Below are 138,078 nucleotides of genomic sequence, written 5' to 3'. Positions count from 1 at the left end.
GTACAGGCTTCCTCTGGTTCATTGGGGACCCATCTGCTCTGAACAAGACACAAGCCATACAAAACAAAAACCATGCTCTGTAGAGTCACACATTAATGTGAAGCTAAAGACCCACTGTGAGCCGCAGCTCTCTATTTATTCCCACCCACTACATAGGCAGTGCTGTGGTGACAAGAGTGTTAACTGGAAAGAGCTGAAAATGTTTTACACCAACACGTTTCAACTGGCTGAAGAGGGGCTTGGACAGAGCTATATGCTAAAGGAATAGCTTACTTTGCCTTAACAAAACATTCACATTTGACGTTGTTTATGTTCTGAAACACTGTGTGTGAACAGTTGTGGAACATTACACTAATATTGACATACCAGCTATACTTCTATCTGAAATACTTTTACTGAAGTCATAATATTGCCATTTGCCCACAGAAACACATTGGTTTTCCTTATGAGAGCTTTGAATTTCGCTTTTTCTTTCAAGTGAACTAAGAACCAGCCAAAAGGAAACTACTATGTACATATATTTTTTATCAGCAGTTATATTTGAGTCCTCGGTAGCTTTTCAAGTATTTTGGGGTTCTCATTTTCTGAGTTCCTCCTGCCCCATTAAACTAGGGGATTTCCACAATGATAGAAGTCTTTCCCCAGCCACTTCTATTGCAGATTGTCCTGCTTTAAATCACCTCTCCATAGGCTGAAGTGGCAAAACCCAGCAATAATCAAACACTTTTTTTCCCTTTCAAGCACTGTCATAGACTCTGGGTCAATTAGGACTAGCAAAACAAAAAAGACAGGTAAAATCAGAGTGACAAAGTCAAGCTTGGTGCTGTATTAAAGCATGAGATAAAGCTCAGATGTGACAGGATTTTTAGACTAAATAACCTGCTCATCTGAGAGCTCTTCCACGTCTTTAGCTTGATCTTTTCTGTTCATATAGAGTAGGCTGCAAAGGTCAGGAAATATCAGATAGAGAAATGAGCTCTTACAATCTTTACTATTCCCAGGACACCAGGAAAAGGTAGCATCTTTCTGCAGTCTTTGGCACAACAAGCTTTTCAATAGTCAGCTTAGACATTTGAGTAACTCAAAATCCCTGTTGCATAGCCTTTGAGTTGTATAACCTTTGTATTGACAGTAGATTTTCAAGGTTGTTTTGAGGGGTTTTCTTCCCTCTCCCCTCCACACAAGCCGCCTGCATAGCTCTGCTGCTAAAAGGTTGCTGACAGTACTCAGCTTTAGAAATTGATACAGCAAAGCCTCCTACTTCTTTCAGAATATAAGCAGAAAAAGATTATTCCCTTCCTTGGAAGGAAAAAAGTAAGAAATTTGAATAAGACTCATCTCTCAAGCAGAGCCCCCTTGGCCTCATTTAGCACCCTGAGAACTTCAGGATTAAAGATGCCCTGGAGCCACACTACACAGTACCTCAGCCATAACACACCGCATCCATAAATTCTATTTTAATAGTATCCAGACACTCTACTTTTTAAGCAGGAGCCAGGTTTCCAGCCAGCTGAGATCCCACAGCTCCTGAGCCCATTATTTTTGTTGCTACTTACCGAAATGCCTCGAAGAACAAGAAACACAACCGGGCACTACCACCACAAGACCTTCACCTGAGCTGCTTCAGGACCCTCCGTTGATCAGAGAAACCCCCTTTGCCTCACACAAGAAGTGGCAGCTTTTCTCCTTACCCCTTCCCTCATTTTTGAGTGCTTGAACTACTGCCCCTTTTCTAAAGCACACAACTTAAATATCAATGGGGATACTTAAGGCGTTAATTATCAGGGTTGCAGGCCCAGCACAGGTCTCAGGCCCAGTACTCACCCATTCACCATTTCCCTGCTGGACAGTGGCAGCTGCAACACTCCGTTGATGCCATACACTAGATTATTTCACCTTAAAAATAAAACGAGCCTGCTCAGTTGGGCACATTTTCCCTCAGAAATCCCTGCCTTCAGCACCCAGCTGCCCTCGAACCCACAAAGCCGTCCCTCACCCGAAGCGGCCGTGCCCAAGCAGTGCTCCCCGCCCTGGAGACAGGGGGGTTTTGTTGTTGTGGCTGTTTTTTGTTGAGTTATTCTGTGTGCTTTGGACAATGCTGTGGTGAAGCAGTGTGGGCAGAGTGTGTGCTGGTGCCTCTCCTCCCATGTGGAAGAAGGGAAAAGGGGTTTTAAGCACAAGCTCTGAGTCCCACCTCAAAATGATCCCAATGGTGTCTCTGGATTCTTGCCCTTAGTGGCACTTACGTCTGGCCTGCTGGGGCAAGTCTCTGGGGTTTGGTCCTTAAGCTGCCCCTGTCCCCCATATGTAGCTGGGGGATGCCTGCATCCCAAATAGCGGCCAAATGGAGCTGTTTGGGCCTGTCCTGAGGCATGTGGTTCGGCTTCCATCAAGCACCAAGAGGGTGCAGAGAAAGGGGGAAAAACCCTCAGGCTTTAAAAAGTGTCATTGTTTGCCCTTTGGATCGTTCTGATGTATTATTTTATTTCATTTGTTGTTTTTATCATACTCCAACCTGGCATACTTCTCAGCATCAAAGAACATTGCTTTATTGTGACATTTTCAAATGAAAACTACATGGCAGTAATAGCTTTCTAAAGAGCATTCATTTAGCCTGGCAACATTTATATGTGGCAGGGAGAAGAAGAAGGGGAGAAAGCCCAACTCTGTGTAAAACTGGTGCTTTGAGCAAAACTCTGTGATGATTATTTAGCAAACAAGCTCCCCTATTAGAATGGCAGAGAGGAAGATTGCATATCTAGACTAAATTACACTTTACAGGGAGATGGCACAGAATGGCTTTCTGCTGAGGTTACACTTAAATTATAGCTGTTGCTAAAGCAAACAGCTCACAGTTTATATGTGAATTTGAATTATGTATCCGGCAGGCAGTATGTTTATGGAAAAAATAAAGTCAAGTCAATAGATTACTAAATTGCTACCACATTCGTAAAGGACAAAAATAGCTATAGTAGTAGGACATCAAAAACAAGCCACAAACAGGCATTATTCACCATTGTCCACGATTCTTGAGAAGAACAGCTTGGCTCTTGAACACCCCTGGAATCGTTGCCGATGATTGATTGAACTGTAAGGTAACTAGAGAAATTTCTGACTCAAGGGAGTACATAATGTTTTATCTGTGACCCTTCACACCTTAAAAATGGTTGTCCAATGCTTTGGGGAAATGCATTCTTAGGTGTACAGAGCATGGTGGTGAATGGTTCTGGTAGGAAGTTCTTCCTCACTTGTGTGTTCCATCTGTATGGGCTCCGTTCTCAAGAAAGGTGGATTTTTTTTTTCTCCTGTTCCAAGGAAATTCTGTTATTTTTTTCCCCATTGTAATTAATGTGGGTGGAACATATAGAGTAATGAAGATCCAAGTGGTATTGTTTTATCATTAGAAAGGGAGAGGTGTACAAGTCAACACCTCTCTGTGTTGTAGTCTGAATTATCCTGAGTAGTCCTGGAAAAGACCAAGTATTCATGTACTGTGTATTTACTATGTCCTGTCTAATTGTTTTTAATTAGAACTACAAGCCTTAAATTCGTGATCTGGTAACTAATGTTAGGGTCATTGGGATGTTCCACTCACCAGCCTTTCTATTAGAACCAAAATAAAAAGATAATGCAAGATTCAGTCAAGCATCTTCTGTGTAACATTTCAAGCTGTCACTTAATATACAAAACATTTCTGAGCAAGGGAGATTTTTTGTACTCCCACCCTTTTATTCCTTTGTGATCACTTCCCTAACAAGGCCTTTGACAGCAGAACATGGCTTCTGACTTGTGATCAAAACTGCAATTCAGTTCCTCCCCTCATTTCTCCCTTCATTCCCCTTCCTTGTGCAATGGAAGCCATCAGGTTATACTTAATGTCTTCACTAAAAGACACTGGTTATCAAATAATTATTTCTGCTACCATTTTGTCAACCCTTTAGTACACCAGCATCAGGCTTAACCTAGGAGTTAAAAAAAAAAAAAAAAAAAAAAAAAAGGGATGGGGGGGAAGAAAGTGTTCAAAATGTGTAGTAAAACTATTATAAAGCCCAGAATTGAAAAAGATGAGAATATGACTGGTGTGAAAAGAATCATCTTGGGAACTTCTGATGATCTTTTAGTAAAAGCAGCAGTGACACATACGGTAAGGCAGCAGAGCTTCTGAAGAGCTAGAAATGTGTGCATGTGCATCTTGAAATACTTTTAAAAACATTTTTTTTTCATAAAGTTAATAATGAACTTTCAAAACAAATCTCAAAAATGGATCATTAAGCATTGAGAGGGTTGAAAAGCTCTTAAGTGTTGAACATGAAGCTATCAATGCTAAATCCTTGAAAGTAAGGGCAAGAAATGGAAGATGGAAACTGTCCTAAATATTTTCCTGTACTGAAATGTAATGGCCTACCCTTGAACTCTGAGGGAGACATGTAAAATGATGCACTAGATATTTTTCCCTGTCCATAAGTACCAGCTTCATATAAAGTGCTTCTGAGAGTGAGGAACTGCAGCTGCTGAGCAAATGGAGAACCATGAACCAGAGGCAGGAGAAAGAAAATGGAAACCTGAAAGCATATGTGGAATGTAAAGGCTGATGCTGTGTGGTTGGTATAATGGTAGAAAATGAGGTCCTTCAGATATTTCAAGCATGTGGATGTGTAAGATACTTCCACAAACTTTACAATCGTAAGTTCTTCTTCAACAAGAAGTGACAAAGAGAGGGTAAGTAAAAAGAAGAAAAATGGGGAAAAAAATGAATGAGTAATAACTACTGCTGTTGTGCCTGAAGGAAGTCTTTTCCCTTAATTACGCATCATGTATGTGTTTATGAAGCCAAAAGGTCCTTTAATTTGTTCTAATACAATTCCACATGATATGAATGAAGCTCATGGAATGTCTCCTGGTAGTTGTGGCATCTTGTGTGCCGAAGTGACCTGTTACACACTGACTTTCTGACGTGGAGGTAGAAATAAGGGGAGCTTGTACACAGCTTCACTAAGGCTCCTCTGAAGAACTGGAGTGTGAGACCATTTGCCTATGAGCTGCACCAGAGTGAGCTTTCTTGAGATCTTACATCTTAATTGGCTTAGGATATAACACCAGAGAATAGGTCAGAGGGACAGAGCTATTTGTCAGACTTATTACTAACACCAGGCAGGTTTAGTGCGTAGTCCTCCCGGGGAGGAAACGCGTTCTGTGTATTGAGTGTGGGAGAGAGAGTGAGTAGATGGAGTTGGGCAGTAAATCTAGAGATAAATGACTCATGAAGATGGAAGCAGCCCATAACTTGTTCATGCATAACAGAGAAAGGTTGAGATAAATAAGGGAATATTTTTTTTTCCTGGGAAATGTAGGAATTGAGAGAAATAGGTGGGGGAGATGGCGTCTCAGCAGACTGTGACAAGAGTAGCTCATGCAACAAAGCATTAACAATGGCCAAAAAGTGAAAATTAATCCTTTGTCTTGGCATTTGCTAGTGTGTTGAGATACAGCCAGCAGGAGTCCATGTGTGGACTTAAGCTTAAATTCACAGCACATTTCTTTCGTGGAAATGATTCCTGATTGGCATCCAGGAGGGCTGGGTGCAGGCCCTGTTTCTTCCCCAGATCTGGGTCAGCTGGGGGGAAGGACATAAGCAGCACCTCCAAGCTCCCCACCATTTTTCTGGTCTTAGGTGTGTTTCCTGAAAGAATAAAATTCAGCAATAGTGCATGTGTGTCTGTCAGTGTGCCTTCAGGCCTGGGAGAGTTCCTTACTGTGTTTGGATATTGCATCTAGAGCAATGGGCTCAGACTCTTCGGGGAGATGCTAGCTCTTAATGAAACATAAATAAGAATAAAGATGGATTGGTCTGGATTTGGGGCAGAATGTAAGCAATAACCTTATAAAGAAGCACTTGGGATTGTGGCAGTAATTCCTGAAGAATTAAATTCACACCTCCTTAACTTTCTTGGTTTTGTTGAGAACTTGCCTGTTGTTGTATTACCAGTGAAGAATTAACTCAAGGTGCTTATTGTATAAGCCAGTATGATGTTTCAGGGTGCAGTTGTGTTGTGATTCATAATGCTTTGGTCCCAGATGTTGTAGAATAACTGATATGCTGTCATGAAACAAAATACAGGTATATATCTTACTGAAAAAGCTATGAGCAAGTGCAGTCATCTTTTTATATATGCATGAACAGAAGTGCTGTTGGAAACTGCCAAATGATGTTGCATTGAAATACAATTTTTTTTTACTAGAAGTCTCTCAGAAAACTTTCATTAAAATACTAAGAAATGAGTTTAGAATGGTAATCAACCAGCTTTAATGTGCAGCACCAAACACAAGGAGGCCAAAAACCTTTTACACCTTTCTAGATTCTACTATAATACAAACAATAAAACCCAATAATCTAATTATTCATTTCTTCCCTTTTATTTTTGAGGTATAAAAATACCAACATGAAGGGGGGTGGGGGGGGGAGAAAGGAAGGACCCATAATTGTTTTACAGAAGCTATTAAAATGGGCTATTAAAATAAACTTAATGAATAGATATTAATATCTGGTTAAGGCTGCTCTGACCTCCTGTCTTACAGGTCCCATTTATGTCTTGTTTGATGAAAGTTCTCTGAGACTGCGAAGCAAAAGGGCAAACTGATTTATGAACAAGACTTATTGTTGCACTGGCAGATTTGTATAATGAGAAATATATTAAATCTAATGAAGGGAAAGCGTGCCTTTCCAAAGCAGTAAGTTTCCGCCATGATTAAGTGATTCAATATCCCTCAGTGGATTAATTTAGACAATGCAGGAGGGCATGCAGCCACTGTTGCAGCCTCTTGCTCTAATGACAAATGTTAAGCAATGTTAAGTATTTGTTTTCTATTTCAAGTTGTAGTGATAAAGGGAGAAGACTTCCACTAACTGATGAGACAAGTCCCGCTGATGCCAGCGTACCCAGTGACTGTGTTAGAAGATGCATCAGAGCCTCTGTCACTTTACGTTGCAGTGTCAGGGATTGTTCCATTTGACAAAAACTGGCTGTAAACCTTATTTTTCAGCCACCAGCCTCTATAGATTGAAACCAGGCCTTCAGCTCATTAGTCAAGTGTTTGTAATCTCTAGCATTTGGTTTTAGGGTGGGAGGGCAGGGTTAGAGTTGTCGCTGGCAGTACATTGTGGTAAGAATAGTGCAAGAAGCAGCATCACGAACAGAATTAGAACCAGCAGAAGTACCTGCCTGCATTCAGGGTTTGGACTTTGCAGTGGCTGTGTTCTGGGCTGGGCAGATGCATTAGAATGGGCTGTGCCTGAACTAATGTGTCTGGTTTTGAGGTGCTCCTAGAAATGCTTGTGGTCAATGTGTGTATACCCTTAGAATTTGATGCTTGAAGTCTTGATGTCCTCTCAGTGAATCAGCAGAGCACTATTTGGGCAGCAGAGGCTGCAAGTAGATCCTTGATTTCTCTGCTTTGACGTATGAAAGGACAGACTTGTTTTTTTACTACAGTTTTTCTCTTGACACAACTTTCGCCTCCCACCACACTAAAAATATTGATTAAAGACAGTAATGCCTGTGGAGATGGTGGAAAACAAAGCCAAAGAAGCCAAACATTGATAAACTTAATTAAATTTCTAATGAAAACAGAGCCAGCCTGTGGTGATTACTCTGTGTAACTGAGACTAATACACCAATTAGGCTAATTCATCCCCCGGTGCTCTAAACACAGTTATAAACTTAATCCATATTTCTTCTCATATGTCAACAATTGATTTCCTTAGTTTGGGACGCTCCTGGTTTGGACACAGAAAGCAGCAGATACTTGTTCACTAGGGAGATGCTATGTAGGAACAGATAATGTCCTTCTGGCTGGGGACTGTCCTCTAGGGAGTCCCTTCTCTTTCTTTTCCAGTCTTTCAAAGGAACCCTAGCGTACACTGAACACGTAATGAGCCTAGTTCAGGATATTAATTAGTGAATTCAGCAGTTGGAAACTTTATCTGTGTTGGCACAAATGCATGATGGATGGAGAAATTCATACATCTTTGGGATGAGTGAAACCTGCACAAGGTGGAGCTCAAACCATTCGCTGGCCTTGCATTTCTGGGCCTGGTGACCAAAATATCCGGATTCTTTTTTCAGTTTTGGTGCAAATTGCTTTGTACGTTCTTCCAAATGTACCGGGGGAATAAGAATATAGCACTGAAGTAGCCTGAGTCCTGTTTTATTTATAAAATGTCTTTGGATAGCAATTATTGAATCCCGGCTCTCTAAAAAAATAAACGTGGTTCAGAACTGCACAGGACCGGTTTGTGATGAGTGTGATTAATGCCTTTTGGTGAACTTGCAAAAGTTTTAGGACATTTAAGCCTTTGACATCTATACACACAGGAGTTTTTCTGTTGCATATGAGAATTGCAGAAAGGTCAGAGAGCGTCTCATGCCTGCTCAGTGTATCCAGGAAAGAAATGGTGGGCAAAAGGAGGAAACATTTAGCAACTTTGGCTCAGTTGCATGTCAATAATGTAAAGTTAGATCAGCTAGTTAGATACAGTGGCTGTACCAAATAAATACTGTCTCTGGCAATTAGCAACACTTAATTTTAAAAATGAGATAATATAATCAATTATGTCTTTTAATTTGCCAGACAGTATTTTACAGGGTTTAATTTTCTGCTACTACACCTTTCAAATTATCTTCAGGTGTTGTTTTGAATGTAATCATCGATGCTTATTCTGAACCTATTAGCACTGAAGGTGCCCCCACATGCAGCCTCTTCCAACCACCTGTTGGATATCCCGACTGAAACCCTGGGACAAACGGACAAGACGACCAGCGTTCTGTGCCGTAAGCCAATTTATTACTGCGCAACATCATCTTATATAATGTCAAAGCGTCCCACCCCAGAACCCAGGACCCCACCTGCTGTGCTCGTAGGCACCCCAAATCCCTCCCTTCGTGCATGCAGGCACAACCCAGAATAATCCCACACCACCCACAAAATGCTGGTGATCAAAGACAGAGAAGGCAGCAGGAGACGTCTTGGTCCATTCAACCTTTCTCTGTCATCAAAACTTTTTGGTTTCTGGATCAGTGGGTGTGAATCTGTTCTGCTGCTCTACGAAACGCATGTCTGGCATGTCTTATTTTTATCTCATCCTGCTGAAGGATAACACAATTTCAGGAGTTTTTACATGAGTAGATTAGAATTATTACCAGCAGGAGGATATGCTGTATGCAGATTGTGAATGGCATAAAGAGTGTGTGTATGCATGTATTTCCTTCCCTCCCTCTCTCTGAATCAGATAAGCTGTGCTGAGCTGCCTTGGGTTTGCACAGAATTTGGAATCAAGAGTTTAAAGAGTTTAAATTAAGGAGCTGCTTTTAAGATAGGAATTGCGTATTTGAATAAACTATTAACCTACTAGTCTAATATTTTATTCATGGTTGTGGCTAGGAATAGATGGTAAATGCTAGTCGTAGCATCCCCTTTTGTATTTTATATCCTCAAGCAAATGTAATTTTCCTGGTAATCCAGCAGAAGGGAGGGATGGAGAATGGCTGAGTTTAATGGTGGTCCAGCTGGGGAGAGGTGCTGTGTGTCCAGGCTCTGTGTCTTTGGTGGCAGCTGACGAATCTTAATGGAGTGGAGAGACTCCAGGCTTGTACCATCTGCATGCTCAGGTTTGAAATGATCACTCCATAGGGGGGAAAGAATGGCTTCCTAAAATCTGGGGGGGAAATGGGGCAGTTCTCTAGCATTTGTCAAGTTTTCTTGACAAATTCCCTACTCTTGTAGATCTAAAGGGCATAGGAGCAGACCACAGCCCAGTGCCTTCATATATTGTATGCAGTGTCTGATCTCTCTGTATGTTTCTTCACCAAGTTGCCAAGTATTTGAGGCTGACATGAAACAACAAAGCAGTCTTTTACTCATTGGTATGCAGTTGGGGCTTGAGAAATGCATAGCACTTTCTTTGGCTGCACTTGTCTCACCAGAAGGCTTTGTTCATGCCTGACCTAGGCAGAAAAAAAATGCATTTTAATCATCAAAGCAATTATATTTATGCAAATAACGCAAAAAGCACATTCACTATATTGGTAATGAGCACTGTGATTGCATAAAAGCTATGGTTGAATAAAGGGCCAGTAGGCATCGCTGGCATTTGACCGATTTGCTTAGCTTGGAAGGATAGCATGCTTTAAAGCCATGTGGTAAAGTTATGAGCCATATATGTGGAGTCGTTTCATTGAGAATCTTCATTTCCTCGTTAAATTGGCTCTGCTCAGCAGGAGACCAAGCGTAAATCCACAGGGTCAACCGCCAGCTTGCTCCATGTTTCCAAGCTTTCTGCATTGCACAACAGCAGCAGCCAGGCTGAGCAGTCGGCAGCACCTTGGAATTTTTCTCCTAGCACGTAACACTTCAGAAACTTCTAAAACACAAACAAAGCAGCAGCAATTCAAATATTCCCATCCCAACCATGAGCCACTTCACAGGCAGCCACCATGGTCAGGAGCCTAGACTTGAATATAATCATAATTTTATTCGATTTGCAGGAATAATTTGATTTCCTAAAACGTGGGAATTAGCAAGTCCAGCCCGGAGAATTAAAATTGCCCAGAGTCTCAGATGCCCTGAAAGAATCCAGTAAAACTCCATCTAAAGTTAGCAAAAAACAGAACATAGCATCCGTTTTTCTTATGACGTCCTTAAGGTCAGAGCAGCAATGGGGAGGGGAAGAAATTAAAAGGTAGTTTCTCTGAAGATACTATTTTACAACACTTTCTTTGCTTGTAGCTTGTTAATTTTCACAGCAGAGTTGCCTTGGGATGTGAATTAAAGAAACAGATGAAAAAGTCTTGTGCCTCTAACTGTACTGAAGGCCTTATGCATACTCCTGTGCCTTTGATGAGAAACATTAAACATTTTTAATTTAGCACATCAATTTGAAAATCTAATTTTTTTTAATGCTTTGTAGCAGCAGACGCTTTTCACGGTGCTGTCACTACCATAGAAGAATTATGAGAAACTTGAACCGCGAAAAGTAAATTAGAAAAATCTCATTTCAGTTACTCTAAAAAGAGGGGAAATTAGATTTTGATTAAAATCACTCACACATACAATTTTAGGTAAACTAATTTAGCAAGACTGACTATATAATTTTTTTGCTTGCCTCTGCGTCCTTTAATAGTCGCTGCGTGGGCCTTGTACGAGCATCTTCTCTAACAGGCAGTGAGGAGGAGAGCTGTTAAGTGTGGCCTTTCCTTGACCAGTTGTTGTGAGGCTAGGGAAAAGAGTTGCGTGTTTGATAGTGAAGAGTCAAAAATTGAAGAAAATAGTTAGAATTTATCCTTGGGATGTGCCACATTAGATATATTTTTTCTTATCTATTTACTTAACTGTAAGCACAATCACAGGAAATTTGAGCTGTTCAAATTTCTGATAACATTGAAAGGAGTTTAGTGCTTTGACTTTGCGGACAAGTGAGTGATTTGCAGTGTTCCTGTTGCTTTGTGAGTTCTCTGTGAATTTGGTATGACTTTTCTGAAATCTATTTGTCACTTTAAACTGTTGACTGTATAATGGCAGCGTCTAACTTATGACCTGCCACGAGAGCTGAATTTGATTTTTAAATGTGTTATGTTCTTTGATTGTGATTTTGCTATCAAGTATATAGCCTCATTTTTTTCTTTTCCCTTGCTTGCCGAGTCATTAAGAGCCAGGTTTACCGTGCAAATATTCATGTCTGTTAAATTTTCATTGTTTTGTTTATACCTGTACAGCTCCCGTCCTTCTTGGTGGTTAATCTTCATAAGCACTTTAGATAACCGGGTGCTATAAACAGGTAGGAAACTAGAGAAAGGGAGATATTAAGGCTCTGAATCTGTACCACGAATCTTTGGTGCAGCAGAGCAGCACTGGAATCCCAGCCCTTGTGCCTTTGTGAAGTCTGCCACTGCATGTTTAAGGAGATGCTGGTCTGATGCTGTGGTTTTACTTGCAGGGAAGAAGGTGAGGAAGGAAGAATCCACGCTGGCCTGAGGTAGAGTGGTTATGGAATAGCTCCTAGTAACTCCAGCTACTTTGGAGAGAAGTGGTGCTTAATTCAGGCAAACTGATGTGGTGACGTGGCTCTGTGCACTTTGGCATTTCAGGCAGGTAGAACCAGTTGCCTTGGACTATTGCATGGAGATGAATTACAACCATGTAGTCCTGCAGGGCTGCCTTCTACTTTGTGTTCTCTTTTCCTTCATCAGTAACCCAGATGCAGTAATATGTACTTTTTCCCTGGACGGTTGGATCAACTAAAGTCAGCTAGCTTTTATCTCTTTTTTGCTTTGATTTAATTTGAATACCCTTATAGCAGAAATACCACGATCAAAGATGAAATGCATAAAATGCTAAATGAATTTATTTGGTCCTAATATTCATGAGCTGCTTGTATGTTTTTTAACTCCAGACCAGAACATTTGCAAGAATATATCAATGGCAATATTTTGTTTTAAGGATATGTGAGGAGACTGAAGAATGAGACATCTGTTACCAAGGGGAACTTGGGCTGAAGTATTGTCTGCCTCAGTGTGTGGGGAAATGAACCACATACACAGCTACCGGGGGTGAAGAGGGAGCAGCTCACAGCAGTAGGATTACATGCACTGCCTTGCACAATTGCACCAAGCAGGAGAGCTGTGTCAGGATAGGCCCTTGTGCAATAGCACAAGGCGTCACAGGAGGGAGGAGAGATGGATAAGTGACTGACGCGCTAAAAGATACCATAAAGGTGAGCAGGGTAATGGTGCACAAAACATAACTGTAGAGATGGCAAGGTTAGTCAATTCCATGTATTCAAGCCATTTTCTTCCATCACCCCCAGCTTCTGATCTGGACAGAAATATTAGTCAAACTATTTTTTTTTTATTCTTTTATTAAATTTGCTGTTGTTAATTTGCATCTGTGGGATCAACAGAGTCACCCTGTGGGTAAATTTGCAGCTGGTTCAACTCAGTCTAGTGCTAGGATCTCCAACAGAAGTATGTAATTTGTACCCGTGGTGAACCTGTCCTGTAAATGTGATGCTTAAGCTTTTTTACTACTATAGCTTTTAAACTGCGGATTTCTGGCATTGTTTTTCCCATCTTTCACAATATGCTTCCACTTTATTAGCTTGTTCTAGCCCTTTAAGTATATGATTAAGCTATTTGGTAGTTTTATTGTAAGATCCATAAAATAAGGAATTTAGAAAGAAACTTAAAATCAGTTTTATTTCAATAATAACTATTTCCAGCGTAACAGTTCTGACATAATTGTGAGTCAACCAAGAGCACCGACCTCTGCCTCTCTCCGGAGGTGCTTGAGGCAGCTCTTGCTGTGACTAGATGGATGACCTGAGCACAGTGACAATGGAAGGAGCTTTAACGGGTGTTTTTTGCAGGGTGACCATACAAAATCCCTGCGGAGGTGGTATTTAAGATTTCATCTCCTGTCCTGTTTTCTTGTGAAAGAATACGAACGCGTTCGTCAGCCCTTGTGAGGCAAAAGCCAATCCTTTTGCTTTAAGCTGGTGTTCTAGTCCAGCCATACACACCCAGAGTTTGACCCCACGTTTACAGGCGAGCACTGCTCATATATTGCTGACTTAGGCCCAGAATCTTTTAAGTACCGTCAAGGCCCTCAAAAAAGAGCAGGAAGATGAAATGGGTTGCGGATGCCCCATCCCTGGAGGTGTTCAACACCAGGCTGGACCAGGCCCTGGGCAACCTGATCTAGTGGGTGGCATCCCTGCCCATGTCAGGGGGGTGAAACAGGATGGTCTTTAAGGTCCCTTCTGCCCCGTTCTGTGAATCTGTTCTTGGCTTTGTGCAGGTTTTCCACCCTGGGACAAGGAACCTGCTCTGGCCTGACTGCCGTGCTCCTGCTCCCCGGCCTGTGGCTGGGCGCAAGCTTCGCTGCCTTTCTGGAGGGAGCAGCTGATTGCTGAGCCATCAAATGAGATAAAAGGACAGCAGAGGTGGCAGGTGCATCCATCTGTAATGAAAATTAAGTGATGAAGCACAGGGCTGAGCAAAGGAGGCTCTCCTGATAGCAACGGGCTCACGGCCTGCGGATGCCTGCCCTCATGGTGCTGAGGGCCGCGGTGCTGTGAGGAGGCTCCTGCAGATGGGCACCTCTTCCCTACAAAAGGGAAGAATTATCTGCCTGAAAGCTTGCAGGGGGAATGGAGGCTGGGAGCTGCTTGTGCGTGAGCCAGCGAAAGGCAGAACATCCAGCCTGTGTGATGGGTAAATAAACGATGGCTCTGTGTGGCCCTCCAGCTGCCGCAGGAGCTGGAGCCAGAAGGAAAGCCATGATTTAGTGGCAGGGCCAAAGTTTGGAGATCTGCTGTACTTCGTTCAGCGTATTGCTGCTGCTTTTCCGTGTGTTCCCAGGGAGAAATCGCCACGTCCTTGCGAATGGTGTTCACTGGAGAGTGTTGGAGAAGTTACAGTGGCTATGTGGGAAATAATTTAAAGGGAATAACTAGGTTTCTATTTTTCCTCTGGGAATTGTCTCTGTAAGCAAAAATACTTTCTTTTCCACCTTTCATTTTTCATGTTTTCTTTTTATAAATGAAAAAGGGAAGGGGACAGTTGACTCAGAAAACAGGAAGCTCTGCTTTTCTCTAGAAACTGGGAAAAAAAAATAGGTGGCAACAAGTTAAAATTGGAGGGGGGGATAATATTATCCAAAAAGGCTTTATTTTCCTGGAAAAAAAAGTATTCCTGCTGGGTTTGCCAGTTATTTGTGTGAAGTGCTTTAGGGGACTGCTGTGTAAGTGTAAAGCATCCTAAGCAAGTGGGCATTTTCATGTGGAAACATCCAATGCCCTCTTGCTTGATAAATCACCTCCTCAAGGCTTTTGTAAACCTTGAAAAAATATTCCTTTAATTCTTGTACACTGAAATGATTTCTCCAGTAGTTTTCTAACTATTCTCGAAGAGAGCTTTTTCCAGAGCATGACCCAGGGTGCCAGTGGTAAGTGTGTGCCCTGCTGCAGGGGTTCAGGTGAGTGGTGTGGCTGATCCCTCGCTGGAGGAGCAGGAGCAGGGCCAGCAGTACCCTGAGATTCTCAGTCTGTCTTTAGACTGTGTCTCAGTAGGGATTTTCTTTGGCTGAGGTATCCTGAGGGTGTAAATTAAGAATTTATCTGAATTCTGTACGCACTGAATCACTCTCCCTAAGCAAATGTGGTTAGCAGTTGGGGACCGTCAGCATCCCGTTATTACAAGTATGATCAGAGCTATCTGTGGATCTGCCAAGGCTGCTGTTTATTTCCTCTTCAGTGGCAGGAGCCCATAGGAGCCAGTGCCCTTTTCTTTCTGCCCTGTAGCCATTTTCCAGAGCTGTGAGTCATGCTCGCATGGAGGTGCAGCCAAGCACACGGCCAGAAGTTGTGTGTTTGGCAGCAGCTCATGTGCAGGCAGGAGCTTATTAATGCCAGCTGAATCCATGGTGATAGGAAGCGAGCGTGGCGATGCTACCCATGGAAACCAGAGCTGCCGACTGTCACTGCATCCTGCTCTCAGGTGCTTGAGAAGGTGCTGGAAATGAAAGGAGAGAATCTGCCTCCCCTCCGATTTTTCATTTACATGTAGGTCCTAAATGTGGAATAAGAATTTTAATTGGTGGAAAGAAAATTGGACTGCCAAATACCTTTACTATATAGCTGACTGATAGGAGGTAGTAGGCTTTCATATGTTGTCACTCACCTTAGCTTTGTTCCTACTTACACCATCCTAAATCTGGAGTAATATTTGTTTGTCAGGGAGATCCAGAAAGCATTACAAGGAACTGGAGCCAGCGGTCTGTTGCCCTCTCAAGGAATGACCAGCACAGCACATCTTTTTGCTGCACAGGAACATTAACATTGCTTCCTGGCAGTAATTGCAAGCAGACTGTCGGCTCTCGGGAGATCCAAGGAAGGGATGATTTCTGCTGTGTCCCTGCTGAGGACAAGAAGAGTACTTAAATGATACAGCTGGGAGTAAGGCAGCCGCCCAGCAAACAGATCTGTGCAGCCAGATCCTAGTCACTGCACGGGGATGGGGGCCAAGGCAGCACAGCTCCAAATGAGTCAGTGAGATTTTTCATTCAAATCTGTCCTCTGTGCTCCAGATCGGATAACGTAGGGACCCAGACCTAGCGACAGCACAGCATCAGTTGCCCTTTTTAGTTGGCTTCTGTTATTTATAAAGAGATGTTCGTGACCTCACTGTCCTGTGTTTGTGGTACTCAGCAGACTGCACCAAACCTTTATATCAAATGGTTCTCACTCACAAGTCAGTGTTAAACGTGAAAGTGATTAGAGAAGTAGCAAGCACCATCAGATTAATAACATTTCCAAGTGTCTTCTCTTTAACAGTGACTTGTCAGCATTTGCTCTGAACAGATGTGAAGGATTAGGCATTGAACACAGTTCAACTTGACTCACATGCATTGTCCAGTTTGAATCAAAAGATGGGTTGCAGTTTGTGCACCATTATTTGCCAGGGACTAGAAGAACAAAGATAAAGTTTGATAGATGATACTGTGTTCTGCTGTCAAGTTTTATTTTCCTACTTATCTGCTGTCTGTTCCTATTTAGACAGAGGACTCCAAGGTAGGGAGGAAGGTGTGTTGCTTGATATCCTTGTCTTAGGGCAGGATCTAGACCAACCTCCTCCTTTTGCTGGTGGTCTTGCTGAAATGGGCACAAAGACCCATGTAACAAATCTGGCTATCATTTACCTGTAGAAAAAGATCATTCTGTTCAGCCCTGCTTGGTTTTCTTTGAAACAAGTGTTTAAATGCCACTGTGGGCCAAAATATACCCCATAACATGCGTATATGTGTTTCTTTTCAGTCTCTGAGCTGAACTATTCCAGGCTGAGATGCCTTGTGCTTTCCCTCAGATGATGTTCAAAGCATAACACAAGGAGCAACAGCTGGATCCTGCAGCCAGCTGTGGGAGCAGCGAGTCAGCGAGCTGGCTGTGATTAGCGTGATAAACAGCAATCACAGCACACCAGCTGCCTCGCCACTCGCAGGGCTCTGCAACGTGGGGACTTTTTGGGGAGAGACGCTGCAGAGCCTCCACCAACACTGCAGAACCTCCACCAACGCTGCACAACAGTTGTCGTCTGCCAGCCCCAGCTTCTTACTGCTCCCCTTCTGAGGCAGATGGAGTCCACAGCTCCGTCAGCATTCATGGGGTTGTGAGATCCTTCCCAATCCCAGGCAACCTCTTTCTTCATTGTGCTTTCTGACCTGTATGGTGAGGCATCGTTTCCATCTAAAGGCAGATGCCATTTTTCACTGATTCTTGATGGAATGTGACCCAGGAAGTGTCAGCAGAATGCATCCGTCTGGCCTTAGTTGATTTTCTTAGGGCTTCATGATGAATTGGCAGCTTGTTTAACAGTGGCTGTGCCCCTGCTGCTAACAAAATGGCATAAACAGACACTGAGGGCTCAGACTGTGAGTAGGTTCGGTTACTCCTCTAACCAGAGCGTTTTGCTTTGTCTGGTCCCAGGGACTGAAGAGCCAAGTGTGTTGCTGCTGCCGTCGGGTACCCTTTATCCCCTACATATGCTGATGCCTGCTGTTGCAGAGGTTCCCAGAACGCCTCACATTTAAGACACTGAATGGTGCCAAATGCTCTGTAAACAAGAGTAGGACCATGAGATGTTCATTGCCAAAATGGCAAAATCTGCTTCAAATGTCACTGCCTTGCCTTCATTACCAGCAGCCTGCTGGTGTAATGATGCAGGGATGCTCCGAAGCAGCACGAGTCTGGTGACTTAGCCCCAAGTGCCTCCTGCAGCAGCTGGGACTAAGCCAAATTTTGTACTAAAGCCTGTGAGGAGTTCATGTCTCCTGTTCTCCCAGTGGAGGTTTTAAGGACAGCAACTTTTGGTGAGAGGAATAATTTAAACCATCGCTGCTATTTTGACAGTCAATCTTTCCTGTAACCCGGGAGCTGGTTTCGAGCCTGATGCAGTGACATGCTAAAAGCATAAGGCAACGTGGGGGAAAAAGGCAGGGCTATTACCTGCCTCTTACGGGTGGGAGGTCTGAAATGGGAGGGAGATTAGGCGATTTTCCCCAAAGTACTTGGGCACTGATTAAGAAAGAAACACCAGAGTTGAATGGAGATGCGACTGTTTTATAGTTATTGTGGGAGGCAAGTGCAGCTTGTGGCTGGAACTGCGAGGCAAGGTGCAGTTTTCATATTTTCTTCATTGTTGGGTGGAGGGAACTGGATGAAAGCAGCAAAGCTGCAGAGGAGAGCTGTGTTAAATGCAAGTACTGGGAAGGGGGTGCTTGAGAGCATGCAGTCTCTCAAGGTATTTAATCAAGATCTTTCCTGCAGCATCAGCTAGGGCTAACAAGTGTCTGCATGCACTTGATGATTAACCTGAGACCCCTCGTGTCTGCCACTGGGTTGTGGGGTCAGAGCGTTGCAGAACGAGCCAGCCTGCAGCTTCTCTCTGAGAGCAGATCCTCGCCTTGTGCTCTCCTCGGTCTGCTCTGAATGCCAGCTGGATGGGTAGAAACACACGGGGGGTTTGCATATGGGAGAATACATCAGGAGAGGAAGGGGGCTGTGAAACCTCCCTGCAGAGTGGCATAAATTATCTGTTGAAGAGCTAGGCTGTGGTCATCACCATTACCTGAATTACAGGTCTTTAGTCTGAATGGCTTCAAAGCAAGCTCTGTTTTTTTGTGTATTACCCCTTCATCCTTTAATATTTAGAAGATGAAAGGAAGGATTTCAAGCACCGGTGGGGAATTTAGGCAGGAACAGAACGTTCTGCTACTTATTGTGTTGACAAAGGATGTTGCTCTTAATTAAGGTGGAAACTATGAGCAAAACTATATAGGAACACTCCTTTCTAATGGCTTATGGGATGTGCTTGAGAGCAGGCTACCTACCTGTGTTCTGACCAATTCAGACCAATAGTGGGCCTGTGCTCCCAATTCTTCAGCTCAGGTTTTGTTGACATGTTGCAAGTCAGAGCTGCTGAAAGCTAAGTTAAAACAACAGGTAAAGTTAGATAATAATTTCATTAACAATTAGAAATTCTTAGACTTGCTTTTTCAGAAGAAATTACCCAGCAACAATAGCAACTGATGCTTATTTTGGGGGCTTTCTGGTAGACCAGAAAGCAGCTCTCATGAGGCATAACTGTGTACAATGCCAAGGAGAAATGAGAGCTAATAAAATGGAGAATATACATCACCCGTTTACATTTATTGCACATTAAACCTCGGCACACACAAAAGATAATGACAGATGCAAATTGAGAGCACTTGAACAGTCTGTCTGTCAACGGGGAGCAGGCATGGAGCCAGAGACCCGTATTTTCAGCAGCCACATGCTTTGAGGGGAGGGTCAGGGACATATACGAGATCCCCCATCAAGCGTGTGATAGAGCTGGACATTGCCTTCCAATGTGCTATCCTATTAATTGCAAGGCTGGCACATTTGCTGTAGGAAGAAGACACCTAGTTCTTTCTTCCTCCTTATTCTTTGTATTCAACCTCTTTACTCTTTTTAGATCGCTTTTCTTTATTAAGTTAGCACAAGTCTGCTCCTCTAATGAAGAAGCTTCAGTTTAGATGGAAAAGAAGAACAAGATGCACGTTTGCACACAGCTGGAGCACGGCTACAGTGCTGGAGAAACATCTGGGTGGAAGACAAAGCACCCAGGATGACAAGCAAGCGAGTCAACAGGTCTCCATCAAAATAGCTGCCTGGACAATTGCCTAGAGATTTCATCCTTGCTCAAGTATTTATTTTCAGGAAAGAGTGCTGGCACCCAAGACTGAATGTTTGTCTCCAGCCTCTCTGTCTCTCCCCCTCCTCCTGCGAGTGAGTTGCTGCGAGAACATTTTGCTGCTTCCTTTGCTTCTGCTGTGCCAAAGATAAACAGCCCGTCAGCGCGATGCTGAAAAGGAACAGAGAAAGGGGGCTGGAAGTAGTTTAATTACCGAGAGTGCTTGTTTTGTGTACGGTGTGATTGCTTCCTATGATACAGTAACTTCTTCTCTTTCCCTGTGCAAGCATGGTGTTTCTATTTATCAGGATGAAACTGAAGCAGCAAATTAGAGAGGGAGAGGGAGCAACTGTATAGCTCTATTTGTAAGCAAATCTGGCAGTGTGTATGAAGGAGCAACAGTTCCTCTTGAAAGCATGCTATGGATTTTCTCCCTGCAGAATTCCAGCTTCTCAGGCCCTTCGTTTTCCCTTCCTGTTTTTAATTAGCTTTTAAAATTTGGCCAGGTTTGGAAGAGCTGGATGCAATGATTCCTGTTTTACAGGGGGAATACAAGACGTGGGGAAGCTTTTAGCTCTGGACGTTGGTTGATGCCGTGTTTTTCAGGACTGATAACGTGTTGGGGAGGAAAATGGGGTGTAGTGGGCAGTGGGGCTGGCCCTGCTCTGGCTCTTGTGGCTCTGGATCTGTAGAGGATCAGGCCCCATCCATTTGAGATCTGCTGCTGCACACTGGGACATCTGTCTCAGTGCAGCAATGCCACCGAGCGCCGGGAAGGTGCAGCTTGGGCAGGTTCCCGCGCAGCACTGGGGCCTCTGGTGGTGGTGGGAAGGGTTCTGTTTACATTAGGTAGCATTTCTTTAATCACCTTTTCTGTTTAATTTTCTGTGCTTTGTGCTGCCTGCTAGGGATCGTTAAGCAATACTCTAGTTATCGCTGCATATCACTTAGTGTGCTTTGCTCTAATAAGCTTTTGTAAATAAAACCCGGAGAGATGAAAAGGCCAACGCCTGATTACGAGCTACCAATTTTGTCTCATTAAGTTCTTATAAGGGGAAAAAAGTAAATAGAATCTTTATCAATCTCATACACTTAGAGCGCTGAAGAGAGAGCTTTCCACATTCATTAAGGAGGATGCTGAGAATAGAGATGTGTTTCCAGGCGCTTTTGGCTTACAAAGCTGTTAAGGGATGTTTTACTGATGACCAGCCTTTATTTCAATCTAAAGATGAGAAGGCAAAGACAGAACCAAAGGAATCGTGAAATATTTATATGCGGCGGTTGGAAGGGGCCAATACACAATGGTATGCCGTACTCACTCCTCAAATGTTTATATTGACAGTCTTTGTGTATGCTAAGAGAAGAATAACTTTCCTGCTGGAACTTACTGCAGTTCTATTTTGGTCGCTGTTGCACAAAATTAGCACTGAATATGGGAAAATGTGAGCTGCATGGAACAGGAGTTGTATGGAATTGGGTTGAGCTGAGATTGGTCTGCTGATCAACAGGAACATACCTGTCAGTTTAAATATTTCTTGATTTTTTTTTATTAAAAAAATGAAATAGATATTGACCTCTGTCCATCTTTTATCATCCATACTTTCCTGAGTTCTGTTCCTAGAATCGCCAGTTTAAAGGACAGCATTACTGTTGTGGCCACTGTAATTATTTTGAGATATCCATAGGATTTCACCAGGTAAAACTTGTGCCTACCTTGAGCTCTTACTAGATGAATTTATATGGAAGGCCTTCCTGTTGCAGGTATTTCCCTAAAATTTATGGTAATATTTGTCCCCAAATTTACAGTTAGCAAATGTTGACCAACTCTGACAGACCCTGGAATTTCCATCAGCAATTTGAAATCCAGCAAATCTCTGTGGATTCTCATCAGCGTAAGGCTAGTAGGCGCATGTGAGTGCTTGCTTTGTTAGTTACACATTACATGTCTTTTAAGTACATAACATCCATCATTTTTCTCCATTTTCCATTATACAGTCCCCTTTTATCTTGTATTTCCATGCTCCAGCTTCAGTCTTCTTTTTCCTTCCCTCACAAAGACAAGCAATTCATTCATCAGGCAAATTTATGAACTAGATGAGTAGAGACGGCTTAGTCAACTAATTTCTCGTGGGCGTCACAGCACAAGTGGATGGTTTTAAAAAATAATAGCATTTTCTTTTGGAGGAGATACTATATGGAATTCTTCTTTGCTATTCACATTTCTCAAATTCTATTTAGTCTTTTTTTACCTAGTCTTCAAAGCTTTGACCCTTATCATTTCTGATCATCCTTCTTTTCATCCTGTTCAGGAACAAGAACAATCTTCCCCATGGGGTACGATGGCAAGGAGTTTAACCTTTGCCCGTTCTTTTAAATACCGAACAGAAATCATCCATTAACATTAGCCGAGTGAAACCTGCGCTCCCTAAAACTGCTTGGCATTATTATATTGACATTTCTGACCTCTGCTGATATTTGAAATCTGACCATTTTTCTGGCGTGCTGCTCCCTGAGAAGTGCTCTGACGCCCAGCGTGCGAGGCGAGCTTTGGTCCCAGGCTGCTGAGGAGCTGCTCCCGGCTTTGAAAAAGGAGGTTGTGGTGCTAGATCAGCTGGGTCTCCTGCAGCCTGATCGCAGCCTGTGCCTTTTCTGCAGCTGCAGCCTCTCCTCCACACTGTGTGGCCTGCGCAGTGCCATTTTCCTTCTGCTCAGAGGCTTGGATGGTGCCAGGATGCGCTCAGCCAGCACAGACCATCGATGTTATGCAAAGCTGATGCTACAGAAGCACGGCAGAGGGTTTGCAAAGCAGTGCATTTCTAGGGTCTGCTGGGACTGGTGGGTACATGGGGTCCGGAGGGCCTGTCCTTCTGCTGAGACTCCAGCAGCCGCAGCAGGGACGCCACGCGCCGCTGAGCACCCCTGGCTAGCAGCGAGCGCAGCGGCGGCAGGAATACAGATGCAGCAGACATGCTAATGGCAAAGGCATACATGCAGGTGTCAGACTTAAATATGGCTTGTGAAGTTAAACAATACACAATTTTAATCTACAGGCAACTTGATTTAAGGTTTTTCTTCTTTAATAAAGTGTGTTTGCCAAAGTGCGATGCCCTTAACAGTAAATGCAACAGCACCACCTTTGGGTGCCGGAACAAAATGCACTCTGAGCCACAACTTTTTCCCCCTTTTTGCTGCGTAGCTGACTTATCTGCTGCATTGATGAAGATTTAATATGAATAGTAAAAGTGGGGAGGGGGGGAGGAACTGCTGCAGTACTGGAGTAGCCTATCACAGGCTGGAAGCTATGGCAGGTCCACAGCTATCATATACATGATGTCTGGGTGCTGGTAGTCAGATGCTAAGCACAGAATGCAGAGACAAATTCAGGCTCTGTAGCAGTATCAGCACCCAGAGTTAGGCTAGGGTGGGTTTTCCCACCTCTAATCCTTATTTTTGCATCTGGTAATAATTCATGCTAATGCTATGTGTTTGAGGAGAAGCATCGCAATTAGGGAGATTAGCTCCATGAACGTAAGCCAGGTTTTCTCCTATGGAAAGAGGGTTTTGAAGCTTTTATTTGTGGAATGTGCGTGTCTGAGGCTGCATCAGGTGCGTGCACATGGCTGTGCAAATCCACAGGCGTTGTGTGTCTGACGGCTGTGCTGCCAGGCGTGGCTGAGCACATGCACCAAGTACTGCACGTGCCCGTGTGGGCATTCAGGTGTGTGCAGTCCAGTGGCCACTGCAACATCCATGCAGCTCTGATCCCAGCAGTGCATGTCCCTCTGTGCTCCCACTGCTGTGCTGACGTCTGGCTGTGCTTACACGGCTGTAGCTAGAGACAGTGCTTGTGTGTGCAAACATATTTATTGGGATTGTGTACGTGAGGGTGTTTGCACAAATACCAGTGGAGTTAAAATAAAAAAAAAAAAAAAAAAAAATCAGTAGAAATAATCAGGTACACATGCTGTCAGTGCACTGGGGAAGTGAGATTCCTGAGCAGAGCAACTCCCCCCGGAAAAACAAAACCAGAAAAAAGCTCCAAACAGCCAAGTGAATGAAGTAAAAATACTCTTGCTATCGTATGTGGAAGGTGAAATCTAAACCTTGTTAGCTCTGGCTTTCATGTGGTCTAGGAGACTGGGAGCTCTCTAATCACAGGGAGGTAAAGCGGAGGAGTGCTGGGAACAAAGCTTCAAACTGACAGCGGGTTTGCAGGGCTGCTGTGGAAGGCCTTTAAGGTTCCAGGGCCATTATCCTCTGACCCTGGGGGAAAAAACCCTACCAGACATGGTGCTGGCTGCACAGGTCTCACTTAATTGGAGATACAAGCATGCTGATCAGCACCTGACGTTGCTTGATGGACTGGCTGTGCTGTTTTCACACGTTGTCTCTGCTTTGATGCACCTTTATGACCAAGGGAGCAGCTTGTGCTTGTGCTTGTGCCCATCCCCAAGGTGGCTGAAGACTGGACAGAAATCTCCCCTGGACTCCAGCAGGCTCTAAAGCTGGCAGAATCCTCTGCTCGTAGGTATTTGTGAGTGTAAATATTGCCCTGACCTTGATCCTCTGCATTGTGGGATCTGCAGATGAGCAAGCTGCAAATCACCCCGCTGCATTTCTTGTTCACACCCAGTCTCACAAACTGATCCCTTTGCACCGAGGCTCGGTGTGCCCGGGAGTGCAGCCCTGCAGAGCTGTTACCGTTCAGTCTGCTTAGCTCTCAGCAAGGTCATTGCTTCACCTTTCTTATGTCCTCTGTCATCCCCTCTTCCCATGCTTGCTTTGATGCGATTGATTTTATTGCTGTTGCTCGAGTCCCCAAAGGGTTTTTCTCAGATCCTGCCAAACACGCTGTGGTCAGGCACTTCTTAACGCCTTCCAGCTAGGCTCGTGTTACGACCCTTCAATTGAAAAGGGGCTCTGAAGATGTAGCACTGTATGCAAGTATAATTTGAAGTATCTTTTTTTTTTTTTTCCTTGCATTACATGCAAAGAAATCAGTGAAGTGGGATTTGGCCTATTCATTCTCTCCCAGAGCCAATGGCAGGAAAGTGTGGATGTTCTTCTCCCCAGCTGCAAAAGGAGATCAGCTCCCTGGGGTAAAAAGGACAAAGCCCAGATTTGTATGGCTTCATCTCATGCTACCACTGCTCTGAACGCATCCCGCGAGTTCTGACACTGGAAGACTTGAGCACAGCACTGATCCCACAAAAACATGTCTGATCTGCACTGTGGTCTCACCCACACGTTGTCAGACCCCTCTGAGCCTTTCTGAAGTACACGGAGAGCTTTTAACCATGAGCATCTCTCCCAGGAACCAGCTGCAGATGCGGGGTGGCACTTGGATCACCCCGGGGCAGCTCTGTGCATGCCCCTTCTCCTTGGCAGGTCCCTGGGGCTGTGTTCCCCCAGGGGTAGGGGGAAGTCATGCATTTTTATACGTGGGTGGAAAGCTCCAAGCAGACTTACAGCACTGCAAGGATAATTCAAGTCCTGTGGAAAATAATTGGTAGTGGGTCTGAGCTGTGATGAGGGTCCTGCAGGGTGCTGTGATGTCCCTGGACACGGGGTGCCGCCAGCCCTTTGCCCAGGGTGCCTGGGCCCTCAGGGAGGCGTGCAGGTAATTCCTGCAGCTCAGGCCCTTCATTAATGGGACTAATAGTAGGTCACGCCCGTTAGAACCAATTATTGGCTGAGTTATCAGGGAAGGGCAGCCCGGTGACAGCAATGGGCAACCACATGAACTAACAAGCAGACACCTCGAGAGTTCCCTCGGAGGGAGGAAGGAGCAAGGAAATGCTGCTGCTTCCGTAAGCTTTCTGTCGGGGAGAAAGAAAGCAAATGAAGTGGAATAAAAGCTGCAAAATGGAACACCCCTGACAGCCTGCTGCTGAATAGAGTTTCTCATTTAGAACCAAGGGGGTGGTTCCTAACAGGAGCGGGATGGGGGGCACACGAGTGTCGGTGCCATTCCGGGGAGACTTCAAAGAATGTCTTCAATTGAAGAATTTGTGCGATTAGCTGGAATTATACAAAGATGCACAAACAACCTTGCAAAATGGCACAGAGCAAAAAGGAGGAAAAAAAAAAAAAAGACAACATCTAGTGCTTCGGTGTCTGATGCTATTTTGTCTTTTGATGTTTGTTTTCTACACAGTGCCAACAATTTCTGTCGTCTCTGGTGCATGTTGCCAAGTCCATTATTTGGGATGATTCCTGCTTTAAATATTTTTAGCTGTAGCAGATCTTTAATCACGGGGAGATTGTTTTCAGGAATGATTATTTTATGTGCGTCCAAAAGCAAATCTGAAGGGCTGATCCAAAAGTATTTGTGATCGTTTTGTAGCCAAGGGACAAAGTAGGAAGGATGGGGCAAACTCAAAGGCCAGAGAGGGAAAGGGTGTTTTATTTGAATGAAACACCGAATCTCTGCCCTCTGCTGAATCCTTAGAGTGCCTTTGATTAGTAGTGATAAATTCAATCTATGACCAGAGGAAGAGGTGCAGCCTCTGAAATCTATGATAATAGCAATTAAGTATTTATCTGCAGTGTGTTTGTGATGGGGTAAGTAAACTAAAAACACAGAAAAGAGTGATTAATACTTCAGTGTATCTGGTGCTCCTACAAGAAGCAATGATTTTTGGTGTCTGAGAGTTGGATACCTCACTGGTGTACGTCTCCATAGTTCCACTGACTTCACAAAGGAAATGGCAAGCTGGAGAGCAAAAAGGTGAGATCAAGCTTTTTTCCTATTTCATTCCTATGTCCTGAAGTAAAATAGTCCTATTTTGAAAAGTCCCATTAAGAATTTAAGAGCTGTGACTTTGGAGCTAAGTGAGACGCTGACCTTGAATTTGTTCCCAGTATGAGGTAAATCTCACCCAGAATACATTGGTATTTGAGCACAAAGCGTCCATGAATTTTACTGCTGTGTTTGTGTGTGTGCTAAATACCCTTAACAATGCTACCTCGGTGTGAGAGGCTTGAAGTTTCTGATGATAAGCACATAAAATCTCAGATGATTATCTGAATCAATTTCAGAATGTAAAATTAATATGAAAGCTTAACAAGAGCACGGATTTTCTAACCGCCGCTCTCCATGACACCTATTGATTACTATTTGTATTAAGGAAGCACCTGTAGCTGCCTACCAAAATTAAAGCCAGGCATTTTTCATACTCATGCTTAAAATCCACAGCCAGGATTTAGAAACTCAAATGCGTACACAACATGCATTCTTAGGGATTTCTGCTACTGATGAAGCAACAAGGAGCTTAAGCACTTGTACCAGTAGACATCAAAAACCTTGACCAAATCAAGTTTCAAAGCAGATTAACGACATGACATTAACAACACAGCATTAAACCGTGGTGTGGACAATCTCAGCCAGGGCTAAAGGAGGTGTTGAGGCATGGAAGCAGGAGCTGTGTCCAAGACAACATTTTCCCTGCCCTGGAAGGGCTCCAAGCACGCCAGCAGCTCCTGCTTGGTGAAGGCAAAGTAACTTGATTGCTCTCTCTAGGTGGAATTGAAATCGCTTCAGCTATGAATGCATGTGGCCCCGTGAGGCTAAATGGGGTTTAACTAAATCATTCTGAATTCACGTCATTAGTTACTTTGGAAAGTTGATCCTAATTATCTCAGTGTTCCTCAGAAACCCTGGACAGGCACACTCTGACCAGCTCACTTACTAGCCAAGAATATCTACCACTGAAACTAGGTGTTCTTCCATGGTATGTTGTAGTATTTTGGTATCTGAGCCTGTTATGAACAGAACATAAAATGAGAAAATAAGGAAGAAAACAACCCCATCGAATACTTCAGGCCCTCCATGAAGCAAGATGTGGCTCGAGGCCTGCTCTGTGTCCCATACAGACACGGCAACTGGTTCTCACTTTAGCCCAGGGTACGTGGCCCATCCCTGGGTTCTGGTGCTTATTTTTGGCCATGCCACTGAGCACAGCTGTGCTTGTGACATTCCCAGAGCTGTCCCCTCTGCAAGCACTGCTGCTCAGCCCCAAGCTGCTTGGCACTGGGATGCTGCCAGCCCCATATGCACTATGTGTGTGGAGCTCTCTCAGTAACGGTAAATTAGGCATCGCTGTGAGCCCACTGCTGTGACAATCTGGGAATAGTCTCAGGGCTGCCCTGTCTAACAGGAGCTAATCTGTCCCAGCTAGAACACTGCCTGCTCATTGCTGGCTGGTTTACCTCGACAGAGACCTCCACATACTGACAGGGCCGCGTTACTTACAGCAAATTAGCTCTGGTAGCACTCATAGACGAACACATAAACAGGCTCTGAAGGAGTTTAGCTGCTGCTTCCTGACTAAACCCAGATGGGACAGAGGGTTTAGTCAGACATCTTGTACCTTGATGCAGTACCTGAGCTGTTTCGGCTCCAAGCAGCAGCCGCAGGGCTCAGGCTGGCCCGGTGAGACGCGTTGCTCAGAATGGAGACGCACAGTGCGACGGACTGGGTAATTGCTGAAGAAAAGGAATTGCAAGCCAGAAGAGTAATTCTTTGCCTCTTTTGCAAAAATACGTAGGAGTCGTTTCATTCTGAGTTATTACAGCGTGTGCCAGTCAAAGGGAGTGTGCGAAACAGGCTGGCGCGAGGCATATCACCTTGCTGTTAGTGCTGGTGTTGCAACCAGCTTTCATTAAGCAATTCCTCAATGGCTTCGCTATCTACCTGCCACAGGAAATTAATGTGTGACTGAGACAATCTTCTGGGGAATGTGGGTTCCCATCAACTTAAAAATTAAGTGTATTAGGGAGAGTTTAAACTTCATAAATCTTACATACTGGATGGTTCCAGACATGCTTTGCTTAGAAGGCAGCTTAGAACTGAGGTAACCTTTACAGAAGTGGATTTGGTTGATCTTATAAGCATATGGGGGCAAGGACTGTTGTTTTCCTTTGTCTTCATAACATAATCTTCTTGTTACATCTGTAGATGCTGCCAAAATAAACACAACATCATCCAGGCATGCAGAGCTCAGAGTGCAGGGGCTGCCCTGGGTCAACTCTGAGGTGCAGCAGAAGAGCTAGGAAGAAAAACAACTTTCCTTGCTTGAATAACCATCTGATGCATATTTGTTACTCAGCCCTGCAGAGAAGCAGTGTGTGGAATATCATTGGTATCACTGGGCCAAAGTGAGTGTGTCTGAAGCTGAATGTTAAATCCCGAACATAATCACGCACTGATAATCGAAGGTGCTGTGTACATGTGTCAAAAAGATGACTCTAATGAAATTGGCCCCAAGAGCATAATTCATAATTCAGTGTTCATTAGCCTCCTTGCTTTCATGATTACACTAATCCCAGGAAGGAGACAGAGAGAGATGGCTGAGGTAATCCTGCAAGTGATCTTTATTTAAAAAACAAAAAAACTTTACAATCTCCTTTATAATTTAGGGCCAACATGAAACACAAGTATTAAATACAACAAACAACCCCAAAGCAAACCTGAAATGAATCAAAGCATTTTGTTTTTCAGTTCGTTCTCTGGAAAGCCACACTATTTGCTTTTCATTCTTCCCTTATTTAAATCACTTCAGGCTTCTAGGTAGGAAACAGACCTGTAAGGCTTACAGCAGCCATCTCCCACCACCACCAGCAGATAGCTATGCAAAATTTACTGAGCGAATACTTCTTGGATTGCAAGCTTTTAAGGATAGGCAGGAGATATTCGAAGTCTCCAAAGGGATTTATAATGTTGCCAGTTTTTGTGATTCCATCAGTACAAGTCTCTCAAATATTTACTGTTTGCTCTTAAGGCTGCATTTGTTGCGGAGATGTGATTACATGTGAATCTCAGCATTATGCACTTGTTTCTTTGTAAAAAGGAATGTTTCTAACCCTTGTAGATTTAGAGGAAAAAAAATGGAAATATGCCTTGCTTATACCCTGGGGCAAATAGAAAGAAATCCAAACTCCAAGTCTAAAGATATTCCATAAATTTAATCAGACTGCATTTTGAATTATGCCTTTGGCGCGTGATAGCCATAGTCGAGCTGTGTGCTGCCTCTGGATCTCACTTTCCCCATCTTTATCATGCCTGAGGCAGATTGCTGGCTTGATAGCGCCGTGACCACACCAGAGGAGAAGTTCTGTTAGTTATTAAAAGTCACTCAGATGTAAAATCTTAATTCCTAATGGTTTACGTATGTTTATAAACCTGTACCAGGGGAATAAGGTTCTGAATCTCCAGGACTCGTTGTTTGCTTCTGAGCCATGATGGGAAGGGGATGCAGCAGGGAGGTCTCAGCCATTTCTGCTCCTTTGATGCCATAAGTGCTGCTGTGTGGAGGCTTCTTCAGAGATGTGCTCCCCAGTCCATATTTCTTACTGCCACGTGGCCAAGACAGGTCCCCTCCTGGCTGCCAGTACCCAGCCCAGTACTGTACCAAGCCACAGAGCTTTTTACCCTCTGGCATTCTAACTATCTTCTCTAATGTAATTAAACCGATAATTATTCCTCATCCAGAACATTTTTGCTTACTTATAGTCTGTGGAAATATTAAAGTTGATTAAACACATATGCTGCTGGTAGATAGCTCCTCCAGTCACATATGGAGTGATAAAAGGTTAGCTGAGGGAGGACAAAATATAGCGCAATGCTCTGCTAATGCAAAGGGAAGGGCAACTGGAAAATGCTGAGTCTGTCGCAGTGGGAAGAGCACCGACATTCAACAGGAAGACCTCTGCAAAAGGTAGGGCTAAGGTGGGGGGGAAGAGCAAGCCTACAAAGCTCTGAGGCAGCTGGGAGAGAATTTCTTTCCTCTTTGGTAGGGGCCACGTGTTTGCACAGCCAAAGCTTGTCACCCATCCAGGAGGCTGTCATGAGGCTCTGTCCTGCCCAGGTTTCGGAGCACTTTGCTTGGTTTCAGGCTGCCCATCAGGTGCGTGTTCCTGGTTTTGAATGAAGTGCAAATGCAGGGAGATGTCAGAGCCAGGCGGATGCCAGATAGATCTGATCTGTCCATCTGTCTGTGTGTATCCATATGTCTAGCCAGCCATTTATTCCTCTATTTATTTGCTCATCTTACATATGTCTTCTCTCAATGCTGATGGAACAAATGGACTCGGGGAGGCAATATTACTAACAAGTCGGCTTCCCTGCACGCTGGGGTCATTAAGCAAGGCCTGGGTGTGCACACAACCACCACCATGGCTGACAAAGCTGGTTAGGGGCTGAAAGCAGTTCAATACTGGCACCAAAGGGTCCTGCTACTGTGATTTTTTCACCTGAGAGCATCTACATGGGCACTGGCAGCAGCCCTGCACCCACCTCAGGTGCTGCAGTGTCCCAAGCACCCATGGACTGCAAATAACCAGGAGTGGAAGTTTGTTGTAGCTTTGGGCCTGGAGATAATCATAGGGAAAAGTTTGTGGGCTTTTGTGGATTTAAAAAAAAAAAAAAAAAGAACTTCAGCCTCATAGGCTTTCACAGAATTTTATTTAACTAGTACAGAAACTAATACAAAGCAAGGCTATTTCCTCGTTCTCTGATCTCATAAACTGGATGCAAACTGCTGAAGGTGGCCACCTTCCTTACCACAAATATATCTGTATGCATCTTAAAAGCATTAGGAAGACTCCGAGGTGAAAGGGACAGAAATAGCACTTGCTTTCACAGTGTAATTGCCTGTATTCTATCTGGGGAAGAAGTGTGCTTTTTCTAATTTGCAGAAGTCACAATCTAAAATGCTTTAAAATGTGCTTCTTTTCTCCCCCTTTCCTCCCATGGAGAAAGTGCTGAGGTAGACTTTTCTGCCCCCATAAACAGGATGCGTTTTATCATTGTGGTGGGTACACTGCAAGCCTGAGCAAAGAGAAGAGTGCGAGTCAGAGGCTGACAAAAGCTCCACAGATTGAATTTGCTCCTCTGTATACTGGAGGGAGAGAATAGGAGCATGTTGGTATGGAATGAGGTTTTTGATCGTCTGAAAAAAACGGAGGAAGCTGCAGAGGTAGGGGCAAATTTTGAATAACTAGCAAAAATAAAAGTTCTTTGGCACATGCTCTTTGCTTGGAGCTTATTCCCTTTCAACCACCACCTCCGGCTACTTGTTTGTCTTCTGCTGCTGTCAGCAGAGTTTTGCAGGAGACCCAGGTTCCCCCTCCTGCCTTTTCAGGCCCAAGGACAAGTTATGGGACCACATTTTGTAAGACTCTGAGCTGCTGAAGCATGAGTTTGTTTGCCCACCGTCTTGGCCCATGTTTTCTGCCCAGATAGACTACTGTTAGCCTGGCTGTCCCTCAGGGCTGTTTAGCTTTTAACATTTAATTCCTGCATGGTGCCTAGTAGAAGGGTTAGGTCCACAGCCTGCAGCTGTAACTAACAAATCTCTAGCTCTTACAGCCTACCTGGAGGATTCCCCTCTGCAAGATTTACTTTGCCTTTCTAGGAAAAGCCATGGAGGATTTCCCTCCCTACAGAAGGCCATGGCTATCCACGAGAAGCTCAAATGTGGGTGTCCAGCCTGTAGGTTGGTTGTATTTCCAACATCTCCAGGCCTGGGCCAGCTCTGCCATCCCTGGTGCCTGGCCCATCAGTGGCCACAGATGAGTTTCCCCCTTTCCTGCAGATGGGCCCTTGCAGGACTCATGATTTGGCTTTGTGACTCAGCCTGTGGTTAAATTGAAAACTCCTCATGACCATCTATCATGCTCTGGTGCACGAATGGATGATGAGTAGATCCTATTCTGGTTCATCCTCTGCCCATCCATCATCCGCTCTGCCACCTGCTGTCCCCGTAATGAGGGGAACAGAGACAGATGGGAGAGCTGTCCCCACTAATGGACAACGACTGACAGACAGATAGACCCCTGGGCTTCACTGCCTCTCAGCACCATTTGAATAAGGGATACGTGGAGGTAACTGAGCTGGCTACAAGTCGGAGAGCCTTGTAGCTCCATGTCGCTAATGTATTTACAAGGAGCCCATGATTGAAATCTGGGCAAGGCTGCGGTGGCCTTTGGATCGAGCATGTGTTCACAGGGTGACATCTGCAGCATTAATTGTGCTCAGAACTTGTATGGAAAGTGAGATCTTAAAGCAGCTCCTCTGGTATGCTGTCCCTCGTGTCACCTTGGTCTGTCACCCTGCGCACGCCAGCCATGCAGCGGAGCCGATCAAAAATCTCTGGCAACTTCTTGTTTGTGATCTCAGATCAACGCTGCCGACAACAGGGAGAAGCTCTGCCCTGATCTGACTGTTGTCAAAGAAACTGCGACAGCTCTGCTTTCCTGACAGCTTCTTATAACCCAAAGGCTCGCTCGTGTGCCAAGAAAAGATGTAGGAGGAAGTGTACAGGCACCACCTGCAGCAGAGTTGGCAGAGCTGTCCAACCGAAGTGACTTGCAATGCAAGCACCATTTGGTTTTAGGAGGAACAGTGGAAATCCATTGATGTGCTAGAGAGGGAGGTGACACTCATAAATCCTTGTCCCAGATGCCAGCTCCAGCAAGCAGTGGCGCCAAAAGCAGAAGTTCCCAAATGTTTGGGTGGATTCAGAGAGTTGCAGCAGGAAATTCGGCTGGTCCCCATCCTGCCACGTGTGGCTTTCTCCTCCGGTGGCATTACTTGGGGTCAGCTCACGCTGAGAGCTCCCTGCTAAAGCTCCCGTCAGTGCTAATGCGTATTGACAGCCGAGAGAATCCCCGCCCTGTTTTAACCTGCCAGAAAACATCGCACTGTTGTAAGCACCGGTGAGGCAATATAAGTCGTGTTTATCAGCTCATCTGTCACCTTCCAAGGGGTGGGGATGCAGAGCCTCCAAACTCTTTTTGCTCAGTGGGTTTGAGAATGAGCCAGAATCTTTGTTTGTTTCTTTGTTTGTTTGAAAGCTGTTTGTTTGTTTTGAAGCTGTTTTGGTTGTAGAAAGGACAAGAACAGGTGCTTAGCTTTTTGGAGCATCCCAGTTTCCTGGAGATACCTCAGAATCAAAAAACATTTTCCCACCATCAACCAGGGCTTTGCTGCATCTCCCCCCAGCCTGAAGAAGCGCTCTGCCAGCTGCATGCAGGACTGCCCTGCCTTTATCCTGTGCTTCTTACCAAGAGGATTCGGTACCAGCATGGATGCTGAGGGATCTGAGAACAACCTGGTGAGATGGCAGCTGCTATCCCTGCGTGCGCACAGCTCGGCTGCACATCACCAGTGCTCCTCTTCCAGGCAAGCTCTGCCCAGTGCCGCTGGCAGCTTGCTCCGTGGGATGGATGTGTGGTCAAGGCAGAACAGAAAAGCAGTAAAAATCCGTTGCAACCTGCTGAGCCACCTGCAGATCGCAAAGTGTGCCTGATTATATATAAAGCCAGGCCTGATGAGAAGCTATGGCATTCAAGCTGTGCCGGGTCCATTAGAGACATGCAGCCACCTCCCCAGGTGGGAGCAAATACCTGATTAACTCTGGCGTGCTGTTTGGGAGAGCTGCAGAGCCCTGGGAAACAAGGGAAAGACAAAGAAAGGGATCCATGGTCAATAATTAACTGCCATCCTCAGTGTTTTACTGCAACGTGATTACACTGTTCCAAAGCTGCCTCTTTTCCCTCCTTGTTCAAGCTTTTCCAAACTCTGTCCATCAAATCCTTTTTCCTGTGAGCGTCTCGGTGATGGCTGTTTTCAGTCCTGACTGAGTACCCAATGCTGTAATAAACACAAATATCTTCCAGCCTTCTGATCGCATCCACTATGAAAGCCACATGAACACTAATTGTCTCCCTGTGTACTACTTCTGGATGCTTTACACAGGCTGTGCTGAACTTACCAGCTTGTTTGGCACCAGCCAGATGAAGCAAGCGCACTGCCAGTTATGCCTCTGTACATCTTTTGCCAGCAGATAATTAGACCTGTGCAAGATGGTCCTGGCAAATAATGATGCTCACCTGATTTAGCAGGAGACGCAGGTGATTTTCATCGCAAGATCCATGAACTTTTCAACCTACGCAGATTCTCCCCCAGCCTAGCTGAGGATAACATCCGAATGTCTCAGCAGCGTGAGTGCTTCATTCCACCTATGCTGCCGGTAACCAGCTGAGGATTGTTCCCATTTCATAGGCAGATGTGAATCATACAGAGATCAAATGACTTAACACAGGGAGGAGGTGGTGGGACCAGGAGGTGAATCTAGTTCTTGTGATGCCTATCAACTGTTTTTATTAACTTCTCTGAATCTGGATGTACATGGTTATTGGTAACCTTTTAGGGGCTTTGCCTCAAAATCAAGTGAAACTGGCAATTTGTCAGTGTTTCAGGCTAAAATCAGGTTCAGTTTGTCATTGGGTCCCATTGTTTAGTCCCACAATGAGACTTCATCATCATTTAGGGACAGTAAATTCCTTACACATAATGTCCCGTAGGCACAGAGGATGGAAAGAGGCAAATTTCCCATTGCTGTGATGTGAATCTCTCCCAGCCCATCTTGCAGCACCAGGGTGTTTGAAGAGCTGAAAGCTCGTTCAGATCAATGGGAACCAAGGACAGACCTTGTAGGGAAGGCTGCGGTTGGTTTAATATTTTGTTATGAATAAGGGAGGAGAAAGGTGCCTTTCTGCCTCAGCCAAAGGGAGGATGGGAAGAGACAGCTCTCTCTTTCCCTAAACGAACCCATCTGCAACACTTCCAATTTGAATCCAAATAATATCTGAGGTTTGGGATTCAGCAGCAAACTAGCTTTGAGTCCTTAATCCCAGCGCCTGATGTTTGGGGGTGTTGGGATTTGGAGCTAATTAATTCAGCCACCTGTAATTTTTGCTCAGATGTTCTGTCTGCCTCTTCCTTAGATATATCATATGGTTTGGAAGGCTGCAGACAATGCTGGCCTGAATCCTAATCCCTAATGCCTCTTTTTTTTTTTTTTTTTTTTCAATCTTTACCCTTTTTAATGATTTTTCTTGTTTCTTCCATCTTTTTCCTACAGCCATCCAGCCATCTCGTTCTTCTGGGTGCCTACTCAGGGGAAAAAAAAAAAAAAAAATCTGATATTTAGTTAGTGGTTTGGCTCTACCCATATGGAAGCACTGTGTTCCCTTCAGGGCTGTCTGCAGAACGATGCTCCCGGTGTCTGTCCCGGTCTCCCTGGCTGGTTTCATTTAAGCACAAAAGATTCAGTGCTGCCTGTTCCTGTTGGGAACAAGGCTTCAGGTGATAAATATTGCAAGATCTAGAAAGCCCAGGAGTGCTGTCCTGATTTCTTTCCCTTGGCAGTGAAAGGATGGAAGAAGAATGAAAAGATAATTAGTTTGGAGTTTGCAGAAATGAAATGGAAAAGGTTAGTTCATTGCCTCCTAACGCCAAGTGAAAGCTTGGGCTCGCACTGCCCGGGCTGCAAGCTGCCGCAGCCAGGGAATGTCGGTGTGCGTGTTCACAAAATGCTCCCCGCTCTTTTGTCCCTGTAAAAATAATGCCTTGCGATAACCAAAGCTGGAGTCGGTTTTCCCACATCTGTAGAGCCCGGAGCTGTTATTTTTTATGACTGCTTTTCATAGTGCATTAGTGCCAAGCCAGCCCGGCTCTGCCGGGTGCTGCAGGCGCGGGCAGCAGGAGGCAGCTGCAGCCCGGGGCCACCGGCCAGGAGCGAGCTCCAGGAGCTCATGCAGGGGCTTAATGGCTTCAGCAGCAGCTAAAGAAGGAGCCTGTCCCTCCAGATCTTATCCAGGACCGGAGCCTAATGGGTACAGGAAAAAAAATGAAGAGGGATGGAAGATGTCAGAGCAACAGGAACACAATAGCGTTATCGGATGGGTTACCTTCACGGCTAGCTTTTAGGTACCTAATGGAGATGCACTAAACCAATCAACAGCACAAGGCTCATCTCATCCCCTGCCCAGCCGCTATCAGCAGCCTCGTGAGCTTCTGTGCTAGTCGGTCCGAATCCCCAAATCCCTCCCTCTTTTACCTGGGTTTTGTCAGGACAAAGAATTAGGCTTTGTGGGGTTTCCCAGTTCAATCCGTATTCTCCCATGCTGTTAAAGATGATAAAACATCCCCTGACCTGCGTTTGTCATCTCACTTTATATAAATTTGTATCAAACATAAAATCGTACAGCTGCAAGCCCTCCACGTGGGTTGGAAGTCTCTCCTGCAAATTTGTCCTATTGCTCTTCCCTGATTTTAGGTGTGCCTGGTGGATTCAGGTGTGTAAAAAAAAAACGCTTTGTCTCCTGCAATCTTAGCAAACGTAAGCTTATATTCTTGTCTCATGCAATCAGGCAGCAGAGCCACGGTTCCTGGTGCTGGCAGCTGTTCATTAATATTGTCATCCATGCTTGGATCTGTCATGAGGACTCAGGTGGAGCACTTCAGTTCTGGTCTAGTCAGGCTGCTAACGAATGTCACCCGCTCCCCGTGCAGAAATCTTCCCTTGGAAGGTACGGGGAGGCCACCCGCCTCGTCCCGATTGAAGGGCGAGGGACATCTGCAGTGGTAGCAGCAAATAGGCCAAAAGGACCCTGGAGCTCCTGGGCCACGGCTGTTGTGAATGAGATAAAGTTATAACTATTTAACATTCTTGGGTGGGAAATTAGAATGATCACATAATCTCCTTAGTCTCTGACTACGGGTCCAGCATGGGAATATGGATCTTAATTGGCATTTTCTTATCAATAAACTCAAGTTGAGGGATTAAGGATAAGGCTCTTAATACAACCTGAATTTTTTTGGAAGATGTTTCTGATCTCTGTGTGGTCATCATCGCTGGTGCAGAGAGTGCCTGGGGAAGAGGAATTTAGGAACATGAACACCAGTTCTCAAGGTTCAAGTTCTGTTGGCAAACAATCGCACCCGTGCTGTTCTGTGCCTGCACACCGAATGTGTAAAATTGTGTAAAATTGAGGCTGTGCAAAATGACTCAAAGAATCAGCGGCGCAGCCAGGTAGGAAATGCAAATGCAGCGTTGCTTCATCTCTAGGTAGTTTGTAGGCATTTTATTGGTATGACAGCGCTTTAAATGATGTTCCATAAAAAGATCCGTGACCGTGTGTATAAATACACAAAGGACTCCTGCTGATGGCTCTATTTTTATTTGCTATTTAAAGTTAAGGGTATGGTTAAAAACTTTGTGGAACAGTGATGATAAGACGAATCCCCTTAATGCATACCAAAGATGCGTTACTACCGTGCACTGCATCTCCTCTGTCTTCTCCTGAACACGGCCTCATGAATTACCCTGCTAATGCAGAACTCTTGCCATCCTAACAAATGAAGAGTGGCAGGTATAATACACCAGCAGCCCGGTCCCAGAGCCCCAGCTGCTGGCTTTGTCAGGGTGACCTGAAGCAACAGCAGGATATGTGGATTGGTGTATTTTTCCTCCGATTAAGCACAAACTCAGGGTTCCTCGGAGTACATTAGTGTGCAGGAATGTCCTCTGTGCAAGCCCGCCTGCCAGCGCGCATCCGCGTCCATCTTCATTTGCGGTGAAAGGCAGAGGTTTGTACCTTCCGTGGTAGTAAATTGGCAAAGACGACTGCAATAACCAAATCTGCAATTCTCTTCTGCTGTGGGAGCCCTACCTATTTGCTCCCTCCCTGTCAGCTCCAAGTTGCTTTTCTCTCCCCGTTATGTCAGCTATAACTATGCATCTCAGCTCCCCTTCCCCGCTGCCCCCTGCTCCCTTGAGCTTTTCCTGTGAGGTTTTTGTATTTCATCCTTTCTCAGCTGCGCTTCTGTCCTCTGCCTGACCATCAGCCTTAGAAGCTGAACAGATGCAAGGAAACACAGCTGCAGAGGGGGGCATTTCCATCACTTTCCTCTCCCAATTGCTAAAATGTCTGGGTCCTGAGCACAACTCCAATGACCCCTCTCAGAGCCCCGGGATGATTCCTCTGTGAGCATTGCAAAGCCAGAGCAGCGTGGGGCCGACTGTGGCTGTTTAATGATCATCGCTTTGCAAACGGGAGCTGTGCAGACAACCCTGAGAGCAGGGGTGAGAAGCCAAGCACCCTCACTTGTTTTCATTTTTCATTGCTGTCAAGCAGGAAGATGAGAAGATTTAGCTATTGCATCGGAGCATATTTGCACGCTGGGCTGTGCCTTCCCCTTAAAACACGCCATGCAGTTGGGCACTGGAAGGGCCATGGAGTTGTGCTTGCTTTTCTTACCTTCAGTGGCTGGAAGATAAGATGGTGAGGAGGTAAATTTTACGCCTAGAACTCGGAGCATTTGCCATTATCCTTGTTATACAAGTAGAAGTGGGGACACATGGATAGGCATGTTGTGTAGATTTATTAAGTCAGTGGCAAACCAGGAAAAGCTCTCCTAACTCCCAAGACCAAGTGGTATTAAACCCGGTGGCTTGCAAGGGCTTCTGCTGGGTTTATTAAAAAATAGATACATAATTGAGCTAGGAGATGACATGCTTAAAAAGGAAAAAGTGACCTTTTTTTCCCCATGCCCTTGCAATTGCTCCAGAGCTCACTAGTTACAGCTGCTCTTTCAGTGTCCCCCAAATCAATCTTTCAAATTTTGTTTGCGACAAGAATTTTGAAGAGAAAAATCCCAGACAGGAAACCTCTTCCAGATAGCCAAAACCCAACACATCTTGCTACCTATCTAAGTGCCAGCAAAATTAAAGGAGGAGTTATTTGCACTGATACACCGTCAGTATTCACAAGATAACCCATCCCCTGTGCTTCCCAACACCTTGGGGAAAGCCACAAACCCTTTTTTCCAGGCAGTCCAAACCCGGCTAGCTCAGCCCCCAGCACTGCTCTTGGCTCTGCAGCATCAAACCTCCTGAAATTGCCCTGCTGCTTAATCCTCCATGCCTAGCGTAACGTGGTGCTTAATTAAATATACCGGTTCCTCTTCCAAGTAACGTTGCAGGAACAAATGGAGCCCTTGGCCTGAATGAACAGCCCATTTTGTGCAGTTACTGGAGTCAGCCTGTGTGATAAGCTTGCTGTGCTGCGGAGATGGCTGGAGAACTGAGCTGTCAGGGAGTGTTTTTGGGCACAGAGGGCAGCCCGGGCACCTCCCAGCTCCTCTGGTGAATGCATACAGCACCCAGCCCCGGTCTCTCAGTTGGAGCATGGCAGTGGAAGGGGATCTGAGAGGCTCCGGGTGCTGTCCTCTGCTCTGCTCCTGGAGCAGTTCAGCTCAGGAGGCTGCACTTCATTAAAACTGTGAAACGGAACAATTAGCTGGAGCTGACAATTGCTACAGCCTCAGCTGAGTGTAACGGGCGTCTTCTAATCTCTCTATTTATCTCATTGTTAATCTGGCTATCAATTAAAACAATTTTCCAAACTTTGATGGGTTCATTTAGAAACTACTCGGCTAACAATAGAATCATTTAACTTTTCCTTTGTGAAGCTTAATTTGCCTGCACCTTCTTATCAACGCTTGCCATTATTAAAGGGAGTTTGTGCTGTGTTCTCAGAGCTGGTGAGCTCCAGAGGCTGAGCTGGGGAGCCGTCGCGGGCAGGAGGGGCAGAGCATCGTTTGTGGTGGTCTGCAGATGCTGCCAGAGCTCCCAGCTGCTGCTCCTTTGTCAGATGAGGAAAAACATGCAGCAGAGGCGGAGGCCAGGAAAAAACAGCTGAGGTACGGAGCCTTCAAAGACTGAAAATTGCTTTTCTTCAAAAGGAAAAAAAAAAAAAAAAGCAGCAGTGCCTTTCTCCTGTGGTCACAGTTCAAACCCAGCCTCAGAGTTAAAGACTAAATAGCGTGTAATGCTCGGTCAGTCACGAGGCATTACTTCAGGCCCGTGTTCTGCTGCTCAGGCAAGGGGCATCTAATTGAATTGGCACCGCCGAGGAGCTGCACGGCCGGTTCAGGTGTCACAAACTTCTGCTGATGCGAGGAGGTGCCCGCGGTGATTGAGTGCCAGCCGCGCTGCTCCTGCTGCAGGGACAAGGTGCAAGTGGTGGCAGCCAGACCCGCGTCGCTCTGTCTGCCTCGTAACGGGGCTGGCAGCTCTGGTGCATGTGCATTGGGCTTTTTTTCAGCCCGATGTGGACCTCATTCCTCCCGGCCATTTCGCACGAGCTGCTGGGCAGGCAGAAATAACCTGCAGCGTCTGCTGGCCTCAGGCAGCGCCCGGAGCTGCAGAGCGGGGACAAGAGCTCTGCGCAGCCTCCGCTTCCCCCTTAGCATTTGATTCAATAACCATGAATAAACTGTGGGAAGAGCTGACCTTCGCAGTGACCCATCCCGCACAAAGCTCAGGTTCTAGCTGAGAGCTGCATTTTTGTTTTTAGCATGAGTTTTAAGCACTCTAATTAAATCAGGGAGCTGGTTTAATAATCCTGGTTGGCTCAGGCAGCAGAGACAATTCGTTCACAGTTGCTTTATTAATGCAGCAGTAATCTCCAGGTTGGGAGTTCACCTCCTTATTCATTCATCCAAGTCTTCGGGAATGGGGAATAGGTTTTAAAGCAGCAGCTCAGCTCCTGTGCTGGGCATGCTCTGGCTGGGAAGAGCCAGCCTGCAGCACAGCAAACAGAAATAAGGCACTTGCCCAGAGAGGGCAGAGGAGGATGGAGCAAGGAAACCACACTGACAGTTTTCCATCAGCGTTTTCTGTTATGCCATTTTGTATTCCCACCTGGCATTGTCCAGGTTCATTAAGTCATGAAGCTGAGCTCCTGGGCACCCTCTACAATTAAAGCTCTATTTTCACCTGTCAGTGGGTTAGAGCAAGCCTAGCAAAACCCCGACCAGGCTGTGAGCTGGAAATTATATTCTGTAAGTCATGTTCTGCGAGTATGTGGCTTTGGCTATCGAGCTTCCTGTATGTGGCCTGGATTAGAATTTATCCTATTATCCTCCCTGTAAAACTGATATATTTATCTGATGCTGTTTACATGCACTAGGGTGTAAACCAGGAGCCATCTGATTCAAATTGACAACTACATCACGTTAAAGTTGGCATGAGCAAGAGGGGAATCAGTCCCCTGGGTATTTTCAAGATGTTTCGAGATCCTGCATAATGTGCAAGCGAGCAAGTATACAGGATGGTTAGGTTTTTCTTAGTTCCCTAAAATATATAAAGGGATAGAGATATAAAAAGAAAAAATATGCAGTGCTCAATATGTGCAGACCATATAAAAAACGACTCTCAGGCACATATATTTTCTTAGATGACACTGGTTTCTTAGTAAAATATCTGACACCTCAACTGCTGCAAATCACCATCGCCGTGCTGACACCAGTGGAGCTGCATTGATTTACACCAGCAATGATCTGCCCTTTATTATGGCCTCAAATTAATCCCCGCGGAGAAAAACTGAAGTTTAGGAAGCTGGGCTAGTTTGTTATGCATCTATAGCCAGTCGAGACAACTTCCCAAAACTCCGATAAAGAAAAGCATTGAAATGAGGCAAAGATGAGTAATTGACGATCATAACTGTGATTATAAGGTATAATTACAATTAGCTGCACAAGAGTGTTAATCATGAAAATAATTGCGTGTCAGCTTTTTCCAAAAGAAAAGGGAGTGTAATTATGTGGCCCAAATGGGTGACAGAAACACATCAGAGGAGTGCAGAGAAGATGTTGGCAGAAGAGGGACGGGAACGTGCTTAGGAAAAAAGTCCCCTGGATGTTAGCTATCGCCTCTCAGCAGTTTTAACACTAAAAAATAGGGAGAAAATGAAATTCTGGGATACTGCGACTGGATCTTTGTTAGGTTGGGGTTATCTTTATTTCCTTTGCAAATGGCACTGAGATCAGACAGCCCTCAAGCTGCCTCTGCTCTTCTGGGCTCCACTACCAGATGCTTCTTGTTTTGAACCACAGCTTAAGGCTTGTGGTGGCCACCTAGAGTTTGGAAGACATTTATGTAGCTCGTCTCTCATTTCTTAGGGATTTGTTTGAGCTGGCTGTACTGAGGGCTTTCTTGTGGCCCATTCCCCCTCTTGCTGAGACTTGTTGCTCCAGCTGGCGCTGGGTGAATCAAATATCGCAGCTCCAGAGCAGGTCATTGTGCCACAGGATATCTGTCAGAAAAGCCAGCCGCCCATTCCCTTACACACACATTGTGAATTATAAAAAGCTCTCTTCGGGGAGTGAGGGTGGCAGGGTCCTGTAATTTATCTTGCATGAAATGAGCTTGTTTGAATGGACTGGAAAAGCCAAGCCATTAATTTAGAATAGCTTCTGGACTCTGCAGGGCTGCAGTTCCATTCTGCATATCCACTGCAGTAAAAATTATGGGATTTTAATACCATTTCCTTTATTTTCTTCCTTTTGTTCTGCTGCAGAATCAGTGCTGGCTGCTCCAGTTGCACGCTCCTGACTGCTTCTTCACCTCACCAGTCGTGTGTGAACAATTGAGTAAGTTTGTTCAGTGTAAATCCTCTTCTTTAAACTCATTAAAGTGTGCCAAGCCTCTCTAAGAGCCCTTTGACAAACTCCCAAGTGGCAAAGTAGTGTTTATTACGATTATTATTACTATTATTATTTTTCTCTCAGCTCCATCTGTAATGTAAACACCATTATGTTTTAATTATCTGTTTGGAAAGGAGATTTAAAAGCGAATCCCGCAGGAACCTGGCCAGCATACACAACAGAAATCCCCCCGAGAGCTGCCCTGGTCAGTGAAATCTGACATAGTAGGCATCGAGGATGCTCTGGCAGGAGCAGAGCTCAGCGGGCACGGCCATCCCACACCCCCAGCCTTTTGTCCCATGGAATTAGGATGGAGAGCTGGTGGCTCACCCCCTTCAGAAGGCTGCTTTTCCAGGGCTGTTCCCAACTAGATGTTAGGGGAAGGTGCTGGAAAAAGGGCGTTTCTCCACCTTAGCTAACGAGATCATCACCCATTCAGCAGAGAAGGGGCTTGGGAGCTAAAGGAGCATCGCTGAAAGAGGAGAGAGGGAGCTGGCCGTGGTTGCCATGGCTCCTGGGCTCCACATGATGATAACGAGCAGGGATCGAGCAGGCAGCGTGCCTCTGCAGATGCCATGCAGATCACCAGCTGGAGACCTGCTGTTCGTGGCCAGCTTCCCAGATCCCTTTTTCATCCCTCTCCCCTAAACCAGCTCCGTCTTGCCCTGCAAAGGCAACTGAGAGCCTCTCTGCTGGTTTTCTTCCCTTGTGTTTTAATGAGCAGGATCTGGAGGGGGATGCTTGGACTCACCCCAATAAAGGAAATGGGAAGGATAAGTTATTAGGACAGGTGACCAAAGGGCACGCATATGCGTTCATAAATTAAAGGTGCTGCCAGAAGGAAAGGCACGCTCGGGGAATGAAGTCATATCGAAAACAAGACAGGAATGAATGGTTGCAAAACCCGGAAAACATTTCTCTCGCTTCTTAATCTTGAAGTAAACTCAGCTTTGTGACCCCCTTTGCACACCCTTGCATTGGGACAACTCTATTTGCCAGCCCTCCTCCGCAGTGCAATCGCTGCAGTGTTTAATGTTCTGAATTTTCCATTACTGCTAATCTCCTGAAATGAGAGGCAGAAGCCCCGGCTGCCTCTGTGCCAGAGCTGGCTGTGGCAGCGGAGCCTCTCCCTGCCCTTCCCCTGTGCTGAACACAGTGAAAAGCCCTGCAGGGAGGATGGACAGTAACGTGTGACAGTTTTCTGCTCTGCAAAACCCTTTTTTCCCTTCCTGAGCTCCAGAGACATCAGCAGTCCCCCAGGAGAAGCCCTGGAAGGTGACTTAGGTGGGACCTTAATGCCTCAAAACTAAAGGGCTGCTGCAGACTTGGCAGAGGTCTTTGTGCCTTGCAAATCCACAAAGCTCAGAGTTCCTCTGGGAGGAATGACACTGGGAAGATGTGAGATGAGAATATTAACACCCCAGGGTTACCAAATAAAAAAAAAAAAATTGATTTTTAATAACTCTAACCATCTCTTCAGTTTTCATTAGTCTCCTCTTTGGCTTTATAGTGCTGGGCATGAAGAATATGAGGATTTGAAGAATTAACTGAGTTAATGAGGGCTGATTATTAATGTTCAGAGCTCAATAAAAAAGGGAGAGAGAGAAATAAAACACAAAAAAATGAGCTGAAAATAAGAGTAATCTTTCATTCCCCCCAAATGAGAAACATTGAATTATTGCTATACTTAAAGCTGAAGCACCCAAGGAATGGAAATAAATACCTCCTATTAGCTATCGAAGGACCTGTGGAATTTGCTGCAAACAAATGGCCAAGTTGGGGGAAGAAGATGATCATCAGGAAAGGGAGCTGAAGACCGAGGAGGTTGCCCAAAGCGGCTCCTGCTGGGCCAGGACAAACAACCCCCGTGGGGAGGTCCCAAAATCACCAGGAGCCCAGCATCCTGCCCTGCCTGAGGTTTGTAGGGGATCCTGGGCTTGGGAGAGCCTGGGCCATCATCAGAAACTGTCAGGGGCTCAGTTCCTCTGAAGGGTTTAGCATTTGGTGCTGTAAAAGACCCGTTTGGCACTTGTGTGTGTGTGCCCATTAAGTCTTCATCTCTAACGAGAACGGTGCAGGCAGGACCATCAATTCTCCTGTGTGTTTAGGTTGCAAAATCTTCCGGGTAGGCATTGTTTGTGGGAATACGAACTCATTCCAGGCCTAACATCGCACCCAAGCACAGAGATTAGTGATGGTAACCCCTTCCTCGCCTTCGTCCCTGGGTCCTAACCATCTCCACCCTTCCGAGAAAGCAAAGCCCTCAATTATCTGCATAGAAGGAAAGAAATACAGAACTGACTGTCATTGCTCCTTCTCCATGGGTGGGATCGTCCAGCATTGTCAGGGCTAATGGTAATTGATGTTTCCTTTCACACCTGCTCTCTTTCCTGCTTTATTAAGCCTCTGCAAACACTGCTGTCCCTGGGGAAACAGTGGGAGTGGAGGAGGAAGCCTGTGGAAGAGAACAATTCCGGTTGTTCAGCACGGCGCTTTGCTAAATTGCATTCGGCCTCTTTTGCAGAGTAATAAAGTGTTGTCTGAAAGGCGGCATGGAGTTTTAATTTTCTCATTGTCAGTGGATGCTGTAATCACGTAATTAACAAAGTGCGGGAGATAGTCATTTAAGGCGAGCCGAGAAAGCCGGCGCATGAAGCAGATGCTTGGGGGAGTGGAACAACTTCTATTTGTGCTCTTCCAGCACTGGAGACCTTTTTATGACTTAAAAGATGGAGGAATCACGTTTGGATGGCAGGAGGAGTTAGGAGGAGGAGCGTGCTGTGTTCTGCTGTTTGCTCGGCTCTGCGGATGCTGAGCATGGACCAGGCCTTGGTGCTGGGACAAGCTCCTGGGGCTGGGATCGGAGAGGATCAGCCCCCGGTGTGCCCAGCAGATCCCATCCAGCATCCTCCTCTTACCCCTCCTCTTTCTGTTCCTGTGCAGGTATTTCAGGGTGAGGAAATGTCATCTATCTGCAGGGAAAACTTTCTTCCCCGGTGGGGATTGACCAAAAAAAAGAGACAGTTTTGTGAAAGAAGAGAAAGCATATTTTTAATGTGGAAATGCCTCCCTAAGCCCGGGAACCCAGTAAACAACTACAGCCATGGAAGGACTGCGGAGATTTAGTGATGCAAGAGTGCTGACAAAGGCCGAGCTTGCCCCATTTATCTCTCAGCCCCTCTCAGCATATTTAGCGGGAGCTAAGAAGCACCTTGCAGAATCGGAACAGGTGGATTTAAATGATGGCCTCTTCTCTTCTGGCTTTTTAATTTCACATCCCGTGGATACTCCCCTCCCTCCTCAGAAACGTGGAGCCCTCTTCATCTCCAGAGATATATTACCTGCCTGTCCCCACCTCCATGCTGCTGAACTTGAGATTTTGTACTTAATGGGCATGATGGCTTTGCTAACTTTAATTAGGAAGAGCTACAACCCAACAGGTTGCAGGCAGGGAGTGCAGACACTGGGAGGAGCTGGGGCCTGGGGAGCTGGTTTGTGGACCAAAGCGAGCTCAAGGCAACATTGCAGGTCGGTGTTCTTCCTCCAGATGTTTGCTGCTGTGAAGCTCCTTTGACTATCAGCCCCCTTTTAAACATACTTGTTTGCTTTATACCTCATTAACCGAGAAAGAAATTGCCCAGCAGAGGCCATAATTTTCTGCTCCTGACCTCTGGATGCTCTGTACTTCTGTGGCTTTGAAGAAACCCTCAAGGTTTGTAGTAGTATTTATGGTATGACAGCGTTTACAGCCCCCAGCTGAGAATAAGACCTACAGTACCAGGTCGTATCCATCCGTTGTGAGAGACTGTGAGGCACGAGATTTGGGGCTTAAAAGAGGAGGGAGCAAACAGGCTGCAGGGCTGCACAGGAGGGCAGAGGAGATGTGTGACCCCCTGCTGCGGGCACCCTGGTGCCTGGCCACAGGAGAAGTGAATGGAGCAGTGCTTGAAATCAGCCCCTTATCCAGGCTTTGATGTTTACTGGGATTTAATGGGAACAGCATTTGGATTATGTAAAGGTTTGAGACAGATCGTCAGTGGGACTGCCCCTACAGTCGGTGAAGGGAAGCAGTTGCAATTCAGCATAAATCATCCCTAGCAGGCAATGCTGACGCTCGATGTTACACCCCTGAATCGTATGTGATGTGTGTCCCCCACCGAGCTGGTAGTTTGGCCGTGCCTCTCAGTGCCTCATTTAGTGTTTCTGGTGCAGGGCCAGGAACTAAAGACCTCCAGCATCTTGTTTTTACCCCTAAGATCACATCTGTGCAAAACTGATGCCAGATTTACTTCCTAGCACAAATGCACAAGCTCACTGGAGCGAATCCCAGTTCACATGGGTGTAAATGAAAGGAATGTTATTTCTGAGTGCTGCACATTGTCCTTGTTAAGATTTTTTCCAGGACTGTCCCCGTCCACAGTTGCCATTCCAGATGGGGGAAGAGGAAACCTCACTGGCAGCTACAGCACTAGCAGCAGCGCAGAGCTTGTTTCATCTGCAAGTCACTGCTCGCACAGCCCGCAGCCACCCACAACAGTAATTATTCACAGCTCTTTACATTCCTTTTGTACTTCTCCACTGCAATTTTAAATCACTCCATCAGTTGTGACAGTTTATGAGGGCTGATGTGGCTCATCCTCTGGAACAGACAAGTGTGGATTGGAGTGATTTTTCCATAAATTCCATTTTATTTTTCACCCTGACCCTCAAGCCATTATATATCAACTGCTTTCTCTCTTTCTCTGTTTCTTTCTCTTTCTCTCTTTCTTTCTCTCTTTCTCTTTCTCTCTCTTTCTCTCTTTCTCTCTTTCTTTCTTTCGTTCTTTCTTTCTTTCATTCTTTCTCTCTCTCTCTTTCTTTCTTTCTTTCTCTTTCTCTCTCTCTCTTTCTCCCTTTCTCTGTCTTTCTGCCTTTCTTAACCTTGAGGAACTTTTGTCAGCAGGGCTGGAGCCCAAGTTATTTTCTCATATCACCCAGTGTGTTCGCAGCTCCACTACTCCCCCACAAATGACAGGCTCCATATTGTGCCAGGGAAAGGTAAATTGTTAAGTGCACAGACTTCTGTTAACACAATAGCTGACAGAGCGCAGTCTCTTTGAGCTGCCAGGCATCCATATGATTTTTAAACAGCTGTCACTTAGGTGCCTTGGAAGGATGAACAGCACTCTGAAAGCGCTTAAGATGCAGGGTAAGATATTTGCTTATGTAGCTCCTGTAAAACGATGAGCCCTATTAATTAATCACTCCCCTTCCTAGGTAGATGTCAGAATCAGACAAAAGCCAGTCAGTAGAAACAGGAGCATGAGTGTTGTGCAAGAGAGGAGCTGGCAGCAGCAGCAAGGAACAGGAGGAGGTGAAGGAGCAGTGCTGGGGATGGAGGCAGCACCCATTGATGAAGCTCTGCCAGAGCTGACCGAGCTCCTACAGTTAACCTGTGACAACTTCCTTAGCTTACCCACGGCAATGCAGAACAAGAAAAGCCCTACTGAAAGTTAACAGGCTATGCCAGTGTAAAAATAACCGAGGCTCAGAATTTTAAAATTTGTTGAGGTGCCAACAGCTGTTGGAATTAATGGCAACCGGATACCTGAAATCCCTTAAAAACAGCAGATCTCACTGAAAGCCAGTGGAGTCAGTGGATTGCAACAGAAATTCATCTCGGATGGAAACGTAGGACAGGATCAGGGAACAGCTGGCTGTGTCTCTGTTGATTTCTTGTGCTGTTACCCTACAGGTGGTCCTGCTCTCACTGCACGTCTGCATAAGCAAATGCAGGACAGGGTTCCTCTTCAGACAAAGGGTTATGTTCAGATGTAAAACTCAAGTAATAAATCATTTCCAGATGCACAGCTAGGTCAAGGGAAGGAGTCAGCAATCCCTGGGCAGTTTTATGATCTAATTTAATTTCTCAAGTGTGTCAGTCTGTGGTTCGTATAGTCCCTGACATATGTGCTTGGCCAAAACCTAGAAATAGGAGTATGTGGGTGGCAGAATAACTCTAGCTGATACAGGAATATAGACTTTATCAGCAGAATGAAATCATTGGCCTCTTATTGGTTTGAATTACTTAACCTGTCCTCTCCTACCGAGTCGGATCTCAGGCTGATATATATCAGGTGAGGATCTTCCTCATGGCAGCATTATCAGCAGAGAAGGGACTCCTGACAAATGTGCATTAATTATCTAGGAGGAAGTGTTTGCAGCTACACGCACAGTTGAATTTTGCCTTCAGGTGTGTCTGCTTGGTCTCCATTTAAAATGGGAGCTGCATCAGCAGGGCTGAAGGCAGAATTTGTGCTAGTGTGGTTTGGAGCAGCAAACCAGATCAAGGTGTAAATATGGCCAGGGCCTTCTCTTATCAAATTCATTTACAAAAATGTCTAAGCTGAGCCTGCATTTTGTTCAATATCCTCCCTATATTTAGGTGCATGGAGAAGTATTTCCAGCTTTGCGTTGAGGGTTTCTGTCCTCTTTTATCCTAGAAAACAGCTGTATGAGGCCACACAAGTGCCTGAGGAGGGGAATTATGCTGTGTGATGGCTGGTGAGGTCACACAACACCACAAAAGCTGTCATTTTTCTGCAATTGATTTCCTAAAGATAACTTGTGGTCTGTGTGCAGTGAAAGCTAATTTAAAATAGAAAGATGAGTCTTTCCAACGCACCTTGATTGGCAATTGTGATAAATTCCTATAATTACTATTGACTCTACAGAGGGTTTTCATTTGTTAAAGATGTTGCTGAAATGACAGCCCAGAAATGGAATAAAACAAGCGAAGGAGAAAGTTGCAGAAAATGCCTGTCTTTGCAGAGTTCCCTGAGTAAATCTACAGTGAGCCACCAGTCTTCCTTCTCTCTCCCACCAGCATCTCACTTGTCATAGTCATTTAATGCACAGTGAGGTTTTTTTGTTGTTTTCTAGCCAGGTAGTTTCTAACATGGCCGTTTATTATTCAGTCCTTGTACTAGAACATGGAGCAATGTACACTTAAATCACATGAGTTTTAGTCACAGGAATGAAATATTTACAAATGTGAACTATTTCGCAAGTTCCTATGGTCTCTACCAAGCATTGAGAAATTATGAGCATCACCCAGAAATATTTTAATCTTAAAAAAAAAAAAAAAAAAAAGCCAGAGGTTTAGCAATGCTATAATACATCATCTTCTGATTTCTGATTTTTCTAGTTGCTCTTGCTTCATGTTTTCAAGCTTTTGTCGTTCCCTCTCTCCCTTTTTAAGAAAAATCGAAATTAAGATGTTATGGTCCTGGCTCTGATGCACTGACTTCAGCGAGACTTGGAAGAAACCCAGGAGGGAGAGATCTCCAGAGCTGTTTTTCTCCCATTAAGGGACCAAAATATGAGGCCAGGTCACTCAAAGAGCTCACGCTGGATACCAAGTTCTTTTAACAAGCAGACCACACGTCTGTTAACTTGATTATTCCCTTCCCTGCTCTTTGGAGGCACACTCAGAGCCTGTGCTGCTTTTTAACCCCTTGCTGGTTAAGCTACACAGGCCTGGAGCTGCAAAGAATGCCACTAAGCACGAGCAAACCAACGGGGCTGGATAATTTCCCTCTGAAAAGAAAACTATGTGTTTACGTCTGCCATTTGTTTCCGAAAGAACAACAGTTTGTAAGTGACTGACAGAGGCCATATCTTCTGTGTGAAATGCTCAAAAGCAAGCGGGGATTGTATTGGCCACACACAAAACAGCACCTCTGCGTTATAAATTTCCCTTCCCTAAATTGGGCCAATTGTGTGGGTGTGGAAAACTCAGCCAGAAGCCGTGTTTCTTGGAGTCAAGAAGGGAGTGAACACAAAGCAACAGAAAGGGAAAAGAACAGCAGGTGAAATGAGTGCCTTGTAGGAGTCCTCCTCTCATTACCGCAACAATGATTTGGCTTGTGCACTTCTGCTGTTGGGCCTTTCCCCTCCTTGGAGACAGAACACTTAATGATAAAATACCCTCTTTGTTAAAGCAGAAGTAATATTTAACAGCTGCAAAGCAACCCGTTCGCACTGGAGTGAGCTTCCTCAGCCACGAAGGAAGGGGGAAAATGTCAAGGGCACAGCAGGTGCCGCGGGTGCCTCCCAGCCTGCGGCTGATTGCAGCTGAGGGGAGGTTTATCGATCGCTCGTGCCCAGGTCTGTGGGCAGACTGCACATCCAGCTCTACACACGTGCTCGTGGCGCTGTGGCACGTACAAATCATGGTACATGGCACGTGCAAGTCATGGGACGTGGTACATACAAGTCATGGCCGGGAGCACACAGGCTCCCGAGAGGTAGGGCCTAAACTCTCCCCTCACTGAGCAGTCCTGGAGCTGGGCAGGTGTGTCCCCATGGCCCAGTGTACATAAGTGGTACATATACTAATACAGACACTCATTATTACCCACTTTAATATGCCATTACATGAATTCACAAGTGGCTGCAGTCACCCCAGGAGCACACGGCCCTGCTCACAGCCACAGAAGGCTCCGAGCTTTGCTTCCCACCCTGAAGAAGTGGTCAGTGGTTAAAACTGTGCCAGCTGCAGCCTGTCCGGCCTTGTGATGCCTCTGTGGAGAGACCATTCATGGGTGAATCTCTATCCCCAAAGTGAACAGAGAGGTCCCAGCTCGGCCCTGTGTGCGAGTTGCAGGACGTGGGATGTGCGCCCTGCAGGAGGACAGAGGGAGCAGCATAGAGCGCAGATTGATGAGCCAGCAGAGGAAGGAAAATTCAAGCACTTTCTACAGAAATATGACAAACACAGAAAAAAAAAATCAAGCAGAAAAGCCACTGTACTTCTGCGTTCTGTAAGAGTCTTGTGGGCAGAGAAAGTGAACTTCTGGCACATTTCATTTCCATATCGACTCTGGTGGGCCCCTGCTGGAGCGCTCAGCACAGGGATTTCACAGACTGAGGCTTTTTGGAGGCTGGGTTACTGTTCCCAGTCAGTGTCTGCATTCAACGCTAAAACCTCTGTGCTGAAGAGGAGAGGAAAACTTCCTTTACCTCCCCAGATCTGTGCTTGCAGACCCAACTGTCTCCTTCAGATTTTCGCTGGTTTTGGTGGTTCCAGGTACCTGCACTATCAAGACCAGCCCCTTTCCACTTCTTTCTTAACCAGCTCCCAGCCAGCACAGCCCCACGAGTCCCAGCAGAGTTACTGTGCTGTCTGCTGGTGTAGGGAACGGCAGAATTTGGGCTGTCTGGTTGCTGATGATGCTTCCCTATCGTTCCCAGTTCCTAAGTAATTACAATAGCTCTGCATTGCTGTCAGACATAATATTGGCCCTGTTCTCCTCCTCCTCTGGGATTCCAGGAGCATATCCACGGGTTCCAGATCCATTCTGCATTCTGGCCAAAGCCTGGCGAGCGCAGTGTGTGTATCACACCGGTTACCGCTACAGCATGAGTAATTTGGGGAGGAGGGAGGTGAGGGAGCAGAAAAAGAAAGCTTCTCCAAATCCTTCAGCTCTTCACTTGGACACCGTGAATGAGATATTTAAATACGTTGCCGTGGAAACAATCAAAGAAGGGGGTCTTTGTGTGTGTGTGTGTGTTTTAGTAATCCCAAAGGGGGTGTTTAATTGGAATCAACCACAGCTTTTTAACTGTGTTTTAAATTGGAGAGAAATAAAAAGAAGAAGCTGCCAGAAAAGGAACATTAAATAAAGGGGGGGGAAAAAAGCCCACATGAAACAAGATGGGGGGAGAAAGGGAAATCAAAAGAATAAATTTACTGTAACTGGCAAAGGATTCATTAGGGTTACAACAAAGCTCAGTTCAATTTCCCTCCTATTGACATTAACGAGTTTGATGTAGGTCTAGCCTGAAAGGCAGCAAGAACATCTTTCTGTCTCTCCCCCTCTGCCTGGTCCCAGGGGACCGAGCAGCTGTCTGAAAATTGCTCCACACAAGGGAATAAGGTTTCTTTTCTTCCCTCCTCGCATTTTTCTTCGTCCAACCGCACCCGCTTGGAGCGGCGCCCTAGGAGCCTGCCTCACCACTTGCACTCGTTGCAGCATCTCCTCCCTCCTGGACTCTGACATGGACGTGCCATTTTACTGCTGATGGATCCGAGAGGTTATTTATTGCTATCCCCCGGCTTGAATGCATTGGGCTATTACCATGGTTATTTTTGGTTCCAGCAACAGCCCCTCTGGGCTTGTAATTAACTATTATTATTGTTAGTACTGGGGTTACTATTTCAGCTAAAGGACGGTGTTAGTACAAGAGAAACCTCACTGTGAGTAAGCTTATGCTCAAAATTTGGGAGATTTTAGCACATTGAAAAGGCTGATCCTGAACTAAGGGCAGTGGCAGAGGAAGCCTAACAGTTTCAAGAGAAAATGTGATAGGGTATGAATGAGATCTTATCTCAGAGAGCTGAACTTCATGGTCCAGAAGGTCTTTTCCAATCTCTGGCTCCTATGTTTTATGCTTTTTGTATTAAAATGAGGTGTCAGAGGGTCAGAATTACAATGCACTGTGTATTCACTCATTCAGACACAGAATAGGAGCCGGTTCCTGACCCTTGTGTAAAAAGACAAGATTACATTTGGGATGAATTCTGTGTGGCTGGAGGTGCCGGTACTTGCACACCGAGGAAGGGGCACTGATTCCAGGTGCCAGGATCAGGCTCTTCTGCCCTGCTACAGGAAGCCAGCACGAAATTAGCACAGGAGACAGACACCGGGAGGAGTCCAGAGGCACAGCATGAGGAAGGGACTTATTCAAGGTCCAGTTTTACTGTTATTTTTAGATTGAGCATATTTTACCACCCTCTAGAGAGGAAATGGGAGACTGCTGCTTGGTCCTGCTGTATTTTGGAAGGACTTGGAACTGACGTGACAGAAGTTACACGTTTTTGTCATTATTAATAATCACCTACTGTGCTCATCAGCGCAGTTGTTGGAAACTGGGAATGCCCAGGGAGGTGAGGAAATCAGCCCAGGACCAAACTCAGCCTCAGCTGTGTGTAACCTCGCTGTTACTCCAAGAGGTCTGTGTGAAGAGGCCATGGCTGAGATGGAGCACCTGGTGCTTGGAGCAAACCCAAAAAAAGCCATCCACTTGGAGACCCTGGCACACTGTCAGGAGCAGCTTTACCTTACAGACTAGAAATCAGGGCGTGCTGAGCTGCCATCAGCTGAAACAATTCTATTTTGGCAATATTCTCCCTTCCAGCTTGGCCATTCCTTGGCTAGAGCTTCCAATTTTCAACCACGGCAGTCCCAAGTCCTAGCTCAGGTGCAGAAACCTCTGCTTGCTTCTTCATTTTCACCATAAACCAAACTCCTTCTGCCAGCTTTCCCTCTCACTCCCTGACTCTTTGCAACTGGCACCTTCCTTGAAAAAGAATAGCAAGAACGACAATGTATAGCCGTAATAGATTTTCCCCACCGGAGTGTACGCTAAATTTAAGGCTTTGCTCTGGACACTGAATGGTTGGTCATTAACACACTTCGAATCAGCAGCATAAAACAATCCTCATAAGTGCTCCCATGAAAAATGGTGGCAGAGATCAGAAGTGATCAGAATGCAGACGGGAGCTGCAGCTCTGGGCGTAAAAATGATTAATGAAAAATCCCCGGCATCCTTTCTTCTCTTTGCAAGGGAGGAAGCGAGCGAGCTTGACAAGAACAACGGCTCCTCGTGTGAGGAGGATAATAGCAGGAATGATATGTCTCCAGGAGATTCCCAAGGCCTTGCGCGCACGTAATAAATTGCCCTTGTCACTTTTGGGAAACTTATGAAGAAAGATCGCCAAAGCCAGCGGAGGCAATGAGGGAAAAGAACAAAAGACTCAACCCCAAAGAGCCCAGCCTTGCCTGGGAGGCGCACCGGCTCCGCTCACCCCTTGCCTCCGTTTGCTCAGCAAAGTGTTTCTGAAGTGAACAGAAGGAGTTGGGTCCCCGGGCTCATAAAGTATCTGTCAGCGTGTGACAGCAGTAAAGCCAAGGCAGGGGCTGCGGGATGCAAAGCTGTGCATCTCAAACCCTGTTGGAGAGAGCAGGGGAGCTGCTGGCAAGCCCCCAGTGCTGCCGGGTGGGCGCTTGCAGCCAGGGACCCAGGAGACTGCCCGGGATGTCCTGGTAGGTGAGGGCTCTGGCTTCACAGAGCTTCCTTTCTTCCCAATTTCTGTCATATTCCTTACATGAATGGTGTAAATCACTTATTCTCTTCATGCCTCAGTTCTCCTGAGTTCATATGAGTTTGCATAAACCCGCTGGTGAGGCATGGAGGGATTCAGAGGCGGGGGTCACACCGGGAAAGCTGCTTTAATTTCCTGCTCTGCCTCCAGCTTCCATGTGCCGTCGTAAATCACTGAAAGCAAGAAACATGAAGATAGATGGACTTTGCAATGCTCGACTGGTGCTGCCCAAAGCACACGGGGACTATCTAAGAGAGTGCAATCAACATATCTCCAGGCTGCTATTTGGGCATATGCAGGAAAGGCAATTTAGCAGAGCAGGGGTCCTTTAGGCAGTGGCTCAGAAGTGAGATAGTTTCCCTTTGTGAGTCATTCTGGTAAGACTTAGGACCCTGCAAGTGATCTTTGTGGATTTTTCCCTTAGTGGCTCAGTGTCACGATCTCTGTATTTTAATAACAGGGATGGCAGCACTTGCTGTTAGCCCTCTTTCCCCTGGGCATTCATTTGAACACCTGCTGCAGGTGGCTCGTCCTCCCTTGCTCCAGCACCACCGGCCTCAGCTGTGAGGATATTGCCATCAGTGCCTGCCAGGTGCATGGAGAAGATAAAGGCAGGTCCTGCATTAATGGCTGCTTTTGGGATTTCTGCTGTAGCTTCGGGACTGGCTGTGAACGGAGGGCTGGATGGCAGCAGGTAAAAGCACTCCTTGGCAGAGCAGCATGGCCACGGTCAAGCAGATGCCCCCAATTCTGCTTTGTTGTCCCACTAAGAAAAATGAAGGGGAGTGTTTTTTGCTCAAGCACCAGGTCTGTGTGGGGAGATAACAGCCTGCTGAGGCCAGGTTAGCGCTGTTGTGAGTGAAAAGCTTGTTGTGGAGGTGGAGGAAGAGCTTTGTTGCACCTGGGCAGCATAAACCAGGCAGGAGGCACTGCACAGTGCTGACTGCCCTTGCCAGGATGGCTTCACCTGGCCACGCTTGTTTACCTGCTGTCATATCCCATTCATCCCAGCACTTTATGGGGGGCAGGCACTGCCCTCTGCTCCCAGCCTCAGCCAAGTTCTTTCAAGGTATTTGCCTTCCTGTGAGCATGCAGGAATAATAGCGGCTGGGAGCAGGGTCATTTATTTGGCCTTTCATGCTTCAGTGTGATGGATGAGGATGCTGATAAATAGCTGCCTCCACGAGAAGGACTATTTTTGGTCCTTAGTTCTCATATGTGGCCGTGTAAATTGTCTTCCTGCTCACCTGCCTCATGAACAACTGTTAAAGATCTCTGAATGCCAAGCCCAGGGTTAAAGCTGTGCCTTAGGATGGGAGCTGGGGGTTTTCTGCTCCCTTACTGTAAATAAAAGTGAATTTCTTCCCTGCTTGCAGTCAGCTCCTTCCCGTGGGGCAGGGACTCCAGGGGAGCACCACGAATGCCTTTGGGGGAGTTTCAGGGCTTCATATTCTGGCTGCAGCAAATCCTCGGGGATTTCACAGCCTGTTAAGTGCCTGATCCCTTGGCACCTCCCAGCTCCCGAGGCACCCTGTTCCTGAGGGACCCAGAGCTGCTGGAAGCACCAGGCCCAGGGATCACAGCCGCGTATCCCCAGGAGAAGGGCAGAGGGGAAAAATAAACAGGGAAAAATCAGTTAGAGAAAAAATTGGAAAAGGAAAGCTCTGGCATAGGAGCGGTGTGCAGGAGGCTTAGTTTCAGGGCTGATTTTCCTTCAGCTCCCTGCATGACTTTGCAGTAGTCAGTGTGCAGAAATATGTGCTTTAATTTTCTCTCCTGTTTCTAAGCATATTTTCCATTATTTTCTGTCTTGTCTAAGCCAGACAGAACTCAGGATAGATTTAGATACCTGCATTCTGTGACTGTACGTTTCCTAGTGCCATGGGACACTGATTTCATTTGGATTTCTAATTTGTTTCACAATACTGTGGAATAATTAGAATTATTAAAGCTAAAATGTTCTTTGCTGCCTGTTTCCACTAGGCGAAGCAGCTCAGACTGTCACGTCTTTGGGGAGGGGAGAGGAGGAGGTTTGTTTTTTTTACTGCCTCACAATCTTTTGTCCTTCACGACCTTTACTTCTTTTGCTAAAATTAACATTTCTGCTAAAAACAGAGGTGGGAAATTGGTCCCTCTTCCCACTGCACCAAACATTCCTGCCGAGGAGATGTTACTCCTTTCATAGCCGTGCTACGTGGCATATCGGTTGAGGTGATCTGCCCTTTCTCAGGCTAAATCATCGTCTCTAATGTTTTTCTTCTTTCATTATTACTCTCCTCTCCTTGAAACACGAGTACCTTCTGTGTTGACTGGAGCATTACTGTCTCTGCTGGTAGCAGATGGAAAGCCAAGCTGGAGGTACAAGTCGTGTTACCATAAGAGCCAGCAGCAAAATGTAATGGTTTCTAATGTAACCCTTCAAGTCATTGACAGAGCAGTTTCTCATTTTTTGTTAAGAAAAAAAAAAAAACCAACAACAACCCTGAGGCAGAACTAAGTGTGCTGGTAAAATCCTGCCTTCAGATGTTGGGAGTTTTACAACTGGCATTGATGGATCTGGGAATTTTTAGCCCTTTTATTGGAGTAAATCAATCACACGAGAGCTTTCCTGGGGATAGGTAGGAAAGGATTTCCATACTACAAAATCAAGCAGCAACATTTTCAAAAGGAAGACTACTTCTGATAGTCTAATTAGAAACATCAGTTTGGGGTCTAATCGGCTGAAGCAAATCAGGCCCAAGTCATCTTGAGCACATGCAAGGAAAATCAGTTTGTGTCTATTGGGGAGACCCATTGTGCCTGTGTTTGCTGCAAGAAAACAATTAAGAAATGACAAAACAATTTTTTGCTGTTTATTAATTTTAAATGTTTGGTTTGGGTTGCCCCAGTGTATTTTTCTCCTCTCGGCTGACGTTTTCCATTTGACCATGAGCTGAAGTTCCTGGGTGGGTGTGAAGCTCTCATGGGCAGCAGTGGCATTCCCGCATGGTAACCTGTGTAAGGTTTCTACAGATTTTTGGGAGTACCCCTGCTGGGGCTGTTCTCCCCCAGCTCAGATCTTCCATCCCTCGCTTCCCCGTCCTGTACCACCAGCTGCTGTTAGAGCAAACCCAAACTCAGGAGGCAAGAGAGGAGCTGATTCGAAGTCCTTTCATTTGCAAATTCAGTGCTGTGTCATTGGTACATCTTTCGGAGCCCTGTAGCCAGCGTGGGATTTGGGAAGCTCTCTGTATTAGCTCATCCCACACCCCGAGCCTCCTCATTCCCTATTCAGAGCTGCGGCGAGCCTTTGTGCTCCCAACGCCCAGCAGCCGCCGTTGCATCTCCGTTCATCGACAAAGAGAAACCTTATCTTCTGATGGACACATACAGCACGAGCTGTGTGACATTTAAATCTCCCTTTGTCGCCAGCTCGGATATTTGTGCTGTTAAAAGAAGACCGTACAGCCGGGTGATTTCATTACTGCAAATGTTATTACAGTGAAAGCCTGCTTGAGATGTAATGTCACTGAAGGGAAAATATGATCTAGCAGCGAGTGTGGCCTGCTAAAGGGTGCTGGGATTCATCACAGGCTGAAAGAAACCTCTCCAACATCAGACCTGTTAATGGAACAGCTTTTTTCTTCATCAAATCAAACCAGCCACTTCCTCAAAGCCCTAAGGCTAGGAATTAAAAAGAAGATTGAAAGGAATTAGGCACCCAACTCTCGCTGGCTTTCTATTTGAGCTCCTAAGCTCTTCTCCCTGCTTTAGAAATCGTGGCTGGGCTGTTGGGGTGCTTAGTGCCACAGACACAGTGAATAGAAACTCATTGTGTTAAGAGTAGCTGCAGACTTCAAAAAGACACCGCTGCTGCATGTCGTGCTCACTGCGATTAGTTCTTGCTCCAAGAACACGAAGGAGAGAAGTAATCACGGATGGGTCCTGGCCTCTCTGAAGTCAGCATGAATTTACCAGGGACCTGCCCCCAGCTCCCACCCTGATGCAGATATAATTCCTTTTTTTCTCCAGAGCAGATTTCCCAAAGGCTTTTGGATTTGCAAGAGCAAGAATGGAGCTTCTGGAGGCAGAGGTGGTGCAGTGAGGGCTGCAGCTCTGGGAGTGCACAGCTCGAGGCACACGGTGCAGAGGTGATGCTGGTTACAGAGCGTGGCCGTCCCAGCACACCGGGCTCTGCTCCCAGCCCAGCGCCTTCGAGGTGCAGGTTTCCAGTGCTGATTGGCTCTATTTCAAAGATCTCTTTGCTATGCAAGATAGATGTGACCTTCATCTTGAAAGATTAGCCTTTAGAAAGTGCGAGTAGCTCAGGCTCTTTGCTAATGGGGATCGTGGCTGGCTCAGCCCTGGGTAGTTCTCTCCCTTCTGACATCTTTCCGAGCATTTAAACACAATGAGGAGCAGGTCAACAGCAAACCTCCCACCAGCTTTAAGAAGGTTTGGACTGTGCCCCAGCCTGCTCTCCTAACAAGATGTGACAAGCTGAAGTGAGCAGTTAGACAGAAAGCATCACGATTTCACAGCAGACTTTGCCAGCAACTTGCTGGGCTTTTCGGCTGCTTTTTTTTTCAGTGATTTTTTTTTTCCTCTGTACACTATAGCAACTCAGATCCATCCCAGGCTGCTTCTGACATTAACAAGACAGTGGATGACAGGCAGGATGCGTCCACGAGCAATTCAGAGTCTCCCTGCTAAGTAATCATAAACACTGCAAGTTTGCAACAAAGCCAGCAGCTGTCTCTCTCCCTCTGGACAAGCGCTGCTTCCTCGCAAATTGAGGCTCTGCAGGTTTTACAGCTGTCGGACAATGAGTCTGGTGCTGTTATTTCCTCTTCCTTTTTTTTTTTTTTTCCTTCTTCCTTTTTCTTTCTTTTAATGGAAAATATCTCAGTGTTGCCAGAACTCAAGTGGCCCCCTCCAGCAGTGAATCGATAGAGCCGAGTGATGAGGCTTTAACTCCTGGCTGGCGCTGCCGCAATGAGCACCGAGGAGTTGTGTTACCTGCACATCCTCCCTTGCAAGGGTTTATTGCCTTCGATCACATTTCTTGCAGGGAAGCAGGCGTCTATTCTGGGGCTGGGAGAGGATTTTACAGTGCTCGAATGCTGTCCAAAAGGTGCTGAGACTGGAGAGGCTTGGGAGAGCCCCAGGAAGGCTGTAACCTCAAGCTTTGCAGTTTGCTTCCAGATTGCTGGAGCCCCAAAAGAAACCTTTATCCCTGCCCTAAACGCAGGCAAGAAGAGAGTGAAGATTACTTTATTGCTTTGATCAAGAGTTGGTGCTACCTTGGATATACTGGCCACATGACCTTAGAAGCCCTCTGTGGATAAATTTTCAATTTTTTTTTTTTTTTGAGGCAGCCTGCAGCAGCCCCCATGGATGCAATGCTGCATCCATGCAGCTAGGGAAGAGCATGGTGGATTTACCTCCCCCTGGTAGTCACTGGCCCTGGGCTGAGCATGCAGTTCCTCCAGGGCTGTTTCAATGCCAGGAGAATCATCTTTGTCCAAATCCCGTCCAGTACGTTGCTGTAATGCAGCTCTGCCATCCTGCATGACCCCTTTCAACAACGCCACCTTCCCACCCTGACCACTAATGCAAAGAGGCTTAATTTTCTGTGGTTATTCTGCAGCTCTCTCTGCCCTCTGTGCTCCCTCCGTCTGCCACCCTCCTCTGCGGCGGGCCTATCAAATGGCACACGTTGGATGAAATACATATTCTTTCTGTTTATGATTGAGTGTAATAAACTCTGGCGCCTCTGCCTTCCAGGTGGCTTTTGGACTTGCAGCATTTAGTGCGTGAAGTGATTGATCTCTGATCTTTAAAATAGAGCTGTGAAGACCGCGGCGAATTTGCATGCGTGTGGCGTGTAAAGCCAGGAAATAGCAGCTCTGAAACTCTCTAACCCCTGCCCTTTATTTCCTTGGGCTGAGTTTTCCATGTTTGACAATGCGCGCGGTGGTGATTTATGTATAACCAGAGCAGCCTCCAGTGGTTGGAGCTGTGAACTTTTCCGAGCTGCCCTTTATTGTAGCTCGCTTGTGGGTTTTGCAGAGCCCCAACCCCGATTCCTCCCTGCTCCGAGCTCTGGCTGGGTGAAAAGGGACAGCTGGGAGCAGCGGGTGCCCTGCTTATTCTGCTGGGAGCCGATTCCCCTCCTAATGGAGCTGAAAGCAGCTGCTCTGTCCTCACTGCTGCACGCAGCAGTTTCTGACACTAGATGAGACGTGGGGATGTGGTGGCTGCCTGTGCCAGCATCCTGCCCCTGCTGGAACAGCAGCACCCCGCTGCAAGCAAGTCTGCCAGCTAGGGGATGTAGGAAATCCATGCTGGTGCTGTCCAACCCTAGAGCAGCCTGTGGTGGTGCCCATGGCTGGGGAGAGCTGGCCTTTACTTCTCCTGGGTGCCCACAGCTGTGCTTTAGCTGCCCAGCACCAATGGCCCTGCTCAGGGGGCTCAGCATCATGAGGTGATGAAGCCCAGAGGAAAGTGGGGTTGCAGGATGTTTTGGGGGCTGGTCCTGCATCTGGGTACATCCCTGGGGAGCAGCTTTGAGAGTCACCGCTGGTAGGAGAGAAGGTTTCAACCCCCCAGCAGTGTTTGTGCCCCCTCCGAGCCTGCAGACCCGTTGCAGTGCTTCGGGTCACCTCCTGCCTTCAAGGAGAGATGCTTCAGCAGGGAGAAGGGACACGCCGAGCCGATAAAGGCTATCAGGGAGCAAGGAGTGAGTCAGTCTCTGCTACAACACCGATGTTTATGGAAAACAAGGAGAGGAGGCGAGTCAGGGAGGTCAGCTGCGTGTCTGAGAAACTTCCCTTATAAAAAGCCAGATTGCTGACACTTCTTGCTGCAGCTGCCCAGGCATTCCGAAGCGTCTGAGACTTCATTATCTAAGAAGCAGTCACTGGCTTTGCTGGGGACTTCTGGCTGCTTTACAAAGCAATTCCAGTATTATTATTGGAGTAAAAACATACCAACTACTAATCCTCTGTTTAAACGGCCAGTAAGTTCCCTGCGGGCAACTCTCTGCCAAAACGTTTATCCAGCTAATTTTATTCCATGTTGTTTTCTTCTTACTCAGATTTAACCTTTTGTGACGAGGGTTGTAGGCACTTCTGTGTAGAAGCATGTTTTTCAGACTACTGGGACCGTAATTCCTTGGTGTGTGGCTGAGGGATGTGGAGGCATCCATACCCAGTGTACGGGACAGGGCAGGTTGCTGGTGATGCTGGGTTCGTGCCCAGAGCTTCTGAGGTTGCATCTGAGACCATTACAGATTCAGCCGAAAACAAGACAGAAAATGTTCCCATTTAATTGAACAGGAGGGAGGCAGGGAACGCCACAAACCTTGGGATGTGTTGTTTGGCCTGGAACAGCGTGTTTCGACTCTTCCTCAGATTGTTTTTCCCACCACACTCCTACTTTCTGATTTGAGTCAAACTTTTAAATCAAACGCCAGCACTTCTAAGGGGATGGAGAATATTCTGCCTGGAAAATGCTTAAGTGAAATATTGCAGCGCTTCTGAAATGAATGGTGTCATTTAGAGAATGTCAAAACAAAAAGCTTCAATTTTTTGAACTTTTTATTTTTTCTAGGTGGAAAAAAAAGGTATTCCCTGACTTTGACGTGAATTTGTAAATAGATACCACGTATCTACACACACACACACACACACACACACACACACACAGGCTTATTTTCTTAGCAAATGAAGAAAATGTCACCAAGCCCTGGCTCTGCCAAACCGACCCTAAGCGAGGGGGTTGGATGGGGTCAATTATAAAAAAGAAATGAGGGAGCATCCTCTGGAGACAGCCACAGAGCTCCAATGTAGGTAACCATGTCATCGGCACCACTTTGTCAGCTTTTTCTCCTTCTCTGCATGCCTGTGGCTTTTGGTTTGCAGGAGGAGGAGTGAAAGCAAAGCTGGCAGCAGCGTTTCGGTGTGTTGTTGCTGCTGCTGCTGTTTTCGTCCGCATAGTGATGGGCACCTCCGTGTGTGCCTGTGCATGCCTGCATGCGGTCTCCGACTCCGTGCCCGTCTCCCTCGTTCCTCCCGTAGCCACCCATGCACGGCGTGCTATAAACAAACCTGCCTCTGGACATGCCATGGCTTAAAATAGATGTTCATACATCAGCCGTTCTCCAGCGGCGGCGGCAGCAGCAGGAAGACATGGCCGACTGGATCTGCCTGCCACCCTCGCTCTGAGCAGGGGAAGCCTCAGCCCTCGCTAAGGTAGAGTACGGGGGGGGGCGTCTCCTTCCTCCCCGTGTCTGTCTGTCTGTCTCCGTGAGCCTGTGCTCGCTCGGCGATGCCTCTTGCTCTGCGCCCAGGCAGCCTCTGGCTGCTTCCCCCCTCCCTCCGAGCCCTGCACGGCTGCCAGAGGGGCTCGGGGACAGCCAGGAGCCTGCTTGGGAGAGCTGGGAGCGAGCCCCCCCTCCGGGCTTGGCACCCACAGGGGGGATGCAGGTGGGGTTTGGGAGGGATTTGGGTGCCGGGAGTGCTGGGGGGGCTGTTTGGAGGACATGAATGGGGGCAATTTCTCTTCCCTGCAGCACCTTGTGGGGCTGGCACGGTGGTGTGCTGGGGGGGGGATGCTGGAGGCCAGCTCTGGGCCTGAGGTTTTGTGAGCTATATCCCTCCATAGGTACAGGCTGCTGTTTTACCAGCTGGCTGTAGCAATCCGAGGGGCTCTCTGGCTTTTTACAGCCTCGTGTTGGGGACGTGGTGGTTTTTCAGACCCCTCTGCTGCCCGTTCCCTAACGCTGCCTGGGGCTGGTGGCGCGTGGCTGTGCTGCAGCCAAGGTCACCCAAGGTTTAAGGGCCCGGCACGCGGCCGTGCCAAATGCCATTTCCAGGTGGGTTTTGCCAAGTCGGGATGCCCAGCGAGAAGGAGTCCAAAATTCATCAGGGCAGAGGGGGTGGCCCGTGCTCTGTGCTAGGGGCGAGCAGCATGGGCAGCACCCCAGGGTGCCAGGCAGGGTCTGAGCTGCTCCCCTTACAGAACAGGGAGTGGGGAGGGAGACGTGCAGTGTCTCCAGTCTCCCCCTGAGCTGCCTCATGCCCTTGCAATGTTTTCCTCCTCTGTGCCTTGCCAAGAAATGGCCGGAGGCTGCTTCCTTCTGCACTGTTGGCTGCTGGCCGGCGCCTTGGGCGAGATGTCCGAGCAGGCAGGCTGAGGGCAGCCAGCCCGGCCCAAGGGTGCCAGCGCTGGGTGGCTGCGGTGGGACACATTTTGGACACCTCCCAGCCCCTCCAGGGCAGGAAGAGAAGCAATCTGCTCATGTAGGGGGGCTCTGCAAGCCAGAGGGGCAGCAGCCAGCGAGCAAAACCAGGGGGCTCTGCCTGCTGCCTGGCCACGGGGACTGTCACTGCTCCGAGGCTGGCCAGGGAGGGTTCCTGACAAATATCGGCATCATCTAAAGGGCTGAGAGCAGAGCCATGTCCCAGAGGATGGGCTCCGTAAAACGAGCTTTCACATCCCCTGAAATTAACTCTTACCCACCCCAAACCTGTCCCTGGGTGTTCAAATGCAGCAGCAAGACGGCTGTGTTCGGAGGGGTTAATGCTGCCTCTCCCTCCCCGCAGGCTTTTGTGCCTGGTCCGCAGGAGTCTGGGCCCCAGCCAGGCTCTGCGTGGTGCCATATGGAATCCTCCACCTGTTTGGGGCTTTTCCTCCCCGATCCTGGTGGCTTGCCCGGAGCTGGCCGCCTTCCGCTGCTTCTGATCACAGGTTGGCAGCGTCAGTTCTCGAGCTGGCATTGTCCCGCTGGCAGGCAAAACCCCCGAGCCAGCTCAGGAGGAAGGTGGTCCTGTACAGAGCATCTCCTGCCAATGTGGCCTCAACCCAACTCGTGGGGCTGGAGCAAAACCTCAGCCCGTGGAGACTCAGCAATCTGGCTGCTTCTCCAGCTTCCCTGGCACCGCAAGCTGCTCCCCAGCAGCATCCCTTCTTGGAAGGGAGCGCAGGTGAGCGTGTCTCACAGCGGGAGCTGCTGGGAAGTTGGCTCGACACAGCCCTCTTGCCAGGAAGGTCAGGCTTTTGGCTGCTTCGGGCCAGCATTTCTACAAAAGGGCTGGAGCGAGAGGTCCCTGGCTCTTCTAACAGCATCTCCTCCGCTTCTGTGCCAGGACCGTGGGTGGCAGCAGCAGCAGAAGAGACCTCCAGGCCCCCCGCCGGCCTTCACGACCCCACAGGTATGCCTTGTGGGTCTCGGCAGCTCCCATGGCTTTCCTGTCCAGGTTCTCCAGGAACGGCACCAGGTCGCCGAGCCGGGGCTCGCGGGAGGAGCGCAGCAACCACCCCATCCTCAGCGTCTTCGAACTGGAAAGGCTGCTGTACACGGGGAAGACAGCCTGCAACCACGCCGACGAGGTCTGGCCAGGCCTCTACCTGGGCGATCAGTATGTATCGGAGAGGGACAAGAACGGGCGGCCGAGGGGTATTTGAAATGCAGAGGGCCGGGGGAGGAAAGCTGGAAGCGTGAGGGAGAGGAGGATGCGATGGGTTGGAGGAGGAAGGACGTGAGCACAGCTGTGCTGAGAGAGCTGCTGTGGGAGGAGGTGGTGTGCCCATGGAGTCCGTGAGATCAACTTAAAATTCTGGCATCTGAGCCTGCATCTTTCATTTGCCTCTGATGAAAATGGACAGCCCTTACACCGTCTTTGGGATTATTTTTTTTAGCGTTTGACGTTTCTAAACTTGCACACCTCTTCTCTGTTCCTCCCTGCAGAGATATAGCAGCCAACCGCCGCGAGCTGGCCCACCTGCGCATCACCCACATCCTCAACGCCTCGCACAGCAAGTGGAGGGGGGGCGCCGAGTACTACGAGGGCACAGGCATCCGCTACCTGGGCATCGAGGCCCACGACTCGCCTTCCTTTGACATGAGCCCCTACTTCTACCCTGCCGCTGACTTCATCCACCAGGCGCTGAATGAAGGTCAGTGGTAAAGATTGGTGGGGCAAATTGGGGAGGGGAGAAGCTCCCTTTGGTGGGTGGAAAGCTGGATCCACATCCTATTGCTAAGCATCGTAGAAAATGGGGGTATTTCTAGATTGGTGTGGTGTCTTCTGCTCTGGATTGCTTGCTCCAAAGAGGAGATAGGCAAAATTAGAGCACTAGCCCCATAGATCACAGCCTCAGCCTGTGTCCAGTTCCTATTCAGGCTGTTTTGGGATATCCTGATGCACTGACACCCATTCCCAAGAGGAGGACCTCAGTGCATCACGTCCCTATTAAATTTGGGGCCCTGGAGGCTGCACACCTGCAGTGCCAGGCTGCACCATGACAAACGGTTGGGTCCTCTTTTATTTATTTATTTTTTAATTGGGATATTTGGTCTGCTGTGACACAGCCCCTGTGTTTTGCCCCCTCCCCAGGAAGGATCCTTGTGCACTGTGCTGTCGGGGTGAGCAGGTCGGCCACCTTGGTCCTCGCCTACCTCATGATCCGCCACCACATGCCCCTTGTAGAAGCCATAAAGACGGTGAAGGACCACCGCGGTATCATCCCCAACCGGGGCTTCTTGCGCCAGCTGGTCGCCCTGGACAATGCCCTGAGGCTGAAGAGGAGTTCGTGAAGGAGGATGAGAAGGGGTGTGCGGTGCTCCCCTTTCCCCCGTGCCCGCTGAGTGATAGGGGTAGGCCTTTCCTCCCAGTGCAGATGCTTGGCAGCTAAATAGGGTCCCGTGCAACCGGCCCCCCCCTCTCAGCTGAGGGGGTCCCCAGACATGCGAGCTATTCCTAGTGGTAAAGTCTAGGCCCTCAACCTGCAATCTCAGCACTTCGGTAGGCCTGATGTATCGCCTCCTTCCCAGCCTGCTCGCTCAGAGATGCCTCTGGAGGGACTCAGCCCCACGTTTCAGGTTTTTCCCTACCCCGTTTGGCTCCAGGAAGCCTTCAAGGGTTGGCTCTCCCACGTGGCAGACGCATTTGCCAAGCCGGTCCCGTCCCTCCCTCCCGGGAGACTGAAGCTGTGTGTGTTCCTCGTCTCGTTTCCCATTTGTTTTCGGTCTGTGTAGCAATGTGAAGTCGGTCTGGTGTGTGGGCTCTGGCAAACAGGCCTTTTGTCATCGTGTTTGGATGTCCTCCACGCCTAGTGTTAACCTGTGAAAATAAAGACAGCGCTAAGGAAGAAGTCTGGCCGTCCCTCGAGTGCTTTAGGACAGACTTTTTATTCACGCCAGGATCTGGGTTGGTGGAAAAGCCTTGCCCTGGGTGGCACCCTATGGTGCCCACCCTATGGCCCCCTTGGGGTCTCCTGCAGGCTCCCCGGCATGGCTGGGGGTGCTGACGGTGTCCAAAACCTCCTGCACAAGGCTGAGAGATGCTGGGAGCTTCAGCAAGGCTCCCAAAAGGGCTGGTGAACAGGACCACAGGCTGCTTTGGGGTGGAAGGGCCCTTCAAGATCATCTCATCCCAACCCCCTGCCTGAGCCCAGCTCGCCTGAAGCCCACCCAGCCTGACCTTGGCCACTGCCAGGCATGGGGGGCACCCCCAGCTCTTTGGGGCACCCTGTGGAGCACCTCACTGCCCTCAGAGTGAAGAATTTCTTCCATAAATCCAACCCAAATCCCTGCTCTTTTAGTTCAAAGCCCTCACCCAGGTCCCAACCCTGCGCCCCAAAACAGAGACCCCCCCCAGCTTCCCTGGAGCTTTCCCTTTTGGGGGCCACACACCCCCAGGGGAAGCTGTTTGGGACCGAGGGGGGTTCTATAGGGCCGGGGGGGGCTCTATGGGACCAGGGGGAGCTCTATAGGGCCGGGGGGGCTCTATAGGGCTGGGCTCCCCACGCCTTGGGGGCCCCACGCTGCGTGCGAGCCCCAACCCGGTGCTACATCCAGCTGCCTCCCCATGCCCTGAGGGGGTCCCGGAGCCCTTCACCAGTCCCTCTTTTAACTCGGGGGCGGCCCCGGGACTTGGGGGCCCGGCTTGGGGCGGAGTTTGCGGCCCGGCCCCGTTCCCCTGCTCCCGGCCCGGCCCCGCTCCCGGCCATGGCCCCGAGCCGCGCACGGCGGAGCCGGCCCGGCCCCGCGGAGCCGCTCCCGGATGCCCCCGTTCCAGTGGTGCCACGGTGAGAAAAGGATTTTTTTGGGGGGGTTTTGGGGGTCCTGGGGGGGCTGGGAGGGGTTTAGGGGCGCCAGGAGGGGGTTGGGATAGGGTAGGAGGAGTTTATGGGGGGTACAAGGGGGCTGGAGGGGAAGGAGGGGGTTTGGGGTCAGGAGGGGTTTGGGGGGGTTAAAGGGGGAGGCAGGAGGAGTTTGGGGGGGTACAAGGGGTTTGGAGGGGGAAGGAGGGGTTTGGGGGTCAGGAGGGGTTTTGGGGAGGCTGGGAGGGAGTTTAGGGGCACCAGGAGGGGTCTGGGGGGGCAAGAGGAGTTTGGAGGGGCACAAGAGGTTTGGAGGGGGCAAGAGGGGGTTGTGGGGTCAGGAGGGCTTTGGGGGGTCAGGGGGCTGCTGCTCCTTCTGGGAGTTTTGGGGGAAGCAATGCCGGGGAGCAGGCAGCCCCCCACATCCACCCCAATAAGTTTCGCCCCCCAGGCAAGGGGTGCCGTGCTCTTTGGGGTCACCCCCCTGGTGTCACCCCCCCGGGGGCAGGGGGAAGCGCTGCTGAGGACCCTGGCAAGAACAGGGGCCGGTGGTTTAAGTCCGAATCTCAGTAAAGAAATGAAGTTTTCGCCGTTCATAGACACATCCCAAAGGTCTGAGCAGCAGGCAGGCGCTGTGCTGGCTTGGAGTTGCAGCTCCTCTTTCACATCACGGCTCCTCCTGTTGCTCAGCCGTAGTTTGGGGCATTTTGCAGGTAATTTGGTCCGGCGGGGACTTGGCTACCCCCGCTGCGAGCTGCCTGGCACAGGGGAGCCTTTTGGAGGAAGCCCATTCCCGCATCACAGCAGACGTGACCTGGAAGCTGCATTCAATTTTGTGATGCGAAGCCCACGGCTTTTGTGTGGGAGGGGAAAGAATGGGTTTTATTTCATGACCTGCTGAGTTTTCCATTCCTGGTGTTGAAGAAGAATTGGGGTGAGGGAGAAGCTCGGCTCAGCAAAAACCCAAAAACCCAGTGCCCGTGCAGAGCTCGTGTCTGTCCCGGTTTAAAATCCTGCCTGGAGCTGGGGGGTTGCGGTGGTTAAAGGTGTGCTGTTCGACCCCAAATGCTGCGGGGCCCCGTGACTTCAGCCCGGCATTTTGCAGGGCACAGACCTGGATGTGGGGGGCATTTTTTGGACCGTGCATCCATTTTTTGGTCGTTTGGTGGCAGAAATTATCCTCGGGGCTCTCAGAGGCGTGTTGCAGCATCAGGGCTGGAATCGGACGGGGACACAGTTAGGTGTCTGCTTTTCCTCTGTAGTTTTTCTCCAGGCCAGTGAGAAGGATGGCTGGGACCTTGAGAAGCGTCGCTGCTCCTGGCTGCGTGTCCCGGAGGAATTAATCCTGGCCGGGGGAGCAGGACGGGGTCACCCTCGCGCTGCGTGCGTTGTTATTTGGGCCAGCTCAGCACCGAAATCCACCAGGCAGCCTGAACCTGCTGGGGTTGGAGGTGGCGCAACCCCAGTGCCCCGACAGGTCGGGCTGCACCTTTCCTGCTTACACAGGGGAGTTTTTGGGGTTGGCATGAGAAAACGCTCCGCTGGCAGGGCACGCCGCCTTCCTGAGCAGCCCTCGGGTAGCAAGAAGGGTGAGAAAGACATCGTGTGTCTGCAGCCCTTCTGCAGATGTCCTCTTTTCTCCCTTTTTTCACCTAAATAATTGTTGGAGCAGCTTTCAAGGCTCCTGGCTTCAGGTGCAAACCCGTCCCCGGGTGGACTGAGGCTGATGACGGGGTTGTTTCGGTTTGGGTTTGGTGCCCCTCAGGCCTTCATTGTATTAAAACCAGCTGCCTTCTGTGCCTCCCGAGCTAAAAATATTGAAAGCCTTTGTCAGGAGAAGGGGGTTGTGCTAATTAAAACCACAGCCGAGCCAGCGCCCAGCCTGCTGCTGGGGGGAGCTGGAAGGGGCCGGCCAGGGTTGGGGAGGCCCCAGATTTGGGGAGGGGGTCGCATCTCCCCCCTGGGACCCGCTGCTCGAGGACTTCCCCCAGCAGCAGCTTCGCCTCCCAGCCCGTGGCTCTGCCTGGAGCTCGTGGGGGCTGGAAAGCTTCTTTAGCAGGAATGAGCCCGGCTGAGCTGGCGAGCCTAAAATTAGCCTTGCCAGCTGTGCTGCGGCTGGCGGGGACGTGTTGGACCGGCTCCTCTTCGGTACAGGGCCGGGACTTGGGGCTTCTCCTCTTCCACCTCGCCTTTTCCCTCTTCTGCTGCCCCTCGGGTGCCCGTGCAAGGGATTTTTAATGTCCCATCGACAGCTGCTGCCAGCCCGTGTCCCCCCACCACACACCAGCATTACCTCATTGACTTGTTTGTTTGGTGTTTTTTTTTTTTTTTTTCTCATTCTATTTTCCGAGCATTTCTCAATCATTTCCAGTAAGGAAATGGAAAAAAAAAAAAAAAGAAAAAAACAGCTTTCTTATTGTCCTTCCCTGCACCTGGTGGTCTCGAGAGCAGGAGGCAGGGAGAGCAGGACCCAGCAAACAAAACCTCCCTTTCCCTGCTGTGTGGGTGAGGAGGCAGAGGTGGCGTGGCCAGCAAAAAAAAAACACGTTTCCTACAGCCCAGACGCCTCTCTCCAGCCACGCAGGGTTTGGCCAGCACACCACGTGTAAACTCTGAGTAAATTCAGCGTGCACGAGGACACAGACACCCGGCAGAAGCCCAGCTGGGAGCACCACGAGGCTGGGGGCATCAGTGTGCGTCCTGCTGCTCCCCAGGGACCTCGCTGCTCGTGCAGAGCTTTCTAACGCCGTGCCCTGCCTGTCTCTGCTGTCCCGGTGGAAAGCAGTTTTCCTCCTCTCCTGAGAAGCAGGCGGAGGGTTTTAGCGGGCTGTAATTAAACCCAGAAGTGTTTCTGGAGGAGCTTTTTGATGAGCTGGCCCGGCAACCTCTGTCCCTGCGCTGCGCATCGCGGGCAGATGCTCTGCAGAGCACTGCCGGGGCCTCCGCTCTGCTTTGAAGTCCCGTGTGAGCCCGATCTGCTGGGAAATCAAAGCTCTTGCGGGGTCAGCACCGTTTCGAGACAAGCAGCAGCACTCACCCGCTGCCAGACCCCGATTTTGCATCAGCCAGCAGTGGGTTTGGTGTTCCCTCGCTGGGTGGGCACCCTGCTGCCCTCCCCGTGCTGCCACCACCCCGTGCGGTGCCCTCCTGCCCCGTTCGGTCTCTGTGCCACCCAGCACAGCCCCGGGGCTGCTCCTGGCTCCCTCCAAGCACTGACAGGCACCAGCTGCTCCGGCTTTCCGAGCTCCATCCCTCCCTAAATCCCCTCCTGGCTCCCCTGGGGCCTCCTTTCCTTCCAGACACCGGGACTTTGCCTCGCATTTGTGCTGCTGGAGAAGGGGTTTTGGGACTGTGAAAGCACAGAAGTGGCTGCAGCCACTTCAGGGGCTCTTTTCCTCTTCCATTCTAACCGCTGACTTCTCTTTCCTCCCCCAAGGGTGCTCCTGCAGTCTGGGCCTGATTTATACCCCTAAACCCTGCACGATGCCCCCCATCACGTTCCAGGACCTGCCGCTCAACATCTACATGGTCATTTTCGGCACCGGCATCTTCGTCTTCGTGCTCAGCCTCATTTTCTGCTGCTACTTCATCAGGTGAGCCGGGCACCCCCCTCGGAGCCATCCCAGCCCCATAGGTGCCCCCGCCTTGCCCTTCCCCGTGCCCCATTGTTCTGCCCCACACCCCAGGAGCCTTTTGCCACGGGGATCTGACCCCGGAGCGGGGCCAGGCACGCCTGCAGCCCCCGTGGTCCCCGCGGTGGAGCAGGGCAGGAAGCGCAGGAAGGGGCTCCTGTTTTCCAGGGGACGTTTCGGAGGGCTGCATTGTGTCGGGCAGGGGGAGGAGCGGCGCTGCACGGCAGAGGATGTCTTTACATTGCCCTCCCTGCTCAGCCAGGGCTATTTTTAAACTCGGAGGCAGCAGCTGGCCTTTCTGCGGGCCTCCAGCCCTTCTCTGCGGGATGCCCCAGCTCTCTGCTGCCAGCCCCAGCATCTCTCAGCCGCTCCGGGGGGGCTGCAGAAGGACGTTTCGAGGCTTGGCGTGGAGGAGAAGCGAAGGCAGTGAGGTCTCCTTCCCCCTGTGCCTTGCTGGGGCTCTCTCCGAGGCAGTTTTCCCTGGCACCCTCGCCTCGGCCAAAGTCGCAGCGGGGCTGGGAGCTGCCGGCGGGCGAGCGCTGGAAATCGAGCGCTTCCTGCGCCACCAACGACTTCCTAAGGCAAACAATCGGGGCTGCTGGCTCTTATCGCTCCCTGCTGCCGATTCCTGACGGCTCCCCAGTGCTATGGGACCAGGTCCTGCCCCAGCACAACTCAGCCCTAAATCCCATCCCCAGGCCGGGTAGGGCCACGCTGCCCTGGTGCCTCCTGAAATTTCGGGGTTGTGCTGCTCCCAGGCGGCTCTTGAGGGTGCTGGAAAGCTCACGGTGCCTTTTTCTCCCCTCTTCTCCAGCAAACTGCGGCACCAGGCTCAGAGCGAGAGGTTCGGGTACAAGGAGGTAAAGTCACGGCTGTTTCCTACACGCACACATCGATTTGGGGCCAAGCGGGAGGTGGGGGTGCAGCAGGGACTGATGCTTCTCGTCCCCAGCTGACCTGAAATATTCAAAGGCAGCGTGATGGGACACTGCTGCTGCTGTGCCTGAGCTCAACCTGCCCTTTCCTGGCTCATTTTGGATCCCATTGGCAAAATCCCGATGGGATCCAGGCCTGGACACGCGGTCGCTGCCCGTCCAGCCTGGATTTTTGCCAGCTCAGTGCTTGTTTGCAGTGAATCCCACTGCCCAGCTCGGTCCCGGCTGCTCCTGCTCCTGATCCTGTCTCCTTTTTTCCCGCAGGTGGTTTTGAAAGGCGATGCCCGGAGGCTGAACGTGCACGGGGTGAGCGCAGAAACCCCTCTGGGGCTCACGGGGATGGTGCTTTGGGTCCCCATTGCTCCGCGAGGCAGGACAGGGATGTGCCAGCACCGCATGAAACTGGTTGGAAATTGGGGAGGGAAACTCCCTGCCAAAAATTCCTGGGATGCAGCCCCACCACCCAGGGCTTTCCCTGGCCACAGCATCATAGCAGGAGCGGGGCTGTGCGTGGGCATTTTATAGGGTCCTGTGCATTCACACCATCCCTAACCCCCATCTTATCTCCCGCAGCAGACCTGTGCCGTCTGCCTGGAGGATTTCAAGGCGAAGGAGGAGCTGGGGGTGCTGCCGTGCCAGCACGCCTTCCACCGAAAGTGAGTACAGTGCAGCGGGGAGCGGGGATTTCCTCCCCACGGGGGTTTTTCAGCCTCACATTTCCCCCCCACACACCCTGCAGGTGCCTGGTGAAGTGGCTGGAGGTGCGCTGCGTGTGCCCCATGTGCAACAAGCCCATGGCGGGGCCGGCACAGCCCCGCGCCGGCATCGGGACGCTGCTGGACGAGCTGGTGTGAGCGGCCCCGTGTCCCTGGGGGGGACGAACGCTTCGTCTTGGAGGATTCGGGATTTCGGAGCTGGGGTTTTTAACTCGTGGGGGCGTTGCGTTGGTTTTGGGGGTGATTTTTAATGCCACCCCTGGATGCTCTCTGTCAGGACCGCCTGGGCTTGCTGACAGAAGGCAGAGCCCACGGCACGGGCAGGGCTGCGCCCCTGCTGCTCCCCCGCTGCTCCCCGCGTGGGGTTGTTTTTGTAGCTGCCCCCTCCGGACTCTGAGGCTCCCGTTTTGGGGAGAGATTGCGCAGTTTTGTGTAACGCCACGATTAAAAGGACAGTTTCTCAGCCGGCTCTGGGCACTCGGGGGGTTTCCGAGGCATTTTGGGGTGGCCGAGGGAAAACCTTAATAACACCACGATTTGTTTAAGTCCCCAAAACGGCCTGATTTTAAACGAAAATGTCCTGAAACGACGCCATCAGTGACGGCAGCGACCCCCCGGCGCTCAGAAGGGACTGTGCCACTCCGTAACGCAGGGCGCACACGTCACGCAGCCGCGTGCCGCTCCCATTCATCATGCGCTATGAACCGGAAGGATCGGGCCCACTTCTGCAGCGCCCCACCCCAAGGCCGCGCCACTGATCCCAAGGTCAGGGCGAGCAGCGACATCCCAAACTTCCCACTTTATTTAATTCATTCCAGTGTCCACCACAGATCTGCGCTCGCTGCTTCTCGTTTTGAGCCTTTTTGGGGCCAAAAATCACCCCCGTTTTTGCCTTATTACCCATGCTAATTTATTCACACAACGCCACGCCCACTCGCCCCGCCTTTACGACAGTTGTGGTTTTGCGACGGCTGCGAGCTCGGCGGCGGCGGCGCGCTTTACGGCGGCGGGTTGTGTGTGAGGGGAGCGCTGAGGAGCGTCGCGGCTTCTCCCTCCCGGGGGCGCCTTAAAAGATTTAGGGGAACCTTAAAGGGTTTTGGGGAGGGCTTAAAGGATTTGGGGAGCGCTTAAAGGGCGCGGGGAGCCAGGGAGGGGGTCATGGAGCTCGCCGGCTTCGTGCAGCCCCCTCAGGTACCCGGGGAGCGGCCGCCCCCAGCCCCGCCGCCGGCCGAGCGGGCGCTGCCTCAGCCCCGGCCGCTCACCCCTGAGGGTCCCGGGGCGCTCAGCGAGCTGGAGGCGCTCCTGGAGGCCGCGGGCAGCCGCCGGCTCTTCGGGGACGTGAGCCCCGGCACGCTGGGCGAGCTGGTGGCTTCGCTGAGCCGCTTCGCGGCGCCTCCCGAGCAGCAGCAGGAGGCTGCCGAGCTGCCCGCCAAGGACAGCGCCTACGAGGCCGTCGCTGAGCGAGCGGTGGAGGTGGGCGCCGTGCTCCTGCGCCTCCTCGCCAAGCTGGAGGCTGCCAGGACTGAAGAGACTCCGGGTGAGCCCGTGGTGGGACCAATCCTGCGCCGTGTGGCAGCGCCCATCTATATCTTCGCTGTGACACACGTCGTGGACCAGCCCTGGACAAACGCGAGGTCTCGGGCGGTGGCCAGGGAGCTGCTGGAGTCGCTGGTTCGGGCTGCAGACTGCGAGTCGGTGGCGGAGTTCCTGCGGGGGAAGAAGGAGGACGAGGAGGGGAGATTTGTGGCCGTGATGGGGCTGCTGAAGCAGGAGCTGACCAAGTGAGTAAGGAGGGGAGGGCTGCAGCGGAGAGGGTGGCGTGTTTGGCCGGTCTCCACGGAGGAAATACTGGGAGAATCGTGGAATTGTGCTGGTGCAGCTGTGAGTGCACGTGGTACGAGCACTAGGTGATAAACATGGGACCAAGAACTTTGCAAACACTCCCATAATGGGGTGGGAGGAAGGGAAATCCTGTACAGAGAGGGACAAACTACAAGAAATGAGAGCTCTGCAGTTCCAGCATTCACTGAGTTTGTGCTTCTAGAGACACGTGGAAGCGTAACCCTGCCACGAAGCACGTCTTCTCCTGGACGCTGCCTCACGTCATGCGGCCCTGGCTCAGCCACTACCTGGAGAGCGTCCTCCCCCCGTCGCTGCTCATCTCGGACGATTACCGTGAGGAGAACAAGATCCTGGGCGTGCGCTGCCTGCATCACCTCGTCCTCAATGTGGTAAGGGGCTGGGGAGCCACATCCCTCTGTGGGCGTCGTTTGAAGGAAGGGGGTTGGGTGCCTGTTGGATTTCCGAACTTTTTTTCATGGCTTTTGTATTAACCTTGGGATTTTGCCCCCTGCTCAATAGCATGAGGCACAGGAATGATGTTTCTCTCCCTCTTGTTGCAGCCAGGTGCTGATCTGTGCCAGTACAACAGGGCTCAGGTCATGTACCACGCCCTCTACAACCACCTCTACTCACGAGAGGCCCCCCTCCTCCAGGTAGGGCAGCAGAACTGAATTTTTAGCAGCCTCACAGTGCTGTGGATCAATCCTACATGGGACAGGGAGCTGAGGGCATGAGGAGGAGTGCTCACGGGTGCTCCAGGTCTAGCTTCGGGCTGTTAACAGCCGATCCTTGCAGCCAGGAGTAACTCAGAGGATTTTAGGAACAACTCAAAGGAGGTGGCAGCCCTGCTGGACAGGGCTGGCCTCGGTGGCCGCAGGCAGTAGCAGGCTGCCAAGTGAACTGGGGGGGCTGTGAGGGGGCTTTTGGGGGATCACCCAGGCGTCCTGTCCCCCCCCAGGCAGTGCTGCTGTGCCTGCTGGACTTGCTGCCCGTCCTGGAGCGAGCTCAGCACCGGCAGCAGCAGCAGCCCAGAGCTCCCAGCCGCTCCGACGAGGTGCTGCAGCTGCTGCTGACCCACATGGAGGCCGAGCATCGCCTGGCGCTGCGGCGCCTGTACGCCAGGAGCCTGCCTGCCTTCGTGCAGAGGTGAGAGCAGCCCCCAAAACCCGCAGGGATGTGCTTTAGCCCTGGGGTGTGTCTCCTCCCTCAGTTTTGTGCTTCGTGGCGGCAGGCTGGGCGTCCTGGTGGTGCGGCACCTGAAGAGGCTGCAGCGAGTCATCGTGGGCTACCTGGAAGTCTGCGACGGCCCCGAGGAGGAAGCCAGGCTGGGAATCCTGCAGACGCTGAGGTGCACCATAGAGCACGCCTGGCCCAGGTGCTGCTCTGGGGGTGAAAGATCCTTAAGGAAGCTTATCCTGAATGTTACGTCTTTTCCAGAGCCAAAGTTAGGGTTGTTTGAGGAAAGGGCTCCAAAACCTCTTAGGAAACAATCGTTAGCATTGCTGCTTTCCTGGGAAAACCTTGCCCAAAAGTTAATTTGGGCCCTCGTGCTTCTAGAGCAGGAAAAAGTCAGGTGAAAATAACTTTGGCTAAGAGCTGAATCTACAGAATCTACATTCTGTGCACAGCAGAGCTGCGTAATAAGCCCCATGCTGCTAATTAGGGCCCTGTGCTGGCAGTTTTTGTTACTCCACCTGCATTTCCCTCCCAGCCCAACTGCAGTTTAGCTTCACACATCACTGGCTGGAACTGCTGAGCAGGGCTGTGCTTTACCCGGCTCACAAAGAGCATTTACAAAAAGCTGCATGTGCTGGATTCCCTTCTCAGGATGCCCTGCAGGCTCCCCGAGCTCCTCCAGGCCCTACTGAGGATGATGTGGGATGTCCACACCGACCAAGGCCCGACGCCGGAGCCGGTGAAAGCTGCCCTGCTCCAGGGGGCCACCGAGTGCCTCATCCTGCTGGATCGCTGCTCTGCGGGACAGGTGAAGGTGAGCTGGGGACCTCCTGCTTCATTTCTGCTCTCTGCCCCCTTAAAGGAAGCAGCAGGACACTACATGCAGGAGCCTGCTTCAGTAAAACAAGATTTGCAAATATTTCCACCCACCCCGGGGTTAGTATCTGACCTAACTGATGGGTGACTTTATGTACAACCAGAGATAAGGTGCTTGGTATCATTCCCTTCCAACAGACCGCTGGGCAGGGCTGGTAATGCCGTTAGCCTCCGTGTGCCAGGGCTCTGGAAAACGCTGCTTTCTGTTCCAGATCCTGCTGGAGGGCGTCTACAGCAGCTGCGAGGAGAGCTGCGTGCGGGACTGCCTCAGGAAAGTGCAAGAGAACACGTGAGGAGGCACGGCTGATCCACTGCTCGCCGGCTTTGTACAGTAAAATATTTATTTTTAAGTTGTCTTTCCCCCATCTCTGCCCCGTTAGCCTCATACCTGCCCCAAACGAGGTTTGGTTGTGCCTCTCCGAGCTGCCTGCGGGTTGCTGCAGCGGCGTTCTGAGGCCAGGTTCTTTCCTGGAGCACGCTGAGCTGAGCCTCGCGTGGTTTTGGGGAGCCTTCTTCCTAAAAACTGCACTTTGTGCAGAGCTGTCCAAAGTTATTGCAACTGCCTGGGGTCAGGACAGAAACCCGGACATCCTGAAACCCTCCTTTCCTTTAAAAAAAAGAAAGTTTTTGCTCTAAAATATTGGAGAAGTAACTTCTGATGGTGCTCAGAGGGGCGAAGCTGGAGCAGATCCAGAGGACAGATGTGGTCATTCAGTAAAAAACACCAGTCCAGGAGGGAGTCAGGAGGCTTTACTCTTGGCAGCTGGCTCTGTTTCCTTTTCATACTCGATTTCCAGGTGGGGACGTTTTCTTCTGGTTGGCCCTTTCAGGGGAGTTTTCCCCTTGGATTTGGAGTGTGCTTTCTTCTCTGTTTCTTCCTCGTCTTCCTGCTCCTCTTCGCTGCTCGTCTCCAACTTATCCATGTCCTGAGAAAGGAAGAGATGTGTGTCTAGTACCAAAACCTCCACTTTCTGCAGAATTATCCAATCCCACTTCCTAATTCCTGATCCCAGCCAGAGGGCCAGGGGTGCAGCAGAGCAGCCTGACTCTGCCTTGTGCTCCTCAAACCCGCTTCCACCAGCTCTGATCCATCACCAGGGACACCAGGCTGGTGGAGGTCACTTCCAAACATTCACGCCTGGTGTTTTATTTACCTCAAAGTCACTGATGTCGCTGTCATCTGCTTCCACGAACTCTCTTTCATCCGTTTCCTGTAAGAAACGAAGCCGGGAGCTCATCACAACCCTCACCAGCAGGGAAAGATCGAGCGTGGTGCTGCGGGGGGAGCGTTACCCTTACCTCCTTGTCTTCATCTTCTTCCTCTTCCTTTTCCACGTCAGACTCGCTCTCGCTTCCTTCGTCTTGCTGCTGCAGAGCTTTGTCGAAGGCGTGGATGGGGAAGTTGTAAATGTCCCCGTACTGAAAAGGAAAATGTTTTGTGAGGTGCTGAGGGGAAACAGCCAGCGGTGCTGGGGTCGTCTGAGGCCTGCATCAAGCCAGGCTCAACTGGAGGTTCCCACTTTCCTAATTCTGAAGCACGAGCTTCACAGAAAAGACAATTTCCTATTCTAAAAAAACAAATTCACGTTTCAGGGCTCTGCCTTTTGGGGAAGAAGTTCTCCAGGCTGCTCCAAACCCACTCAGCAGTCACCCCCTGCCCTCCCTTCGTACCAACCCGCACCCCCTCCCTGCAGAAGCATCGGGACAGAGGGCACTGGGAGCACTTTTCCTGCTGTGCTCTGACAGGGGTGATCCCTACCGTGTCCTGCTTCAGCCTCTCCAGCAATTCCTTCTCGATGGCGTTGTCCAGCTGAGCAGCGATCAGGGCTTTCTCCTACCAGAGCAAAGAGGCCTCGTGTCAGCGCGCTCAGAGACGCGAGAACAGAAGCACCAAGAGGAGATCGCAGGGAACAGCCACGTTACCTCTCTTCTTTTCTCTCGCCTTTCAATCTTTCTGCTTAAGGGAACGATTTTCCTCCTGCGGGGAACAAGAAAAATTAGGGAATCCTTCAGCCTCCTCTGTAGCAGGTGAGAAAATGCTCGCTCAGGGCAAAAACCAGCGGCTGCATCCTCAGAAATGGGGCTGTTCTAGTTCAGGTGCACCTATAAAGTCACCTCACACCACAATTACATCGCTTTTAACTGGGTTTCTTTACAAGCCTGCCAAAACCTGCACCCTGCTGGAAAACAGCGAGTGCCTGGAGGGGCACTAGAGCCAGGGAAGGGCTCTGCAGGCAGCAAACCAAGGCGGCAGCTCGCTCGTAGCAGCGCTTACTGTCGCTTCAGCGTCAGCTTGCGGATGCGGATGAGGTACTGCGTTATCTTGGTGAAGCGCTGCTTGCATTTGTGCCGGATGAAGCGGGGCCAGTAGATGAGATTCTCGTCTATCTCCTCCAGGGCTTTCTCATAGTTCTTGCTCAGCAGAACCTGGGAGGGGGGGGGGAAAAAGGATTAGGGTTGAAATCCGGAGCAGCAACACCCCAAGAACACCTCTGTGCTTGGGAGGAGGTCAGAGCAGCCACGGGCAGCAGCCTGCTCATAACTCACCCGCTCCCACAGTCGGCTGGGAAAAGGTGCCCGCTCGATTGTCTTCATGTAGAGGTAACAGCGGCCTGGAGGGAAGAGGAGAAGAGGAAGGTGACCCCACAGAGGCACCAAAGCCCCAATTGTGTGTGGGGACAGAGCCGGGCGCTCACCTTTCTCCTCCCTGACGGTGGCGTACTGGCTGTTGGCCAGCGGGCAGGAGGAGCGGTTGCAGAGCCCGGTCAGGTTGTACTCATTGCGGCAGAAGCCCTGCGTCTTCGTCCTGAAAGTGACGAGGGAAACGCAGCTCGCAGGGAGCGCGCTGCCAGCTGGGGGCACCCAAATTCCCAAATTTGCCCTGCCCCCCTTCCAGAGCACATCAGCCCCAGAGGCCACATCCCATAGACTCACCTGATCTTGTAGGAGCAGAACTGCTTGTTCCCCAGCGTGTCCCAGACAACCTGCGGGGACAAAACCCCAATCAGGGACCCCCTCCCAGCACCCTGCGCCCCCCTACCCCATTACCAACCCTATTACCGACCCCCCCCCCAAATCCCTCTGCCCCCCAGCCAGGCTGTAACACAGCACCCCCCAACCTAATGGGGCAGGGAGAGGAAACACAGGGCCACCCCCTGGCTGCCCCCAAACTCCCCTTCTCCCCCCAGCCCCAGCCCCATTCCCATTATTCCTGGTCCCCCCCCCCCCAAAATCTGCCCCCAGCCGCCCCCACGTGTCTGGAATGGGGCGGGGGGGGGCGCTGCCCCGGCCGGACGCAGCCGACCCAACGGCGGGGCGGGCGCTGATTGGCTGCGACGCGGCTGCCTGGAGGCGGTGGACGGAACCGAAGCAACCGGCGGACGGGACCGAAGCAAGCGGCGGACTCACATCGTCCGAGTGCATGCTGCCGGCTCGGCGGCCGCGCGGCCATTACCGGAAGGGGCGGGGCTAGCAGCGTCTCGCGAGAGCGGCGGGGCGGTTGCCATGGCAACGACGGGGTGTCATGGCGGCGGGTTGCCATGGCGACGGGGCCGGGGCGATACAAAATGGCAGCTGGTGCTGCTGAGGAGGAGCGCTTTCCTTTAGGTCTTGGCGAGGCAGGGAAGCAGGTGGAAGATAAAAATAGCCACGTTGATTTAGGGCAGGCTTAGCCTTAGTCATTTCCAGTCAGCCTAAGAAATATAATTTCATCCTGTACGTGCAGGGCGAGGGTTTCATGCTCTGTACGTGAGGTTCTCTGATGATAGCCTTATGACCTTTGGTAACGAGTCATGAGGTACCAAATGATGATTAATTTTAGTTATTATTATCCTGTTTCCTCCTGGCAAAAGCATTGTGCTGCTGGGGCTCTAGAGCAGAGATAACTGTTGTTTTTTGGCAAGTGGAGTCACCTTCCATAAACACCTGCTCCTTCAATGCAGAAATGAGTTCATAAACTGCCAGCTGTGGAGCTGGAGAAGTTACAAGTTTTGAGATTTCACTGACAAAAATAAATAAATAAATAAATAAAAATCATGTGAATTCCTTTGACAGGTTTATAATTATTTGGTGACTTTTATAACCTAACTCTCCCTCTTTACATCACTTCCGTATTAAAGATAATTTATTACACTTCATTAGTATTGTAAACAGTGCAGCTGCTCTCTTTCTAAACTCAGGGCCAGGAAATTGAAAAATGGCAATTAAATCAACCTACTGTACTGCTTATTGTGATGGCTTGGGGTCACAAACAGCCTGTTACCCCATCTCCACTAAAAGCTGAGATTTAAAAGTGCTCTGTTAGTCACTCGTGCAAGTGAGCTAAGTAGCTTCGTTAATTCTTTGTCTGATTTTAAAACTGCTTTCAACCTAATTTCTACCTGAATTTCTTAAAGGGTTCTTAAAGTTCGTGAATGGTAGAAGGGATGCACAAGAAGCCATAAACGGCACATAAATGGGAAAACACATAGAGCTATACCGAGACAACAATGAACTTCTTTTTTAGCTGTCTTCAGACGAGCACGGAGCACATTAACAGTACAAAGATATCTTTATTGGCAGACTGGCAGTGACACAGGTGAAAGAAATGTCGCTAATTATTTCATTTCAGTTTTCTCTGGTGCTTTTCTTTCAAGAGCAGTAAGGACTTTAAAGACATTAGCAAATGCCACTGGACTCATCTGGGAGAGGTGTTGGTCTTATCCCTTACTACGTGGGCAGACTGTGCCCAGGACAGTGTTGTTTTGCAGGACAGGATGATGCAGTTCTTTTCATCCTCCTAATTTTTTTACAGATGAGATGTGATTTGGGTGACTTGCCTGGAAATCACACAGCAAAGGAACAGCACAGCTAAACAGACAGAGCCTCCAAATCCTGGGTCCCTGATGTGGGCTGCATGGCCTGGAGAATGGAGAACAACACAGCCCACATTCATCCTGTGTCACTAGTCTTGTGCAGTCGGGGTTATTCTTGGGGCAATCACATCCACGGCTCTGTAAACTTAAGCTTCAAACAGGACACGCATCCTTGCTGCTGCTATTCCTCATTTTCTGCCTCCACGTCACTGTCATCTGTGAGAGGGAAGTCTCGCAGGGGCTTCTGAGTGGTATAGCTTTTGGTTTGCATGGGGCATTCCTGGTTTAGGATGGCCTGGATGAAGGAGAGAAGTCATGCTTCAGTGAGAATGGTGATTAATAATAAATGGGAGCATTACCGCTTTTAAAAAAAATCCAAAGCAGCCAACTTTTGCCCAGGGAACACAATCTGTGAGTTAGAAGGACCATAGCTCCAAACGTTTCTGGTTTTGTTGTCTGATTGTTCTGTCCCTTCGCTGAGGGCACAGTAGAGCCCAAAAGGGAAGACACAGTCCCTGCCAAATTCATTCTGATCTGCCACAAGCCTCTGGATTATCCAGCCCCTATGCTTTAAGGGAATAAACCAAACTTAAACTCACAATCTTCTCCTCCCTAGCAGGAGGGCTGCGCAAGTACCAGCAGAGAGGGGCATAGGCAATGTTGAGAACTCCGATGACGACCATCAGTGAGGGAAACCCCACAGCTCGCACAATCGCACCGCCTGTGGATGGACCTGGATGTTTAAAAAGTAAAAAAAAAAAAAAAAAGCTCAGATGACAGAAAAAGAGCAAAATTTGCCTCTCTGGTTTGGAGGGGATCTGTTACTGTGGCAGAATCAGTTGCTGCCAGTGAACAGGGGGTGGAGAGAGGGTGGTAAACGGGGTGAAGGTGCACAAATTGGGCCATACCAATCGCAAAGCCCATGCAGAAGGCAACGTCAGCTATGGCGTAGACATTGCCGTAGACCGAGGTGTGGCGAAGGTCCACGAGGTAGCCCATGAGAGGCATCATGGAGGAATCCACCATTCCTGCCCAAAGCAAGGACAGGCTCGGCAGTCATCGCCTCCTCCGGGCTGCCTTTGAAACCCGAACGCTGGCAGCTTACCTATGGCAAAGCCCAGCCCGCCGTTGGGGCCGATCAGACCGTAAATGCTTTTGGCCAGAGGCACCTTGGAGAAGAAAGAGAGAAGGCGTGAATGGGGCCAGAAGGGCTCTGAGGGGAGGGAAACGCACCCAGGGGTGCATGCTCTGAACGTCTGGTTGCAGATTTGGGGCTTTGCTGTCCCCTCCCTGCGGAGGGGATCGTCTATACTCTCACCCACACACCCCTGCTGGTTATTCCACAGAATATTCCCAGAATTGTCTCTACTCACACAAAGGAGACTGATTCCCACCACGGCCATGCCGATCAGGGAGCACAGCCACCTGCAAGGAGGCCACAGTTAGCACAAGGTGATGCTCTCGGTATCGCAGCACGACAAACAGAGTCGGTGCCATCACAGGGCTGGGCCGAAATCTCCACCTTCCACTTACCGGCCCATTTTGTTAGCCAGGACCCCAAAGAGGTTGGTGCCGATGAGGTAGGATATGCTGGCAGGAAGGAACGCCATCCCTAGGAGAGAGAAGGAATAAAAAAGAGCATGTAATCCTCCAGGAAATACGGGGAATTGGCGAGAATTTGCAAAAGCATTCCCTTCACTGACTGCATGTCTCATTTGGGGAACCAGCAGCGAAATCAGAACTGTTCAGCCCCACTGCTTTCAACCTCCTCTCCTGTCAGATCTTCTTCCTCTTCCACCTCTCTCTCCCTGCTTTTGGCTCACCAAATACAGCGGAATAAAACTGCTTTAAGCGTAAAGCTCAGTGCTCATCATGTAGCCAAATGTAAATATTTGAACAGCGTGCTGATTTACCCGTTGTTTATTTTTAATATACCCTCCCGCCGACTGGAAATAAAACCAGCCAGCTGTATTTCACTAAGACAACTTCCTTATGGAAACACCCAGATTTAGGTTTAATTTTCTGTCCCCTCTGTAACAGGACACAGTGAAACCTCTCACCCCAAAGATTCCCCTCGAGCTCAGCTCAGCCCTGGGACGCTGCTCTGCCCTCGCCCACCCTTGCCCCCTCACTTGCTCAGGCGAAGCATCCCGAGCTCTTATTGGGATGGATGCTCCTGCCTGAGCGGAGAATAACTCGATTAGGGGCTTTCTCAGCCCTGCTGCTCCCAGGCTGCAATTCAATTTGGGATCTAAGTGTAGCCTGGGGCATCCCCCAGGTCATTCCCCAGCCAGTTGGGTTTTATAACAATCAGTTTTTATTTTTGCAGCAAAGACAGACAATGCTATCTCCAGATCACATTTTCGAGGCAGCTGGTAATTCGCATGTACCATCCTGCCCTCTGTGGGACTCTCAAAATGGCCTTGTTTTACTCAGAGCTGCCTCTGCAAAACCCATCTGGCTGCCGTGACTCCAGCCCAGCACGCCACGATTCTCTGCCCTGCAGAACAGAGGATTCAACAGGCTTCATGTGCACGAAACTGCCTTTCTTCTGCTGTTATTGCTGTTGTGGGGAGCCCGATTCTATACAATTTTTTCAATAATAGGGAAAAACACATTGTGCAGCTACCGCTAAGGACACTTCCAGCTGAAATTGGAGCAGCCTACCGAGCTGCCATTTCGGGGAGCACATGGTTTGCATCATCCAGATGGGCAGCGTGGGTTCCAGCATGGCCACCCCCATGTTGGAGAAGCAGAGGGCTCCTGGTGGGGAGAAAAAGGAGAAAAGCTCTGCTTCGGGCTGCTCCTGCTGCTGAATGGGGCAGGCAGGAGCCGATGGGGAGATTTGGGTGTGGAGAGACCTTACCTGCAGCCACCAGGATGTAGGGATCCCGCAGCAGGGTGAGCACCGGCGTGCCCTGGGTGCTCTGGTGGAGATGGAGGGGTCACGGGTGCCGTGGGCAGGGGGGACACGAGCTGCCCTCCCACCTACGTTGCTCACAGCGCCTTTCCCCTCTCCTCTTAGGAGGGAGGAAAGCGTACTCACCTCGGGGGAGATCTTGGAGGGCTGCAGGATGCAAAGCTGCAAAGCTGGGAAGAAAATGCTGCTGTTAGGCTAGTTTTGGGGGTGGCAGCACTTCAGGCCACGTCTCCCGCTGGCTTTTCCTTCGGCGGGGTGCTGACCATCAGCAGAGACCCCAGGGATGAGGGAGCTGTGCCCGTGGGACACCGTGGGGGGAGCTGGGTGCCAGCCCTGCCCCTGTGGGAGCACAGCAGAGCTCCCGTCAGCTGAAATAGGAGCAGGAGCCAGCCATCGTGCTCCAAGTGGTTTATCCGGGCACAAAACAGATCTGGAAATGCTCGCTGTCGGGCTCGGAGCTGCTCACCATCGAGCCACAAATGGAGCATGGCAGAAATTAGACGTGGAAAAGAATAGGATGAAAGAAAAAAAATAAAAAAAATAAAAGGTTTCAGGTGTGGGGAACCGATATTTCATTTTCCTAAGGCTCTTACACGCTTCATTAAAGATGTCTCACATTACATCTAGGCAAAGATGGTAACTGTGACTGTAATTTAATTAGCGTAATGCTTTCCACTAAAAATGCACATTTCTGCTATCTCTAACTTTGCTGTTGCACTCTGAACACCGTCGTGGCCTGGATTTATAGTACCTCTCTCTGAGAAAACACAGATCCCCGTTCACACCGGCAAAGTCTGCAGGCAGCACCACGTGTGCCTTGTACAGAGAGCACTCTGCTCGCAGAGCTTTACTGAGCGTGCTATTCAAGCCATTAAAGCAATCAAAGGGTTTATTAAGTAATGAGGGACTAATTCTTCCTGTACTGCTATGTCATGCATCTGGCGGTAGGAAACATATGATTTAGCAATAACAGAATAACCCGTGCTGATGCTAGCACCCATGCTGCATTCATCTGCCTCTGCCTTCACACGGGCCCTGTGAGATCCTTCCCAAGACAGCAGCGTTTGTGTCTGCCACGGGCTTTGTTTTTTTGGTTGGATTGAACCACTCAGCTCCTCACCTCCATCCAGCAGGGCTAAGAAGGCCAGGACCAGGAAGGGAGAGGCTTTCCCCATGAATTCGTACATCACGCTTCCGAAGGGGGCCCCGACTGCAAGGGAAAGGCTTCGTCACACAGCAGCAGGGGCCAGGCATGGCCATGGGGCTGAAGGATGCTCAGCCCACCAAAAGCAGCGTGTGATGGAGGTGCTGCGGGTGCAAAACCCCTCGGGAGCAAAATATCCTTACTCAGCACACCCAAAGCCAAGCCTCCGAGAGCGATGCCCATGGCGTTGCCCCTCTCGAAGTCGTCCGTGTAGATGCTGGCCAGCATGCCCAAGCCTGGGGGCAGAGGGAACCCAAGATGCTCACTGAGCTAACGCAGACCCTGTGGCGTAGGGCAGGAGCCGAGGCTGGGTGAAGCAGCATGCAGGGAGCTCAAACATTCACCTGCCACTGATGAGAACGAGGAGCCGACGCCTTGGAGAGCTCGGGCAATGAACAGCAAGGTGTAGGTGCCGGAGAAGGCAAACACTGCAGAGGAAGGAGAAGCAGAGCGTCAGGCAGAGCTGCAGATCTAAAACCCTGCCAAGGGTGACAGCAGCCTCTGTTTGCCCCCAGCCTGGGTGCTGCTGGGTGCAGGGCACTGCTCGTCCATTCCTGCCTCCAGTTTCTGAGGCAGCTGCTCTGCTGTCTCTTGTTTCTCATGCCTGGGCACACAGCAGGGGAATTTTCTCTCTTTCTGCTTTTATTTCAGATCGGTGGCTGGGGAAAAGGCCCAGCATCCTGCTTTGTGTGAAGGGCAGACCGCAGGGCAATACTCACTGACTGTGGAGAGGAACATGATGATGAAGCCGATGAACATGGGGATGTGGTATCCTATCCTGGAACAGGAGAAAAGAGGCAGAATCTCACCGGGGGTTGCTCATTTCCCGGCGGAGACCTGGCCTTGCTGCCCAGCCTTACCCCGCACATCTCTGAGGGGCTGTAAGCACCTCCTGAACGCGTGGATGGGGAAATATGCCACCCTAAAGGGCTGTGCTGAGCGGGTCTCGGACGTACCTGTTGGTCAGGAGGCCCACAAAGGGGTTGACCATGAGCTGGACGAGAGCCTTGGAGGCAAAGAGCAGCCCCACGCGGACATTTTCGTTGGCGAGGAACTCCTCGCCCTCCAGGCAGCCCCTCGGTGGTGGTGAGGGGCTCGTGGGGGGCGGCAGCGTGTGCCCGCTCGTGGTCCCGTTCAGCGGCTCTGCGGTGCTGCTGGAGCCCGAGACGGTCACGGTGCTGTTGTCAAAATAGGAGAACACGGAGGAGAAAGGAGAAGCCTCCACGGCTGGAGGAGCTGACTCAGGCTGGCGAGGGGCAGCAGAGCTGTTAGCACCTTTGTACTCTGTTGTGTAAAGGAAGGTGGGGATGATCGGTACTGGGAAAAAAAAAAGGGGGGGGGGTTGTTAATGATTTTAGTTGGTTTTGTGGCAGCTGAACTGGATGCTGGCTCAACGATGATGCCCTGGCAGCCCCCTCACCCATCCCTCCCCGTGGCTGTCCCCTTCCAGCAAAACCGCAGCCATCCCCGCGTGCAGGATCCCCCCCGAGGTGGCCCGCAGCCCTACCCACGACCGTCAGCAGCATGTTGTCCAGCAGCAGGGCCACGAACACCACCGCCAGCGCCAGCCTCCGTGACGCCCTGCCCTCTGCCAGCCAGCGCCGGGGCGCGGGGACGGCACCCGGGGGCATCGCCGGGGGGCTCGGTCCTCTGGCTCCCTCCCGGTGCTCAGGGCTGGGGGCGTCCCGACACCTTTGTAGGAGATGCAGGAGGTTAGCACCTCCCGAGGGTTCAAGGCTTCTCCCTCCTGCCTAAGATCGCTCAGTGTCTGTGCCCTGTGAGCACCGGTTTTGCTATGAAAAACCGTATTTTCATCAATCTCACATTTAAAGTCATCACGGCCAAGAGGCGCAGCACTCTCTAGCCCCTTTCCACTCTCCGGAGACATCTCGTCTCTGCTTCAAGGCATCACTTAAGTCGTCTTTCAAAGACTCAAAGCACAAATCAGGCCAGTAGCTTATCTGTGGTAATCTCTACATCTTTCCTTCCCTGTTTGTTCTTTGGAGATTAAATTAGGTCTCAAAGAAAATTCATTTACCTTGCGTGTCTTTTCATTTGACCTAATTGAAATGTCATGGCAAGATTCAGGACTTGAAAGCCTAACATATGTGATTAAGATCAGGGCTTCAGAGGGGCTGAGAGAAGATCACTCGCTCGGTCACACCGAAAACATCAGAGAGAAATTTGTGCTAAGCCACCCAACCAATTAGCCCTTTACGTTTTTATAGCTGGTAGCAACTTGAGCGACTAAGCGGCAAAATGAACAGAGCTGAGCCTCAACTATCATTCTTGCCAGTACTCCTGTGGTTTCCTGAAATCCCAGGCAATGGTATTTATCAATTTTCAATAAAAAAACAAAACAGAGAAAAATCTCCAGACCCTCCATCATATGATCTGAGTGCCACACGAGTCACTAAGCTGGTAAGAGCAAAGACAAAATAATAGAATGAATGCAGGAGAATAGAAATATATATGTGTAAAGCAACAGGGACAGAGGAGGAGTAAAGAAAGTAGGGAAAATAAAGACAAGCAGAGTAAAGAAGCCCCCAAATCGCAAGGCACAGTTCTGTTGCATGGAGCAGGGCGAAATAACCCCTTACCCCTGGGTGCATCCCGGAGTGAGGAGCTGGTGGCAGCGGGCAGTGGTGTGCTCTGGAGCTGCTGCTCCCGGAGGATTTATCGCTGCCTTTTATCAGAAGAGGATATGAGTGTCCCTCTTCCATGGAGATGTAATTAGGAGCTCAAACAAGTTTCCTTCAGCCCTGCAGCTCCCCCTGCGTCAGAGCAGGACCGGAGGGACGGGGGGAGAGGCGGCAGCGTTTATCTCAGAAGCATTTAGCCAGGCTCTCCGTGATGCTCATCTCCCTGCCAGTCTGTTTCTGAGCACACCGAGCCTGCTGCCTGGGGACCCTCTGTTCTGTAGGGCAAGCCTGATCTGCCCCTGTGGAATAACAGCGTGTGGATTCATGGCTGGGAGGAAAGGATAACGTCATTAAATGGCCCTGGGAAATGCAATCTTAAAACAGGTCACAGTCTAGGTCTTGGACTACCCTCCAGTGACTGCTGGCCATTTTCTCACTGCCCAAAGCTGCTTGTCCCTGGTGCATCTGTCCTCTCCCCAGCTTTGGCTCCGTGTTGCACATCCTGGAATAAACACAGGCAGGAGTCAACAGCGAGACCTGCTGCGCCCTGGGGATTTTGGGTTAACTCATCCATCACTTGGGGAGCCCGATGTGAAGAAAGATGGGGGTTGTATCCCCTCTCCCCCAGCAGGCATGTGGTGAAGGAGCTGCACCAGCGATCGGGTCTGGAGGGACTCCCTGTGAGGGTGGGAGATGCTTCTGCAGGATACCCAGCTGGAAATGCAGCAGCTGTGGGTTTTGAGGAGGCTTTGCAGTGAGCTCTGCTTCACTTTACAACCTACAAAGGGAGGGGAAAGAGCCGTGTGTCGAACAATCCCCGCAGCTGCTTGTACAAGAGCTTCTCCCGTGGGAGGTGGTACAAGCAGCTCCCTCCAAGGGATCGCTTCTCAGCTTGTTTTTTCCCTTTTTGTGCTGAATGTTTTTAACATCAGAAGGAGAATAAACTGAGAGAAAGCTCTTCCTCTGAAGGAATATAGAAATATCTGGTTCCTTGGCCCCCAGGCTCTGGCTGGTCCACAGGGCACTGGCAAGCTGCCTTTACCCAGTCCACAACGCAAATCATCACTTCATGATTTCCAAATCTAAAAGTGTAACAATAAGCGTTCATAGTGGAGAGAAGAATTTTTAAGGCCAAAATCCACTGATCCAGGCCACGATCCCTGAGCAGCTGTGGTCCAAGCAGTTGTGGTCACTCTGCGTCCGATATTCTGCTGTTGCCTGCATCCAGAGGGATGCTGGCAGTGGTGAGCTTCGAGCACAGCCTTCCCCTGCACTTTTACCCTGCCTGCTTCATCTCCAGGGACAGGAGCCAGCTATTTCTCAGACTAACAAGGCTGGTTTCCCGTAAGCAAAGCCGGATGGAAAATTATATCCGCGCATGATTGAGGTACTGCAAATATTATTTAAAATGTGATCTCTTTTCTTCCATCATTTCTATCTTCTTAAACTTTTGACATAAAGCTCCTTCATTTCTTTTTTAAACCCAAACTGATACCATCATTCATTCAGGATACAGAGATTTACTGCAGTAAAAGAAAATAAATCCCAAACATATTCACCTTCTCCCTGTTGACATGTAAATCTGCCACTGAAGCTATTTGTCTGGCTTCTGCATGGCCCAAAACTATTGCCAATAACATGAGAATAGTGCATCCCACCAAGGAATTCCCTGGCTGTGCATTACAGCAGAAGCTGAAGCCTTTAAATACATTTTGTGAGCTGAGAATTGAACGTCTAGGCCTGGAAATTACTTTCAAAGTACCTGCAGAGTAGACAGCGGATGAGCAGTGCACCACTACCATCTACTGAGGGAGCTCAGAACTGCTCAGCTCTACTCGGGCTTTGTGCAGAAAATACTTCAGACTCTCCTTCAGGCGAAGAGAGACTTGTGGAGACATTATTGTTGTTGTTATCTCATTCTCCTGTGGGCCCCAAGGTCAGGCACCATCTCGTTTGGCTGAAGGAGACTGCAATGTCATGTCACTTGCTCTGCAGAGCTGATGGCAAAGCTTGCTCAGATGTGCTTTGGAAGCATTTCCACATGCCTGTCAGCTTTTTCCAGGCAGTTCTCTTTGAGTATTTCTGTTATTTTAACAATGATAAATGTTTTCCATGATTTTTTTTCTTTCAAAAACTGTATGGAAACAAAATGAGTGTGGCCTGAGGTAGTCAGGGCCGGCTCAAACTACGGCCACTAACTTTTTTATTAAAGCAAAGGTCTGGGAGAAAGGCTTTTTCCCCTAATTCTTCTTTCTCTACTTCTTTTTCTCTAATTCTCATTTTCCTTCTTTCTCTATTTCTTCTTTCTCTAGTACTTCTTTCTTTCATTCTTCTTCTTTTTCTTTTTTCATTTTCTTTATTCTTTCCCTAATTTTTATTTTCCTTTTCTTTTTTCCCTTTATTTCATTTTCCTCTTCCCTTTTTCCTTTCCCTTTTTTCCTTTCCCTTTCCCATTTTCTTTTTTCCTCTTCCTTTTCCTCTCCCTTTACCCTTTTTCCCTTCCTTTTCCTTTTCCTTTTCCTTTTCCTTTTCCTTTTCCTTTTCCTTTTCCTTTTCCTTTTTTCCTTTTCCTCTTTTTATTTCATTTTCTCCTTTATTTCCTTTTCATTTTTCCTCTTTTTTTTACTTCCTTTTATTTTTCCTTTTTCCTTTATTTCCTTTTATTTTTCCTTTTTCCTTTTTTTTCCATTTTTTTCCCTTTCCTCTTTTTTATTTCCTTTTATTTATTCCTTTATTTCCTTTTCCTCTTTTTTATTTCCTTTTATTTTTTTTCCTTTATTTTTTCCTCTTTTCCCTCTTTTTATTTCCTTTATTTCCTTTTATTTCCCCCTTTTTCCCTCATTTCCTTTCCTTTTCCCCTTTCCCCCCCCCCCCGCAGCACCCTGGCCAGCTCCCTCCCCCCCGCGGCCGGCCCCTCCCCTCCCCTATATGTGCGCATGCGCAGCAGCCGAGCCCGGGCGGCGCAGGGCGCACAAGATGGCGGCGGTGCGGGCGGCGGCGGCGGGCCGGGGGCTGCCCAACGGCGCCGGGTTCGGCGGGGCCCGCGAGCAGGCGGCGGTCCTGGTGCGGGACTTCGTGAGCCAGCCTCGCCTCAGTGAGTGCCGCACGGCCTCTAAAAGGGAGCCGGGGAGCTGGGGGGAGAAGGAAGGAGGGGAGCCGCGGGGTTTGGGAGCGTCGCGGGGTGCTGCGGGAGGCGGCTGGGTGCGGGGCCAGCCGGGCCCTGAGGCGCTGCGAGCGCTCCCTAGGCCGTGCTGTTTGTTTCCTGAGCGCTTCCATCTGGTATAAAATCCAAATCTATCCGTAAAAGGCCTCCCACCACAGCCCAGCTGCTCTGTTTGTGCCTGTAGTGAAGGCTTGAGGGCTGGAGCTGCTGCGGCTTCCTGCACAATTCGCGTTTTGTCTGGCTTTTGCCCCAAACTGCCTTTGCTTTCGTCTGCGTGTGGGAAATGCGGTGTTTCGGTTCCTTTTGGGTTGTCATGGTGCGGCTCGATCTGCCTGGGGATGGGGATTAAAGTCAGCGGTGAGCTGCACTGGTGGGATTGGGGCTGTTAGTGCCAGGGATGTTTTCTGGTGGTCAGAGCAAGGGAAATGAGGAAGAAACGCTCACAAGACCGTCATGGGATGAGGTGTGTTGCTCAAGAGGATGTTCCCCTCTTCTTGCTGTGCTGCCAGCCCTCGCAGGCCGTGCAGAGGCCTCTCCTCAGGCCGAGGCCTGTGTCATTCTCCTTGCCCAGGTGACAGCAGCGGCCCATTGTGCTTTGGATTAAAGCCAATTTTATAACACCAAAATCCTGCCAAACAACGTGAGACAAGTGCTAAAACTGAGACAGGAGGAATTCTGGCATTAGGCCTCTTCATGTGCCTCATCACCCACTGACCTTATCTGATGCAGCTTTGATTGTTGCAGTTAAGAGATTACATTGCAACAGTTCAAATGCTTTGCTTAGGTGTAAACAGCGCTCTGTTGATGGTCGATACAACACCAGGTTTGTGTGCCAGGCCTGGGCAGAGCTGCAGGGTGCCTAAGGTAGGCAATTCCCTGCAGCTTGGCCTCGGTGGGATTTGGGACCTTTTTTGTGGCACCCGTTTCCCCTGCCTTGTAGCGGTGCTGCTGTCTCTGTGTGCTGTGAATGGCTCCACTTGCTCATTTTTTCCCCCAGGGACAAGTGATTAACGCTGGCTCTGGGTCACTGCTCCCTTGTGACCCTGATAACGCTCTGAGTCGGCGTTACTTCTGCCTGGATCAAGTGATGGTGGGGTGCTCGCGTGTCCTCGGAGCAGGGCAGGGTTTTTCACTGTTTCCACAGCTTTTCGGCTGTGCTGTTATCAGAGTAATGAATTCTAACTTCTGGGCACTCTGGTGCCTTGCAAAGCTGCATTTAGTGCTTATACCTGAGCTGCTGATGTTTAAGGCATGAGCCTAGTGGGGCACCGGTGAGCCGTGGCCTTGTATCTGGTGTCAATCCTTAAGTCAACACAGAATAGCTCACGAAGTGTTTTATTTTAAAGAACTGTTTTGTTTTAAAATGGCAGTTTTACGTTGTAGTTGTGTTTCTGGTGGCAGGGTGAACTTCACCAGCATTCTGGTTATCCCCAGATACAATGCTTGCATCGATGAATTTGTGACAGACGAGAAAATGGCAGAATTGTGTATCTTAAAGTTACCTCCACTGCTTTGTGAGTACTGGCAAAATGCTGGCAATGCAGCTCAGCACCGAATCCTTCTTGTGGAGCTCATAATAAACAGAGAAGCAATGCAGAGCTGGGCCCAAAATCTGCAAAACTGTGGCTGGTGATAAGAATGAGACTTTGAGAACTTGATGTGGGATATTTGTGATGTTTTGAGGAAGTACCTGACTTGTGGCTCTTTCTTCCAGCTTATAAAACTGTTTCGGGTGTGAATGGTCCCCTGGTTATCTTGGATCAAGTTAAGGTAAAGACAAAGACTCTTAATGAAGTTGTTGAGGGATATTTTCCAGGATAAGCTGTGAGAGTTTAAATGCAGACTGTTGTGAAATCTGTGGGTCGTCTGAGCAATTTAAACGCTAGATATGCTTTTGACTGCTGAAATAAAAGAAAATAAGCCCATTGGTATTAAAGCCAAAGAGTTGTCCCAGTGCCAGCAGAAAGGGATGAGTAGCTGAAGCTGTTGAGAAGGAAAGGAAACGTTCCAGTTCTACCAAACTCTCTCAATGTTGTCAAACTTAAATGAAGAAACATATATAATCACTCTGTTCTTGATCTTTTAGTTATTATAATAGTGCCATTTCAAAGGGAACCATAAACAGATTTAATGGATCTTTCTTGCTCATTTTCAGTTTCCTAGATATGCAGAGATTGTCCACTTGACTCTTCCTGATGGCACAAGAAGAAGCGGACAGGTTCTGGAAGTCAGTGGCTCCAAAGCTGTTGTTCAGGTAAGACTGGCGACTGTATTGTCTCTGGATGCAACAGAGACATATTTTATTAATCAGTATGCGTTTGAACTTTGTCAGATGTCTTGCGATGCATTTTTTTTGTACTGTAAGTAAAAAATAAATAAAAATCCACTTACTCCAAGTGCAAATGGTATGAATAATTTTAAAAGATTGAAAACTGGAGCGGAGAATGACTTTTTTTTTTTATTTGAACTCCCTCAACACCCTGATTCCCTTGCAGCTAGATTAAGGGAATCATACTATGTTTGTACAGCGTTAGGTTCAGGATCAGCTCCTCTGATATGCAGATGCAGGTCTGTCTTCTAGGCAGCTGTTTCTTGTTAATAACAATTCTTCTTATCTGAAGAACTTTACCCTGTTGGCAAAGGAAAATACTTGAGATCAAAAGAATGGCACTGGGTTTGTTGGTTGCTGCTGATACACCTCATGAATTTTGTTTAAAGTAGGTTTTTATGTCATGTTTTGTACGAGTGAACTGCTTCTGAAATCCTCTGCTAGCAGGGGACTGCCTGGCTTTCCTTCCCTCCGGCTGATCAAATTCTCAAGCTGTGAAGCAGCATTCCTGTGCATTATTTTGTAAAGCACAATACTACTTTTTCTTGTGCTTTCTTTTTTCCCTGGTATTTTGACAGGTATTTGAGGGAACTTCAGGTATTGATGCGAAGAAAACATCTTGTGAATTTACTGGGGATATTCTTCGAACCCCTGTCTCTGAAGATATGCTTGGTAAGTACTTGAGTCTTGCTTTGAAGAGTGAACAAACTTACTACCCACTAACTTATTTTTGCAGTAACTTACACTTCTATTTTATTGCTGTTTCTTGCAGGCAGAGTATTTAATGGATCAGGAAAACCTATAGACAGAGGCCCTATTGTTTTGGCTGAAGATTTCCTTGACATTATGGGTATGTTAGTCCATTTCTGGTATTTATTTGCATCCATTGTTTCTGTTTTCTGAATGTTACAATAGATTTGTTTGTGAACGTAGGTTCTAAACATTAGGAGTTTAATCTTTATTTTTATTTTTCTGTGTAGCATCAAACTCAAATCAAATTCATATAAGTGCAGGTGGTTAGGGTAGAAGAAGGTCATTGTCTTTAGTAATGCTTGAAACCTGTTCAGAGAAGTACACATATACTACTTAACTATATAGCCTTCAGAGATAAAAAGGTAATAACCTGACAGACTTTTCTTGAAAGCACCCTTACCATTTGTATGAATGTAGAATGCCAGAGTCTTGAGATCAGCAAAAGGCTCAGATTTGGCCAGGTGCATCTTAAGATTTATGGGCCTAAAGGTGGGGTTTCTAGCTTCTGACATGAGCCTTAGATCAGTGATAGTTTGATCAAACTTCAAACATGTATATGGAATAATGTGTGTTCTCTAAACACGTAACAGGTCAGCCAATTAACCCCCAGTGTCGAATCTATCCAGAAGAAATGATCCAGACTGGCATTTCTGCTATAGATGGTATGAACAGTATTGCCAGGGGGCAGAAAATCCCAATATTCTCAGCTGCTGGCTTGCCCCACAACGAGGTGGGTATTCAGTGCTGTTCTTAAAACTGCTAAAGCAAATTGCATTTCATTGGGGTTAAAAAGTAAGCAGGTTAAATTCTGCATCAAATATGCAGAGGGACTAATAAGCTTCCTCCTTTAGATTGCAGCTCAGATATGTCGCCAAGCTGGCTTGGTGAAGAAATCCAAAGATGTGATGGACTACAGTGAAGAAAACTTTGCCATCGTGTTTGCTGCTATGGGTGTAAGTCAATATTGTTGGAGGAAAATGATGCTCAAGTAATGAGACAGTGCTGCAGGTAGCTGGACGTTACTTTTTCTGAAAGTTCTCTGGGTAGGTCATGTGTGTAACTAAATAGTAAATTGGCTGAATGTTAAAGTACTACCATCTATTTGGGATTTTCAGCCAAAGTGATTCCCTGGTCAGAGTAAAATATTAAACTTTGTCCCTTGGGTGGAATTCTGTAGAAATAACTCATTCAGTTGGGATTGAAGGGGAGTCTGTGGTGTAAAGAGCTTTGCTTATGGATTAGTAATAAGGTGTTTAGACCTGAAGGATGCTAAAATCTGGTCTGGAACTGATGCTTTAATATTACAATTCAGGTGAACATGGAAACTGCTCGGTTCTTCAAATCGGACTTTGAGGAAAACGGGTCCATGGACAACGTGTGCCTGTTCTTGAATTTGGCCAACGATCCAACGTAAGTTACCTGTGTTGGCTGGGAAAAGGCTGAGAAGAGCAAATAAACTGGAAGCCAGAGCGTCACTGTTGACCTGCCAGGTGTCATTTTGGTTGACATTTTGCAGCTCAGTGGAATTGGCAATGCTGGTGCTCCAGTCAGTGCATGTAGCAGACTTTTCAGAGGGTTTTAATGTATATAACTTCAAACTGTTACTTTGCTGCCTTAAAGTACCTGTCGTAAATAGGCCGTGCTGTTCTGTTTCAGCATTGAACGCATTATCACACCTCGTCTAGCTCTAACAACAGCAGAGTTCTTGGCATATCAGTGTGAGAAGCATGTGCTGGTCATTCTGACAGATATGAGCTCCTACGCTGAAGCCCTGCGAGAGGTACGCATTTACTAACTCGTATGCTGGGTGTTGGCACAAAGGGTTCACAGTATAAAGTGAATATAAATCTGTGCTCAAGCTGTTACAATTAGTATTCCTTACAATGTTCTTAAATTAGCCAGTGAGGCTTTTAGTTACTCATTTATTGCCTAGAATTATATTCAGCAGTCAAAAAGCTATTGCCTTTTTCACAGCTAAACTTATTTGACTAGCGGCATTCAGCAGCTTAATACTTTCTGATTTGCCTTGGTATCTTGTCTCGTCATACACAGCTGGGGTGACATATTTCCCTTTATAGGGGCTTATGTGGCTGTATTTCAGTATCAGCTGTGGGAATAGGTCCTTTAAGTGACTGCTATGGATTAATTAGGGGAGATGGCAGGTCTGTGCGAGTGAGCTGGCTTCCTCAAATGCTTCTCTTGACTCTCAGGTTTCAGCAGCTAGAGAGGAAGTCCCTGGCCGTCGTGGCTTCCCAGGTTACATGTACACTGACTTGGCTACCATCTACGAGCGTGCTGGGCGTGTGGAAGGCAGAAATGGTTCCATTACTCAGATTCCTATTCTTACCATGCCCAATGACGGTGAGTAATTTTCAAATGATTTTCATAACTAGCACTTTAAAGGACTCTTTTAGAGCAGACTGCCCTATTGCTGATGCACAGTGAGGTAGGTCCTGTGGCCGTTAGGTTTTCATTTGGGTAGTGCACTTGTTGGCTGTCTTCTCTGTGTGGTTAAGAGAAATACTTTGCCCATTTAAGACTTCAGGACTGTTCTCCAGCTCTGTCAGGAGTACTTGCAGCTCTTGCATAAGAGCACTTAGTGATTTATGGGGGTACTAACTGATGGCATTTTACTTTAGAAGTTATTTAAGTGTTTGAAAAAGCTGGCACATCACTGCTAGAATGAATATAAAAGGTCTGAAAACTATCAAATCATTTTTTCCCCAAAGATATTACTCATCCTATCCCTGACTTGACTGGATACATCACTGAGGGACAAATCTACGTGGACAGGCAGCTGCACAACAGGCAGGTATGTACCACAGTGGTTGGAACCTGTTTAAGATCATTTCTATGCTTTTTTGAAGTACTATTACTGATTTTTTGGGGGATGTCTTTTTCTTTTTTCAGATTTACCCACCTATTAATGTCTTGCCCTCCTTGTCTCGACTGATGAAGTCAGCTATTGGAGAGGGCATGACAAGGAAGGATCACGCAGATGTATCCAACCAACTGGTATGTAAAAACCCCTTCAGAGAAGCAGAGGCATATTTCAAATGCACCTCTCTCACTACTCAGCCAAACACTTGGGGCCCAGAACGCTCCTGAGGCTGCTTTAAATTAAAGCATGGAGTGATTAGTGGGACCCTTGTTTTGGGTTTGGAACAGAAATGTTTGCATGGGTGCTGTGGAGCCTTGTGAGTCACCTTCACGAGATTCTCCGCAGCACGAAATGTGTGTGCTGTAGGGTATGCAGTAACTGCTGAGGATGTTTGTTGTATAAATTGTTCTTTTCTGTATTAAATGTAGGCAGATTCAGTCTTAGTGTGTTGGTCACTGTGTGATATGATAACGATGCAGTGTTGGTAGGAGACTGAGCTAACTGAAGGACCCCAAATGTCATCCTTCCAAATGAGCACCTCTTTTGCTGTTAAACTAAGGATGTAGTTTAGTTACCAAAGTAAAAGCACTAATGTTTCTTTCGTTTTCAGTACGCCTGCTATGCTATTGGGAAGGATGTACAGGCTATGAAGGCTGTAGTTGGCGAGGAAGCTCTTACCTCAGATGATCTTCTTTATCTGGAGTTTCTGCAGAAGTTTGAGAAGAACTTCATTGCTCAGGGTAAGAACCTGTTTCAAGAACGTCGTGGTCTGCATTAACACCTAGAAGGTCTTGGTTGCAGACCTCCCTGTTAGTGAGATACTTTCCTGCCACGTGTTTCAGTCTGTGGTTAATTTCTGTAGGTCCTTACGAAAATCGCACTGTTTACGAGACCTTGGACATTGGATGGCAGCTTTTGCGAATCTTCCCCAAGGAGATGTTGAAGAGAATTCCTCAGACAACACTGGCTGAATTCTATCCTCGAGATTCAACTGCAAAACACTAGCCACAGCTTCATCTCTAGCTCCTTGCTCTGTGAAATGCTGTTTGTTTTCTTTTTTCATGTGTTGGTGTTTACTTGTTGCCCTTATAATTAAAACCAAGAGTAGGTGACATTTGTGCCAGTGTTCCAACGTACACTGATACCAGTTTTTAAAATATCCCTTCTTCCAAAGCCTGGGTCTTCAGGAAAACCTTTAGGCCAGCTCTTACAAATGTGCAATAGCTATCACGAAGCATTTATTTTTTTTTGAACTGGACCTTTTCTAGACATTTCAAGGGAATGTCTTGAGGATTACCAAAAACTGCAGATCTTTGCTTTCAAACCAGGAGCATGTGGTTTAGAAAGCATCAAAGAGCAAATGCGACTTCCTTTGTCCAAAGCATCTGCTCTATCTGATCATGTGCAGTTGCCTTGCTGCTGATCGAGCAGATGGTACTCTGCTGTCCTGCTGTTGTGCCTGAAGACCAGGGTAGTATGTGGAAAGTGTGGTGCACAACAGTATGCCTCTCTGAAACATGCAAGTCGCTGTTTTTTAGCTGTGGCTTAAGATTTGTAGAGGTATGCACGAACTGAGGACACTAGTGGGCACACCAGGTGCTTTTCTACTAATAAAGGGTCTTTTTCAGAGGTCACAGGCCAGTGGGTTGCTACCTGAAGGCAGCATGCTAAGGCTCAGTTGCCGAATTAAAGGTTTTAAATCAATGTTTGCAGAGCAAATTTCCTAGTTAACTTTTTTTTTTTTTGAATTCTGGAAATGCCAGAGATGTGGAAGAGCAGCTAAAGCATTCTGAAATCAGTAGTGTCCCCCAGCGGGCAGGTCTGTAGGTAATTCAAGGCTTCATGCTGCTATGGAAGGCTATTATGTGATGTGAAAGCTCTTACACCTGACGCAGTTGTACTGGGGGGAGGTCAGCTTTTAAAACGTTCATACCAAACAGTGCAGCAGGAGAAAGCAACCTGCCATACGAATGGATATTTTGAATTCTGCTATAAAGCATGCTCTAGGTGGCACTGGGTCCTGAGTCGTGTTTGAAACTGTTGTGGTTTGCACTCCAGGCACAGATTTGGCTAGTCAGGAGAGCTCAGCATTCCCAAACACAGCAAGCTTGGCTAGCCACTTCAGTGTGATATTTTTATTTTATTTTAAACTGGTTCAGATGAGGCTCAGAGCCCAGTGCTGGCAGGCTTTCGTGCTTTTTTCCAGGCATAATGTAGTCTAAGCGCTGGTCTAGCTAACCAAAGCATGTTACACCTCTCTAAATGCCTTCAGTGCTTGTCTGGGAAGGTGCTAACATGACTTGAATGATAGTGTGCTAATTCCAGCTTTCCCTGATGTTTCCTATGTGCAGTTCTTCCTATGATTTGTTCAGTGTTCTCTGTAACTTGGACGCATTAGCAACTTTATTCCAGTGCATTCCACTCTAAAGCTGTGTCGAGTCTATTTTTCTTGAGGTAGGGATGGGAGGTTGGAAGTGTTGGCATGAGAATACTTTAATGTAGAGAATATCTAAATAAATTAAATATGAAAGGTGTTGAACAAACCAGAAGTTCTTGTGGTTCTGTGGTTAAAAACAACTTGGGGTCTTTCTGCAGTGGCTAAGATGTCCTTTGTTGCCTGTTTACACAAATGAAAATATTTAATCTGCTGAAACCCAACATTTTTCAGGTCTGTCTGTCTGCAGTGACGGCTGCTTGAGCCGCATGCCGCGTTATTACTGGAGCTGGTGGCTTCTGGTGAGCAGGATTTGGCCTCCAGCTCCAGGACTGAACGCTTTGCGCTGGCTGAGTGGGTGGCTGCTGCAATCACAGCGTGATCCCAGAGTTTCCGCATGAATCTCAATTGGCAGTTTGTGCTGCAGGAGGCTGGGAAACCTTAAAAGAAACCTTAAAAGGCTTCTTGGAAGTGATCTTAGGGGGTATGTTGACTTTACTAGGGGTGAGGGGGAGCTGTGGCCTGGGTAGGTTTATTCTGGTGTTGGGCACAGCTACGTAAATCCCTGCTGCCAGTCCCTTTACATGAATTAACTGCCCAAGGTGTTTCCCTGCTGGAGGCTGGTGAAGGTGAGAGGTGTAAGAGCAGCATGAAACGGGGAGATGTGGGATTCTTCCTGATGTAACCCGGAGAGCTGGGGCTAACCCACGCATCCCTTCCTTTGCTGAACACACACACATCAAAAACACTGCATCTGCTTGCCTGAGAGATGAGGCAGGAGTGCCTCTCTGCTGATGTTGCCATTCATCTTTCAAGAATTGTGCCCCGACTTCCTGAGCAGTTCTGACACCGGCTCTGTAAACAAGAGTTTGTTCTGAGTGATAAAAGCCTGAGGCTGTCTTGGGTCTTCTCTTATTAACTCTTCTGCTATGCTACAGCTCAAGCTGTTGCTTAGGTGGCGGTACAAGAAGTCCTTGGGGGTAGATGAAGACATTACCTCTTTTTTTAAAAATTCATTTAAACGTCCAGGCTGGTTCTGGCAGTAGCTCTTTCACCGAGAGTGATGCTACGTTACAAATCCCATGGCCTTGGCATTAATAATGGCCTTGTGATCATCCCGCAGCTTGAAAGATGGTGGTTGTTTAAAGCTGTGGAGGAAGAGGAAGGAGGATGTAGTGTACTACAAATGTGATGGCTTCAAAACAAAATAAATCAGGGCACGGTTGATGTTTTCTACCCACTCACCAGCTCAGCTTGTGGCTCTCTCTTAAGGGAGACCTGTGGTTAAGCATGTGCCTGCCTTCATTAGCAGGGGGCAGCACGCTGAGCGCTTAGCCCAGGTTTTCAGAACAGGAGGAAGAGGAGAAATTCCAAAGTCCAGCGGATTCCTGAAATCCTTCTGGGTGGCGTGTGCCGGGGACAAAGGTTGTGCGGGCATTCCTGCGGGTGGGTGAGCGCAGCAGGCAGCTGCCTCTCACAAGATACCTGCAAATATGCGTGGCCCTCGCAAACACTCGGAGCAAAATGAAAAGCATTTTGCCTTTATCTTAATATCCCCTGCGAGGTCTGCAGCGTGCAGGAGCGCTCTGCTCACCAGGAGAGGCTGCGGTGGAGCGCGGCAGCCACGTAGCGGCACTGCCTGCCCTGCCTGGGCGAGCGGAGGGGGGACGGAGCCAGCTGCTGCCTGCAGCTCCTGCACCAGGGCAGGGCTGCTTCGGGTCCTGCATCACCTGGAAATGGGGCTAAATGGGGCTTTTTTTTTCTATTAAATATTTTGTGGTGCAGAAATTACAAGACCTGCTGGAAGCAGCGCTGCACACAGGGATGCTTCTTGGCCACTGACTCTAAATGCAGTTTCTGAGCAGGGCTGCTTCTGTTTTGTTTCACGTGGCTTTGTAAGGTCAAGGATTGCGCTTTCAGCCCCAAAACCAGCCTGCTGGGGCTCTCCAGCTCCTACCTGGGGGAGCTAATTCAGCTTTGCTTGTTGTTCTCCATGCCAGGAGGGCTGAGCACACCTGAGCCTGCTCCCTGCTGGTTCCAGAGGCACAAAACTGGGCAGAGAGCTCCGTTTTCCTCCCAGCTCCAGCTGCTGGAGGAGATGGGGCTGCCAGCACGGGCACGGCATCACTGCGACCTTATCAGTGGGTCCCCCAGCTCACCACAGCCTGTCCTGCAGGTAGCAAACATCCTAAGCCTGGCACGAGGCCCTACGAGAGGGGAAGGACAAAAATAGCTCCAGCTAGCATCAGCCAGAGGCCCCGGGAGCAGGCTGGGGCTTGCAGCTCAGCTATTTTAGCACGGCGCTGGGAACATGGCCCTTCCCACAGCTCAAAGGGAAGGGAAAGCAAAGGGGCTTTTTGGGGTGTCCCTCTCTGAGCCACCAGCGGGCTGATGGCTCACAGTGGGCAAAGCCTCTCTGGGCACCCTGATCCTGAGATAAATGGGGGCGAGGGGCTGCAGTTGGTGACACCAGCCACAGAAATGTGCATAGAAATGGGGGCGTCCCCCAGCCTGGATGAGTTTCCCTCGTCCCCAAAGTGATGCCTTCCACCAGCTCTCCTCCTGCTCGCCCCACCAGGGAGCAAAGGAGACCCGGGCACGTGGCGATGGTCCAGGATCAACAAATCCCCGGGGGGGTGAGAGCTTTAGAAACCCTGCAGAGGGAACAAGGCTTTGGGCTGTCTGCAGGTGAGGGACGCCCTGCCATGGGGCCGCGTCCCCGGGTGCTGAGCAAACAGCAATATTTCACCGCACGCAGACAGCAGGTACCGTGCTAAATGGGACGTGCAGATCTCACAGCTGCCGCCTTGGTGCGTTTACACAGCGTTTCCCCCCCCCCCCCCTTTTATTTTTTTTTTGCTTTTTGTTTTCTGAGTAATGACTAACGAGGACTGCCTGCGGGTCTTATCCCCCCCCCTTTGCCGCCCGATTTCAGCCGCTTGGGTCCCTCGGAGCAGCACGCGACAGCTGGCGTCTGCTTGGGGAAGGGAGGCGAGCAAATATGGGCCCCGTTCCCCCCCCACCCTGCCCCTTGGGTTTGCAGCCCGCCTGGCAGATGCAAGGCAGGGGCTGGTGGGGAGAGCTCGCTGCGGGTTATTTGCACATCAAAAGCAGCTTTGCCTCCCACCCTCCGTCGCCCTGCGTGCGCAAGGTGGCTCGCTTTAATTGCTCTTTCAAAGGCAGCTCCGGTCCTGGCCCTGCTGAGATTTTTGGGACCGACTCAGCACCCCCCCCCCCCCTTCCACTCCTCCCTATGGCCAGAAACTGGTGCGGTGGCACCGGGGTGTTAAGAGAAGATGCAAATCAGCTTTCCTCTGTCTCCGAGCTGATTTGCATCCGCTGATTAGTTCAACAGCTAATTCAGCCTCCTTCTGTTGAGGGTTGGGCTGGGGCAGCTGGGGCAGCCCTAACGTGGAGCAGGGAACCCCAGTGCCCGTGGGGTGATGCAGGAGTTATTGGGGCTTCTCCCTGTGCCCCCATCTCCCGAGCCAGCTGCACCCCGTGTGCTCGGTGCTCAACACCCCGATGCTGCCCTGCTCACGTCCAGAACGGGATGGGAAATGGCTTTACCCATCTCACCGGGGCTTTGTGCTCCTTCCTGCACTCCTCCTGGGTGTCCTGGATATTTGAGATCTCGGCTCCCTCCAGCTCTTTCCCATTCCCCTCTCCCTGCCCTGGCTGCTGGGCTGTCACTGCAGCGGGGCCACGGCACCACATCGGGACAAAGGTGGCCCCATTAAGTCCCTGTTGTGTCCTCCGTGGGCTGGGGACGTTCTGTGGGATAATTTAGGATGAGCTGGGACATCAGCGGGCCCGGGGGCTCCTCCCTGCCGCTGCCCTAAACCCAAACACGGGGATAAGCCCGGCTGAGCCGGCGGCACCCGGAGGTGTTTTGCAACAGAAGGTGCCACTCAGGGAAGATTGGGCTCGCACGCACGGCTTTCTTGCTGCTTTCTCCTCGGCAGTTTTCAAAGGCTCTAAAAATAAACCTGCCTCATGCCCCAGGCAGCGCCAGCGATGCCAAGGTTTCCCTGGAAAGCGGGGCTGGGGCTGGTACCAGCCGTGGTTTTGGGGCACGGAGCAGCCTGGTGAGTCGGGATGAGTGGTTTTGTCTGCAGCTGGAGTGCTCCCCTTGTTTTGTGCTCCCAGTTTTGGGTAAAAACAGTGTTAAAAAGTCAAAACATGCGCTGGCTTTTGCTAAAGTGTTTTCCCTGTATCTCTGGAATTGTTTTCTCTGGCTCCATCACCAGGGAGGGACAAAAATCGACCCGTTTGCAGGGCTGGGAGGACGAGGGGGGATTATCTCCTCCTTTCCAGCACCCCCACACTCGCTCGCTGCTTTGCCTTGCATGGGTTATCCCAGCTGCAAAGCAGAGATAACGCCGCTTGCCCATGCAGGAAAGCACTGGCAGGGCTGGAAACGAGCAGGGCCAGGTGGAAAGATGTCCCCAAAGGGGATCGTGGTGCCTGCCGTGATAGATGGTGCATTGATTGGGGGGGTGATGTGTCCTGGAGAGGGGCACGGAGAAATTCGGGTGCTCACTGGTGGCAGAAGCACTCTGACTGCTGCCAAAGCAGGCACTCGGAGAGCCCGAGGGAAGTTTTAAAAAAATTTATTTATAAATAAAACCATAAAATTACCAGTAGTTTACATCAGTCACCAGAAATAACATCCAAAAAAAACAAAAAAAAAGGAAAACAACAAAAAAAAAACCTGCAGAAAAAAAATAATTATCTGTACAGGCTGCGGCCGCCGCGGGGCAGGGCAGCCGCTACTCACACCGGGGAGCAACACATCTGCGATGCATACGGTCACACACAGCGTTGTGCAAAGGCAGCACGGCGACGCCTCCGGGCGATCACATCGTACAGCGCTGGCTGCTGAGGACACGGGGACGGGGGCACGGGGACGGGGACGGGCAGGAACGGGGCTGGGTGGACGGGCAGGGCTCTCCGCGCCCGCCTGCGCGCGTTTGGCACGGGCAAAGCTCGTGGGAGAGGGGCTCTGGCTCGGCTGGGGGGTGTGCTGGGGGGGGACAGAGCCGCTCGGGGCAAGGATATGGCTTGGGTGATGCAGAAAATCCCAGCTGGAGAGGAGCCGGGTGCAGAGCCGGTGCTTTAGGCACTGGGAGCCATCCCTCGTCCCCTGCTCTTTTGGCTCTCCAAAACTGGGCACAGGGTGGCCGTCCCAATGTGGTGGCCATCCCGACGTTGTGGCCATCCCTGCCCTGCATCTCGAGGGCCAGATTTGGAGTCTGGGGTTTGCTCTTCTCCAGCGGGCCGTGGCTTGGGCTCAGCAGGGATGTGCCGGGGCGGTACAGAAGGCACAGACTGGTTTCTGTGTGTTGTGTGTGCCGGCTGGCTGGAGCGGGGCGAGGGGCACTGAGCTGTGTTTGTGGGCACGCCGGAGGGTCCCTGAGCTCTGCAGCAGGGACTGGGGGGCTTTGGGTGAGGATATGGGGACGTGGGACGTGCAGGTGCACGGTGGTCGTGGGTGGAAGGTGATGCCGATGTGGGTGGTGGGTGTAAGGGGCTTGGTGCTGGGTGCTGGCTCAGCCTGGGGCAGGAGTGACTGCTGTGGTGGGAGAATAGGGGGGAAAAAAAATCTGCATTTTTGGTTGCTGCGACTCTAAAAAGATACAGAGAAGGCAGGAAGCATTTCACTCCGGGTTTTCTTTAAAAATAGAAAGCCCTGCTGATTTCTGGCTACTTCCACCTTCTGCTCCCTGAAGCTGGAAGGCGATTTGCTTCCCGAGAGGCACCTCTGGGAACCGGGCACCTCCAGGCAGGTGCCTCGGGCGAGCTGATGGCCGTGAGTCCCTCCGGGAGCTGCTGCTTCCCCCTGTGCATGGGGCATGCTGAGGGTTGCTCCCGTCCATGGGTGCAAATCAGTGTGTGCGTGTGTGTGTGTGTGTGTGTGTGCAGGGTCCTTCCCGAGGCACTGCCGGAGCTGGAGGACAGGAGGAAGGGGTCAGGGCCTTCCAGCCTCAGCTGGGGCACACGGGCTGGCTCCATGGCTCCTGGTGTGCCCAACATCAGCTGGTGAAAGATCAATAACTCGAGTGCAGCTCCGTGCTTTCCCCAGGCTGCGGTGGCGATGTGCTGGGGGCTTTTCCTCTCGAAGCTGGTGATGTCCCCAGAGCCGTGCCACCACGGGGGTCCTGCTTCATTTTGTTCCCCGAGCTTTTGCTGCCCTGCCCGCCCCCGTCACCAGCTTCTCGGTCCTACTGAGGGGCAGGGGGGATGAGGGGGGCTGCTGGCACGTCACCATTGGCACGAGTGGCTTCTTCACCTCTGCAACACGACAGGCAGCGGCGGGCACGCCGCGGGGCGACGCGGGGAGGGAGAGGAGCTGGCCAGGCCGCCAGCTCCGCTAATAAATACATGGCTCATCTCGACTGTACAAGGAGGAGAAGGGGTCAGATCTCGGTGGCGATGATGTCCTCGTAGGGGACGTCGGCGCCGGGTATGTCCAGCTCGATGGGCTCCTTGCCGTCTTCCCCAGCGGCAAGCTGCTGGAGCATCTTCTCCAGGTTCTGGTTCCTCTTGTACATGTGCAGGTAGCTCTGCTGCAGCTGCTTCTGGTAGTGAATCACCTTCTCCTTCTCCTCCTTCCACGTCTGCCGCTCGTGCTGGAAGCCGGAGGTCATCTGCTCGTTGTTGTCCCGCTCGGCCTTCAGCTCGGCCCGCAGCCTCTCCACCTCTCCCTGCAGGGCCTGAGCATCGTCCGCCATGGCCGGGCAGGGCCTGGCCCCATCCCGGGCCTCACTCAGCTGCTCCTTGAGGACGGCCAGCTCCGTCCGCAGGTCCACGATCTCCTGCTCCAGCAGGTTCACCTTCTCCCTCAGCAGCTCGGACTCGTTCTTCTTGCGCTGGAGCTCGTTCTCGCACACCTCCAGCTCCATGGCTTTGGTGCGCAGGGAGCCCTCCAGGTCCTGGGTCTTCATCTCCAGCCCGTCCATCTTGGCCCTCACCTCCTTCAGCTGAGCCTTCAGGCTGAGGATCTCGGAGGTCTTGGTGTTGAGCTCGGTCTGGGACTCCTTCAGCTGCTGTTTCAGCAGGGAGATCTCCCCCGACTTCTGGCACACCTGCGGGCAGGGAGACAGCACCCGGGTTAGGGTGCTCAGGGAGCACCCACGGTGGTGTTGAACCCCATGGGATGGGGCACCCATGGGTGCAGGGCAGCAAAATCCCACTGAGCTCCACCCTCTGCCCCGTTAGGGTTGGGACTGATGATCCCAGGGATGGCTTTTGGGTGTCAGCATCAGCTACTCTTGGTGGGACCCCGTGGCAGGGCTTACGGGGAGGGATTGGGATCACATCCTATAACTTTGGGTGTCTTTGACACCCAATTGACACCCAATCAGTAAGAAAATCAAGCTTTGGCGTGGGGTGGGAGGTTTTACTGCTTTTTAATAAATGACCACAGCAAGGTCTGTGGGACGGCAGCCCCCTGCTGCTCCCTCGGGGCAGGCAGCCTGAAAATCCCTGCGCTGGAGGTTGGAAGCACTAAGTTATTTTAATGACTGAGTTTTTTATTATTATTATTTAATGTAGTAGTTTTTTCCTCATACGATGTGAAGCACCGAGGGACTAAAGGGGCAGCGAGCCACAGCTGAGAGCCACCAGGTGACAGACTGGGGCTCTCCTTGGCTTAAATATCCACCTCCTCGTTATGGAAGGGGCATGGGCTGGTTGCACGCCCCCCCCTGCACTGCTCAGCCCCCTGTGCTGCTAAAGGTGTGGGTATAAAATGGGGAAAAGCTGCTGGTTTGCTGCTGGTGCTGGAGCCATCTCCTCCCCCGTGCACCCTTTGCTTTCGGCCCCGTCCCGGTGCCGCTTACCTCCCATTGAGTCTCCTCCAGCGCCGGGGCGAAGCTGGTCTTCTCCTTCTCGTAGGACCTCAGCTTGGTCTCCAGCAGGTTTTGCTCCTTCATCAGGTTCTCCAGCTCCTCCCGGAGCTGCTTCTTCTCCTGCTGCAGCTGGAAGACCTGGAGGTGGAGGACCTGCTGTGTCCGCTGGGTTTTCTGCGAGGTTTGCTTGAGCTTGCTGTTGCACTTCTGCTTCAGGCCCTCCAGCTCCTCCTTGCAGCGCCGCTGCTTCTCCTCGTAGGCCTGGCAGGAGCTGATTTCCTTCTCCTCGAAGCTCAGCTGCAGCTCCTGCAGCTCTCCCTCCCTCTCCAGCAGCTTCTGCTCCAGCTCCTGGATGGTGGACTCGTCTGTGGAGATGGGCGAGCGGATGCAAGTGGTCTTCTCGGCGGCGTGGTGGTTGGGGGCTTTGCCGGGGTTGAGGATCTTGTTGCCCCCGTCGGAGAAGGACATGGCCTTGAGGCTCATCATGTTGCTGTCCTGGATGACGGCGCACTGCATGATGTTGTGCGCCGAGCCCCCGAAGCGGCTGATGGGCCCCAGGGGGGCGACGAGGGGGTCGAGCTGGTAGCTGCTGCTGGTGCTGTGCGTCGGCAGGCTGGACATGGAGTTCCTGCCCGAGTCGGACAACCCCCCCGAGCATGGCATCGGCTTCAGCTCCTGCTCCTTGCCTTTGTCCGGGGGGTGAAGCTGCTGGGGAAGGTGCCCCCCGTTCTCCGGGGAGGAGTGGAGGATGGCACCGGAGCGGGGCAGCACCGGCTTGAAGGCGGTGGGTCGTGCAGCGGGCTTCTCTGCACCCTGTGGGAAGAGCAGAGCCCGTCGACACAAACCCACACCACGTCAGCACCTTTCCTTCATCCCTTCTGCCTCCCCCAAAAGCACAGAGACCCCTCCAGCTGCAGCCTTGTGATAAAACCCATCAGAGACCAGCCCCATGCACTTCCCCACCCCATAACTGCTGCCACCACGGGGCAGGGACCCCCATATCTGGGACGATTTCTCCCCTACTGACCACGTCCAGCTGACCGGGGAAGGGCATCAGCTTCTGAGGCGTGGGCGTCCCGAAATCCACGCTGCTGGTGCCGGCTTGGCCGCCCAGCTCCCCGCCGGCGAGCGAGGTGTAGTCCGGGCGGTGGGAGCCGTGCGCCTTCTGGCTGACCTTGATGTAAAAGAAGTCCTCATTCTTGCTGCTTTTGGAGCCGGATTTGTGGCTGGAGTCCTGCGAGAAGCCGAAGCGCAGCAGCCCGTCCGAGTACCTGTTGAGCTTCTTCAGGTGGGACGACTTGCGGAGCTTGTACTGGGAGGCTCGGCAGTGCTTGCTGTGGAAGCTGTGGCCGGAGATGAGGCTACTGACGCTGCCCATGCTGCTCCCAGGAAGGGGGCACACGGTGTGGGGATCGGGGCCCGGCGGGGCAGCGCGCTTGGGGGGTGTCCGGGCAGCGGGCAGAGCCGGCCGCTGCTGCAATCATAGCAAAGATCTCGTTGCGGCCCGGAGCTGAGGTCCTGCGGGGGTAAAAAGAGGGGTGAGCAAGGTAGGGGAGGGGGGACGGGTGGGATTCTGCACCCCCGGGACTATCCTGCACCCACGGGCTGAGCACACCAGGAGCCTCATGGGGCTGCACAGCAAGCTCTAAAAATAAGGAGAGGGATTCATAGCGATCTGTGGTGCCTGTCAAGGGCTGGTTTCAACACTGGCTTGTGCCCTGCTGGATGGATGTGGTCTCCCGACAGCCGCGCTCAGCGCAGTCACAGCTGCTCCTGCAGCAGCCTCTGGCTCCCGGATTTCTCTCCAATTTCCAGTGCTCCTCTTAACCTGCCTGAAAAGGGATGCTGTGAGGCTTAATTACGCTTAATGCCGGTGCAGCACTTAAGACGACGAGAGGAGAGGCGTTGTGTGTGTGTGCGCTGAGCGCTGCGATTACGGTTTGGAGGTATGCAGGGCTCTGCATTAATTCTCTTTGTTAGCGGGGGGGCAGAGAGAAAAAAATCCCAGCTCCTGGTGGCCTGTGCAGTGCTCGGCTCCCGGTGTCAGGAAGATAATGGAGATGCACCTTCCAGCTGGGTAATTAAAGGGTGAGGTGGGGAGAAGGGGGCTGAGCTGCTGGTAGGCAGAAATTAGAGCACAATCAAAGTGAGCTAAATCCAGGTTGCATAGGAAGCCGGGAGAGAAAAGGGGAATTGTTTGGTGGCTGAGTCACTTGGGGAGCGTGAACAATCGGAAACCTCCCCGCTGCCTGCTCACTGCTCCATGCTGCCGGGCTCTGCACCGGGGTGCTCAGCACCCAAAGGATGGATGGGGTCAATGCTTGGGTTGGGTGCTGCCTGCTTGCACCCTACAGCCCTGGGGAGCTGCTCCCACGTTTCCTCCTCTCCTGACTTTCTGTTGGGATCCTGTGCTGGCTCCTCTGCACCCTGAGCAGGACAACTGCAGCCCGTGCTCATCCCTCACCTTTATTTGTTTCCTTTACCTCTGTGCCCTGAGGACCCAGATTGATTAAGTGTCAGACAAAAGCCCCAGAAAGACAGAATATCCACTTTAATCCCTAAATCCATTTTCGAGAGATTAAGAGAAGCAAGCAAGGAGCGGGGCCTGAGCTGCTGCTATGTTAAAAGTGATCGATGACTTCGGATTCATTCATTTCTACAGGGTAAGAGGCATCATGTGCGCGGAGGGGGAGGAAGCGCTGCAGGGAACAGGATAATTGGCACAGAAGGCTGCTCCGCCGGCGTGTTCCCGACACCGTGCCTGTGTGTATCTGCCTGCCGAAGAAAAAAGGCAGTGTCACAGCACAAAAGCTGCCAGCTCTCGCTGTGGCATCTCGGAGACAGCGTTCAACATGTGTGAGCCGGCGAGGGGAAGGCAGCGGTCTGTTCACGCACACCGATGGCTGAAGTTTTGGGGAGCTTTGGTGCCCTACGGTGCAGGTCCGCAGCTCCTGAGCACCCTGTGGGTGTCCCTCGGGCTGCTGCCTCCTTGATTTTTTTTTATTATTATTAATTTTATTTTATTTTGAGTGCCTGCAGAAGATGGGAGAAACGCCGGGGAGAGAGAGCTGGGACTTTCCAGTCTCTTGGCAGGAGGCGTTTCAATCAATCCCAGCCCTCCTACGCATGCCTGGGAGGGCCGGGCACGTCTTTTTCTTCTCCTTCCCTCTTTCGATTTAAAAATGAGCACTTTGAAAGCCGTGGAGGAGTTGGCATTCAACCGTACAGCCTTAGCAGAAAGCAAAAGGTGCTGGAGGCAGCGGGGCTGGGAGCTCAGCAGCACACCGGGCGAGCAGAGGGCACGGGCTGGGGCTCCCAAAGGGGCCTGGATTTGTCCCCTGCCCTGCTCAGCCTCCGTGTGTGCTCGTGGCTTCCCCTGCGTCAGATCTAGTGACCGTGTGACACTACAGGGAGCCAGATTGGTTTGCTGAACCGACCAAAAACTACTCGTTATATACATATAGGCATATATATATATATGTATGTGTGTATGCATATGCATAGAGAGAGATATCAAGGGGTTTTGCATGCTTGGCAGCAGCCCCAGAGTTCAGCTGGGTTAGGCATACTGCAAAGTGTAAAATGGGGGTGGAAAAACAAAAATAGGAGTGATGCAAGCGCCCCGGCTGCAGTGGGTGCCCTGCCTTGTGTACCCCTGTGGGTGCAGCCCAGCACCACGCAGCCCCCCGGGCACAGGCTGCTGACAAAAGCAGCTCCAGGCTGTCTGGGCAGGGGGAATCGGGGCTGGCCCCACGCTTGCTTTTGCAGCAAGAGGGGAAAAAGTGAGCGGCGTCCCACATTCCTTCCCAAATCCGATCATGCCTGGCCCGCAATCACGCGCAGAACAACTCTCCCTTCGCTGCCCTTGCTGCAGGAATTTAATCTTATCTCCTCGCGGCACAGCTCCCTTGAAGCCTTTCCCTTTTCCTCGCAAAGTTTTCCCAGGCAGTTCCCTTCTCTCTGCTCTCCCCAGCCAGGTCACCGCAGTGGGAGCCTTCGTTCCTTTCCGGGCTTTGCAGCAAAACTCCCTCCCTGCTGATCCTGTTCTTCTCCCCCCGGTATGTGAGAGCTTCCTTCTCCCCTGCACCCTCTCGCCTACTCCTTTTCCCTCTTGCATTATTATTCATCATTTCTGTGCAGATGCACCCACACATTTGGGTGTTTGTTGGGAGATGCACAGATAACACAGAGGCAGCAGCAGCTGCCAAGAGCTGGATCCAGGAGCAGTCTCCTTCCTCTTTCCCTCGATCGCTGCCAGCTGATGTGCCCTTGTTTTGCTCAAGGATTTGGGGCTTTGAGACGCTAAGAACGTGGCCCCGGGGGAAAAATGTGGGCATTTCCACGGTGGAAAGCCATGCACGTGCTACCTGGAACATCTGACTAAACGATTTTATGAAGAGGCGGCTTAAGCCAAAACTTGGAGAGCAGCAGGCCCACTGAGCAGGGTTTGGGATCTGGAATCAAAACTGGGATTTGCTGGATTAACCAGGACCCCACGTCCTCGCTGCTGGTGAACACCAGGCTGTGCGAGCATCCCCGTGCCCCTGCTCGGCCTCTCCTGCTCAGCCCTTGCTCCTCGTGCCCTCCTCCAGCCCTGCTCGGTTCAGTCTCCGAAGAAATGGCATCGACGAGGTTTGGAGAGCCCCATCGGAGGCACCGACCTTGCCCCAACCCCGTAATCTTCGCCCTAATGGTGCTAATGGGAATGAATTCAAACGCCGCCCAGGCAGCCGCCGTCCTCGAGGTGCTCAATTGTGGCTCGGTGCGGGCGCAGGGCCCCATTACAAGGCTTTCATTCACTCTCTTTCTTTGTCCCCACGCTCATTCACTGACATTCATTGGGATCATTTTGATCGGAGGCAGCGGGTGAATTGAATCGGGGGCTCACAAAGCGCGCGCCATGTGTTCTGCCCTGATTTGCCATTAGCGGAGGGGGGACACTCCAGATGAAGAATAACCAGCCTCAATTACATGTTACATCCACTCTAATAGCCCGGGAGTCCATCACACTTAATGTTATTTCAATGAACACTGAGAGAATTCACACCCCCTGGCTGGGGCTTGTTAGAGGAGCCGGCAGTGGGTTTGGCAGAGGTTGGGGTGGGCTCGCTGCCAGTGCGGCAGTCGGAGGCTGGGCCGTGCCTGCCACTGTCCCCTGGCAGCTGGGCTCTTACTGGGATCCCGTTTGGGCCCTGGAGGTGAAGGTTCAATTGCTCAACGGGGAGAAAAGCAACAAAAGGGGATCTGTACCCGTTTGGAAACCCAGCAGCAGTGCCAAGCGGTGCCTCCTCGCACCCAGCCCCTGCGGGAGAACGGCTCGGCTGTCCCTTATCCCACACCCCTAACTCCTGCCAGCCTTGCTGGGAAAGCCGAAATATCATTGCTAAACTCCACATCAGCTTTGGAAAGAGCTCGAAGGAGCTTCATGTACCCGTGCCCCATCCGGGCAAGGCATCTGGAGAGGGAGAGCCCGGCCCTGAGCTGGGCAAGTGGCCTTTGTGGGTGAGCAGGGCAAAGCGGCGCTGTGAGGTTGTAGGCACCTGGCTTAAGCTACGTTTGGGGAAACCAGTGCTAGAATGAGAGGAATTTCTCAAATCGACCGTGAATCATATTGGCAGAGCGAGCTTTGGAGGATATTGACTCAACGCCCGCTGTGCAGAGAGCTTCCTCTCACGCTGCGCGGGGAAACCGCCGCGTTTCCCTCAGCAGGAGCAGGGAGGCTCCTGGCCCTGCCCGGGGACGGTTGCACAAGCTGCAGAAATTCGGGGCGAGTCAGCAAAGCCCGGTGACTTCAGGTGTCTGCATCCCTGCAGAGCCTCGTGCTGGTTAAGGTTGAACCCAGAGCCCTCCAGCTCAGGGCTGCGCTGCCTTTTTGCACGGGAATATGGCAGGGAACCAGTTCCAACCTTCTCCTGCCTCCGTGCGAAGGAAAAGCACCTGTGGCCCCCGAGCTTCCCCGAGCTCCTGGCGGCTCCATCCCGCTCCTGCCAGCAGCCTCGCACCGATTCGGCACCCGTCAGTGATTCAGCAGCGCCCACGCAAGTCAGAGCAGTCGTGCTCCCGGTACAAAGGGAACACTTGTACGAGACGCGGTTAAATATTCCCGGGCTGGGGAGAAAGAGCTTTGCAGCTTACTTCAGAGCATCTGGCTTTTGCCATTAACGAGCGACTAATACTGCAATTAAAGCCCTGCTAATTGGGAACTCGGGCAAGCTCGGGGGGTTGTCTCCTGCAGGTTTTGCACACCTGGGCACAGCCACCTCCTGCAGCACAGGGATCAGCACCTCGACAGGACCCGCTCCGCACCGAGGCTCCTGGCAGCACCCTTCTGCTGTCGGGGCAACTTTTTGGGAAGGGTTTTAGCATCCCTGGGAGCTCACAGTCCCAAAAAGACCGTGCAGGCGATCGCATCCCTCGCTGCCCGTCCCCATGAGGCTGGCAGGTGGGAAGCGGCCGCTCCGTGCCTTCGGGGGGGGGGGGGGCCCTCGCCTCCCCACCACAGTGCTGCTTATTTTGGGAACCGTCTGGGGCTGGCAGCTGGTGCCGGGGTGGGTGACAGCTGAGCCCGGCTTTCACTTGGGATCCGCGAGGCCCCTTCTCGCGCGTCTATTTCCGACCCTGTAAAACACAATCTGCCAGGGTGTGAGGATTTGGAAGGGGGCGGGGGGGGGGGCAGCCAAAAAGGATGGTTGCGAGGGGCTGGTGTGCCCGAGGCAGCTTCAGCGGCTCCGTGCGTCCTGCAGGTGCCTCCGAGCGGGGCTGGGGAGCTGCAGGCACCGTCCCCAAAGCCTGCGGGGTGCCCAAGTTCATCGAGGGGCTGCAGCCTCCGGCGTCCTACACGTCTCCCACGCGCTTTCATCGGGGTCTAGGCGATGCAAAGGGTCCAGCCAGAAATAGCAAGAACTTCACGTAACTCGAGACGTGCCCTAGATACTTCTCCTCCCAGCTTTCTGCTTCCACGGGCTTGGCACGTCCCTTCCCCTGTCCCCTAATTATGGGCAGGGCAGGAACGAGGGATGGGGAGCCTGTTCCCCCCAGGTGACACCAAGCTGCTGATGCCACAGGTTTCTTCCACGAGCCAGTCCCTCCCCGGCTGCCACAAAACACCCCAAGTGGGGCTCTTTCTGCCGCAGCCCCCCCGGAGCACATGGAGGAGAAGCATCCTCTCCGTGCACAGGGGAAAATTTAGAAGTGGAGCTGCGGGGCTGCCATGGAGACGGGGCTCCGCTGGCAATCTTCTCGCCTCTTATTGCCTCCCCCCCTCTCCCAGGCGGTTGAGAAGCAGCCAGGAGCACGGCCCTCGTTGCTCCTGCCCTCGAGGTAAGACCTCGATTGAGATCTGCCACCCAGCTGAACCTCTCCGGGCCAGGTTCATGCCTGGATTCACAGCTCCCGAGCCCCAGAAGGGAGCCAGGCAATATTTCGGCACTGTCCTTCCCCGTCTGAGACACCAGTTGTGCCGTGATGTGCCTAAATGCCGGGTATTTTTGTACCCTGCGCGATGTTCCGCCAAGAGGGAGCTGAGAAAAGGCAACTTCTGCCTGCTGATGAAAAACCAGGCTCGGTCCCTGCCGTGGAGAGCATCTGCTGCGCTGCCGCTGCCTCCTCATCCTCCCTCACCTCCTTCTCTTGCTCTCCAGAGTGTTAAAAGTCCTCAGCCCTTCAGCGCAGCAGCCACAGAAGGGGAAAAAAAAAAGAAAACAAAAAACAAAAAGGCAAATTCAGTTCTCGCTTCCTATTTCCCTCCTCCTCTTTTTTTTTTCAGCCTTGGCCCATGGTGAACACCACCCCTTTAATGCCTGGCTGCCAAACGGAGCGAGTGTCTCCGAAGAGAAATGTGCATCAAAGCTGCGAGGAATATCCAATTAACCTTTAAACGAGATCGTCCGTAACTGGCTTATGGAGATGCCGTGTAATTCTTTAAAAAAATAAACACGGGCGCTTGCATTTTGGGACAGTTTGTCTGCTGGTGTGGTTCTGGTTTTGCTGTTGTTACCACTGGAGTCTCGCTAAAAGGCGATGAAACACCGACATGCTCCTTCCAACTTCTGAGCTCCAACCTCTGACATCCTTTCCTTTGCTTGTGCAATATGGCCAGTGGCCACGTTTATCCCTTCTGCATGCAGGAAAACTCAATAAATGCCTTAAAAAACACCGGTGGAGGAGAGGAACTCCACTTGTCCAGGGCGAGAGGTTTGGCAGAGGGGGATAAATAATTTCGGAGCCCCTTTCGCCAGGAGGGGAGCAGGCACACGCTGTGCTACCCTCTGCTGGAAGGAGCCAGCTTGCTCGGAGGCCTGAGGAGGTGAACAAGATCCCTGTCCAGCCCAGGAGGAGAACTCAGTGTGTGAGGAAGAGGAAGGTCTGGACCATGGCACCGCTGCTGTCCTGAGACCCCAGCTGCACAGCAGGGCAGGGACGGGGCTCTCTGACAGCTCTGGTGTAATCCCAGCCCTGCTTGTGCCACGGGGTGCCCCCTGCCCTGGATTTTGCTCTCCAAAACCAGGCAGTGGCCACACGTGCACACATCCAGCACTCCCCAGCACCAGCCCACTGAGCCTTCGTACCCAAGGGGGGCTTCTCTGAACATCAACGTGCACAAAAACCCACTGCCAGCAAACAACCCGTGCAGGAAAGCCTCGGTGACCCACGTGCCAAATCTTTGTGCATTCCCTGCTATTTTTAACTAATCCCCAATGGCAACCATCCACGCAGGTCCTGCCCACTCCTGCCGCACCGCCGCTCCCCGTGCCCTGCTCCGTGCGCCCTGCTGCAGCTGCAGCCAGCCCACCACGCACCCAGGGCAGCCCCGTGAGCAGGCAACGGGAGGGAAATCAGGCGGGGGGGGGCCTCGGCCACCTCCAGGAAAAATATTTATAAGCGCAGGAGGTTGGGAAGCGGCGGTAGCAGCAGCTTGGAGCAGTGCTACTATCATTTCACACTTGGCCACGCAGCTCCTCGCACCGTGGGGTGTCTGGGGGTGACCGAGCGTCCCGCCGAGCGTGCCTGGAGCTGGGATCTTGCTGCTGCAGGCGGGGACGGGTTTCTGAATGGTCTCGAGGGAGGCACGATATCATCAGAGGGAGGCACGGGACAGGAGAGCAGCAGCAGCTGGCTGGGGCAGCATCCCTGCACCTGTGTGGGTTGGGTTCCCCTTTTTTTCCTTCCTCGTGTGCCCGATGTGCTGCCCCCTGCACCCTCAGCACGGGACGCCTGCCCTGGAGGTCCCCAAACCCGCAGGGCTTTGCTCGAAACCCTTGAAACCTCCTTTCCCTGCCCGAGTCTCGCATTCGTTTGCCTCCCACCGCTCCGCAGCGCTGCCTGCCAGGGAGGAGTGACTAAGGGGTGGGTGGCAGGGAACGACTCGGGACCAATTTAGCAGCCCGCGGGGCCAGGAGGAGGGGGTCACTGGGGAGCAGGAGGGGCACGGGCACAGCTGTGGGCACGGCAGGGGCTGCCAACCCCCCCCAAGCACGCGATTTGCCCCCGAGTGCGCTTTTGCAGCTGCCATTAATTGCCCCCACTCTGACGATTTCACGCTTACAAGCCGTTGTCCCACTGATTAACGGCCCTGGTGATTAATTGCAAGGGGGATACCACAAAACGGGTACTGGGGGGGGCTCCGCAGACCCTCGGAGGTGCCCGACCCTCGTGTAGGTGTGAGCTGGGCAGGTCGGTGCTGCGGGGCCGATATAGAAGGCTGGGTCCAGGCGGGGAGCAGCTGGGCAGGCTCTCCCCTGGCAATTATTTCAAAGGGAGGTTAATCAGCGTCTGCAGCGATGCTATCGGGAGGGCTGATAGCGGAGACTCGCGAGGACTCTTTTTTTTCCTGCTTGCACTGCACTCGCCGCAGCCTTCGGAGAGGAAAACAAGCTCTCCGGGCTCTCCGGAGGAATGTGGTCGGGTGCGGGAGCTGCTCGGGGAGATGGGCTGGGTGCTGCTCCCGTCGCTGTGAGCACCCCGAGCCACGCATACGAGGGGTGCAGAGGCCTCAGCTCACTCGTGAGCACTGCAAGAAGATCTCCTGGCACCGGGGTGCTCCCACAGCCTCGCGTGAAGAGGTTCCTGGGGGCACGGCACAGCTGGAAGGGGCTGACACCAGCACCGGGGGTGTTAGCAGAAGGGGGTGACAAAAAAACAAGTGCAAACACCCAGGGGAAAAGGGGCTCGTAGCAGTGATGCAGCTGGGACTGGGGTGTGTGGGCATGGCCGTGCTTGGTGGGGCCGGGTGGGAGCTTCTGGGGGCTCCTCCACCAGCCTGGGCCAAGCTGCGTGTGTTGGACCCCGCAGGGAAGCTGCTCCCGTGGCCAAAAACTCCTGAACCATGAGGAAAAGCGAGGTGTTCCCTGCAGTTTCCCTTCGGAGACGGCCAGGTGCAAACTCCCCAGCCAGAGGAGTGAAGAGGGGAGCCCTGCCGTGCCGTGCCGTGCTGCGCCGTGCCGTGCCAAGCTGTGCCAGGGCAGGAGACAGCCGCAGCCGTGCGGAGCAGTGAGCAGTGACAGCCCGGAGCTGAGCCCTGCCACAGCCACAGCCCCACTGGAGCACTGCTTTCACAGGCTGAGGTTAATCCTCGGCTTTCCAGGACCCGAGGGCTGCGTGTCCTGCAGGCAACCCTGACCTCCCCCCGTTGTGTTTCCGTGCACCCTGCACACACACACGCACCGAGCAAGGCGCTGACACGAGCACCAGCCTGGCCACGCATCCGTGCGCCCAAGGAACGGCTGAAACACGGCCAGAGGAGCAATTCCCAGCTACACACTCACACGCAGCCACGCCAGCACCCCGAAACCCTCGGGGCTTGCACCCAGAGGTGCCCCCCACCCCCAGACCCCAGCCTTGCCAACCCTCTCCCACCCACCCGCTCGCTGCCCGTCCTGCCCCACGCACCCGGGCACCACCGGTGGATAATTCCTGACACGGGCACGCAGTCCCCTTTCTTGGAGAAGGCTGGGTGCCAGCAGCACCCCAAAAACCCCCCGCTCCTTTCTTTCCCTCCCCGGGGGACTTGGGGCTCTGTGCAAGCAGCAGCAGCCCCAAGCCGGGCGCTGAAGGCGCGGAATTTCCCCGCCGCCTCCAGAAGAAGTTTCCCAGACTTGGCGGGGAGCGAAGGGGCAGAGCCGAGCCCCTGCGGGCCCCGCTCCCCACGGGGCCGCGCAGCCGGGGCCGCGCTCGCTTTGGGATGCTCCGGGGGCACCTCCGAGCCGGGGGGCTCCCGTCCTCACCCCCCCAAACCATGGGCAGCCCCTCCTCGCTCCGGCTGCCCGAGCTCCGAGCGGTGCCACCGGCGGCTCCAGGCGGTGCCCAGCGCTGTGCTGAGCACCCCGGCACCGGCTGCGCCCCGGGTACCCCCTCCCGGTGCGCGGCACCCCCTCGGCGAGGCTCTGCGCTCCGTTCCTCGCCCCCGGCCGCCTCGGAACAGCACGGGAGGCCACCCCCGGAGCTGTCCCCTTCCTCCCCTTCCTCCCCTGTCCCCCCTTTTCCCCCTCCCCAAGCCGCGGGGTTCGCCCACCTCGGGTGCCCGCTGGGTGCCGGGCGCTGCGCTGCGCTCCGCGGGGCTCCCGGTGCGCTCCCGGCCGCAGCATCCCCGGCGCGGCGGCGGCAGCGGCGGCGGCGGCAGAGGAGGAGCCTGGAGCCGGGAGCCCCGCGCATCGGCCCGCCCCGGAGCAGCCCCCGGCCTTTGTGTCCCGGCCGTGCCCCCCCCCCAGCCCCGCCCGCAGCTCCCTTTTCCCTCCCCGGCTGCCGCAAGCAGCGCCCCGCAGCGCGGTGCTGGCAAGGGGGGGCGCGGAGGCAGCCCCCCAGCACCACCGGGTGCCGGCTGTGGTTTGGGGAAGGGGATTTGCTGAGCCCCCCCGGGTCTGGTTCTGGCCGTAGATGGGGCTGAAGGAGAGCAAGGGGTGCTGCGGGGGACGCTTGGCACCATGGAAATGGAGCCTCAGGTACCCCAAATTGGGGCAGCCACTGGGCTGGGCCACGGCTCGTCCACACAGCAGAAATAAAGCCACGTTCCCCGAGCCTCCGACCACGGGGAGCTGATCTGCAGGGCTGTGGTGAGAGATATCCAAAGGGCGGTGGGGAAACTGAGGCACGGTGCCTGCAGAGCTGGGCCTGCTGTGGAGCCAGCCGAGCTGCCGGCAGCGGGGCAGCCTCGCCGTGCTCAGGCTGATGGTGAAGTGGCTTTGGCTCTGCAAACAACCCCCCCACACACACCCCGAGTGCATGGTTTTATCAGCTGGAAAGGCAAATAAACGCAGGGCGCAGGGGAGCTGAGCTTCTGCAGCCTGTGCATGGGCCCTGCAGGAGTTTGTGCACGGCCAGTAGCAAAAATGTCCCAAATGCAGCGGGCTGAGGTCTGCCGACTGCCTGTGGGACTGCAGAATGATGGGGTAAACGTGGTGGGGTGTGCTTTTGCTGGCACCAGGAGGAAGCTGAGGGGGAACCAAAAGCAGTGCTCCCATGTCCCGCTGCTCCCAGCTTGGCTGGAGGCGCAGTTACGTTCCCACATCCCTCCCCTGCCCGTACGTCTGCCCCTGGGGTGATCCGCTCGCCTCCTCCTTCCTCGCCTGGTCGTTAATCTCTTCCTACACGGGGGCAGATTTCCTGCCCGTGCCGAGCAGGCCTGTTTGCCGTCGCCGGCTGACGCAGCGCTCAGGAATTCGCAGGGTGGCTGGCAGCACATCGGGACTTGTCCCGCGTGCGGTGCCGCGCGGCCATGTCCCCGCCAGGTATGTGGCCGGGGAGGCTGCTCCGGCTCCGGCACACACCTGCACCCAGCAAGGGGGTAAGGCGGGGGCTCCCCAGCCTTGTACCAGCTCCTGCACCTCCCAACATCAACCTGGGGAAGGGTTTGGGGGATTTGGCAGCTGCAGAGCGAGCCGGCACATCGCTGCTGCTTCGGGAACGGGGACCGAACTGGTCTCAAACTGGTTTTGCGCACGGTGGCTCCCATCTGCAGGTCCCCAGAGGATTGGGTTCGTGTCTCCCCACGGCTGCCTTTGGCACAAACTCGAGGAGAGCAGCACAGGCTGGGCACCAGCTCACACGCAGGAGGCCGAGCGGCGCCGTGTGAACGCGCGGGGCTGCAAACCGGAGCGGCCAGGTCCATGCCCTGCCCCACACCACACCGAGCACAAAGAGCTGCGCCGGGGTGGAGCAGGGCAGAAGCGAGGTTTCGGCTCTGCTCCGACCGCAGCGCTTTGATTTATGGAGCTGGCGCTCGGCGGACGAGATCCACCTCCCCCCCTCTCTCCGTCTTTTTTTAATATTGTTTCCTGGCAGCTTAGTTAGCTTCTCTGCTGATTTGAGCAACGCTCCCACAATCCTGCGGGTGCCTCGTTGCCTTGAAAGCAGTCAGCTGGAATTTGCTATTTTAGGACCTAAAAAATTGAAGAGAGGAAGAAGAAGGAGGAGAAGGAAGGGAAGGAGGAGGAGAAAGAAAAGGAGAAAGAAAATGAGGAGGAAGAAAAGGAGAAGGAGAAAGAGGAAAAGGAGAAAGAGAAGGAGAAGAAGAAAAGTATTCCAGTGAGTGTAGAGGAATGGTTTAACAGGATTTCACTCAAGGGGAAAAGGCATACAGAAAATTATGATTCATTTTCATTCAAATGGAGCTTCGTGTTTCTATAGTAAGTCATAACAAAACACGGCAGCAAAGCCAAGAAGTTATTTATACCAGATGGGCCAGCGGTTGTATCTGCAGCTTTTCAGGAACTGTCCCGACGCGGGCAGATTTTGCAGGGATGCAGCTCAGGACCTCAACCACCCTCCTGGCTTTGGGGACAGGATGGTGACGAGTGCCCCAGCCCCGCCGTGTCCCCGTGCTGTCCCCTCCGGCGTGGCCGCCCCAGGGGCCCTGCAGCTCCTCCTCGGCTGAAACTCATCCTCCCCGGCTCATGCATCCCATGCAAGCCAGCACTCGCCCCGGCTGCCGTGTCCTCGCCCCCTCAAACGAGTCTGACTCGTGGTGTTACCTCGCTCCCCAGCCACCTGGAAGCTTTCCCAGGCCAGGGTAGCCCCAGAGAAGAACAGCAAAGGGCACTGCGGCTCGTGGAAGAGCTCGGGGTGCACGCCCAGCCCGTCCACAGGGTGCTGAGCCCTGGTGAAAGGCCTCCTGCGTAGGCACCCTGGCCCAGCCCTAAGTGGATTTGCATGGGTAGGTTGGATAAATTGAATAAGAGTACCATTTTCCTTGTTTTTCAAGTGAAACTATAAGCAGAAATGACAAAAGTGGGATATTTTCCCCTTTTCTTTGCCAACAAATTATTTACAAACGCGCTGAAATTGGATATAGCTTAAACTAAGTTCATACCAATTGAAGGGAATTACGGGAGAATCAGACCAGTGCTAAAAGCAAGGAGTGGGTGTATCTAATGGCTTCTCTCCCTACGGGCCTAGGAAGCGACACTGGAAGTGAGGCAAGCCTGGGAAAAGGAAACGAACCCGCGGGATGCTCCGGAGGCTTGGAGGGCTCCAATGGCACCGGGGGGACGGGGTGAGGATGCTGCCCAGAAAATACCTTTGTTCACCGGTCAGACAGCACCTTAATTTTGTGAATTTTAAGTAGCAAAGCAGGCACCAGCTGGGAAACCGGGCTGGGCAGTGCTGGAGGTGCAGGGAAGGGGCAGCCCCGGTGCCAGCAGCCGGGCAGGGGACCAGGCTCTGCCCGCGCATGCCCTGCTCTGCTTCCCCAAACCACACGGCCGGGTGTTTCCCATCCAAGGCAGGAGAAAGAGGCAGCAGGTAAAGCCAGCTGCCCTTCAGCTCTCAAGGGGAAAAAATCGATGTTTTTGCAAGTGGTGGTGCTGGAAATCTGCCCTGACTGTCATCAGGGGGCTGCTGGAAGTCTGAGCCTTGCTCTAGGAACTTGGGGCTTCATGGGCTTGCCCTTGTGCTTGGGAACATCCACCCTTGTTACTGCCCCAAACTGAGGCCGTAGCAAGAGGTGAGCTGAAAATACGGCCCTGCAGCCATCACAGGGCCATCTGGGCAGTGTGCAGGGGAGCTCCGTGCGTGGCCATGCCTGGGATTTGGAGCTGAAAGAGCAGCAAAAAGCGAGTGCTTGGTGCTTGATCACTTCTGCTGGGCAGGCGGATTACAAATGCCAATTAACCCGTGGACCTGCTCAGCATAATTACGGTGGAACTGCAGGGACATGTGCATGCAGGAGAGGAGAGCAGCCTGCTTCAGCGTCCTGGGGTGAATAAATAAACACCACGGCAGCGAGGTGCAAGGTAGCAAGAGGAGCTTCTGTTTGCAGCCAGGGAGGATCCCTGCTGATGCTCGTGGTGGCTGCTTCTGTGTCAAGGGGCCTGTGCTGCCAGATTTGCCAGCTGGCTGTGTCAGGGGAGATGAAAAAAGCCTTTTGCAGCCCGTGCTGTGGGCATTTCTTGTGTGGCTTGGGGTTGGGGTGAGATCCCACTGATCTGACCCCTCCAGCCCTTCCTGGCAGGGTTTGGTGACAAACCCAAGGGACACTTACCAGCACTGCTGTGCTCTCTGCTCTGCTTTTACCTACAATTTACCCTAATTTTAGGTAAAACACAGCCAGTCAAAGCTGGAATGAACAGGGAACTCCACGTGGCTTTCCCACCATAGCAGCAACACGGGGAGTTCAAGCCTGAGTAAGCCAGGCTCTGATCTTGGCTCAGTTTTGGGGAGCCCCAAGGATCAGCCAGAACCTCCCCCCCCCATTCCCAGCTAGGAGTTTGGACCCCACCAGCCCGCTCTCACAGCACTGTGCTGGAGGGTTTCAGTCCCAGCCAGTTTAGCAGCAAATAAAAGACAAAAGGTCATGAGAAAAGCACATCGCACCCGAGCTTCTGAAGGCAGGCTGAAATTTCCTCTTCCACTTCTGGGATTCATCTGCTCCTTTCCCATTAAAATTAATGACAAGAGCACGTCCATTTCTCAACTCCGTGGTAGCTCTTCAGCCTCTTCCTTTGCTGGATGCTAAAATAGAGACAAGCCCAGACTATGTCCCCAGAGCCTCAAAGCAAAGTTTGCTTTTGCAGCTAAACAAAGCAGCTTCCTCCCTGCCCAGCGGAGTTGCAAAACAGCGATAAGTTTCTGAGCGGTTCTGGGTATTGATCTGCGATGCTAATCTGCGTGTCTGTTAGCTGGACACCCCGATCACACCACAAAGGCTTGCTTTTCCAGCCCAGATCATTGCATGCAACCAGGAATTCTCCTCAAGCATCATCCTGGCGTCATTTTGCTGCAGGAGCTCCGATAGCAAACAAAGTTTCTAGTCCTCAGGGTCAGAGAGAAAAGCTGGAAAATGTGACTCCTTGGGGCATTTGAGACAAGAGGTAAATGCACGCAGACCCTCAGATATATTATCTTTCAGAGCACCCAGTTCTTCAAACCATGCTTATAATTTGTGGAAGGAGCTGACCGATGGCACCTGGGGGGCACTGGTGGGGAATCCCAGGCTGCAGGCATGAGCTGGAGCCAGGTATTTTATTTGGGGTCAGAAACAGAAATCTGCTGCAAACCTGAAGCCCTGTGCTGCCCCGACCCTACAGCTCAGGTGGGGTTTGCAGGGGTTGGAGAGGAGCAGAGGTTTTCCCACCAGCAGCCTCCCCCTCCTGCTCCTCCCCTCCTGGGTGCTGCGCGCTGGGTTGTGCAACGCTTATCTCCCGGCCCTGCACACACCAGCAACCAGTCGGGCAGCAAAAATATTCTGCTGGAGAAAGCTGTGAGGGCAGTTTGTCTTACTCACTCCCAGGACTCGCCCTGAAGATTGTGCAGGCTGCTTTTGTAACGCTTATCAAGGGAAAAAAAGAAGAAGAAAAAGGACCCGGCTTTCTCCTGGGACTATTCACCACGCCGCTCAGCACCGCTCGCTTCTGCTTCATTGGCCTACAAATCCAAATCCCCCTAAATAATTCAGCAGAGCTGCTGCGTTACAGGCCTAAATAATTCATCCTGGATCTTTGCGGATGGAAACGCGGTTACATCTCCCATCAGAGCAAAGCTTTGGGGGCTCCCCCCAAAAAAATTTATGGGGGCAGTTTTCCTTTGCTCAGCCCAAGACGCTCCGCTTTGTGCAGCCAAGACAAGAATTGGCACTGAGGGCTTGGAAGGGTGAGGGTCCCATGCACCTACCTACAGGGCTGGGGGCTCCTGGGTCTCCCTTTGCCTTTTTTTTTCCTGGCCCCCAGCAGCTGGAGAAGCTCGGGGCAAAGCCTGACCTCAGGCAGGGCTTCCCAGGAGCGGGGAGCGAAGGCGCACCTCGGCTGCTCCACGCTCCCTTGCTCCTTCCCGAAGGCCCCAAGAGCTTCCCATCTCCGGGAGGCCGAGGGAAAGGAAACGAGAAAGGAAATTATTTTGGTTTATTTCAGTTTGTTTCCTGTGCTCTGGGGGGGGTTGGAGATAAGGGCGGCCGTGGTCGGAGCTGTGGAGCAGCCGCGTGCGAAATCCCCGGGTTGGGTTCTCAGAGCCCGCCGGCTGGAGACGACTTCTCCCACGGGGGATCCTCGAGCAAACCACGGCAGCAGCCGGCCGAGCGGACATATGTGCCTGCTTTCCAAAGGGCTGGTTAAATTAAAAATTCCCAGGGCAAAGCCGCGATGATTAACCCAGAGCGGCTGCAAAGGGTGTCTGTGGAGGTGGTACCCGCACCGAGCCATCCCCCTGCGCCTCGGTGCCGTAGCACACACCGCACGTGTATCATGCTGAAAGCATTTTGCTTAAATATTTACCAAATCCTTCCAGGCCGGGACTGGGATTCACACCAGGCTGAAGGTGACAGCATTTAGTGGGGAAGAAGAAATGGTGAAAGAGCTCGAGCAAGGAAAAAACCTGATTATTCCCAGGTCCTCTTAATTTCCCCAACCAGCAATATCCTGCTCTGCAGGCGGCAAAAATCACCTAGCCCCCAGCTGCTCCCCTTGTATTTTCCATCCCTTTCTCCCCTGCATCCCTGTGATAACCAGCTGCCACGCGGCCCCCGGCGTGGGGCTCCCTTATCTCTGCACCGAGTAATTTGATTTTCACGGCAGTGGGAGCATTGGCAATTACCACAAGAAAGGAGGAGATTTGCAGCCGGGGTGAGGGGGGCTGACACCACCGGCACCCTCCTCCATAGCTGGGGGGTTCCCCAGCCTCCTGGGCACCTGGGCTCTGCCCTGGGGAATATTCACCCCCCAAAAAAGACGGGGAAGCCATGCTCTTTCCCTTCCTCCTGCACTTTTGCTCCACACATGAGTCAGGATGGGACATGCCGCTCCTCTGGGGGTGCTGCCCAGGGCTCCTTCACCCCATACCCTGGCTCAGTGCTTGCTCAGGCAGCCCTTTGGCAAAGGGGCTCGGGCACAATCCCCATTTTGGGGTTTTCTTGGCACCACTTGCCCCGTGATGGGTATGAGAAGCCCTCGTGTTGCTGCCAGGCCTGCTCGCTCCCTCCCAGCCACTCGGGTTTATGGCGCCCATAAAACCAAACGCACTCTGCAGTTTAGCTTCGTATATTACAAACTATAATCCAAACCCCATAAAGGAGCGAGTCCTTTGCATAATGATCACATACGGCTCTCCGTTTGCTTTTATAGCGTGCCAGGGCTGTGGTTACAGCAGCTCTCCACCTCGCAGATATGCAATTAGAGCAGCGGGAGCAGCCGAGCAGGGCTCGGTCCTGCAGAGATGTCAGTCCCTCAGCAGGAGGGTGAGCAGGGTCGGGGGCACCCAAAAACAAGGGGGGGTCTGCACAGGAGGGATCTGGAGATGGGAGCTGCATTGGCATGGTCAGGGGCCTTCCTGTGCCCTCTATTTCTTCTCTGCCACGAAATGGAGCTCCAAAGCACCTGGGCTGAGATTTGGGTCGGGACCGGAGGGCGCAGGGTTACTTTGCCACGTGCTGGAGGGAGTCGCTGCCAGGAAGTATTTTTAGGCAAGTTTTTATTTTAAATCATGACTCAGACCTTGTCTCTGCTCCAGAACAGTCCCGGTTCAGGAGTGCTCAGACCACAGCAGAGATGAGGCAATAGCAGCGATCCTCCAAGAGGAATGGAGATCTGCTCGTTTGGTGCCCAAATATTTCCCCTCGCCTGCTCCCACGGCTGCACCCTGTGTCCTGCCTTGTGCTGGGCTCCTGGGGGGCTTCACGGCACTTTCTAGGCATCGGTTAACCCCAGCTCTCTGTGCAAGCTCCAATGCAGGATGTTTGAACTGGGTTAAAAGGCCCCACGGGGATGGTTTGGGGGATTCAGCACGGCTGTGCGTGAGAAATGGGGAGGAGCAGGAGGCAGTGCACAGGAAATCAGTGTCAGCCTGGTCTAAGAGCCCTTCTCTGCCATTTGCTTATTTATTTTGCCCTGGTGTGAATTACCAATTTGGCTACGCTATCGCAAGCTAGAATCCTTTAAACCACCTTAAATCACTTATAAACGCAGGCAGTAATCCAGGGATTTATTGAGGCAAGCCCTGCATAAACACAAATATAAAGTGGTTTCACTAAATCAGAACAAGACCCGAAGCAGCTATTCTTCTCTCTCTTTCCTCCAGAGTAGTTTAAACCAGTTTTACTTTGATTTAAGCTAAGCCTGGCTGGGGAGGCAGGCTTTGCACAGCCACTGAAGATAACTTTGCCCAAATATCAGTCTTGAGGCCCAACAGGTTGTAAGGAAGGGTCATTTTTCCCCCACGAGCCCACCCGAGCAGTCACAGCAACTTTGGCCTCTGTGTGCAAGCTGCTTTTTGGGAGGGATGCCTACAAAAGCAGAGCCATGAGTATGTGGGTACCCTGATACCTGAAGGCTTAGAAAAGGGGAAAGAATGAAGCAGGAGTGATGAAAACCCTCTTTCTGGCTGTTCCCCAAAGCATGGGGATGGGAGATGTGGTGGTCTGCAGCCCAGCCTGGAGCCTGGTGGTTGTCTTTTTTGTGAGATGTGGGAGAAATGGTTGTGCCAAGTGCCCTCGGAAAAAAGTCTGCTGCTCTTGCAGCTCAGGGGAGTGTTAGTTTCTGGAAAGCAAGGAGGGGATGTGAGGTTGCTGGAGCACGAGGGGTGCTTGGCCTGCTTGCTTGGGCTTGGCAGCTGTATGCCTCCAGCTGCTAAATGGTGGGGAAGCCCTGGCAGAGAGCAGAGCTGAGGCTTTTGCTAGAAATTGGGCTCAGAGTGGGCATGGCCCCATGCTGGGCTTGTGCCTGGGTTGTGATGGCACAGCTGGGGCTCCTGCAGCTCCAGGTCTGGGCTTCCTCCCTGACCTGATCCTTCTCCTTAAAACCTCCAGCGATGGCTCACTGTGCAGCAATCCGTGTCCTCTTGGAGTGTCTGTCTTTCTTAAAGAGCTGAATTAGGAAGCCAAAGCTGAGAAGATCATGATGTGGGGCTGTGGAGGTGGGAACAGGCAGGATTTGGCTGGAGAGGGAGCGGGATTTAGCAATTCTGTGCCCGCTGTGAAATGAGGGGATTATGCTGCTGGCTTTGGCCCAGTTCTTGGGTTTGGATGGTTTTGGCAACCCCCCTTCTCATCTACATAGTCCTTAATGTGCTTCTGGGCCATCTCTTGCTGTGTCTATGCTGTGCTTAATAAGAGGAGGCAAATGAAAGGCAGTGCTCTGAGTAAGTCCTCGGCTAGCCCGGAGCAGGCTGCGGTGGTTTCAGTGGTCCATGCTGGGAGATAACATCACGGCTGTGCCTGAGCAGCAGACACTAGGGGGAAAAATGGGATTCCTGACGAGATCGCCTGCCTTATCTGTGTGCAGTGACTTAAATCAGTGCTCAGCTGAGGCAGTGCAATGGGGAGGGTGGGATCTTGTCAGAAAGCTGCTGTAATTGCTTAGTCACCAGGTGATTTTGTCAGGTGAAGCCCTTTTAATGCAAGGTCTCTCACGTGTAATTCCCGGTTAATTGCATCACATCTGCGAGCTGAGCATGATGTAGTCATCCTGCGGATGGTTCATGATGTAGTCATCCTGTGAACGGTTGGCTCTGTAGCTTTATGCTTATTAGCTTTATTTTTACACCTGGAGCTGAGGGCACTGCCTTTCCCTGCCCAAACCTTCCCTGTCTGATCCGGGCTGGTTCCCTGCAGGCAGCCCCGGCTCCTGCTGCAGGACTCGCCGTGCCCACAAGAGGATGCTGATGCTGTTTGGAAGCATCCCTACTGCCAGTTTTTTCATTTTTTTTTTTCAATAATCTCACTCAAAAATTAACAATTAAAAAAAGGCAAGGAAGAAGTTGTTTGCCCCCAGCTGCGGGAGGGGCTGTGCCTTTTTCAGGTGGGGGATAGCCCTGCAGGGGTCTTCAGGGACACAGCCCCCAGAGGGGAAATGCTTCAGGACCCGGAGGAAAAGCCAAAATGCTCCTGTGCAGAGAGGGAATTGGCTTTGGGGTGAGCAAGCAGGAGCAGGTATGTGCTGAGGTCTGAATGTTGGTGCTGGCCATCCCACTTTGCTCTTTTTTTTGTAGAGTTTTGGGGATCTGGGACCTGTGTACCTATAGCAAACGCTGTGAGAGAGGGAAGAAAAATCCCTTTTGAAACCCTGAGCAGCTGGGAAAGGCTCTATTTTAGCCAGGGGAAAGGGAGGCCCTTGGTGGGCACAGAGGGGCTCTGAGGGCAGCCTGGTCAACTCCCCTCTTTCCATCCTGACCCTGTCCTTGAGAGCTTGTGGTCCTGCTTGTCGTGCATGCTAAAATGTGTTTACCGTGTGTATTATTGCACATCAACAAACCTCCTTCTGTGCCAGGGGGCCTGCTGAGAGCCACCTGAGAGCAGTGCTGCTAATAGCCGGAGCTCATGCATTTTGCATGTGCGCGGTTTGGGCCTGGTGTTTGTAAAGCAGCACTTTCCTTGTGTCAACCAGCAGCAAGCAGCTCCTTGGAGCTTGTTCTTCGTATTAGTTCAGAGATGGTGGCACATAAAAGGGCATCATCCAGCCTTAAGCCCCAGTGGTGTCTCTTTTCTCCTACAATCTGCTCGGGATGTTTTCTGTGCTCTCCCAGTGCTGGGCCAGGGCCTGCTGGTCCTAAGGCCCGTGTCCTCCTGTAATCAGCAGGCAGCCTGCCCCTTGGTGTTGTTGCTGCCCTGCTCATCTCATTTCATCCATGAAACTCGGCGTGCCCGGCCTGTGAAATCCCTGTGGACATTTCTTTTAAGTCGCCGTGGATGTGCCTGCGCATTGGAGCAGAGAGGGAACGGAGACAAAACGAAATGAGCATCCGAGGCTCGGCGTCCCCTTTGTGTGGCTGTGCACAAACACAAAGGCGGCGCCGCGTGCGATAATCCTTCGGTGCCTTCAGAAAAGGCTCGCTGCTATCGAGAGGCTTTCTTCAAAAAGCTTGGATGGCCCTTCAGCGGCACGTGGCTGGTCCTGCACTGAGCAGGGGGCTCCCTGGTGCTCGTGTGTGGCTCGGGACCACCAGCCCTGTGGCCAGCAGCACCCTGAGCCAGCATTTGGGTGCTGGGTGCCCACAGCAGGTCCCCTCTGTGAGCCCCCCAAGAGGAAAAGCTCTCCTGGTTTCCCAGGAGATTCCAGCACGCAACAGGTGATTTAATTAATTTAATAAGAACAGTCGAAGGAATTGATTCAGAGCTCGACTTGCATTTCGCAAACTTCAAATGTCATTTTCTTTTTTTAATGCTGCTGCATATTAAAGTAATTAGGTTATTAGCAAAAAGCCTTGCTATTCCTGGGAACTCGAGCCTGCCTCGGATGAAACACCTCTGATGCTGGGGCAGGTTTTACTCCTGACTTTGGCCAAGCCTGTGGGCTGGCATTCAGTAGTGGCAGGCTGTGCTGCCTGCTGCTCCCAATTCTTCGTGGGACATTGGCCATGTCACTTAGTCCTGTTTCCCCATTTTCCAGCCTCAGGTTGCAGGATGGAGGCTGCTCCTTGCTCCCTTTTAGGGGACACCCCTTGTCTTTCTATGGCGATGCTTTGGCTCTGCCACCCTCATCCTCTCCTAGGGACCCTCTTCAATGCCCGGAGCTGGAGGGTGGCTTTGTTCAGAACAAAAAGTTGGCTTCTTGCTGCTGTGTCACTTCAGTCACCGAGGGGAAGCCAGGAGCAGAGCTCAGACCATCTGCCCCAGCACCGAGCTTCCAACCCCTGGCATGGTGTCGGGGGGGGGAGGCTGTGGCCAGACAGGTCCCCCCAGCAGTGGTGCCTGAAAGCCCCTCTAATTTCTTTGCATCTCATTGTGTATTGATGGCCGTGGATGTCGGGTAACCATGGCAACTCATTGATTAGCATCCAGCCCCTGTGAAACGAAGAACATGCAGCCATAAGAATTACAAATGATGCTGTATTGTCTGCTGCCAATAGGCTGATTACTGCCATTTTCTGCCAGGTAGACCAGCTTTTACAGGCAACCCGGTGGTGTGTAATTACCATGCTGTGAGTGATGCATTGCTATAGTTACTATCTGCTATGTTCCCTGACTAATAGTTTTTAAATTCCTCTTCAGATGGAAATGCATTGCCTGTAAATGGGAGAGGCAGAGGTCTGCAGAGCCAGGAGCTTCACCCTGTGAGGAGCCCGGCTGGGTGTGAAAAAAGGTCTCAGTGCAAGCTGAGGTAGGCAAATGTGCGAATCACTCCATCAAACCACTGGTGGGTGGGGGATAAATCTGGCTGTGAGCTGAGGTAGCACAGGCAGCAGGAGCGTCTCTGCAGGCCTAAAACATCAGTCACCTGTTGATAGCACGAGGTTGTCTTAAAAATGACTGGAGCTTACCCTGGGGGTCAGATCCCATCCTTGTTCCTGTGTGCGCAGAGGTCTGAGTGGGATCTGGCATCCTGCAACCCAGGGAGAGCAGGGATTTATTTTTTTTAACCACCAGAGATGCTGCTCATGTAGTGGGCTTTAAAAAGAGACTCAAAATATTGGTGGTGCTTACATTGCAGTGGCCAGGAGCAATGTGCAAGGGGTGGGTGGCCTGCCGAAGCCAGTCTTTTCCTCCTGGAGAGTGAAAATGAATCCATCCCAGCTGTGCTGGCAGCAGGGCTGCTGGTGAGTGATGTTCAGACCTCAGTGCTCCCAGTCTGTCCTGGGAAGGGGTCTGGTAAACCCTGGCTCAGACCTGGAGGACTTGCAGACGGCCTTTGCCTCTCCTGGGGTGAGGATGCCAAGCAGTGCTGCAGACCTTTCCCGTCCTCTTCTCTCCCCTGTGCATTGCCTCTGGTGTTTAGATGTTCACATAACCTACACAAAGTTAAAAAGGGGGTTTTCTCTTCAGACTGAGTGCAGCCAGGGTAATTTAGTAGAAAAATGTCATGCTAATGCAATTCAAAGTTCAAATGATCTTTCATTTTGAGGGAGAGGAGAATGTGTGTGCAGTCAGAATGTTAAAACCCACTACTTGCCCTGCAATTCAAATAGAAATATGAGCTTCAGGGGATACATAAGTCACATGAAGTACTGTGAGTGAAACACACAAAATGAATAAAAATGATCCGGAAGCCATTATTAGCATCGCTGGGGGGCAGATCCAGCTCAGAACAAGTGTAGAGGCAGGCAGGAGCAGTGTTGGTGAGGAGAAGTTTACGTGAAATTACGATAACGTGGAAATAATGAGAAAGTTATCACTACGACATCTCTTGTATTAATATCTCGATGATGTATTCCGGGTGCTCCTACCCCTCTCCTTTCCAGCTCCATCAATCTGTCAGCATTTGGATGAGTGCTCAGTTGAAGCAGCACGTGGTGGTGGAGCTCTGGTTTTATCGGGCTGTTCTTGGGAGCCTGGTGGTAGCTGCTGGGACGGGGATGAGCTCTGCTCGGTGCCTGAAGGATGCTTTGGGCTCAAGTCCCTGGGATGGCTTTCCACACAGTGGTGGCTGCCCCCTCACATTTGTGTGCCACACTGAAATCCTGGGGCAAAGGTTTGAAATCTTGGGGCTGCTTCAGTTTGAGTGTTATCCTCCCAGAAAGCATGAAAAGGTTTGGGAAGTGTAACTGAAACCAGGCAGAATGGTTTCTGTAGGAAAAAGGCCGGGCTCCAGCAGGAGCTACCAGTGGGCAGCCGTCCTCCAAAAGGGAGGCAGAGTCCCTGCTCGGTGAACATCAGCATCCTGCCCTCTCCCTCCCTTTTGAAGCAAAGGAAGGGGGAAGATGTGTGGCAGAGGGAGGCTGTTCCTAAGCACAGTTGTTCAGGCACCTCCAGGAGGCAATAGCAGCCCTTTTAATCCAGAAGAAACCAGCAGAGCCTCCCCTCCTGCCTGGGAGGCTGACAAAGGTAGCTCCCGGAGGCAGAAGTCCTCTTCTGAAAGCTCAGGGAAGTTCCCTGCCAGTCACCAGAGACAGCCAGAGTTTCCATCATCTTTATCTTCAGTGTGCTGTCGTCTGGGTCTGCCCGGCTCTCCTTCCTCTGTACTTACCCCCCAGCAGCAAATAGCTCCGACTCCCTGGTTTTATGAACAGTGACGGAGGTTTAACACCCACAAAGGCTTTCATTTCCCCTATTGGCATTTAATCACAGGTCTCGTTCACTGGCCTGCTTAGGAAAAAAAAAAAAGGGAAAACAGCAGGAAAATGCATCTCCCAAGCAAAGTGGCTGCTGTTGTGTGCCAGGGATGCTTGGTCAGCACGTTTGCAGCTGTGCTCGGGGCAGGGTAACGGTGCCCAGCTGGGTCCTGCCACCGAGGCAGGCAGGAGGGGGATGTATGGGAACTGCAGAATGTTTTACAGCAGCGAGGGACTCAAATAGGCTCGATGTTAGTTAAAATAATGCTCAGTAAAACCCTCCTACCTGGCAATGCAAGCAAACTCCATCTGGTGAGAAAACATTTAAGACTTGTACTTAAAATGCACGTCGCTACCAAAGTCCCGAAATAGAATTGCCTTTACCTAATCGCAGCACTGTACGACTTGAAGGCTTCAGAAACAGTTAAATGTGTGTCCAGAGAAAAGGTATTACCAGGGTAATTGGGCTATAAACCAGAACATAGGCACGGAGAGACTCTGTCTGGCAATACCACGGTAATCTGGAGAGCAGGATTTGATTCTCTGTAATCCTGGGCTGCGTGTGTTGCTGCATTAAAAAATTTCTCAGTGGCATTGTACATGCCTGAAAAGCAATGTAATATTTTAACAAGAAATTTCTCCTATTACAACCCTGTGTTTAGCATAGCTCTTTCCTGAGTCCTCTGGATGATTGTTTGCAAGTATCTGATTGTCAGGAAGAAAAGGTAATTGTGGAAAGCAAATGAGAGACTCGAGAAAACTATTTTGGAAGTTGAGCAGAATTGTGGCAGCACGGCTGATTGCCTATAGTTGATGACAATTATTTGCATATTGCAGTTTTTATCGCTGCATTTGGCATTCGCCTGCCTCTCACCAGCGTGTGAAAGGCCTGGGAGCTCTCTGCCTGTCTCCATGTGCAGACCAGGGTTTTTGCAAATCCAAGGTGGTTTTTTTTTCAGAAGCATTAAGCCGTGGGGATTGCTGCCCCGTGTCAGAGCAGTGGTTGATGTCTTAGACCGTCTCCATCAGTGGCCAGAGCTGGGGACAGGACCCGGTCCTTCCCCTGTGCACTGTAACACACCTGACACCAGCACAGTTGGGCAGGGAGCTATTAATTCCCATTCCAGATAGGCTTTTATGGCCTGGAACATGAAAATCAATACCCTAGTGATTTTTAATCCACTGTGTTTTGTGTCTGCGTATGTATAACTGACGCGTTTGAGCTGGGTGCTCTGTGTAAAACAGCGCCGTGCCATTAAAATAGATCCCTGTTTCCAACAGCTGACAAAGTCTCCCTTAATGTAATCCATAGCTCCGGTGCATCTGCCATGGTCGTTCCCTTCCTGTGACCTCCAAAAAGTGCCTGCACAAGCGAGGGGATGACCACCTGCAGCTTGCACACTGCCGTGTGTCCACACACTGTGCCGCGGAGCCTTGCACCATTTTGAGTCCTCCTTCATAATAATCCACCAGGGCAAGACTGCACGTAAACACAAGGCAATTCTTGATCCTGAGCTCAGGATCAGCTTTTAGTTCAGGTATTTAAGCATGCCAGTTCTTGATCTTGAGCTCAGGATCGGCTTTAATTAAGGTATTTAAGCATCCTGCCCCTCCTGGAAGCAGTGGGGGAAGGCTCCTCCCGTTGCACAATCTGGTCCCTGCAGATGGGCCAGGCAAGGACTTTCTTAACGTGCAGCTGGGGAGCAGATAAATGAGGAAAAAAAAGCACGACACTTCTTGACAGCAGCAGCGTAGGTGGCTGTTGCAGCCCCCTGCTCGAGCCTCTCTTTCCGTGCTGTAAAACTGAGCCATGTGGTGGGGGGAGTGTGGAGGAGCTGGATGCAGCGGTGTGCTCTGGGAAGCTCTTCTTGCTAATCCTGCATCAGGTTTTTCTCTTTTGGGGCTTGGTAAACTGCTTAAATGCTTCTGGGACTCGCGCTCCCTTTCTGCAGGAGGAAGATAATATTTACTGATCTCTGCTATCGTTCATCTTATTGTGGCTGCTATGATAGGGCTGTCATACACATAAGTGATATTAACTGAGCTAAGACAGGATGTTTCTCACCTGGTAGCACATATATTACTGCTTTTTCCGCTTTTCATCATCACAGAGCTTATTATACCGTGGGGTTTAAGCACAGTACGGTCTTTTGTTTTTGCTCTGTCTCCAAAAAGACAGAACGAGGGAATCTTCTCATCCACGGGACGCGGGGAGCCGCAGCTCTTGGGGAGATCACAGTGCACAGCGGGGCTGGCGGTCCTGCTGCGTCCTGCAGCTTGCTAGGACATCCTTTGTAGTGCTGTGACAGTGCTTCTCGCAGGTGAAGGCAAAGGAAGACACCCAGCTGGGATCTGTAAAGGGCCTGCTGAGCCTCAACTCACCTCTGGAAAGCTCTGCGAGCACCCAGCTGTGCACACAGGCATGTGAGGAGGGCTGTGCTCAGATCGCTGCTGAGACACTCGCTGGCTGGGAAAAGATCCCAGTGAAATGATGGTGTTGGCACCCTCAGGGACCCAAATCCAGGGGTGTCTGAGGTAAAGGGTGCTTGTTCCTTGATAAGCATCAGTCTGGGAAAGAAGTGTTTTTGTAGGGAAAAAACAAACAAACAAAAAACCAACTCCTTCAGCCACTGGGTGCATCTGTGCTGGTGGTGGAGCAGTGATTTTTGTCATATAATTATGGATGTGATGGGGATATGCAGCCTGCAACTGCCCTGGATGGAGAAAAAGAGAAGGAAAATGCTGATTTTGGTTGAAATGGGGTGCAGGACAGGGCTGTGCTTTGGGATGTGCTCCTGTGCTCGTCCACGTGCAGGGAGGTGGGGGCAGATTTATGGTCTGCTCAGCGGCACCCATCGCAGGGGATGTTTGCTGGGTGTGAAATGTTTGGCTGGGTAGCGCAGGCTGCTCAGCAGCAGCTGACTTAACACCGGCAGCGCTGCCGATGCCGTTAGTGCCCCCGGAGGATTAATTACAGCAATGTATACCCCTGATTCAGATGTCTCGAGAGTGTGGCGTTTGTAAACCGAGTGGTTGCTGAGGGCAACTTCCCTCCAAGGCTTTTTGCCAAAGAAAGGAGGAGAAAACACAGCGCCAGAATGCAGGGGCTGGTCCCTGCTCTGAAGGTGGGCACAGGGCAAGGACCCTGCTGGCATGGGAGAGCGGGGCTGTGTCACCGATGGTAGATTCAGGCCCAAAAGGGCTTGAAAAAGTAGCAACTTTTGCTAAATCTCGCTGAAAAATAAAGAAACTTAATGGCTTAGCTCTGCTGGTAACAGATCCTAAAGCACTTTGTAGCGAGCGCTGTAGGTTCTGCTCTGATATCAGCATAAATCCTGACTAACTCCTCGGAATTGATGATTAGATCACCTATGGAGGCATGGCCTGAATTTCTTTTTTTTTAACCGGAGTGGAAAGAGTAGTTTTGCTGGGATCAAAGGCTCTGTGAAGATGCCTCAGTATTGATGACTTTTCAGTAAGTGATTGCTTAGAGAAAAAGAGATCTTTAACAACTTCCTCTTTTTTTACTTTGACTTTTTTTTTTTTTTTGGCCACAAGTCTGCGATATTTGGAACTCGATAACTTCCCCTGGCAAAATTATCTCAAGTACAAGACAAAATTTCCGAGATAAGGTGTCACGCCGACTTCAAACGGGCTGCAGCTCTGGGTAATCCCTGGTGACACCTGAGGCAGTTTGTCACTGCTGTGCAAGGTCATCGCTCTGCTCCCTCTGCCAGCCCAGACCTGGATCCCCCAAAGGCTCTCCAGCAGCACGGGAAACAACTCCTGCCTTTGATATGCGTTCATTTCTTTGTGGAGGGAGGAAGGATTCCTGCTAATGACCCCACGTCCCCCCCTTTTCTTTCTTTCTCCATCCAGGTATGGTGCACGTTGCCGTCTTGCTTTGACTTAATGACTCTCATCCACGGAGGAAGTTCCCAGGCAGAATTCACAAGTGGTGATGATATGAATTCCTCCTGCCTGACGATAACTTTTTATGGGTTTTTTATTCTTTAGATAATATATTAAAACCATATTTTTTGCCAGGTTTGCTCTCACTTGTTCCTTGCCCTTGAATTCCCCCCCTTTCCCCTCCCCTTTTTCACCTGAGT

The 138,078-nt window shown here is 50.7% G+C and overlaps 7 protein-coding genes across 9 annotated transcripts; 4 read left to right on the top strand and 3 right to left on the bottom strand.

The window, feature by feature from the left end:
* The first annotated feature begins 63,012 nt into the window (after positions 1-63,012).
* On the top strand, positions 63,013-67,408 carry DUSP26 (dual specificity phosphatase 26). 2 transcript variants are annotated; one of them, XM_032204082.1, is made up of 4 exons: positions 63,013-63,504; positions 65,401-65,673; positions 66,003-66,211; positions 66,652-67,408. In XM_032204082.1, the coding sequence occupies exons 1-4, from the start codon at positions 63,392-63,394 to the stop codon at positions 66,849-66,851; spliced, it is 795 nt and encodes a 264-aa protein (XP_032059973.1). In that variant the 5' UTR covers positions 63,013-63,391; the 3' UTR covers positions 66,852-67,408. The 2 variants fall into 2 exon arrangements, with proteins under 2 accessions (XP_032059973.1, XP_032059974.1); XM_032204083.1 differs by having other exon boundaries at positions 63,015-63,504; positions 65,512-65,673.
* Positions 67,409-68,274: 866 nt separating this feature from the next.
* On the top strand, positions 68,275-74,106 carry RNF122 (ring finger protein 122). 2 transcript variants are annotated; one of them, XM_032204149.1, is made up of 6 exons: positions 68,275-68,344; positions 71,796-71,952; positions 72,806-72,851; positions 73,191-73,232; positions 73,503-73,582; positions 73,666-74,106. In XM_032204149.1, the coding sequence occupies exons 1-6, from the start codon at positions 68,320-68,322 to the stop codon at positions 73,778-73,780; spliced, it is 465 nt and encodes a 154-aa protein (XP_032060040.1). In that variant the 5' UTR covers positions 68,275-68,319; the 3' UTR covers positions 73,781-74,106. The 2 variants fall into 2 exon arrangements, with proteins under 2 accessions (XP_032060040.1, XP_032060039.1); XM_032204148.1 differs by having other exon boundaries at positions 73,500-73,582.
* Positions 74,107-74,800: 694 nt separating this feature from the next.
* Positions 74,801-77,890, top strand: TTI2 (TELO2 interacting protein 2). The gene is made up of 7 exons (XM_032204016.1): positions 74,801-75,423; positions 75,687-75,873; positions 76,045-76,137; positions 76,443-76,630; positions 76,716-76,859; positions 77,312-77,474; positions 77,749-77,890. The coding sequence occupies exons 1-7, from the start codon at positions 74,801-74,803 to the stop codon at positions 77,827-77,829; spliced, it is 1,479 nt and encodes a 492-aa protein (XP_032059907.1). The 3' UTR covers positions 77,830-77,890.
* On the bottom strand, positions 77,869-80,980 carry MAK16 (MAK16 homolog). Its single transcript, XM_032204212.1, has 10 exons — positions 80,945-80,980; positions 80,471-80,520; positions 80,233-80,342; positions 80,084-80,148; positions 79,812-79,963; positions 79,460-79,514; positions 79,296-79,370; positions 78,836-78,955; positions 78,691-78,747; positions 77,869-78,462 (listed from the first exon to the last, which is right to left on the bottom strand). The coding sequence occupies exons 1-10, from the start codon at positions 80,957-80,959 to the stop codon at positions 78,277-78,279; spliced, it is 885 nt and encodes a 294-aa protein (XP_032060103.1). The 5' UTR covers positions 80,960-80,980; the 3' UTR covers positions 77,869-78,276.
* Positions 80,981-82,570: 1,590 nt separating this feature from the next.
* SLC18A1 (solute carrier family 18 member A1) lies at positions 82,571-88,568 on the bottom strand. The gene is made up of 16 exons (XM_032204014.1): positions 88,552-88,568; positions 88,021-88,205; positions 87,470-87,830; positions 87,233-87,291; positions 86,858-86,941; positions 86,657-86,749; positions 86,430-86,519; positions 85,436-85,479; positions 85,256-85,316; positions 85,057-85,152; positions 83,923-84,001; positions 83,763-83,814; positions 83,495-83,558; positions 83,298-83,417; positions 82,989-83,122; positions 82,571-82,684 (listed from the first exon to the last, which is right to left on the bottom strand). The coding sequence occupies exons 1-16, from the start codon at positions 88,566-88,568 to the stop codon at positions 82,571-82,573; spliced, it is 1,653 nt and encodes a 550-aa protein (XP_032059905.1).
* A 3,563-nt stretch (positions 88,569-92,131) lies between these two features.
* ATP6V1B2 (ATPase H+ transporting V1 subunit B2) lies at positions 92,132-100,830 on the top strand. The gene is made up of 14 exons (XM_032204013.1): positions 92,132-92,249; positions 94,033-94,088; positions 94,474-94,572; positions 95,226-95,319; positions 95,420-95,497; positions 95,991-96,130; positions 96,252-96,353; positions 96,713-96,810; positions 97,057-97,180; positions 97,611-97,761; positions 98,130-98,212; positions 98,311-98,415; positions 98,892-99,021; positions 99,144-100,830. Exons 1-14 carry the CDS (start codon positions 92,132-92,134, stop codon positions 99,284-99,286), a joined length of 1,521 nt encoding a protein of 506 aa, XP_032059904.1. The 3' UTR covers positions 99,287-100,830.
* A 4,793-nt stretch (positions 100,831-105,623) lies between these two features.
* LZTS1 (leucine zipper tumor suppressor 1) lies at positions 105,624-110,075 on the bottom strand. The gene is made up of 3 exons (XM_032204116.1): positions 109,596-110,075; positions 108,560-109,381; positions 105,624-107,803 (listed from the first exon to the last, which is right to left on the bottom strand). Exons 1-3 carry the CDS (start codon positions 109,944-109,946, stop codon positions 107,135-107,137), a joined length of 1,842 nt encoding a protein of 613 aa, XP_032060007.1. The 5' UTR covers positions 109,947-110,075; the 3' UTR covers positions 105,624-107,134.
* Between the last annotated feature and the right edge of the window lie 28,003 nt (positions 110,076-138,078).

Source organism: Aythya fuligula, chromosome 27, assembly GCF_009819795.1.
Source record: "Aythya fuligula isolate bAytFul2 chromosome 27, bAytFul2.pri, whole genome shotgun sequence".
NCBI classification, from domain to species: domain Eukaryota; kingdom Metazoa; phylum Chordata; class Aves; order Anseriformes; family Anatidae; genus Aythya; species Aythya fuligula.
This window is presented reverse-complemented; position numbering and strand designations above follow the sequence as displayed.

Coding starts and splice junctions, on each gene's coding strand:
- RNF122 (XM_032204148.1), top strand. CDS start 68,320: ATGCCCCCGTTCCAGTGGTGCCACG. Junction 68,345..71,795: donor CCCGTTCCAGTGGTGCCACG/GTGAGAAAAGGA, acceptor TCCTCCCCCAAG/GGTGCTCCTGCAGTCTGGGC. Junction 73,583..73,665: donor CAGCACGCCTTCCACCGAAA/GTGAGTACAGTG, acceptor CACACCCTGCAG/GTGCCTGGTGAAGTGGCTGG.
- TTI2 (XM_032204016.1), top strand. CDS start 74,801: ATGGAGCTCGCCGGCTTCGTGCAGCCCCCTCAGGTACCCGGGGAGCGG. Junction 75,874..76,044: donor ATCACCTCGTCCTCAATGTG/GTAAGGGGCTGG, acceptor CTCTTGTTGCAG/CCAGGTGCTGATCTGTGCCA. Junction 76,860..77,311: donor ATAGAGCACGCCTGGCCCAG/GTGCTGCTCTGG, acceptor TTCCCTTCTCAG/GATGCCCTGCAGGCTCCCCG.
- ATP6V1B2 (XM_032204013.1), top strand. CDS start 92,132: ATGGCGGCGGTGCGGGCGGCGGCGGCGGGCCGGGGGCTGCCCAACGGC. Junction 95,498..95,990: donor AGATTTCCTTGACATTATGG/GTATGTTAGTCC, acceptor AACACGTAACAG/GTCAGCCAATTAACCCCCAG. Junction 96,354..96,712: donor TCGTGTTTGCTGCTATGGGT/GTAAGTCAATAT, acceptor ATTACAATTCAG/GTGAACATGGAAACTGCTCG.
- MAK16 (XM_032204212.1), bottom strand. Junction 79,515..79,811: donor AAGCTGACGCTGAAGCGACA/GTAAGCGCTGCT, acceptor TGTTCCCCGCAG/GAGGAAAATCGTTCCCTTAA. Junction 78,463..78,690: donor GCGACATCAGTGACTTTGAG/GTAAATAAAACA, acceptor TTCCTTTCTCAG/GACATGGATAAGTTGGAGAC.
- SLC18A1 (XM_032204014.1), bottom strand. Junction 87,831..88,020: donor CATGCTGCTGACGGTCGTGG/GTAGGGCTGCGG, acceptor TTTTTTTCCCAG/TACCGATCATCCCCACCTTC. Junction 82,685..82,988: donor CTGCTAGGGAGGAGAAGATT/GTGAGTTTAAGT, acceptor TCCTTCATCCAG/GCCATCCTAAACCAGGAATG.
- DUSP26 (XM_032204082.1), top strand. CDS start 63,392: ATGTTCATACATCAGCCGTTCTCCAGCGGCGGCGGCAGCAGCAGGAAG. Junction 63,505..65,400: donor AAGCCTCAGCCCTCGCTAAG/GTAGAGTACGGG, acceptor CTTCTGTGCCAG/GACCGTGGGTGGCAGCAGCA. Junction 65,674..66,002: donor GGCCTCTACCTGGGCGATCA/GTATGTATCGGA, acceptor TCCTCCCTGCAG/AGATATAGCAGCCAACCGCC.
- LZTS1 (XM_032204116.1), bottom strand. CDS start 109,946: ATGGGCAGCGTCAGTAGCCTCATCTCCGGCCACAGCTTCCACAGCAAG. Junction 109,382..109,595: donor TCCCCGGTCAGCTGGACGTG/GTCAGTAGGGGA, acceptor CTCTTCCCACAG/GGTGCAGAGAAGCCCGCTGC. Junction 107,804..108,559: donor TGGAGGAGACTCAATGGGAG/GTAAGCGGCACC, acceptor CCCTGCCCGCAG/GTGTGCCAGAAGTCGGGGGA.